The following is a 126,982-nucleotide window of genomic DNA, read 5'->3' as shown; positions in this document are numbered from 1 at the left end:
AAATAAATTTTTAAAAAATTTTTTTAAAAAAGAAAAAAGACAGTGTTCTAGATTTTCTAACATTTGCTGTGATAGCAAGAGGCTCTCATCAATATGCTAGTTGCAAATTTTTTTTAATGTGTACATTTAAATTTAACCAAAGTAAAAATGGTGGGGGAGAAGAAATGAAGGAAAGGAAGAAGAAAAGAAATATGAGTAGGAAAAGGGAGAAAGGAAGACAATTAAGTGGTTATATCAAGACAAATACCTTCTCCAGGGGTACCTGGGTGGCTCAGTCGTTAAGCGTCTGTCTTGGGCTCAGGTCATGATCCCGGGGTCCTGGGATCGAGTCCCACATAGGGCTCCCTGCTCAGCGAGAAGCCTGTTTCTCCCTCTCCCACTCCCCCTGCTTGTGTTCCCTCTCTCACTGTGCCTCTCTCTGTCAAATAAATAAATAAAATATTTTTAAAAAATAAAATAAATTAAATTAAGAAAAGACAAATACCTTCTCATTTTTGCAATTGAGTAATAGCAAGTGAAAATGGCACAAAACATACATTTGATGTTCATATGCCTGAGACTGAATAAGCCTTGACAAAAGCTATTCCCCTAGTCAGACATACTATTACCAGATACTCCAAACTTCGATCCCTCATTCACCTGGCTAACTCCAACCCTGATATTCCTTTTTTAAAGATTTTATTAATTTTGTTTTTCATTTTTAGAGAGAGTGATAGAGAGCATGAGCGGGGGGAGGGACAGAGGGAGAGGGAAAGAGAGAATCTCAAGCAGACTCCTCACTGAGCGCAGAACCCAACATGGGGCCGGATCTCACAACCCCAAGGGATCTCACAACCCCAAGATCACAACCTAAGCTGAAATCAAGACTTAATCGCTTAACCAACTGAGCCACCCAGGCGCCCCTGGATGGATAGTTCTTGTTTAAAGCAACACTATTCACTCTGTTCGTTATTCCTCATTTCAGCATCCTGTTTGTTTCCTTCAGAGAATTTATTATAAATTTTAATTATGTTAAGATTTTTGTGTGTATTGAATTTTTTGCCTATATCCTCGGAACTGTAAAGCTCAGTGAGAGCAGTGAGTATTTCTGTCTTGCTCACAATATTCTCATAGTCCAGCATTGAAAGACTCAAATATTCGTTGATTCTCAACTGGGGGTGGTGGGTATTTGCCCCATGGTAGGTATGTGGTAAAATTCCTGAGGAGGACTGGAGGAAGAGAAATCAGCTACATTCCTTTGCATTAACATGACAGGAGAGTCCAAAACATCATTAGTGCCACTATTGAGAAACCCTGATTTAAACTGAGGCTTTATAATATGTTTTTGGTTATTAGTGACAGAAACTCAAACTGTTGTTCCTAACGTGCTAAACAAGATGGATTTGGTAGGGGGCAGGCAGAAACCAATTTTATTGTTTCTCATTATTGTCTCTGAAAATCTCTGAAGATCCCTCTCTGTTCCTAGGATAAAACCTTAGGCAAAGACTTTAGCTTTCCCCAAGTAATTAAAAAGTCCTAGAGTCATGTTCTAATAATAAACAAATGGTCTTTTCTCCCTGGTATTAAAAAATCCTGTCCAGTGCAACATCAAAAATCCCAGAACCCTACAGGTAAAAAATTATCTGCCATTCCCTCCCTACCCTTCCCCCTGACTGGCTTTTCATTTTGGGCCCCTCTCGGATTGAAGAAGACAGGGACAGAAAGGATCTTTCCTGACTAGAACAGTTTTGGCCTGAAGTCATTGCCGTCTGGGTATAGTTGAGGTCTGAGGCTGATCTTTCTCTTCTGGAATCATCACTCACCTGCAATCTCTTGGCCAGCTGTATATCTTATGACATATGCCTCAGTCCTCTGGTTTCCAGGGATCCATCCAAAGGTTAGGATCATCTCACCCATGAAGACAGTCTTATTGGACAGCCTCTCTCAAGATGATCCAATCCAGCTCTCTTACATGGGGTCCTCACTTGGTCCACAAAAAGCACATGTGTATCTCACAGAAGTATGTGTTATTCCCAATCAGCTTGTGTGCATCTTTTGCTTGGAAGCAGTCTTAGCCAATTGACTTAAGACTTTTCAAATGAGAATCAGTTACCAAGTCTTGTCTGTCTAATATGCCAAAGGACACATGTCATCTTTTCAAAATGGTCCTCCTAAAGCCCTTCAGACTTGGCTTGAGATGAGGGGGAAGCATCTACCTCTCTACCCCCCATTATAGTACCTTGATTTGGATAGGAAGGTGTTCGACATTGGCTTTTGAGGCCTCTGCCAAGAAAATCCGTTTTTATCTATTCACAAATAGGGTAAGGGTTCAGTTTACTCTAGCTTGGGGATTCTCAAAGATAGCACTACTGACACCTTCGATTGAATAATTCTTTGTTGTGGGTTATGGTTCTGGTGCATTGCAGGAGGTCTAGCAGCATATGTAGTAACCACTAGATGCCAATAACACCTCCTCCCACTGGTGACAAAATCATCCCCACTTGAGAATTACGGCTTTAGTTTGGGTTGGTGCTTCTCAAACTTTTTCTGATTATCAGATTAGATCATTCAGAAAATTAGGTCGATAGACAAGAATGCTTACAATTAGAGGTTTCCAGCAGGGATCACCATCTGGGCATACTGTAAGTTACTTGAAGCACATCAGTGGGCTGGGGTACACCACTTGAGATGCTCTTAGGCAAAAAAAGGGGGGGATGGTTATTGGCTCTTTAAATACAAGGAAGGCTAACTAGAACTGGGCACTCGAACATTACTAGGATTCCCCAAGATCTCTTCATCAGTCATTTCTTGAATTTGCCATCTTGCAATTTTCTTTTTTTTTAAAGATTTTTTTATTTATTTGAGAGAGAGAGAACGAGAGGGAAGAGGGTCAGAGAGAGAAGCAGACTCTCCGCTGAGCGAGGAGCCCAATGTGGGACTCAATCCTGGAACTCCAGGATCATGACCTGAGCCGAAAGCAGTCGCTTAACCAACTGAGCCACCCAGGCGCCCAGCCATCTTGCAGTTTTCTCCAAGAACAGAATTCCTAGTTTAAAAAAATCCCAAATAATGGGTTTATTGTCTTCACCTTGGTTAAGTGCTGCTCAGAAGCATTCAGCCAGAGGATTATGGTCTTGGAAGAACAAAGCAGCTCCAATGACAATTATGTGGTGGATGGAATGAAAGTTTCCAAGAGAGAAAATAAGGGGCCAGGTCAACCCAATATTATTAAAAAAACAAAAAACAAAAAATCCTGATACTGGCTTAAAGGCTAAGTAAAAAGATTTCCGATGGGCCAGAGGAGGAAGGATATTTTTTAGACAGAGGGAAGAACATAGGCAAAGGGATATCAGCAAGAGATAGTATGCTAGATATGGGAACCTACAAGGGATCAATTTTACTAGATCAGAGTTTGAGGGCAAGGAGTCAGGGAGTAGGCTAGACAGAGAAGGCAGATCATGAGTGATTTTGTCTGCTAAGTAAACTTCTTCCTCTAGAGATCTATGAAGAACTTTAAGAAAGGAAGCAACATGATGAGATTTATATATTGGATTACTTGGAGAGCTGTGAATGGCATAGATGGAGGGAGACTACTGTAGAATACAGACAAGGGAGTCTAAGGACCTAGCAGTGGAGGTGGCCATGAGAGCTACTTAGGAGGTAAAACCAATAGATGTACAACTGACTCCACGGGGAATTGAACCTAGGAAGATTTTTCTGTACAGATCCTTTTCATTTTTGCATAGATTATTTTGATAGTTCCATGTCTGACTCTAGTCTCTCCTCTAATCTAATGCCATTATTCTGAACACAACTCTAAAACATAAATCCAATTGTGTAACACTTCAATGATTCCTTGTTGCCCCAGACGTTTTTTTTTTTTCTCATCAGGGGCCTAGGGTGAGATAAGCAAGGTGCCTCAGCTGCGATATCTAAGGACCTTGCACTTGCCTGAAACATAGCATCTGTGTACTCTAGCCACCTTGCTTGCCTTATCCTAGCCCCTTCCCTTCGTGGAGTCAGTTCCACCCAAATTTACTCCTCTTATCTCATCTTTTGTTACATGCAGTCTTCAGGCTCGTCTGGGATAGTTTTTTTTTTTTGTTTTTTTAAGTAGGCTCCATGCCCATGGGGGGGCTTGAACTCAGGACCCTGAGATCAAAACCTAAGCTGAGATCAAGAGTTGGACACCTAGGGCATCTGGGTGGCTCAGTCAGTTAAGCGTATGCCTTCAGCCAGGTCATGATCCCAGGGTCCTGGGATCAAGTCCCACATCCAGCTTCCTACTCAGCAGGGAGCCTGCTTCTCCCTCTGCCTGCCGCTCCCCCTGCTTGTGTGCTCTCTCTCTCTCTGTGACAAATAAATAAATAACATCTTTAAAAAAACTGGATTCCACCTGGGGCCCTTGGGTGGCTCAGTCGGTTGAGCATTTGACTCTTGATTTCGGCTCAAGTCATGATCACAGGGTAATGGGATTGAGCCCCACCGTGGGCTCTGTGCTGGGTGTGGAGCCTGCTTAAGATTCTCTCTCCCTCTCTCTCTGCTCCCCCCCCTCCATGCTCACACTCTCTCTCTCAAATAAATAAATAAATCTCTTAAATAAAAAATAAAAGTGAACTCCACTTATCCTTCAAGGGTCACCTCCTAGGAGAAGCCACCTTCTCCAGGCTGTTTGGGAATATTCCTTAGTGATATTATACTACTAATTATAAATTATACCTTATAATGTCATTATTATACATTGCAATGGTTTGTTCACTTTTCCATCTCCTGAACCAAACTGTGGGCAGGGATTTTATCTTACCTATCCTAGTATATCTGGCATTCAACACCATACATGGTATAATGTAGAAAATGAACAAATCAATAAACATGCTATTGAAGATGAGTGACTATGAAAATATGAGGGAAATATAAAATATATTTTCTAACCTGGGGAGAGAGTAATTTTCTCATACTTTTCAAAATGTTCATCATTTAAATATATAGATAACAGATGCAACTCTTTTAATTTTATTAATTTTAAAAACAGAACATGGGGGGCGCCTGGGTGGCTCAGTCGGTTAAACGGCTGCCTTCGGCTCGGGTCATAATCCCAGAGTCCTGGGATCGAGCTCCGCATCGGACTCCCTGCTTGGCGGGGAGCCTGCTTCTCCCTCTCCCTCTGCCTACTTGCTCTCTCTCTGTATCTCTCTGCCAAATAAATAAATAAATAAAATAAAAATAGAACATGGTTTTCTAGACTTTTGAAATATAAGGTTTCTAAATGTGCAAAATAGGAACTCTTGTTTCCATGTGCTTTAATTTTAATTTTACTGTTTTTTGTCTTAAAGTAACTTTGAAATAAACTTATTTACCTAAGCTCTTACTAGAGAAACATTTGTGTTGTCTACTGATTATTTTACATTTTGATGTAAATATCTAATAGAATACATGCTTCTTACTAGAGTAGCATGGCATTTTGACAACTACTGAGGCAGTCCAGGGAGATCATGTTCTTTTTTTTTTTTAAGATTTTATTTCTTTATTTGACAGAGAGAGAGCACAAGCAGGGGGAGAGGCAGAGGCAGAGGGAGAAGCAGACTCCCCGCTGAGCAGGGAGCCCGCCATGGGCCTCGGTCCCAGGACCCTGGAATCATGACCCGAGCCGAAGGAAGCCGTTTAACCAACTGACCTACCCAGGCATCCCGGGAAGATCATGTTCTAAGTCACCCTTTGGCATCAGATCTTTAGCTTTTACCATTTTCCTAAACTCTTTAAGCCTCGATGTTTTTGTTCTAAGAAATGACAATAATAATTTTTTGAGGGTAACATCTTTGTTGAGATGTAATTCACACAAAGTATACAATTCAAATTTTTTTAAAGATTTTATTTATTTATTTGAGAGAAAGAAAGAGAGAGCAAGCACATGAGAGGGGGGAGGGTCAGAGGGAGATGCAGACTCCCTGCCGAGCAGGGAGCCCGATGCGGGACTCAATCCCAGGACTCCAGGATCATGACCCGAGCCGAAGGCAGCCACTCAACCAACTGAGCCACCCAGGCGCCCCATACAATTCAATAGTTTTTAGTATATTCACAGATTTGTACAACCAGCACAATCTAAGTTTAGAATACTTCACTGCCAGGGGCACCTGGGTGGCTCGGTCGGTTAAGTGCTGCACTCTAGATTTCAGCTCGGGGTCACGAGATTGAGCCTTGAGTTGAGCTCTTTGCTCTGTGTAGACTCTGCTTGTCCCTCTGTCTCTGCTCCTCCCAACTCCCCGCTCTCAAATAAATAAATAAATAAAATCTTTAAAAAAACAAAACAAAACAAAAGCAGTCCCATACCCTTTAACAGCAATCTCCATTTTCCCACAACCCTTCCAGCTCTAGGCAACCACAAACCTACTTTCAGTCTCTATAGATTTCCCTGTATTGGACATTTCATATAAAGAGAACTATATTATACATACATATATATATCTTTTATGATGGGCTTCTTAGCATGTTTTCACATTGTAGCATGTACACCATTCCTTTTTTATGATCAAATAATATTCCATTATATGGATATACTACTTGTTATTTATCCACTCATTAGTTGTTGGACATTTGGGTTGTTTTCACTTTTTAGGTATTATGAATAATGTTGCTATGCACATTCATGTACAAGTTTTATGTGGATATATCTTTACTTTCTTTTGTGTATTATCTAGGGATGGAATTGCTGGGTCACATGGTATCACTATGTTTAATATTTTGAGGAACTGAATCTGTAATATTTGGATGTATACAGTCACATTCTAAATTAGCATCTGGAACCATAGTCTGAGTTCTAAATGCCTTGGTCAGCTTAATTCTGACTTGTGGAGGAGTCTGCCAAACACTTACGGGTGGTTAATGAGAACAAAGATAATAATGGCCAGTATACACCCTTTGGCATTGTATAGATTTAAAAGGAGGCCCCAAGTTATTTCTGGAGACTCTGCCAGGTTTTAGCAGTTAATGGAAAAAGTAATTGCATATAAGAATTACCTAAAATAATTAATCTATTTAATTGTTTTTAACTAAAGTGCTAGACTTTGGTCAGGCTTAATGTTTCTACTTGATAACTGCTGTTTCCACCGATAGTTCATGAAGTTCATTGGCCATATATTAATGTGAGCAGTGATCCTAAATACCCTAAATGAAATGTCAGATATACACAATCAGTGCATTAAATCTGACTTGGGTGCCTTCTGCATGTGACTCATTCCTAAATGCTGGCTTTTTTCTTTTAGGGCCCTTTTGTGGGTTCCTCAATGAGTGCTCCTCTTGCTGGGACCTCTTACTGTATTATTTCTTACCACTGGGGACAAAAATTTGTGGTTAACCATTTGGATAGTCCACTTAGCTCATGGTTCAAAGATACAACCTCTTAAGGTCATTCAAGTCTGGCTATCTTCTGTGGCATTCACATGGCCCCCAGGATAATTTTTCTTGCAAAATTGTAATACAGGCCACTTCCACTGCAGCCCTCTCTCTGCTCTGCTATCAAAGACCTCTTTGAATAGTCTATTATCTTTATACTTTTCAGGCGACATAAACTACAGAGCACAGAGTCAAATGGTCTGAGTTTGCAGCCCGTGGGTGGCTCAGTCAGTTAAGCATCTGCCTTTGGCTCAGGTCATGATCCCAGGGTCCTGGGATCGAGCCCCGCATTGGGCTCTCTGCTCAGCAAGGGTTCTGCTTCTCCCTCTCCCTCTGCCTGCAGCTTTGCCTACTTGAGTTCTCTCTTTCTCTCTCTGTCAAATAAATAAATGAAATCTTTAAAAAAATTGTCTGAGTTTCTGTAAGTTCTTTCACTTGGCTTGAGGTGGGGGTAAGATGGGATATTCACTCTCCTCTCCTCACTTTTGGGGAAGGGGGAGGAAAACACACAGCACTCCAGAAAACTGTCTCTTAGGCATTTTCATTTTTCAGTCTTCTTTGATCAATTCTGCTTTATCATTCCCTGGAGGTATGTGAGGACTGAGGATTGCTAAAGGGGCTTCATGTTATTCCTAGCATGCCCTGTGTGGTTGGTCTAGCATCCTTTTTAAGAATATTTAGACACTTGGCATCTATCTCTCTCTCTCTCTTTTTTTAAGATTGATTGATTGATTGATTGATTGATTGATTGATTTAAGAGAGAGAGGAGGTGAGAACGAGAGAGAGCATGAGTGGGGGGGGAGAGGCAAAGGGAGAGGGAGAAGCAGATTCCCCACTGAGCAGGGAGACAGATGCAGGCTGGATCACAGGACCCTGAGATCATGACCTGAGCCAAGGGCAGATGCTTAACCGACTGAGTCATCCAAGCGCCTGGTATCTATTTCTTTCTTTCTTTCTTTCTTTCTTTCTTTCTTTCTTTCTTTCTTTCTTTCTTTCTTTCTTTCTTTTTTTCTTTCTTCCTTCCTTCCTTTCTTTCTTCTTTTTTTTTTTTTTAGATTTTATTTATTTATTCATGAGAGACAGAGACAGAGAGAGAGAGGCAGAGGGAGAAGCAGGCCCCCCGAGGAGCAGGGAGTCCGACACAGGACTTGATCCCAGGATTCTGGGATCATGACCCAAGCCAAGGGCAGACACTCAACTGACTGAGCCACCCAGGCACCCCCCAGCAGGTATTTCTTTTCGCTTTGGAGCTTCTGCCAAAGGTGATGGAAAAGTCCCACTGAATATGACCTACATCTTAGAAATTTGTGCCAGGATTGTTCTAAGTTCTTAACCATTTTTTGGTATCTTGCACCCCTTTGACATTCTGGTAAATGGTAAATTAGGGACCCCCTTCTCACATAACATTTCTACATGCATAAAACAAAATGTATAGGATTACAAAGGAAACCAATTATATGGCAATAAAGTTTTATCCTCAGATCCCATGGAGTTACTTCTCAAGTTAAAAATTTTCATAAGAATCTTAGTGCTTTACAAGAACTATTACATTTATCTTCCTAACACCCCAATGAGGAAACTGAGGCATCAAGATGTTAAGTACTTGGCCTAAGACCACACACCTAGTAAGAGGTGGAGAAAGGACTTGAACGTGGGCAGTCTAAAACTACAGCATTATTTTGGTACTATACATATTGGATCTTACAAATTCATTGATGGTTGACTAATGATTCCCCTCACTTTGGGTGAGGGACAGACCTTTAGATTTAACCAAGCCCCATTTTTCTCCTGGGCCAGGATAACATAAGACATCATATCCAGGGGTACCTGGCTGCATCAGCCAGTAGAGCACAGAACTCTTGATCTCCAGGTTGTGAGTTCAAGTTCCATGTTGGTTGGGGGTAGAGATTATTAAAAAAAAAATAAAATCTTAAAAAAAAAGGCATCATATCCAAATAAGAGACTGTGCCTCCCTGATGCTGCATCCATATGGAATACCCTGTCCTATGGTTTAAGCCACTATTTGGTTTTCTTTTTTCTGGTAGCTAACAGCATCCTAACTGATGTACCTACTAACGACTAAGATTGTGTATTAACCTTAAGAATAAAATAGTCAATTATTTTACCAGCAAAAATAGGCTTATTCGGGGATAACAGAGAATTGCAATTTGAGACAAGCAAGGTATGGCAAAGCCATAGGCAAGTCTAACAAACACAGGAGAAGAACATTATCTTACAGAAGAGAAAGATGGGAAGGGTTGTTTTGAGCAAAAGTCCCTTAGAGAAAAGCAAGGGTTTGGGATGATGATGGTTCCTCCCTGGCTGGGTTGCCGTAGTCGATTTCTTGTGGAAGATGCAATGTGTATCTTTCCTGTTGGGGCCTGTGACTGATGACTCTTTCCCTAACTGACATTGAGTGGTAAAGCTTTCCCTTCCAGCTTGTCCTTATATCATCTTGAGTCCACTTTAGTGAGGTTTCCCTTCATTAATTTTAGCAATTAAATACTCTGCCAACCCAGGAGAAGGGAGACTTGGAGCAAATTACATTGATTTAGAAAAGTAATGAAAATATGGTATTTCTTGTTCGCTTGTTAAAGAGCAAAATCCATAATGGGTATATACTAATATCTCTTTCATAACATTTATTGTGGAATTAAAAGAGATCATGTTCTCAGTAAAGTTGCTTTAAGTGGTAGTTATAATTACTACCGCTCTTCCCGTTATGCTGAGGGTTTGGAAGTTGTGGGAAGTAGGGAGGAGGCAGCAGAAAGGAGATTGGGAGAATAAACAAAAAACAGACTCACAAATTCCAGGTTCTTCAGATGTCAACAGTACCATTTACTTTATAAGTGCAAAATATTTTCACATAGATTTCTGCACACTTTCAGTTATTATTTATCTAACAATGTCACACATAGCATTGTCATTCTCCCTCCCTATTTCCCATTTGACTAAACAGGAATTTTGAAAACTAACAGAAATGATTATTCATTCCTGTTCCTTAGGTAGGAATAGTAAAAACTGCTGTCACGTTTTAGTTATCCTTACAAAATTGTTTTGACATTTCACCACAAATATGCTCAGCAATTGGAAGTTTTAAATCCGCAGTTTTGGTGGAATGTTTTGGCTGAAGACTGCACATGGAAACAGCATCTTTTTTTGTTGTCGTTCTCCATTCCCCCACCCCCCGACCCCCCATTTGTTTACTGTGTGTTAGAACCTCAGAACAGGGTATACATACTCTGCCTAACAACTCATAGTTGTCCATATTTACATACTCTAATTCAGTGGGAAACATGGAGAAAAAGAGTAATTGAAATCAATAACTTCATCATACAGGGTTAGAATGCCTCTTAACATTCATTTGTTTAAGTGCTGCGGATATATAGTAGAAGTTCTTAATCTGGGATCCATGTATTGCTTTGGGGCGTCTGAACTTGAATATACTGTATATATTTTTTCTTTTAAACAATGTATGAGCGTGTCTATGAGCATTTTTCTGGGGTAATGTCCCCTAGTTTTCACCAGATTCACCGAATAGTCCTAGATCCCTCAAAAGGCTACGAAATACGATACCAGTTAACAGCATTGTAAAAACGCAGTTTTTCTTAAGTGGTCCTTAGATCCTTTTAGCAAGGCAGAAATCTCCTGCCCTAAACAAAAATGGCGGGAGCGGCTTCACACGTAGCCCCTCACGCAGAAAGGCTAGAAGGCCCCCGCCAACATTCTTTCCACCTTCCCAACGCTGACCCCGGAAGGACTCCGCCCCCGCGGCCAGGCGGCTGCTCAGCGCGGGGCTGCGGCGGGGAAGCAGGCTTGGGCCAGCCTCACCTGGCCTGGAGCACCAGGTACAAAAGTGGAGGGGGCGGGCGTTGGGGCGGGTGGGGTCGCTACGCTGGCGGGGCCGAGGCCGCGGGACTGGGCGTGGTGGGCGTGGTGGGGCGCGGGCTAGGGTCCCGGCCTTGGCCCTCAAGATTCTCAGTGCGGGTGAAGGAACAGAAAGCCAGGGAAGTCCCAACGCCAGGGGGAGGCCCTGAATCAGGGTGGGCTCCCGACCGCTCCGAGTCTGACTGAGGGCCTGGGCGGGCGATCCTGCGGGAGGCCCCTTTTCTGGTCCCTTGGTAAAGAACGGAGACCGCTGAGGAGACTGCTGTGGGGGTCGGGGGTGGGGGTCTTGTTGGAGGTAGGTGCCGCTGGTTGGTCCATGTTTCTGTTTGAATGCCAGTGGTTTGAGCAGGGAGTGGTTTTTGAATGGGGGAAGATTACGCTTTCTTTGCAGGTGCTTTCAGAGAATAATGCAGCATTGGGAGGATTGTGGCGTTGGGACCCTTCTGTAAATAAAGTTGCTCAACATTTATATTCTGGAGGGAGGACTCCAGAAGATCTTGCTCTTGCCCAGACTTTCATTATTACTGTTCTTTCATGATTGCAACAAAGCATTTTTGCTGTGTTTTTCTGAGTTCTGTTGTATGGGTTTAGGCTTCACGTCAAATTTTTTTAGGGTATTTCAGACTTTCATTTTTGCTGAAATTATAAAGTCCAAGCTGTAGAATAGAATTTTAGGTTGTTTAAGAAACAAACTCACACATTTTTAGCTCCGCAGTGGTTAGCTGGAGAGAAGCGAGTAATATTACATAATACGGTATTTTTGGTGATGTTTTAGTCTCTCTACAAATTTGAATAATTAAACTGCCTTGGTGTTCATCTTAATACTTATGAAAGCAAATGAAATGATTAGTTTGGTTTTTTTTTTACATTATTCAATTGTTAAGTTTAGAATCATTCCCTCAGTGATTTTAAGTTAAATGAGGTAGTTAGAATGCAAAAAAGGAGATTTGTCAGAACTCTTGTAAGAAAACCCCGGCAGCTTAAATTGAAATGTTTGCTTTATTTTCTTTCTCCTCTGCTTAAAAAATTCGAACCCTCTATTATGGAGAAAGTCACTTTGAGTGAATTACTCAGTTTTTTTTTTTTTTTAATGTAGCAAAGATGGCTTAATGATCCAGAATCTATTTAACTACTAAAAATGTTTCTCAAGCAGTTGTCAGTTTTGGGGGCGGACAGGATAAGTGTGCTTTTTTTTAGTGTAACATTTAAAAGAAAGTGACAAATGTAGGTGCTTAAAAAATTAAATATTTGAGAAGACTTATGAAAAGGAGTGATTCCTTGCCCAACCCCCCTTACACCCCTAGTCTCATTCCCCAGAGGACCATTTTTCTCTTGTTTGTTTCTTCATGGATTCCTTTGTTTTCTCAGTAATATGTTTATGTCAAAGTTTGTTGGTTGGAATAAATGTACTTCAATTAGAATTATACTGAGCCTGAACATTGTAATTAGAATATGGGGGGGGATTAAATTTATACTCTGTGAGTGTCACTAGTAGGGAATAAGGTTAGTGTCAGTAGCAGTAACCCACCTTGAGAAGTATTACTGTGTTTGGTTTGAAAGGGAACTACTGCTTAATCAGTGGTTTTGATACTTGTGTGAAGAAAAGATATTAACAAAAGGGTAGTTCGTTGGAGTCTACAAAAAGAGGAGAGAGATACGCAGAAATAAAGGACTTAAAGTATAGCTAGCCAATAAGCTTTTTATAGAGAGATTGCTAATGATTTTTATTTTCTCTTTAGTTATGTTTATGTGGTCCTATTCAAGGAAAAGAAATACTAGATTTGGCAGATGTAAACATTCTCGTTACTGGAGAAGCCTACTCTCTTGTGTACCAGAGACCTGTCTCAGGCTTTTAATTGGCCTAGATAAAATATTCCTCAGGATCCATTAATTTTGTACTCACCAGGCAGCCTTTTTAACTTTTTTTTTTTAAATTTAGCTCCTTACAGTTTTTTATTTTAGAGAGGGTATGTTTTGATGACATGTATAAGTATTCTTTTATTGGATAGTATATTTCCTTATTATAAATGAATAAATTTGTAAGCTAATTCATACATCAATACTATGTGAATTTGTTTAGTGTATGTCCAGCTAGATACAAAGATAAAATTGAGTTTCTGGCTTTGAAAAGCATGGACCCAGAGCCTGAACCATCATGTTTCTATGAAGGTTCTGCTACCTTTAAGGGCCTTTCTAAGAGATAGCTGCTTTCTCTGTAGACATCTGACTTCTCTTTCTTTGGTTTCAATAGAAATAGGTATTAAAACAATATTAAAATTTCATAGCATATGTGTGGCATTTCTTTGAAGATCTTTAAAATGGGCTAGTAGAAGAATAAGTCCCTGAGTTCCGAAGTTCAGTGAACTGAGTTTACTTTCTAGCCCCAAGGGTCCTGGTTCTAATCAGATTCCCTTGTAGGAAATAGGTGAGAAGAAATCAGTTTTAAATTACTGTTTAAAAGCCGAAATGTTTAACCAGAAAAAAGAGAATCTAGAACCTGAAATTTTCTAAGGAAAATGTGTTACCTGAACTCTTAGTTCAAATCTAACTCATTTTCTTTTTGGGTCCTTTGGTGATTAATAAATAAACTTTTAGCTCAGATAAATTTGGCTCATAATTTTCTTCAGGGAAGTATATCATGAATAATTAACTGCAAAAAAAAAACTGATAGAGTTAAATATTCAATTTGTATCTTTCATTTAGTGGCTCATATGTTTTTATGTTTCATTTAATGAAGATTAGAAGAGGAGTCATGTCAGAAGAAACAGTAAGCGAATCACAGTTTTCCTTGAAGACAGCAGTACTAAGAGTGTTTGATCTTCCTCTGTCTTGGTACTATTCTCTCTCCCAGGTAAAAAAAAAAAAAAAGAAAGAAACATAAAGTTGAATAATAAGTTTCTTGCTCAGAGCATAGTATTTTGTTTACAGTATTTAAATTTCAATTGAGGTTTTAAATGGTTCAGTCAAAATGTTTATTAAGGTAATTTAATACTTAACTTGGTTTTTATTTCATGGTTTCTTGTTGTTATCATATTAAGAACTTTTTAAAGGAGATTGTATTACTTTAAAAAAATAGTTCTGGGGTGCCTGGCTGGCTCAGTTGGAAGAGCAAGTGACTCTTGATCTTGGGGTCATGAGTTCGAGCACCATGTTGAGTGTAGAGCTTACTTAAATAAATAAATTAAATTAAAGTAGAAAAAATAGTCCTTTTTTTTTTAAGAGATTTTTTATTTATTCATTTGAGAGAGAGCAAACGAGAGCACGAGCCGGGGGGAGGGTTAGAGGGAGAGGGAGAAGCAGACTCCCCACCGAGCAGGGAGCCTGGTACCTCATAAATGAAATTATGTAATATTTGTCTTTGGGGGACTGGCTTATTTTACTTAGCATAATGTCCTCAAGTTTCATCCATTTTGTAGCATGTCAGAATTTCCTTCTTTTCCCAGGTTGAATAACATTTGATTTTATGGACATAAACCACATTTGGTTTATCCATTCATCCACTGCTGGTCATTTGGGTTACTTCCATCTTTTGGCTCTTGTCAATGATGGTGCTATAAACATAATTGTATGAATATCTATTCAAGTCCCTGCTTTCAGTTCTTTTGGATGTATACCTAGAAGTGAAATTGCTGGATCATACGGTGATTCTATGTTTAATTTGTTGAGGAACTGGCATATTGTTTTCCATAATGGCTCCACCATCACTTTTTATTTCTACCAGCAGTGGACAAGGGTTCCAGTTTCTCCACATTCTCACCAACACCTGTTATTTTCTGGCTTTTTGATAGTAGCCACCCTAATGGGTATGAGTTAGTATCTCATTGTGGTTTTGATTTGCATTTCCGTAGTGATTAGTGATGTTGAGCATCTCTTCATGCACTTATTATCCATTTGTATATCTTCCATGGGAGCAGTCCCTTTATTTTTAATATTTGCTTCTAATGCAATTTGTGCTTCATTGTACTAAAGAAAAAGGTACATATGGAAAGTGGCATTTAGTTCACTAAAGTTATACCAAATATCATCAAATCCAAGATGATCATTTTTGACATTTCAATATTTGTAAAACTTGCTTACATATTAAAATGAATAGTATCTCAGATGGGTGAAATATAGTGTAATTTTACATGTGTATAGGAAAGGATGTTGCACAGTTAAGAGGTATGAGAATAGTAATTACTACCTAGTGGTCACTATATTTAAGACATTATTTATGTCCTTTATACATAAAATGTCTGTAATCCACTAAGTAACCCTGGAATTTGGAAATCATCTCCATCTTACAGATCTGGAGGCTTCAAGAGCTTCATCAACTTGTCTAAAAGGGCAAATAATAGGGGTACCTGGGTGGCTCAGTTGGTTAAGCATCAGATTCTTATTTTATTTTATTTATTTGAGAGAGAAAGAGTGTGCAAGCAGAGGGAGGGAGAGGGACAAGCAGACTCCACACTGAGCCCCACGCAGAGCTTGATCTCAGGACCCTGAGATCAGGACCTAAGCTGAAATCAAGAGTCACTTGCTTAATGACTGAGCCACCCAGGCGCCCCAAGCATCTGACTCTTGATTAGGTCTTGATCTCAGGGTTGTGAGTTCAAGCTGGGTGTGGAGCCTATTTTAAAAGTGCAAATAATAATGTGAGTTTTTAACTCGTACCTCTGTGATCCCCAAATCCATTTTTTCTCTTTTCCTTTCTCTCCTTTTTCAGGACTACATGCTTAAAAGAAAATTTGACAAATATGGAAGAGAATTAAAAGAGAAAAAAAATTATCAACAGTTCTTTTATAAAAGCTTATTTGCTATACCTTCTCTAAGTCTTTTATTTTTGTAAATATCTCTCTGCCCTCCACTCCCCAGACCGCTCCCCCATTTGAGATTATAAAGTTCTATATTTTGAGCATTTTCTGTTATTAGAAATGCTTTATGAATATAGATGTACTATAGTCTATTGAATATTTCTCTGTTTTTGTGTTTCTGGTTTGTTTCAACAGTTTATTATTTATATATAAGTCTGTCCAATTTTTAGATTTTTTTATGATAGTGTATTTCTAGAGATGAAAATATTGAGTCTAAATATTTGGTATTCTTTTATTGTATATGTTATCATACTGTTTGGATGACATTTGGAGACTAGCAGCTCCACTGTATGTAAAGCACTGTGCTACACATTTTATATTAGGTACATTTACAAATTTATTTAATCCTTACAATGATCCTAAAGTAATATTATTCTTTAAAATGTATTATTTATAAATGTGTATTATTCTTTAAAATGCTAATACATTTATATGGTTCATATATCAAAACCACACACACGTACATATACATACATGGAGAGGTTTTACTGTCTTGGTCCCCATCTACTTCCTACAGGTAACCATTTGGATTACTTGAATATCTTTTAGGGTTTCCTTAATCACATATCTGCAAAAGCAATTATATACTTATTTTTTCCTCTTTCTTATAAAAGAGGAAAGCATGGAATGAGTTTTGAGTACTAAGTACCATGGGGCTCCTGGGTGGCTCAGTTGGTTAAGCAACTGCCTTTGGCTCAGGTCATGATCCTGGAGTCCCAGAATCGAGTGTGACATTGGGCTCCCCGCTCAGCAGGGAGTCTGCTTCTCCCTCTGACCCTCCCCCCTCTTGTGTTCTCTCTCTCTCAAATAAATAAATAATATCTTAAAAATAAATAAGTAAATGTCAATACTAAGTACCATGGCCGAGAGTAGAGAATGTATCATTTAGTTTACCTGCACTACCTATGTTCCTGCTTTTTTATACTTAAATTATTTCCTGGAGATCTTTCTGTATTAATATATATATAGATCTTTTTCTTTTTTTTATTCATACAGCTATGTAGTATTTGTATACATGAACATTTGTGTCATTTCTGATCTTGTACTGTTACAAACAGTTATATAGTGAGTAAGTTTGATACACCCCAATTCATACAGGCATAGGCGTGGGGTACAGGTATAGGCACAGGATAAATTTTTAGACTTTGAATTTCTGGGCCAAAGAGTAAATGTATTTGAATTTTGATAGATACTATTAAATTGCCTTCTGTAGGAATAGTATTATTTTGTACTCCCCAAATTTGGGGAGTTTTGCCATTCTGGTAGGTGAGAATGGTATTTCATCATGATTTTAATTTTATATCTTATATGTTAAGCTGAGAATCTTTTCATAGATTTAAGAGCAATTTGTATTAATTATGAATATTTTCAAGGCTTTTGTTTGTCATTTCTAAGTTGCTCTGCAGATTGGCTATACCAATGCACAGTCTTCATCAATCTTAATCATTTGATGATGTCTTTTTTCACAGTCTAGAAATCAGAGTGTTAGTTTTTTTAAATGTTTATTAGCATTTGGTATTTCTTCTTTAGAAATTACTTTTGTATCCTTTGCGTATATGATTCTACTATACCACCTACTTTTCAATGCTAAGAGTAATTTTCTGAGGCCAGGTGTATCGGCCAACTTGTTCCATGAGATATTTTTAAAAATAATATAAAGAGTCATTGCAGGTAAACTTAAGGATACATTTTTTACTCTCAGCCATGGCACTTAGTATTCAAAACTCATTCCATGCTATCAGTGCCCTAAGATAGGTCAGCAAATTACAGCCTCTAAGTGAAATCAAGGCCACCACCTGTTTTTGCAAGTAAAGTTTTATTGGGACACAGCCGTACTCATTTGTTAATGTATTATCTGTGACTGCTTTTGCACTATAACAACAGAGCTAAGTGGTTGCAGTAGAGATTATATGTTCCACAAGCCTAAAATATTTACTACTTGGCCTATGCCGAAAAAGTTTGTTGACTAAGGAAAAGCTCAGAGCTCTTGTTCTGTAACTTTAGAATCGGATTGATTTTTTTAAAATAAAAAGACATGTAAGATTTTTTTGTTCATTAGTTCAGCCTCCAAAAATTGAGAAGCCATGTTGGATGCAATTCAGTTATATATTTAATTGCATAGTGAGATGTCATCTGTGTGACTGAAGCAATTTTAATAGATGATGGAAGACATACATGGATTTAAACACCTTCGATGATGCATCTTGATTCATGTTTCACCACTGTGGAATTGTGTGATCTTTGGCAGGTTACTTAACCTCTTTGAAGCCAATTTATCATGTTTGACATGCAATAAAGATGAGTGAGCACCCCAATAAATGTTAACTCCTATTATATTTACCTGTCATTTATTTAAGGAATAATACATTTTCCAAGTATTTGTTCTTTCATTTAGTGAATACATACTCTAAACAAAATACTTAAGTCTCTTTTGCTTCTGTAGTTTTCTTAAGGATTATTTTGGTATCCTTAAGGTCATTAAGATGGTATTACTTTATCGTGTTAATACAAGCAGATTCTATTTTTCAGCTGGAAAACACAACATAAAGAGATAAGTAGTTTAGTTGATTCTCCAAATTCAGAGTGTTAAGTGAGAAAGACAAAGAATTAACTGAGCACTTAAAAAATAAAAATCTGTCTAAATGCAGTGTGGCTTCCTGAATTGGTCCTGGAATAGAAAAAGAACATCAGTGGAAAAACTGGTGAAATCAGAATAAAGTCTATAGTTTAATAATGTTGTACTAATGTTTGTTTTTTTTGTTTTATTTTATGTTAATTTTTTAGTTTTATAAGATGTTAGCATCAGGAAAATCCTAAGTGATGGATTTTCAGGAAAATCCTAAGTGATGCAAAGATACTATCTTTGCAGTTTTTCTGTAAATCTAAAATTATTTCAGGGTGCCTTGGTGGCTCAGTCATTAAGTGTCTGCTTTCGGCTTAGGTCCTGATCTTGGGGTCCTGGGATTGAGCCCCATGTTGGGCTCCCTGCTCAGCGGGGCATCTGCTTTTCCCACTCCCTCTGCCCCTCCCCTGCTTGTGCTCTGTTTCTCTCAAATAAATAAATAAAATCTTCAAAAAAAATAAAAATATAGGTTCAAACTGTTGAACATTTTTTAATTAAAATAAATTAACATTAAATAATAGCTCACATTTTTTAATGCCTGCTATGTGTCAGATATTACTTTATGTATGTTATCTAAACAAAACAACCCTATGAGGGAGATGTTATTCCTGTTTATTCAAGAGTTTACAGTTTGCATGTAGTGTTTTCTAGTTATCAGAGAGATTCACTCAAAGTATACCTATTAAGCCTCTACTGTGTTTCGGTCAAGATATAAAGTGGTGAGCAAGATCTAGGCATAATTCTTAGCCCTTACTGAGCTTAGAACCTCAATAAAGTTTGTAGAAACTGCCCTTTCTCCCCCAAAGAAAGGTGTAAGTACTGTGTTTGAGGAATAGATCAACTGAATTCTTTATGCTGAAAAAAGGGAAATAAAGTTATTGGAGCAGGAAACTGGTGCATGACTATTCTCTGTCTCCAGAGAACATTAGATGGTAGGGGACTTGACAAGAGCATTAAACAATAGCATCAGGTTATGAAGTGTGAAATCTGAGCATAAGGAGTCGTTTTCTTTTCCTTTGTATTCTCAGTGTCTGGGCCATAAATAGATGCTCAATTCATGTTGAGTGAATAGGACATGTGTCTAGTTCTCATTTGCCTGGAGGTGAGGAAATGGACTGTATCACCATAGAAAGCCCCTCTGAGCTGGGATTCTGAGATGCTATTTCCAATGTTCCAGGCAATGATATAGGAAGCAATTGACTTCCCTCTGGGAGGGAAAAAAGCAACAAAACAAGAATTGATAGGCAAGAGTAATATTAGAGACTTTCAAACGTTGTGTTTTCTAGATTACTTAGGATAAACATTTTCTCTGGGAAATTTGTTGCTTTTTTTGTCATGGAAAAGGTTTCTTTTTTCATGAGATTATGACTGTAAACTTCAATAGGTCTTTTATATAAAAATAATAACTAACATATAAACAGAACTTGGATCTTAATAAAAGTGAATTGATTTTTATTGTATTTGAATTTATATTAGTAAAGAACATTATATGTCTGATGGAGTAGTTTTAATTTCGTATTTATATCATAGTGGTTCTTTAACTTCAGTGCCCTTGGATATAGAACTGACGATTTTTTTTTTTTAAGATTTTATTTATTTATTTGACAGAGAGACACACAGCAAGAGACACAGCAAGAGACACAGCAAGAGAACACAAGCAGGGGGAATGGGAGAGGGAGAAGCAGGCTTCCCGCTGAGCAAGGAGCCTGATGCGGGGCTCAGTCCCAGGACCCTGGGATCATGACCTGAGCCGAAGGCAGATGCTTAACAACTGAGCCACCCAGGTGCCCCTAGAACTGACAATTTAAGCAGACACTATCACTTAACTGTGATTGGGCCTTTATTAATAGATTATTTACTTTAATGGAGGTCTTAATTTTCTTATCTTACATTTACTTCTGCAGTAAATACTAATTTTTACATTTGATCTAAGATTAATATTTTTTTGCTAATGAGGTCATGGCGGTTTATAAAAGATACTGAAAATTAAGAAGATGTTCTTAATAATAGCGCTACTTTTATTTTTAATTAAAAAATTTTTTTAAGATTTTATTTTTAACTAATCTCTATACCCAGTGTGGGGCTTGAATTCACAACCCTGAGATCAAGAGTTCCATGCTTCACTGACTGAGCCAGCCAGTTGCCCCAATAATAATGCTATTTTTAGAATTTATTTTATTATTGGGTCTTTGGCATCCAGATTGAAGGAACTGTTGTTTTTTTTTCCCAAATCTCATTTAGTTGGTCTTAACACTGAAGGTATGGTTCCAGAGGGAAAAACAAATCTAAAGAAATAAAAACTTATGGGGCTCCTGGGTGGTGCAGTTGGTTAGGCATCTAACTCTTGGTTTTGGCTTGGGTTATAATCTCAGGGTCTGCAGATCCGGCCCTGGGTCGGGCTCCACACTTGGTGTGAAGTCTGCTTGGGACTCTCTCTTTCTCCCTCTGCCCCAGTTCTTTCCCTCTCTCAAATAAATAAATCTTAAAAAAAAATTTGCTAATGCCTGTAATAGAGACATTGCTTAAGAGAATAATTCTTAAAGTTTGTGAAGGGAAAAAAGTTTGAGGTGGTATTGGAATGTTCTATATTTTCTGTATTTCTATATTTTCTATATTTTCTTGATAGTTTTGAAGGAATTTAAATGGACTTGGAGGAAAAGTAGAGTAAGGATAGTTTTAAATTTTATGTTAGATCATAGTCACTGAGGCCACATGCTAATGGCAAATGCAAGTAAATCATTTCTGGTATTCCAGAAAATGAGCAAATTTTTTTTTTAAGATTTGATTTATTTATTTGACAGAGAGAATACAAACAGGGGGAGCGGTAGGCAGAGGGAGAGGGAGAAGCAGGCTCCCTGTTCATCAGGGAGCCCGATGTGGGCCTCGATCCCAGGACCCTGGGATCATGACCTGAGCCGAAGGCAGATGCTTAACTGACTGAGCCACCCAGGCGCCCTGAAAATGAGCAGTTTTTATGTGTAGAATCCAGATGTTATTTTAAAAACAGATTTATTGAGGTATAATTGACACACATTGCACTGTCTGTATTTAAAATACAATTTAAGTTTTAACATACATGTGTATATTATACCTGTGAATTCTTTTTTTTTAATTTTATGTATTTATTTGTCAGAGAGAGTGAACGAGCGCAGGCAGGCAGAGGGAGAAGCAGGCCCTTCTGAGCAAGGAGCCTGATGTGGGACTTGATCCCAGGACCCTGGGATCGTGACCTGAGCCAAAGGCAGACACTCATCTGACAGCCACCCAGGCGTCCCTATATCTGTGAAATTCTTGCCACAGTCAGGATAATGAACATATCCACGATCTCCAAATTTTCTCATTCCCCTTTGTAGTCTCTCCCTTTGCATCTCCCTAAGTCCCCTCCCTCACTTTCCCCCAGGCAACCACTGATCTGCTTTTGATCACTATAGATTTGTTTGCATTTTGTTTTATATAAAATGGAATCATACAATATGTACTTTCTTTTGTCTTTTTTTCTTTCACTTAGTCTGACTTTGAAATATATGCATGTTGCGTATATCAATAGTTAATTCTATTTCATCACTGCATAGTATTCCATTGTATGGATATACCACAGTTTGTTCAGCTGTTGGTAGACATTGGGTTGTTTCCTATTTTTATTTTTTAATTGTAAGTAAAGCTGCTAAGAATATTCCCATACAAGTCTTTGTATGGACATATGCTTTCATTTCTCTTGGGAGTGGAACAATTGAATCATAAGATAGGGATATATTTAATTAAAAAAATTTTTAAACATTTTAAAAAAATTTTATTTGAGAAAGAGAGCAAGCAGAGAGGGACAGAGAGGGAGGGAGAAGGAGGGAGAATATGGAGCAGACTCCTCACTGAGCAGCGAGATCATGATCTGAGCCAAAAACAAGAGGTGAATGCTTAACCAACTGAGCCACTCAGGCACCATGAGATATATTTAATTTTTTTAAAAAATGCCAGACTTCTTCCAAAGTGGCCATATCATTGGTATGGCCAGTCTTTTCATTTTAGCCATTCTAATAGGATAGCAGAATCTCATTGTGGTTTTAATTTGATTTTCCCTAATGACCAGTAATGTTGAACATGCTTTCTTTTTTTTTTTTTTAAAGATTTTATTTATTTATTTGACAGAGAGAGACACAGCGAGAGCAGGAACACAAGCAGGGGGAGTGGGAGAGGGAGAAGCAGGCTTCCCGCTGAGCAGGGAGTCCGATGTGGGGCTCAATCCCAGGGTCCTGGGATCATGACCTGAGCCGAAGGCAGCCGCTTAACGACTGAGCCACTCAGGCGCCCCTGAACATGCTTTCATATGCTTATATGCCATCCGTAAATCTTTGCTGATGTGTCTATTCAAAGCTTTTGCCCATTTTTTAATTGGGTTGTTTTGAGAATTTCTTATATACCTTGGGTATGATTCCTTTATCAGATCTATCATTTGTAACTATTCTAGTCTGTAGATTGTCTTTTCAACTTCTGGAAAGTGCTATTTATGTATGGATGGATGTTTTTAAACATTTATTTTAGAGAGAGAGCTGTGCAAGCAGGAGACAGGGCAGAAGGAAGGGAGAGAAAGAATCTCAAACAGACTGCCTACTGAGTGCAGAACCCAGTGCAGGCTTGATCCCATGACCCTTGAAATCATGACCTGAGCTGAAATCAGGAGCCAGAGGCCTAACTGACTGAGCCACCCAGGCACCCCTAAGCAATGCCTTTTAAAGAGCAGAAGTTTTGAATTCTGAAGTCCATTTGTCAACTTTTTTCTTTTTTTTTTTTTTAAAGATTTTATTTATTTATTTGACAGAGAGAGACACAGCGAGAGAGGGAACACAAGCAGGGGGAGTGGGAGAGGGAGAAGCAGGCTCCCCGCCGAGCAGGGAGCCCGATGTGGGGCTCGATCCCAGGACCCTGGGATCACGACCCGAGCCGAAGGCAGCCGCCCAACCAACTGAGCCACCCAGGCGCCCCTTTCCTTTTTTTTTTTTAATGGATCAGGTTCTTGGTGTCATCTCTAAGAAATATTCGCCTAACCAAAGGTCACAAAGATTTTTTCGTATGCTTTTTTCTAGAACTTTTATAGTTTTAGATTTTATATTCTTGGAGTTTTAGGTTTATGATCCATGAGTGAATTATTGTATGTAGTGTGAAATTATATAGTATATAGTCTTTTGGAATTGGCTTTTTTCACTTAACATAATGCATTTGAGATTCATTCACATTGTTGTGTGTCTGAATATTATGACCTTTTTCATTGCTGAGTATTCATTCCATTGTATGGGTGTACCAGTTTATCCATTTATCTGTGGAGGGACATTTGTAGGTCTTGGTGGATTTCTAGACTACATAGATTTTCTATGTTTTCTTCAAGAAATTTCTTCCTTGAGAGACACCTGGGTGGCTGAGTCGGTTAAGCGTCTGCCTTCAGCTCGGGTCGTGATTCCAGGGTCCTGGGATCGAGCCCTGCATCGGGGCTCCTTGCTTGTTGGGGAGTCTGCTTCTCCCTCTGCCTGCTCTGCCTTCTGCTCCCCCTGCTTGTTCTCTCTCTCTCTCTGACAAATAAATAAAATCTTTAAAAAAAGATATTTCTTCCTTGAATTTACTTTTGACAAAAATAGGTTGACTGTATTTGTACAGGTTTATTTCTGAATTCTGTTCTGTTGCATTGATCTATATGCCTATTGTTTTGTCAATACCACACTGTTTTAATTACTGTAGCTTTATAGTTAATTTTGAAATTGGCTAGAGTAAGTTCTCCAACTTCCTCTTTTTCAGAGTTATTTTGGTTATTTTAGTTCCTTTGCCTTTCCTTATTTTTTTTTTTTTTAATAATAAGCTACCAATACCTACAAAAATTTTTGCTGGGGGGTGCCTGGGTTGGTTAAGCATCTGCCTTTGGCTCAGGTCATGATCTCGGGGTCCTGGGATCGAGCCCCGCTTCAAGCTCCCTGCTCAGCAGGGAGTCTGTTTCTCCCTCCCACTCAGCCCCTCCTCCCTGCTCGTGCTCCCCCCCACAAACAAATAAATAAAATCTTTAAAAAATTTTTTTGCTGGAATTTTGATTAGGGTTATTTTGGTTTTTGTACATCAGTATGAAGAGAAACAACATTTTATAATCCATGAACATGATGTATCTCTCCTTTTATCTTTGTTGATTTCCTTCATCAGTGTTTTGTTGTTAACTAGCACTGATTTTTTTTTAGATTTATTGCTAAGTATTTTTTTCTTTTTCTTTTACTAGGTGCTATTATAAATGGTATTGCTTTTTAAATTTCATTTCCAGTTGCTTATTGCTGTTATTGACTTTGTAGCCTATTTATCTATCAGTTCTAGGAGATTTTTAGGTAGATTTTTTGGGATTTTCCATGTAGACAATCAAAATTGTCTGCAAATACAGAGTTTTACTTCTTCCTTTCCAATGTGTATTCCTTTTATTCTTTTTTCTTGACTTTTTATATTGGCTGGCACTTTTTTTTTTTTAAGATTTTATTTATTTGACAGAGAGAGAGACAGCGAGAGAGAGAACACTAGCAGGGGAAGTGGGAGAGGGAGAAGCAGGCCTCCTGCCGAGCAGGGAGCCCGATGCGGGGCTCAATTCCAGGACCCTGGGATCACGACCTGAGCTGAAGGCAGACGCCTAACAACTGAGCCACCCAGGCGCCCCTTGGCTGCCACTTTTAATATGATGTTGGTTCTGGTAGCTTCAGGCATTCCTTGGCTGTGGCAGCATAACTGTAATCTCTGCCTCCCTCTTCACATGGCTTTCTCTTTTGTGTCTCTCTGTGTCCTTTAATCCCTTATAAGGACACTCATTTGATTTAGGGTCCACCCTAAAACAATGTGATGTCATCTTGATTCTTACCTTAATTACATGGACAAAGATTTTCTTTTTAAATAAGATTATAATCTGATATTCAAGGTAAATGTGAATATTGGGGGGACACTAGTTAAGCCACACACCTTCTAGTCCTAATTTGCTGAGTTTTTTAAAAACCATGAGTGGATGTTGAATATTTTCAAATGTTCTTTTTGAATTTATTGAGATTATATTATGGTGTTTCTTCTTGGTTTGTTATTATGGTAAGTTACATTGATTGATTTTTGAATGTTGAACCAGATTTGCATTCCTAGGATGTACACTACTAGATCATCTATAGTATTCATTTTATATATCACTGGATTCGATATGTTAATATTTTGTGAAGGATTTTTTATAAAATCAACATTATAGATACTACCCCATAATTTTTTTGTAATGTCCTTGGTTTTGATATTAATAATAATGCTGGCTTCAAAAAATGGGAAGTATTCCCTCATTGAATGGAATTGATATTTCTTTCTTAAATACTTAGTAGAATTTGCCGTATCATTTGTTAAAAGGTTTTATTTAACTACATATTCAGTTTCTTTGCTATCTATTTCTTCCTGAGTGAATTTTGATAGTTTCTGTTTTTCAAGAAATTGGTCCATTTCATCTAAAATTGTTGAATTTATGGGCATAGAGTTGTTTATAGTAATCCTTTTCATATCTGTAAGGTCTTTAGTGATGACACCTCTTTTATTTCTGATTTTGGTAATATGTGTCTTTTCTCTCTCCCTCTCTCTCTCTCTCTCTGTTTGTTTGTTTTTGGTCAGACCGGTTAGAGCTTTGTCAGTTTTATTTTTTCCCCCTGAAACCTATTGGGAGTGAACCTATTGGTTTTTTTAAACACTTTTGTTTTTATTGATTTGTCTTTCTATTTCATTGATTTCTGTTTAGTCTTTATTACTCCTGTCTTCTGCTTGTTTTGGATTGAATTTGTTCTTTTTTCTAGTTTCTTAAGGCAAAAACTCAGATTATGGATTTGATATCTTTCTTCTTTAATATAAGCATTTAATGGTATAAATTTCCTTTGGAAATTGAAGCTGCATCCCACAGATTAAGTCTTTTGTTCTTTGGAAGGTATAGAGAAGGGTATTGATGCAGTTCATGCCCCTCCACAAAAACTCCTGTTTCCTTCCAGTTCTACACCATTAGGGAGACTTAGGGCTCTAGCAGTCTTTTCTGTGAGTAGAGCCTGATGGGATTCATGAAGATAAAACCTGCAAAAAGTATGGATTACCCCTATCTTTGCAGCATCCCCCCTGCTCCCCGGGGGTACTTTATCCTCTCTCACCAGTGCACACTGTCTTTACCAATTTACCAGGCAAACTAGCTGAACTCATTTTACTGATGTCCTGCTGTGTTTTATCTCTGCATGCCAGAGCTTATGTCCTATCTCAGAGATACCTGTGTCTCTTTAGGGCCAGTTGATTGCCCTTTGACCTCAGCATTGTGATGGGTCCAAGAAAAAATGAAAACTTGCCATTTGTCTGGCTTTTTTGTTATTGTGAGTTTGGAAGTGACACTCTTTCCAGTGCTCTACACCTCAAGACTATGGCTTTATTTTATTGCTCTCCTGTATTTTTTACTGTTGATAGTGTCTGTCCCCTAAGACAAAGTTAATTACCTCTTGCTCTGATGTTGATACTTAGTGTATACTTATACTACTGTATTTATCACACTGTACTGTAATTATCTGTGAATATATTTGTCTCTACTATTAGCACCCTGCTTGAAGGAGGCAAGATGTGTGTCCTCTATACCTAGTGCTTCCTGATCATTGAAAGGCATTGATATTTGCTTGTTGAAGAAAATTGCAGTAAGATTTTAATTTTAATTTTCATAGCACAGTGTGGTACATTGTAAAATGCTGAGTAAATATTTGTTGAATAATTCATGCATAAAAGGGCTTATTCAGATAGCATTTAGAAATTGAGTTAATTTGGGGCTCCTGGGTGGCACAGTCTCTCTCAAATGAATAAATAAAATAAATCTTAAAAAAAAGAAATTGAGTTAATTCATGTTTGTCCAGATTTCCAGATAGTTTAAAAAAAAAGTTGGTTTGTTTTAAAACTCTGAATTAGGGGTGCCTGGGTGGCTCAGTTGGTTAAGCGTCTGACTCTTGATCTCAGCTCAGTTCTTGATTTCAGGGTTGTGAGTTCAAGCCCCACGTTGGGCTCTATGCTGGGCATGGAGCCTACTCAAAAAACAAAAACAAAACAAAGCAAAACTCTGAATTAATTATTCCTGTAATTTAAAATCTTGCAATGATTCAGACATTTAGTTGCAGGAAAATCATTAGTTCAATAGGTTTTAATGGGGTTGAATCATTTTGTGTTCCTTTTGACTTTTGTGGTAATATTGTTTACCTAAGAACTTCAGAAAGTAATAAATAATACATTTTGCTTGTTTTTAAAATTCAGGTTGGGCTAGCTGTCATTTAAAGAGTGTGATATAATATTCTCTCGGTAGTACTTAGAACTAGTACTAATATAGTATTCACTTTTAGCTTAAGAATAAGTTTTGTTCTTACATCTTTATTTTAAGTGAACAAATATAAGAAGCTTTTTTCAGTCTACCTGCATCTTTTCCAGATAAAATTTTCACCAGTAGCAAAAAAGTTGTTTGTGGTAACTGCAGTGAGTGCTGTATCTGTAATTTTTCTGGCCCATCACTTTAAAAGAAGACGTGGAAAGAAGAAAGGAAAAATACTACCATGGGAACCAGAGCACCTTGTACTTGAATACACTAAAAGAGCAGCATCAGACAAAGGTATGTGGAGATAGCTGAATTAAGTCTACAAAGGAAATTTTATATATAAATCATAACTGGAGTGATTTCAGTGTGTTAGTCTCTGAAATTCCTTTCCTTAATATTTAACTCACAGATAATACAGATTCATTTTAGAAAGATTAGAACATACAGATAAGCAAACAAAAAATTAAAATCACCTGATGTTCTGCTACCCAGAAGTAATGACTGATAGTACTATGGCATATATCCATTTCTATTTGCATTTAAATATATTGAGACATAAAATTCTATATTATGTACAAATAAATGGTATATAGTAAAATTATGATTATACCTTTGTAGCCTGCTTGTAAAATATTTGATAATATGTAAGAATGTTTTTCTAGGTCAACAAATGTATTTCTATGCTATTATTTTTAATATGTACCTAGTGTTAAATTTGTAAATATATACACCAATTTATTTAAGCAGTTCCCTCTTGTTCCCTTTAGAATGTGTTTTTTGCTTTGCATATACTTGTCTGATTATTATCTTAGTATATAAGTAGAAGTAGAATTGCTGGTCTTTAAAAGATCCATAGTTTTTGTTAGAGATACAGTACATACTGCCAAAGTGTATTAATAACAATAATTTCTTGAGCATGCTGAATTTCTTTTTTTTATTTTTAATTATTTTTAATTTATTAGAGGATCACATGCTTTTTAAAAAAAAATTTTTTTTTTAAGATTTTATTTATTTGACAGAGAGAGACACAGCGAGAGAGGGAACAAGCAGGGGGAGCAGGAGAGGGAGAAGCAGACTCCCGGCTGAGCAGGGAGCCTGATGCGGGGCTCGATCCCAGGACCCTGGGATCATGACCTGAGCTGAAGGCAGACACTTAATGACTGAGCCCCCAGGTGCCCCCACGAATCATGTGCTTTTGTGATTAATTTATCTAGTAAATAATCAATGAATGACTATTTTGTGCCAAGTACAGTGAACATTACAGTAATGATGGCTCTCACTTAATGAGATTTTATTAGATCTCAGGTGTAGTACTAAATGCTGTGTATTCACTTCATTATTTTACCTTTAGCAATCCTATGAATTAGGACTACATCCTGTATTAGTGTTTAAACATAAAGAAAACTGAGATAAGGAGAACTTAAGTGACCTGCTCAGGGTCATATAATTCCAGGAAATGAGGAGTGTCTTAACTGTTGCATTAAGATGAACTAAGACACAGCGTCTGCCATAGTTTAATAGATAGATGGTTAGGGGAGACAGAACTATAAAAACTAATTGTAATGTGTAATTTAATTCTCAGGAAAGGAAGTGCTTATATTTTGTTAAATTTATTTATTTATTTTTTGTTTTTATTTTTTTTTAAAGATTTTATTTATTTATTTGAGAGAGAGAGAATGAGAGACAGAGAGCACAAGAGGGAAGAGGGTCAGAGGGAGAAGCAGACTCCCCGCCGAGCAGGGAGCCTGATATGGTACTCGATCCCGGGACTCCAGGATCATGACCTGAGCCGAAGGCAGTTGCTTAACCAACTGAGCCACCCAGGCGCCCTATTTTTTTATTTTTTAAAGATTTTATTTATTTATTTGACAGAGAGACACAGCAAGAGAGGGAACAGAAGCAGAGGGAGAGGCAGAGGGAGAAGCAGGCCTCCCGCTGAGCAGGGAGCCAGATGCGGGGCTCGATCCCAGGACCCCGGGATCATGACCTGAGCCGAAGGCAGACACCTAACGACTGAGCCACCCAGGCGCCCCTATTTTGTTAAATTTATAACTTGAAGGTCCATAATTGCCAGTATTTTTTTTAAAGATTTTATTTTTAATTAATCTCTGCACCCAACATGGAACTTGAACTCATAAACCCAAGATCAAGAGTTACATGCTCCACTAACTGAGCCAGGCAGGCACCCCTAGTTGCCAGTATTTTTATACTGATTACAATAGATCAGTCAAATATTGCTCTAATTAATTAGGTGAATATTTTATTCTTAAAGAAGCAGAATTTAGCAGTGTTAAAAGCAGTTGTGAAGAGATGTAGATTTTAATAATGGTGTACATTTAATAATTTACACAATTGAGTGAGGTGACTTTTAAAATTAGAAGCTTTCTGAATGAATATAATGTAAACTTTTACTGAGATTTTACCTGAAATTTATCATTGGACTAATACTTCTAATATTATTGATATATTTGTTTGGTAGGTTCAAGTTGTTCCAGTAGTAGACAGAATTTGACATTATCTTTAAGTTCTGCCAAAGACAAAGGATCTCAGTCTTGTAACTATGCTAATGGAGGACTTTTCAGTAAATACTCAGGTTCTGCACAGAGTTTAGCCTCCGTAAGTAACGAAAATAATTTATTATTTTATAGATCTACTTTTGTGTCTATTATCTATTTGTTTAAATGTCATATAATTATAGATAGCTCTTAGTATGGAAAGAATCTTAAATTATCTGGTTTTGTCCGTTTTCTTAAAGCAAGTAAAATTTTCCTTTTGCTGAATAACCAGCCAGTTTGGTTCCACTTTCTTGAGTAAGTGATGTGGACACACAGGATCCTGTAGAATAGTGTTGATGTGGAAGTATTGCTTTAAAACTAGATGTTCTGCAAAAAAGCTGGAAGATAACAGCCAGACTTTGTACTAGGTCACAAAATGATGAGCCTGAGTAGGTAAAAGTGTGTGGCTTGCTGAAGCCAAATGTGGAGTTTCTCACCTTGTTCTTTGGAGCATTAATATAGTATTGATTGACAAGTGAGAAATAAAGTTAGTATTGGTGAAATTTAATATAGTTAAAAAATTTGTTAAATAAGTAGGATATACATTTACTACTAAATAAAGAAGAGGCAAAAAAAAAATGTATAGTGATAAATGTGTCCCTGATCCTCTTGGTTCTCTTCCTTAGAGACAAACAACATTGGTAATTTCTTAAATACATACTTCTGGGAGGGTATGCCTCTACCATCATGTATATTCATTATTTTAAATAATTATTGAACACCATATTCTGTACCTTCTATATTTTGTTGGAATATATAGCTGCCCCATTCTTAAGTGCCTAAAAATACACTAAATTTTTAAAGGCTATTCTATGGTAGGAACATCTAGATCAAAGGCCTGCAGGCTTTTAGTTCCTCTTTAAAACTGAGCAGGATAATGAAATATATGCCCATTCTATAATCTGGATTTACTCTATAATCTGTCAGACAAGTGCCTCTGTTTTGAAACTTTTCAACTGAAAGTTGAAGCTGTTCTTCTTAACTACTAAGTAGAGAAAGGGGGTTTCATGATAAATTTGAGTAGAAAGTCTTTAGAATCACTTTACTGTACTTGCCTAAGCTGACCTCATCATTCCAGTGCCAGAGCTATGGACCCAGATTTCTGCCTTTTACTGAGTGCCCAAACAAGGAACAGATGTGGAAAGGAGGGGACAGGGTCCATAAAACTTGGTAATTGGATATGAGAAGTGTGGGAAGAGAAGTTAAAGATGACTTTCTGTTTTCTAGTTTGGGAAATTATGGGGATGGAAGTATTATTAGTGAACCTGAGAGGAGGAAAAGTTTTTGTTTTGGGAAGATACAGAGCTCCTTTTTTTTTTTTTTTTTTTAGATTTTATTTATTTATTTGTCAGAGAGAGAGAGAGCACAAGCGGGGGAGCGGCAGGCAGAGGAAGAAGCAGGCTTCCCGCTGAGCAAGGAGCCCAATGCAGGACTCGATCCCATGATCCTGCTTAACCATCTGAGCCACCCAGGCACCCCCAGAGCTCCTTTTCGATATAGTCAGTAGAAGAACTGAGTAGAATCCCCAAATATTTCCACCAGATGGAAAAAAGGGCTAGATTTCTTTATTTTTATTTTTTAAAAGATTTATTTATTTGTTTTGAGAAAGAGAGAGCGCCCATGAGTGGGGAGAGGGGCAGAGACAGAATCCCAAGCAGACTTCCCGCTGAGCATGGAGCCCCACACAGGGCTTGATCTCATGACCCATGAGATCATGACCTGAGCTGAAATCACGAGTCAGACATTTAACTGACTGAGCCACCCAGGCGCCCCTAGATTTATTTAAAAAGGACACAAAACTGGAAGTAGAGACTAGGTAGTCATTTGCATAGAGGTGACCTAAATGATTGGCTCAGTGCATCTTGCTAGAGAAGGGAAGATGATAGAGGCTTTTTCAATTTTAGTTATTGTTTAGCAGAGAATCGGCATTGTTAATAAATTCTAAAAAGGAAATAAGCTAGTTACCTCAAACCAAAGTAAGTGTGGATAAAATTTATAAGTAAATACTTAATAAAACAGTAAACTATAAAAATAACTGCTTGACTTTTTTTGGAAATAACTGATTTTTGTTTGAAATACTCTTTGTGTATTATTGAGCAAACAAAGGCTTAAAATTCTTAGGGTCTTATGACTCCTAGCTGAATATAATCAGATTTATTTCTTCAGGTAGGAATTACATGGGTTGTTTTACCAGGAATAGGATTTATATAAATAACTTAAAAATATAAAAGATGGCAAAATAGTGTCACAAAAGAGATTTTGAAGTAACTTTTGTCGATCTTAATTTTAGGTCCAGAGTGTCAATTCTTGTCATAGCTGTGCTTGCGGCAATTCTAACTCCTGGGACAAAGCAGATGAAGATGATATTAAACTTGTTAATATTCCTGTGACCACTCCTGAGAACTTATACTTGATGGGTAGGAATAACATAAAAAAGTTTTAAGATATACTCACATTTAAACTAAAGAATGATGAATTATTTTAAGGAAAGCAACATAATTTTGAAATTTCTTATATCTGTTGAATCTAGTGTACATAACAAAACCTATTATATTAGTTTCTGGAGGATGCTCTAACAAATTACCACAAACTTGGTTATTTAAACAGCAGAAATGTATTCTGTCAGAGTTTTGGAGGCCAGAACACCAAAATCATCACTGGGCTGGAAGCAAGGTATCATTAGAGCTATGCTTCCTCTGGAGGCTTAGGGGAATATCTGTTACTTGCCCTTCCCGGCTTCTGATGGCTTCTGGCTTGTGGCCATGTGACTCCAATCTGTACCTTCCATCATCACCTCCTCTCTGTGTACCAAATCTCCCTCTGCTTCTTACTGGGACAGTTGTGATTGGATCTAGGGTCCACCAAATAATCTAGAATAATCTCCCCATGTTAAATTCCTTAATTTAATCACATCTGCAAAGACCCCTTTTCTTTGTAAGGTAACATTTACAGGTTCCAGAGACTAGGACCTGACATCTTTGGGTGGCCATTATTCAATCTGCTACACTCATCTAACCTGATTTGTTGATTCTTTTTTTTTTCTTTTTAAAGATTTACTTATTTATTTTAGAGAGAGAGAAAGCAGTGGGAGGGGTAGAGCAGAGGGAGAAAGAACCTCAAATAGACTCTGCACTAAGTGCAGAGACTGATGCAGGGCTTGATCTCATGACCCTGAGGTCATGACCTGAGCCGAAACCAAAAGTCAGATGCCTAACTGACTGAGCCACCCAGGCACCCCTATTTATTTTTATTTTAAGTAGTTCCATGCCCAACCTGGGGTTTGAACTCATGACCCTGAGATCAAGAGTTGCATGCTTTACTAACTGAGCCATCCAGTCACCCCCAAATCAAGCAACTTTTAAAGATCTTTTTCTTTTATATGTCTAGAAAAATTAAAGTTTTGAAATATTTTCGTTTTGTTTGAAGTACATAATTATTTTGGTAAGACTTTTTTTTACTTGGAGAAAAAGAAGCACATACTCACCTTTTTTCCCCCCATAAAAGCTGTCTAGCCGAGGGGATATGGAATTTCTACTTGAACTGTAACCCTTGATGGGTTTTCCAACAGTCTTGTAGATTTTTAACTGAGCAATTTATCCATCCAAATCAACAAGTTGGTATCATGTAGTTTAAGAAACCTTTTGTTGGGAAAAAAGATGGAAAAACTTTATTCTATGGGGTGCCTGGGTGGCTCAGCCGGTTAAGCATCTGCCTTTGGCTTAGGTCATGATCCCAGCGTCCTGGAATCGAGCTCCACATTGGGCTCCCTGCTCAGCAGGAAGCCTGCTTCTCACCACCACCTCCCCCCTCCCCCACTTGTGTTCCTGCTCTCGCTATCTCTCTCTCTCTCAAATAAATAAATAAAATCTTAAAAAAAAAAAGAAAGCATATTGGTTATTTCTCTCTGATTTTTGGTTGACTAGAACTATAGACCTAGAATATATTGGGAAATTATAATTCTGTTATGAAATGAGGTGAACATAAAATTATTCTTTAGTGCCAAAATTATAGTCAGACTGTGCCATTGTTGATAACTATATGAGAAAGACTCTAGCCCATAATAATTTTCTTTTGGCATTGGTTTTTCTTATTTACAATTATTCTGTTCTTAATTCATAGGTATGGAGTTGTTTGAAGAGGCATTGCGTCGATGGGAGCAGGCTCTCACCTTTCGAAATAGACAGGCTGAGGATGAAGCCTGTAGTTCCATTAAATTGGGTGCAGGAGATGCCATTGCCGAAGAAAGTGTAGATGTAAGATTTATCTGAGAATGGCCTTTATAATATTGGAAGAATTGAGCAATGTTTAATGTTGATTCAGTGTACTTTTGTGGCATTTAATACAACTGTTTCTTTTTTTTTTTGTCTCCCTTGGGATTATGTGGGGGTATGTCTTATTGGGCTTTTTCTGTTCCGTGAATTATTAAATCCCAAATTTGCAATTCATAATCAAGTTCCCTGATTTTCCAAGAATATGTAGGATTAAGCTAATATGATTTCTAAAGGAATTTTTAAAAGTCTGTTTTATACTTTATGTTTAATTAAGTGGTATTATGTTCATAAAAGTCACATAGAGTTTGAACTGGACTGGTACTTATCATCTTGGCTAGTGCATCAGAATCATCTGAAAGGCTTGTTAAAACAGACTTGGGTTTCTAATTCAGAGGCTGGGGTAGGCCCTGAGAATTTGTGTTTCTAGCAACTTCCCGGATGATACTGATGCTGCTGGTCAGGGATCTTACTTTGAAAACACCTGATCGAGTCCCACCGTTAAATTTACAGATAGAGAAGCTGAATCCCTAAGAACTGAGGTGACCTGGCCAAAGGCCCAGCTAGAACCAAGCACTGTAACCACCCAACAGTCGTTGCGCATCATTCCACACTTTCTCTGGCCTTTCATTTAAGTGAAAGGTATTGAGGATTTTAATGTTTGAATCTAATACTTGCTGTGTGTACTTTTTCTCTCCTTGTAGGATATTATTAGTACTGAATTTATCCATAAACTTGAAGCTCTGCTGCAAAGAGCATATCGTCTCCAAGAGGAGTTTGAAGCTACCCTGGGGGCATCTGATTCTAATTCCCTTGTTAATGATATCGGTAAGATGGGTATTTTATATGGTTTTTATGAAATGTGTGAATTTTTTCTTTTATATTCTTGGAATCATTTGCTTAAGGGTATTAATATGATTACATATTTTTTAGAAAATAGTAAGAGAAAAAGGTTCTATCATATTTACTGTTTTTTTCTTTCAGTTTTATTTTTCTAGAGTGAACTTAATGCCCTTAAGATTTAATGTCAAATGCTTACCATAGGTAGGATTGTGACTTTGTTTTAAAATTATATTCTAAGGGAAAGAATCCCAGTCCAAGTGTTGGAGAGAGGAAGAAAATAAACAATAATAGGGCACCTGGGTGGCTCAGTTGGTAAAGCAACTGCCTTCGGCTCAGGTCATGATCCTGGAGTCCCGGGATCGAGTCCCGCATCGGGCTCCCTGCTCAGCAGGGAGTCTGCTTCTCCCTCTGACCCTCTTCCCCCTTGTGCTATCTCTCATTCTCTCTCTCTCTCAAATAAATAAATAAAATCTTTAAAAAAAAAAAGAAAAGAAACAATAATATAAAAATGGGACAGAGACACATCTCAAAAATGTGCATGTAGCTCATGGCATACATTTAAAATATTTTAAGTGATTCTATTTCTTGGACCCCATTTTAACTGCAGGCTAGATTTTCATATCAGCAGTCAGGACATACATTATTATATACCATTTTATTTTATATTTTCAAGAGAAAAGAACTTTGGAAAAGACTTCTTAAAGTAACGTCTTCATAGGGATGAATGATTAAATTGCTTCCTTGAAGTCTGTAAATGTTGCAAAGAATGAAGACAAAATTACATTGCATCTCTTTTTGGTAAAAATGTATTTTTTTTAGGTTTGAGGGGAATTGTTATTTAGGTAAAAGATTTTATTCATATTAGAATTAAGAATTACTGTGTAGGGGTGCCTGGCTGGCTCAGTTGGAGGAGTGTGTGACTCTTTAGGGTCATGAGTTCGAGCCCCACGTTGGGTATAGAGATTACTAAAAAAAAACTTAAAAGAATTATTGTCTATATGTCATAGTATTATATGAAGCCTCTTTGTATTAATTTGCTCTTTCCTTTTTCATACTATATTGTCAACAAAATTATTCATTAGGTTTGAGTATTTTTAAATAGTTTCTCTGTTCTTATCATAGGCATAATGTTTTGACATGTGGAGGTTACAGGCCAGGAAAAAAGTAGACAGTAGTCATGTCAACAAATAGAATTTTTCAAAGCCTTCTTTTTATATTTATAGTTTTTTTCTACATGGTTTCTTTTGTAACTTATTATATTGACATTTAGAAAGGACAGAGAGAAGGAATTCTAAAAGAATTCAAGTGTAACAATGGAATGGAACAACTGAAAAAGATAGAAAAGTAGTTAAGTGGCAAGGAAAACCACAAAGAAAAAGGAGTAGGAAAAAATTATAAGTGTAAGGAGGGGAGAGGAAAAGAGCCCCAAGGCTTAATGTCTAATTCTAGGAATGGAGGCTTTGCCCTCACTGTTCTAATTGTCTACCTACAATTTCTTTCTAGCCTCATGGTAAGGATCATGTAGGTGTGTAGTTCTTGTATTTGTTACTCTTGTAATGTGCGTCTCAGATTTGGCTCTGTTTAGCATGCCCAAAGTTTCTTTTTTCCACTGACCATGGAGGTTGGCAAAGTCCATCTCTGATTTTTTTTTTAGGTTATCAGGTTATAAAGATTTCTTAGGTGCTTCCCCAAAAGGTCTGCTTTGGGTTCACATTGTTCTGGACAAGAAGTCCCCTAGGCAGATGGCTTAATTTCTAGAGCCTTCAGGTTGTTTCTGAGTAAATTGTTAATTTGGAACTCTAAATGGGTAGGATTTTTATAGTGGAACCCATAATCAATCCATAAATTTGGTTAGCTTAGGTTTGGAATAAATTCCCAACCCAACCCATATCTTAACCTGGGCTGTCACTGGCTTCTAAGCTGACTGGCTTTTTCCTGCAGTGCCTTGTCCTGTTATTGCCCTGAGGATTCCAGTTGACATGAAGCTGTTATATTTTGTTCCTTCTTGGGAGTTCTTTGGAAATTGTTCTCTTTTTGAAAGTTTCCATTTTTGAACTTCTGGACTGAAACAACTCAATCTATGGTCAGGATTCTGGTAGGAGAGTACCTCTGTTATATCTGTTAGTTGATACTGATCAGAATTGCTTAGAAGTAAGTTAGCTCTCCTTATTCTCTAAATCCAAATTCATTTTACACATTTAATGTATATTACTGGGGGCAACTTATGGCTAAGAGTCATAAATAAAGATGTTAATAAATAACTTCAGAGGTTCAGGAGTGAATTTAAACCAAGTATTGATCCGATTTCAGTGAATACTTCACTGTTTCGGAATTTGCTTTGTCTTATTTGATGAAATTATATTTTTTTTTCTTAAGAATTTGATAGGTTTTCAAGGTTAGAAGATTTCTCAGCAGTCATTTAATTTATCTCCTTTCCCCTCTGTCCTGTACTTAATAACTAACACCTGCAATTGCTTGCATATTACCATATGCAGGGCCCTTTGCTGAGCACTTACATACATTGTAGTTTCTTCTTTCCCTGAGGTACTACACTGAGTGAAAATTATCTCACTTAATCTTCACAACCACTTAATATAAGATAAATAAAGTTATCATCCTCATTTTTCAGATGGGGAAAGAGGAAAGGAGATAGTAATTTCCCTAGAGTTGCATGGCTATTAAATGACAGAACCCATATTTGGACCCAGGCAGGCTAACTTCAGAGTTCATATTCCGAACCACCACGCTAGATTTCCTCACTACTTTATAAGACAGATACCTTCCTTGAATGGGATGATTGACTGTGAACTCTGTGAGCAGAGTATGCCTACTGGCAAAGTTCCCTTTAGGAGATATAATCGTGGAGCAAGCAGCCTGGAAACCCCACAGCTGCTAAAGAAAGGAAACATTTCTTGTGGTAGTAATTATTTATTTATTTATTTATATTTTTTAAAGATTTGATTTATTTATGAGAGAGAGAGCATGAGCAGGGGGAGGAGCAGAGGGGAAGGGAGAAGCAGACTCCCTGCTAAGCAGGGAGCCCGACTTGGGGGCTCGATCCCAGGACCCTGAGATCATGACCCGAGCCGAAGGCAGACGCTTAACCGACTGAGCCACCCAGGTACCCCAGTATTTATTTATTAAAAAGATTTTATTTATTTATTTGAGAGAGAGAGAGAGGGTGTGCAGATGCATGAATGGGATGGGGGAAGGGCAGAGGGGAAGGGAGAGGAAGAGAAAAGAATCCCAAGCAGACTCCGTGCTGAGTGAAGAGCCCAACATGGGGCTTGATCTCATGACCCTGAGATCATGGCCTGAGCTGAAACCAAGAGTTGGACGCTTAACTGAGCCATTCGGGCGTCCCTGTGGTGGTATTTATTTAATGTGGATCTTCCTTTCCTTAAAAAATTTTTCCTTCTTCCATATGTGTGTGAGGATCTGAGATTAACTCTTGCATCTTTCTTCCTCTCTCAGGCCCCCTAGGCACTCTAGACATATTCACTCATTTTGTAGAAGGAAGTTATCAAGGTTTAATCCAAGGACAAAAGAAGAGAGCTACTATTCTTACCTGAGGGAGATAGTGCCAGCTGAATTTAAAGTTTCTATTTATTTATTTAGTAATCTCTACATCCCATGTGGGTCTCGACTTCATGACCCTGAGATCAAGAGTTGCATGCTCTTCCAGCTGAGCTAGCCAGGGCCCCCAGTAGCAGCTGAATTTAGTATAGTATTTTAATGATTACTCTAATGGAGTGCCCTTTGGCCTGTATCTCCATAATAACCGAAAGCAGAATCCAGATTCACACTAAATGGGTTCAATTCCTGGCTTCACCATTTAAAAGCTGTGTGATTATATAACTTGTCTAAACCTCAGCCTCTTTATCTGAGAAATGGGCATATAATACCTATTTTCAAAATAATTATGAGGATTAAATGAAATAATACATAAAAAGTGCTAGGTATAGGGTAACAGTGTTTATTGGGTTGGAATTTGGAACTTCTCTGGGACACTCAGGAAGACTGTGGGTTTTTTGATGTTCTTATTTTACCTTATTCCTATATTTGCTAATTTCAAGGTATTTAAAATTTCTTGGGTGCCTGGCAGGTTCAGTTGGTAGGGTGTGTGACTCTTGATCTCAAGGTTGTGAGTTCAGGTGCCATGTTGGGTGTGGAGATTACTTAAAAATAAAATCTTTTTTTTTTTTAAAGATTTTATTTACTTACTTGAGAGAGCAAGAATGAGAGAGAGAGAGAGCACATGAGAGGGGGGAGGGTCAGAGGGAGAAGCAGACTCCCTGCTGAGCAGGGAGCCAGATGCGGGACCCGATCCCGGGACTCCAGGATCATGACCTGAGCCGAAGGCAGTCGCTTAACCAACTGAGCCACCCAGGTGCCCAAAAAATAAAATCTTTAAAAAAATATAATTTCTTGTCCAGTGATATCATCTTCCTCCTGTCCAGTGATGCTATAATTTTTTCCATTAGTTTTTTTTGTCATTTTTTAAAAAGATTTTATTTATTTATTTTACAGAGAGAGAGAGAGAGAGAGAACACAAGTAGGCAGAGCGGCAGGCAGAGGGAGAGGGAGAAGCAGGCTGTTCGCTGAGCGGGGAGCCTGACGTGGGGCTTGATCCCAGGACCCTGGGATCATGACCTGAGCCGAAGGCAGCTGTTTAACTGACTGAGCCACCCAGGCGCCCCTTTTCTGTCGTTTTCAGTGGGCCTTTGGGAAGAAGGAGAAGTAAATGCCTATGCCCTACTATCTTGAAGTAGAAATTCTGGACATTATAATCAGAGCCCAAGGACTGCATTAGCTTTCAAACATTGCTAATGTTGAGCTTATAGTTACTAAAACTTGTAAGTTCTTTGTTACTGTTAGATTTGTTGTTAAGCTATATCTTCTCTCATTTATTCTTGTGCAGTTGTTTTGGGCCCAAGTTTTAGATGTTATATTTATTATTCTTACTAAATTGTCACTTCTGAGTCATCATTCCGAATTGTTAAGATCATTTATTTAGATTTTGATTTGATATCCCTTTCATCTATCAGTCTCTAGTTTGGTCAGTTTGGTCTAGTTGGTCATCAGTGCTCTCATCGAAACCATTAACACAAAATATTTAAAGGAAAGCTTGTTACCTTCTACTCACGACACTTCTGACACCAAATATGTGTTTCCCATATGAAGCAATTCTCCAGTTCTCTTTAGACATCAACTGGATGTCGTACAGTTTAATTCAGTTCTGACACTAACTTTCCAGAGTTTACACAGACCCCACAGATGAAGGGCCCTGCCTCACAAGACTGCCCTCCACTCACATGCCAATTACAAGTCCAGGTTCCCCAGACTTCTGACAAACCATCAGTAAATCAGGAGTTCTGCAGTTCCCTCCTTAAGTTTGACAGTTTGCTAGAACAGCTCACAGAACTTAGGGAAACACTTTACTTACTATCACCAGTTTATTATAAAAGGTGCTAACTCAGGAACAAATGGAAGAGATGCATAGGACAAGGTATGGGGAATAGGCCCAGGGCTTTTATGCCCTCTACAGGTGCACAAGCCTCCCAATACTTTTTTTTTTCAAACATTTTATTTACTTATTTGACAGAGAGAGACACAGCGAGAGAGGGAACACAAGCATGGGGAGCGGGAGAGGGAGAAACAGGCTTCCCGCCGGAGCAGGGAGCCCAATGCGGGGCTCGATCCCAGGACTCTGGGATCATGACCTGAGCCACCCAGGTGCCCCAAGCCTCCCAATACCTTGATGTGTTCTCTAACCTGACAGCTCTCTGAACCCTAGTTTAGGGTTTTTATGGAGACTCCATTATGGAGGCATGATTGATTAAATCATTGACCATTGCTGATTAATGTGATCCTCAGCTCTTTTCCCCTCAGGGATTGGGTTTGGAGCCGAAAATTCCAGCCTTCTAGTCGTATGGTTGGTCCCTTGGCAACCATCCCCCACCTCCAGAAGTCACTCATTAGCATAAATTCTGGTGTGGTTGTGATAGGAGATTATTATGAATAACAAAGATGCTCCCCTCACCCCCATCACTTAGGAGATCCTAAGAGTTTTAGGAGCTCTTTGTCAGGAATTGGGATTGAATATATATTATCACATCACAATATCACATCTTAAAGTGGGCAAAGCCAGAGCCAGGGATCTGAGGTATGATACTTTCAAGTTGCCTTATGTCGCTAAGAATTATCAAGACACTGTTGGGTTCAACGAGCAATAAATTCAACTGATTCTACTTTGACATTTTTTCATCTTGATCACAAAAAGATCATGGAATACTTATTTATATATCATGCCAAAATGAGTGTGTATTTATATACTTAACCATTAATTTAGGAAAATGTAAATTTTTTTTTTTTTTAAGAGACTAATATGGGGACGCCTGGGTGGCTCAGTCGGTTAAGCATCCAATTTTGGCTCAGGTCATGATCTCAGAGTTGTGAGATTGAGCCTGCTTAAGATTCTCTCTCTCCCTCTCCCTGTGCCCGTCCTCCTACTCCCCCTCTAAAAAAAAAGGCTAATATCAATTCACATTTTTGGGGAAATATTGCTGATACTGAGCTATTTTGTAGGCGAGTATTTGCCATTAAGTCTTTTTTTTTTAAGATTTTATTTATTTATTTGAGAGAGAGCATGAGAGGGAGAGCACATGAGGGGGGAGGGTCAGAGGGAGAAGCAGACTCCCTGCTGAGCAGGGAGCCCGATGTGGGACTCGATCCTGGGACTCTAGGATCATGACCTGTGCTGAAGGCAGTCGCTTAACCAACTGAGCCGCCCAGGCGCCCCTTCTATTTTTTTTTAATGATTTTATTTATTTATTTGAGAGAGAGAATGAGAGAGACAGGTATAAGTCTTTATACTCACTTGTAAATCATCTTAGTTTTAGAAGTCACGTGTCAGGTTTTATTGACTACATAGAACCTCAGCAAAACTTATTTCACTAATTTGGAGTTCAAAATATAAACAGGGACTCTATTTAATTTTACATCTGCACTATCTATAGTAGTCTGCCAAGTTAACACTGTAGACAATATTACGAGGAGGACAGTTTAATTCCTCCTCAGCACGATTCTTTCAGTATGTTTAGCGTTTCTCTTTTTAGATAACAGTGTTAATTAAAAGTGAATTAAATCTATTCTCTTTTTTAAAGATAACAGATCCAAAAACTTTTGAGTTGTTGGTATTATGAATTATTTGGTTACTTTAGGTAGGTGAAGTTAATAACAGTTGAAAAAACACATAGTATGATTCTAGCATTGGATTATGATAATGGTTGCACAACTCTATACATTTACTAAAAGTCATTGAATTGTACATTTGTTTATTTATCTATTTAAAGATTTTATTTGAGAGAGAGAGAGCACAAGTGGGGGGCGGGGGGCAGAGGGACAAGCAGACTCTCCACTGAGCATGGAGCCTGATCCCAGGACCCTGAGACTATGATCTGAGCCAAAGTCAGATGCTTCATTGACTGATCCACCCAGGAACCCCTGAGTTTTACATTTAGAAAGGGGGAGATTTATGATATGTAAATTATATATCAGTAAAGCTATTAAAAATACGGTATGGTTGGGGTGCCTGGGTGGCTCAGTCGGTTAAGCGTCTGCCTTCGGCTCAGGTCGTGATCCCAGCGTCCTGGGATTGAGCCCCATATCAGGCTCCCTGCTCCGAAGAGAGCTTGCTTCTCCCTCTCCAGCTCCCCGCCGGCCCCGCTTGTGCACCCTCTCTCGCTGTCTCTCTCTGTCACATAAATAAATAAAATTTTTTAAAAAAAATACAGTATGGTTGTTTTAAGCTAATTTTTTTTAAAGATTTTATTTATTTGACAGAGAGGATGTGCACAAACGGGGAGTGGCAGAGGGAAAGGTAGAACCAGGCTTATCTCCAAGTGGTGAGCCCGATGTGGGACTCAATCCCAGGACCCTGGTATCATGACTGGAGCCGGAGGCAGATGCTTAACTGACTGAGCCACCCAGGCGCCCCCTTTTTAAGCTAATTTTAAGTAAGTTTTCATGAATTTGAATTAGTGCACAACATCACTTTATACTAAAAATTTTGAATAATGCAAATCCCAAAAACTTTTTAAAAATTCATCAAGAATCACTTAGTTTCAAAGCTTTGGGCCTGGTGAATTATAAACTGTTTGCTATAGGTGGTGTCACTTCAGCTGGTAACTGGAAATACTAACTATCCTTTATAAATGTCCTATGAACCATACTAACGTTTATCGGCACAGAAACTTCTGCAGGTGGTTTTAGTGATTCTGCTATTATTATTACTTCTGTTGTTAAGTTTAGAGCCTTTTTTATATTTTGTAATATTGTCATCCAAGTGGTCATTAAATTTTAAAAGCACTGAAAAGGTCAATAACTGCTGATATTCTTGCTGTTAATTTAGTACTGAGCATGCTGGAAATATTGGCACTAGCAGAATTAAAGCAAGAGCACACTTTTATTTTAAAAATTAAAAACTTCTGGCAACTTGGCTAAAATCACAACCTTTGAGGCACCTGGGTGGCTCAGTCGGTTAAGCGGCTGACTCTTGGTTTCAGCTCAGGTTGTGATCTCGGGGTCCTGGGGTTGAGCCCTGCATCGGGCTTTGTGCTCAGCCTGGAATCTGCTTGAAATTCTCTCTCCCTCTCCCTTTTCCCCTCCCCCTGCTCTTTCTCTCTTTAAATAAATAAATAAAATCTTAAATAAAGTTACAACCACTAATGTACTCCTAAGCCAAGCTGTCATCTGTGTTAAAATAGGAAATACTTTTGATATTTGGAAAGGGATAGCATTACAAAAAACTTCCTACAAATACTACAAATGTTTTAAAAGCATTCTTTAAAAAATGTTTTTATTATAGTCATTTACTGTGCTTTAAAACTATGCTTGAAAAAAGAAATACAGCACAGTTGCTGTGATCTACTTCAACCCCTCTTATATTTCTTCCTGTAGGAAAATAACTTTGAATTAGGCAGGGTTTTAAGGCATGAATTCCTTGCATAAAATATAACCACTCTTTATTCTCTAATTCATCTTTTGCAGTGTTCTGTCCTGGTATTTCCTTAACCATTCTGAATTAGTAAATCATTATTGGATGTACAGTTGACCCTTGAACAATACAGGTTTGAACTGCTCAGGTCCACTTATACATAGATCTTTTTTAGTAAATATGGTGTAGTACTGTAAATGTATTTTCTCTTATGATTTTCTTAACATTTTCTTTTCTCTAGGTTATTTTATTATAAAAATACAGTATAAAATACATATGCAAAATATGTGTTAATCAACTGTTTATATTATCAGTAAGGCTTCTGGTCAACAATAGCCTATTTGTTAAGTTTCGGGGGAGTCAAAAGTTATATTCAGGTTTTCAACTGCGTGGGAGTTGGCGCCCCTAACATTCATATTGTTTAAGGGTCAGCTGTATTTCTATATTTGCTCTTACACATCAAAAGTTTGCTTGGGGCTTAAATGATAATTATTTGTTCTATTACTCCGACTATAAAATGAAATGAAGATTTGAATTCTCTAATAAAAAAATGTTTTACTTATTGAGACTGTTCAGTGTTAAATGCAAGGAATTGAAATCACTAGAGGGCAGCACATTATATCTACATATTAAAAGCCTATGACTCACAAATGCCATTCTGTGCTACTCCTAGCCCTGGAAGTTAAATTTAGGTCACTACATTTTTTTTTCTGGCATGTTTTGTATACACCTGCTACTGTAACTCAGAGTGAGAGCATGGATATGATGCACAGACTTGAAATAACAGTGTAAATTTCCGTTAGTGTTTAAGTTCTTCCAGCTAACAGCATCCGTAAGCATTATGTTTATATGTAGTTTTTCAGAGAATTGTTAAATTATCATTTAGTTATTGTAATTTTTGAAGGTACAAACCAAAATAATCCAATATGATTTCAATTATAGACAGTATAGCTTAATGATTAAGAACATAGGCTCTGGAGGTAAACATGGGTTCAGGTCCCGGCTCTAGGACGCTTAGTAGCTAAGAAACCTAGGCAAGCCCTGACCTTTCTTAGACTCAGCTTCTTCATAAGTAAGATGGAGGACTCTATTAGGATCAACTTCATAGAATTGTGAAGATTGAGTGAGATAACTATATCATTTTATTATTTATTTGATTTTTTTCCTTTAAGTTTTTATTTAAATTCTGGTTAGTTGACATACAGTGTAATATTAGTTTCAGGTGTAGAATTTAGTGATTCATCACAATACCCAGTGCTCATCACAAGTGCCCTCCTTAATACCCATCACCCATTTAACCTATTCCCTGCCCACCTCCCCTCCACCGACCCTCAGTTTGTTCTCTATAGTTAAGAGTCTGTTTTCTGGTTTGCCTCTTTTTTTTTTTTTTCTGGTTTGCCTCTTTTAACATGTATCATTTTAGTATAGGTACATGGTAAACACTTGTTATCTATTCATATTATAGTCTAGCATTTTTATGAGGCCTTTTTTTTAAGATTATATTTATTTATTTGAGAGGGAGTGAGAGAGAGCACAAGCGAGGTGAAGGGCAGAGGGAGAAGCAGACTCCCTGCCGATTGGGCAGTCCAAGCTGGGGCTTGATCCTGGGACTCTGGGATCATGACCTGAGCAAAGGCAGATGCTCAACCGCTCAACTGACTGAGCCACCGAGACGCCCCATGAGGCCTGTTCTAAGATTATTTTAAAGTTGCGTGGTTACAGGTAGATTGGTGTCACATGTTCATAACTTGTTTTAAGGGATATTGTTCACTCATATTCTCCAGACAAGATTCATTGTTTCTGGGAATTAATTTGATTTTTCTCATGTTAAAGTGGTAACTTAAATTTGCATTTCCTGAAACAAGGTATTTAAGTCATGTTTAAAGTTACTTGTTTGAGGCGCCTGGGTGACTCAGTCGGTTAAGCATCTGCCTTTGGCTCAGGTCATGATCCCAGGGTCCTGGGATCGAGTCCTGCATTGGGCTCCTTGCTTAGTGGGGAATCTGCTTTTCCCTCTCCCTCTGCCCCTCCCCCCTGCTCATGCATGCACTCTCTCTCACAAATACATAAATAAAATCTAAAAAAAATAAAGCTATTTGTTTGAGGGGCATCTGGCTGGCTCAGTTGGAAGAGCATGCAACTGTTGATCTCAGGGTTGTAGCTCGAGCCCCACCTTGAGTGTAGAGATTACTAAAAATAAATAAACTTAAAAAATAATTTATTTGAGAAAGTAAAGAAGATACTCTTTATAAATATACTTTTTCTTTGTGTTAGAAAAGAAAATGTCATCCTGAAGGACAAATACTTTGCAAAAGTATTTATTCTAGATATAGCTAAAATTACTGGCTTTCTTTGATTCCTGATCTTGACATATGCATAGGAGAAAAACAAAAAACAGTAATGGAGATACTTTTTGTTAGCATGTATAATTATTTAGCAAATTCTCTTGATTCTGCCTCCATGATATAGTTCTCATTCATTCTCTTTTCTCTGCACCCTCATTAAAGTTTGCTTGGATTTAGTAATCTCCTGATTAGATTCCTTCTTCTGGTCTCTCTCGCATTGGTACATGTGTACCTTGTTTCTAGAGTTATCCTCTTGGTGCAGAGCTCCCATCTCTCTCCCATATACTCCAGCCAAACTGAACAAAGTCTCTTCCAGAACTGAAATTCTTCTCTAAGATTTTAGTCATATAATCAACTTCAGGTTTTTAGTAAATTTTTCTTCTTTTTCTTTTTGCATTCTTTTTCTGATACTGTTCCTTTGCATAATTCAACATGCTCCGAAGCATTTTTTTTCTGCCTATAGAATATAACTCTGTTCAAAACTACTTCCTCCGTTCATCCTTCTCTGCTTTTTCAGCCGGAGGAAACCTCTCATACCTTTCTCTGTTCCATAATAATATTTGTTGTTCTTAGTGATACCATTTAAAAACTCCTCTGTCTCTCTGATTTCTGAATAAACTGAGAACACAAAAAGAGCCTGATATTGATTAAACAATAGTTTTAACTTTATTTGGAACTTTTTTTGCTAATGTCTGGATTGGAAAATGTGGTAAGGCTTCCTACACTGTCCTCCCTTCCCCTCAAAAAAATTCTCTGGAGAAAAGCTGAGAATGCAGAGAAAATGCCTAGCACACTTAGCCAGTTGCATAAGAATTCCCTGCCTGCCTTATAATCCCTGCAAACACTCTGTCCAGCTCAGGAGAGTGCGATCCAGCACCAAAGTGATGGGTTTGCAGACCTAGACCTTTCTCTAAAAGACTTGAGAGAGAACAAACACTAATGTACACCAAGAGCCATGCAGTGAACAATGACTTTTTCCCATTTACTTCTGTGTAATGGCATTCAGGTTCTCAGCATTAGCTAAGTTACTCTTCCTATAGGGAGGAGCAAATAGAGAGGTGAAGAGAATAACTTAACGTGTTAATCCTGTATAACTTCTTCCTGGAAGAAGATGGGAGTGGAAGTCGCATCTGAAATATGAAATTGTGGGACGTTTAATGGTTTTCTCTGTGGAATTGGTTATTTTTGACAGTAAATTACAATTTTTTAAAAAGATTTTATTCATTTATTTGTCAGAGAGAGAGAGCACACAAGCAGGGGAAGTGGCAGGCAGAGGGAGAGGGAGAAGCAGGCTCCCGCTGAGCAGGGAGCCCGATGTGGGGCTCGATCCCAGGACCCTGGGACCATGACCTGAGCTGAAGGCAGACGCTTAACTGACTAAGCCACCTAGGTGTCCCAATTACAGTTATTTATGTACATATCCAGTCTCTTATATCAGACCATAAACTCCTTGTGGGCAGATGGAATAGTTAATTCTCTTCTTTTCAATGCCTGATACTGTGGCTTCACTGTATCACCCTCACTTTGGTCTGAGGGTCTTAACAAAATGTTTATCAGAATTACCTCTGTAGTTTTTCAACAACATGGATTCCTAGGCTCTGCTCCAGATCTATTGAATTTGAAACTTTGGGGTTTGGATTGTGAAATACATTGGTATTTCATAGTTTAGTAGATAATTCTCATGTGCATTTCTAAGAGGTCTTTCAAGTGATATATAAATGATAAACTTATCATTAATTTTAATTTTACCACATTTATCATCTTTCCTTTATGATTTGTACTTTTTGTGTATTGTTTAGAAGATATAAAGAGAATTGTTTTGTATTTTGTTTGGCAAGTTTTAAAGTTTTTTTTTAAATTTTAATATACAGTGTTATATTGGTTTCAGGCGTACAATGTAGTGATTTAGCAATTCTGTACATGACTCAGTGGTCATCATGATAAGTGTGCTCTTAATCCCCTTTCCCTGTTTCACCCATCCCTCCGCCCACCTACCCTCTGGTAACCATCAGTTCTCTGTAGTTAAGAGTCAGCTTTTTGGTTTGTCTCTTTTTTGTTTGTATGTTTCTTAAATTCCAACATGAGTGAAATTGTATGTATTTGTCTCTCTCTGACTTATTTAGCTTTATACCCTCTAGATTCATCCATGTTGTTGCAAATGGCAAGATTTCTCTTTTTTATGGTTGAGTATATTTCACTGTGTATATATATATATATATATACCACATCTTCTTTATCCATTCATCTGTCAATGGACAGTTGGCCTGCTTCCATAATTTGGCTATTGTAAATAATGCTGCACTAAATATAGGGGTGCGTATATCTTTTCAAATTAGTGTTATCATATTCTTCGGGTAAATACTCAGTAGTGGAATTACTGAATCATGGGGCAGTTCTATTTTTAATTTTTTGAGGAACCTCCATACTGTTTCCCACAGTGGCAGCACCAGTTTGCATTCCCACCAACAGAGCATGAGGGTTCCTTTTTTCCCACATCCTTGCCAACACTTGTTGTTTCTTGTGTTTTTGATTTTAACCATTTTGGCAGATGTGAGGTGATATCTTATTTTGGTTTTGATTTGCATTTCCTTGATGATGAGTGATGTTGAGCATCTTTTTATTTGTGTGTTGGCCATCTAGATGTCTTCTTTGGAGAAATGTCTGTTCATATCTTCTACCCATCTTTAATTGGCTCATCTGTTTTTTGGTGTTGAGTTGTATAAGTTCTTTATATATTTGGATAGTACCCCTTTATTGGATATGTCATTTGCAAATATCTTCTCCCACTCATTCGGTTGTTTTTGGTTTTGTTGGTTGTTCTCTTTGTGGTGCAGAGACTTTTTATTTTGATGTAGTCCCGATAGCTTATTTTTGCTTTTGTTTTCCTTGCCTCAGGAGGCATATCTAGAAAAATGTTGCTATGGCTTATGTCAGACAATTTACTGTGTTCTCTTCTAGGGTTTTTATGGTGTCAGGTCTCACATTTAGGTCCTTAACCCATTTGAGTTTATTTTTGTGTATGGTCTAAGAAAGTGGTCTAATTTTATTCTTTTGCATATAGCTCTCCAGTTTTCTGAACACCATTTGTTGGAGAGACTTTTTTCCATTGGATAGTCTTTCCTGCTTTGTCAAAGATTAATTGGCCATATAATTGTGGATTTTCTCTTCTGTTCTGTCTGTTTTTGTGCCAGCACCATTCTGTTTTGACTACCATAGCTTTGTTGTAAATTCTCTTGTCTTTGGTGTGGTCTTTTCTCTATGTTTAGTTATGGAGAGTCTGTTCTGCCAGTGTTCGGTCATTTTCTGGGTTATTTACATTGATGTGGGTGTTATCTAGGGGTATTTGTGGAACAAGGTAAGCCTAGGCTCCTTCTACTCCACAGTCTTCTCCAGAAGTTCTCTGAAGTTTTGTTTTTTATATTTAGGTGTTTAGTCTGCCAGGAGCTGATTTTTTAAACCTATATTATTACTATTTTTTTAACATTTGAATAAATTGTTGCCTCAGCACCATTCAATGCATAATATATCTTTTTCTTAATGATTTGAAATGCCCCTGTCCTATGTCAAGTTGTCTTATGTGTTGTGTGTCTTTTGTGGACTGTTCTATTAGTCTGTCTGTCCCTGCCTTGGTTTCACAGTGTTTTCTTTACTGTAGCTTTATTTAGTTTTATTATAAGTCTTGACACCTGGCAGGGTGAGTCCATTCACTGTGTTCTTTTTTAAGAATTGCTTTGCTATTCTTAGCCCTTCGCTTTTCTATGTGAAGTTCTTAGGACATCTTGTCAAGTTTCATGAAAACCTCTCTTGGGATTTTGATTATTACATTGCATTTATAGGTCAGCTTGTGGGAGAATTTATCTTCATAACATTAATGTTTCCATCTAGAAACATGGTATGGCTCTTCATTTCTTTAAGTCTTTTATGTTTTTCATAACTTTTTATAATTTCTTTCATAAAGGTCTTACATATTTTCATTCCTAGAGCCCTTATAGTTTAGTTATCATTGTACATGGTATATTTTTAAAATTTACATTTACTGATTTTTTTTCTTGTCATTATCTAAAATGTTCCTGATATTTGTATTTGAATATTATCAACAACCCTTCTGAACTGTTATTATTTCTGCCACCAATAACTTGTTATAATTTCTTTTGGAATTTTTATCTGGAATACATACCTATGAATGATAACATTTATTTTTATTTCTTTCTTCTCAACACTTGCTTTCTTTTTCTTTTTCTCTTCTTCTTTTACACACCCTCCCCTTTCCCCACCGCCCGTCTTACTACTTTGGGTAGATTCTTATGGTTCTTTCTGCCTCTGAAGAGAGCTATGTAGAAAGGACTATGAGTTAGCTGTCCTGCCACACAGAATCAAACACTGTGCCCCTGTTGCCGTGGCTCCCCAGTAAGGTACAGAAGTGTTGATGGGTTGGCAGGGACGCGTGAAGACTGTGAAGGCAAACGATTGCTTAAAAATCAACTCGGTACTATTTATTTAACTTTACTCTTTGCCTTATATGTGATGGTATTCAGATGAAATAAGGAGTAAAGTCCCCGTCTTCAGGTTGCCTCTGGTATGACTGGCCATTTAAGACTTATTTTTATGAAGCAATTAGAGAGCAATATAGGTTAGTATATGCCTCAGTATTGAGCTATTTCATAAGACTCAGTCTAAACTCCTTCCACAAAGCATAAGATCCTTCTTTTAACTTTTCCTTCCCACCTCCATTCTTTTTTGTACTTCCCAACTGAAGTGCCCTTGGCCTGTTTAAGAGCCTAAGATAAGAACTTGAAAGTAAACAGATGTGGTTTGGGACATGTGGTTATCTTTGGTTATCTGCTACTGTTTGTTTTTGCTGAAATATCTGAGTGTGTTTTAAATTCATTTGGAAACGCATATACATATTATGAGTATCAGGTAAGAAGATATGTATAGTACTTCATGACTACATTATTTTTCCTTTTAAGTAAATAATTTTGTAAACTTTGAAGAGTGGCTGTAAATGGATGGTAGATTTACAAATGTTTGTTGTATTGGGGCACCTGGGTGGCTTAGTCGGTTGAGCATCCAAAACTTGGTTTCAGCTCAGGTCATGATCTCACAGGTTGTGGGATCAGCCCACTGTCTGGCTCTGCGTTCAGGGCAGTCTGCTGGAGATTCTCTCCCTCTGTCCCTACCCCCATTTATGCACATGCTCTCTTGCTCTCTCTCTCTAAAATAAAGACATCTTTAAAAAAATTGTACTATTTTGATTCAAAATATACATCTATGCTACATATATAATTTTGTACATATCAAATATTGCACAATAAAAGTATATTTATCTTTCATATTGAACAGGAATTTGTGTTATTCATTCTTTTGGGAAAAATTAGACTTTAGTTGGTCACAACAACTAGTGAGATTGGTAGACTATGGGATTAAAACCTAACATCAAGGAATGATTTATACTTTAGGAGACTTCTGTTATTATCATGCAGGGTATGCATTATTACGTGGTTTGGTAGTTTATTTCAGTAACAGCACATTCAGGATTAATATTATTCTTTACTCACTTTGCTTAGGCTATTAGGACTGGACCAAATTGCTGAATTTAATACTAGTATAAAATTAAATCTGATTAACAACAAATGAAGCTTCCTAGCAGTTTCTTGGGGACATAATTTAGTTGATATGCTTTTTTTTAAAGATTTTATTTACTTGAGAGAGAGAGCACGAGTTGGGGGAGGGTTGGAGGGAGAGGGAAAAGCAGACTCCCCACTGAGCAGGGAGCCTGATGTGGGGCTCTATCCCAGGCAAGATCATGACCTGAGCCAAAGTTAGACACTTAAGCAACTGAGCCATCCAGGTGCCTCTAGGTGATAACAGTTTATGGAAATTCAGTTCAGACTTGTTAATTACACTGTAATTAGATTTATTCTAAAATTAATTGGGCTTCATAGTTTGCTTATGTTTTCTATAAAGAGTAGTGTGTATTTGCAATAGCTGTATTAGCAGGCAAATCTGAAGCCATGAGTTTGATAAATATTGTTTTTTTGGCTGAGCAAAGAACTTTGAGATTCTTTCATACTGATGTGTAGGAACAAATTTAGCCCTTAAAAACAAACCAGGAATTTTTATAGTTTTGCAGTATTGCTTTGCATGTTTCAGATACGTGTTTCGGCCTCATTATAATCTGTTTTTTGAACAGAATGAACTCCTAGGATCTTAGGTCTCAAGTATTTATTTAGCAAACATTTGATTGCCCAATATATGTCAGAAATAAGGCACTGGAGAAATAAGGATGAAGATTTCATCCTTGCTTTTAAGCAACACAGAGTCTATGTAGGCATTAAAAAATTATATAGCACAGTGGAGTAAATACTATAATAATGTGTTTAGAAAGTGCTACAAAAACACCACAGAAAAGCATAGATTATTCATCTGGGGGCTCAAGGAAGTCTTCACAGGTGTGACACTTGAAGAAAGATCATTTGAGAAAGGGGCATTTCAAGCAGAGCAAACACCATAAATTAAGCCTGTTAGGTCTTGGGAATACAGAATACGTAGGAGAGTGGTGAGAAGTGAATCAAGAATAGTGGGCAGGAGATAAATCACGAAAGTCCTTGTTTTGTACCTTTAGGCAAAACGGAGCCACTGAGAATTATAAGAAGTCATAATCAAATTTATGTGTTTGCAGGAGACTATGAAAGTGTTGACTGGTTAAGTTTAAATATTTTATTCATCTTTTTTTTAAAGATTTTATTCATTTATTCATGAGAGACAGAGAGAGAGAGAGAGAGAGAGGCAGAGGCAGAGGGAGAAGTAGGCTCCCTGTGCAGGGAGCCTGATGCGGGACTCGATCCCAGGACCCTGTGATCATGACCCGAGCCAAAAGCATATGCCTAACCGACTGAGCCACCCAGGTGCCCCTTTATGCAGAGGATTTCATTGAGAGAGTGGCACATCCTATAGGAAAAATTAGAGGTTTTTCCACACTAGTACTGACTGCACAAATTCTCTGGCAGAGAATAGGAAAACTGTAAAGTGGGACCTCCTGACCACTAGGGAGATGTTATTCTTCTCTTTTGATAAGTGGCCAGATAGAACATTTAGCAGTATTGAAAGAGCTTGGCAGCAAGAGGAAATACCTCAACCTATGATCTTGAGTCAAATGTCAAACAACCCAGAGTTGACCCTCTAAGACCTTCTCCTTTTCCTTTCATGCAGAATCACTGTGGTTGGAGAATAAACTCCCCGAGGGTTTATTTTTAGGGGGTGACATGAATTACAGGCTTCATTTGACTACTCAGACTTCTAAATATACAGGGTACAAATTGCAGAACATATAAAAAATTTGGATTAGTAATTTCCTCTAATGTTTTAAGGCTCATACTCTTAATTTCAAAATGTTTAATAATACTATAGACTACTGTTAGTCAAAATAGGTTCAGAGCTGAAAGCAACGTAATGAAAATCGTTGGGGTGCCAGAAACGAGAAATTCCTGCTCCTTGCCTTTGCCTCTTTTGTATTTAAGTTACATCTTATCAGCTTGGATTTCTCAGTCCAGGACTTCACCAACACGAAAAGGCCTATGTAGCCCCTTGGAAAGGGCACTTTTGTGATAAGAAAAAGGTTCACCTTCCTCCTAGAAGATGCAGGCCCAGGATATGGGCTGGATTTCTGCCCTGACTTGTCTCATTGGCCAGTGTGGCCTTTGTGTAGTATACAGAGTGACCAACTCTTGCTAGTGACCCTGTTAAAGCCTCTATAACTGCAGACCTAACCTTAATTACTTTTTTAAAATATATTTTTTTAAGATTTTATTTATTTATTCATGAGAGACGGAGAGAGAGAGAGAGAGAGAAGCAGAGGGAGAAGCAGGCTCCCAAGGAGCAGGGAGCCCGATGCGAGACTCGATCCCAGGACCCCGGGACCATGACCCGAGCCGAAGGCAGACGCCCAACCATCTGAACCTTAATTACTTTTTGTTCCACTTTGGGTTATCCAGTCATTTCTTCTGCTAAAAAATGGTAGAAAACGCTGTTATTCCTTTTTCTTTCCTTCTATAATTCATTTTGCATTGGCAGCTGTATTTCCCAGTTAGGAATCACAGTTGTTATATTGGGCAGTCATGGCATATAAGAAGTTTTGGTAAATAGGGAATGCCAGGGGTGCCTGGGTGACTCAGTTGTTAAGTGTCTGCCTTCGGCTCAGGTCATGATCCCGGGATCCTGGGATCGAGCCCCACATCAGGCTCCCTGCTGGGCGGGGAAGCCTGCTTCTCCCTCTCCCACTCCCCCTGCTTGTGTTCCTTCTCTCGCTGTCTCTCTCTCTGTCAAATAAATAAAATCTTAAAAAAAAAAAAAAAAGGGAACGCCAGAGACAACTGTTATGGAAATCTCTTCTGGGTAGATCAATAGTATCAGGTTGTTTTGTACATGTATTGTTTCACATAGTCAAAACTATAAGTCATTACACATCAAGAACTGATCAGTTTTTTCTCTTGTTTCAGTGGATTTTACTGTTACTCTTTTCAGTATTAAGGTACATTGAGGAAAAAATGCAGGAAGTATCATCTCCTGCTCTCTTAGTTCTTTTACTTCCTAAAATTATGTTGGTTTAAATTTTTGTATTCAACTTTTTTTTTCCTCTGAAACTATATTATAGCATTTTAAAACAAATAAAAATAAAAAGCTGTCCACAGTATAGCTGGGGCAGGTAGTCATAGTCATATAAGATGGACAAAGAGCAGCAGTAGTTTTCTAGATTTCTTAATTCTTTTACCAGACGATAGCAGACTGTTTGGAAAATAGCTTGTCTTGTCGGCAGCAGGAACTTTTCCACTTTTAATAAAACCATAGAAAAGACAAGGTTCCAAATCATATTTAAGTTGCTAAAAATCATCTGGAGAATAGCTGTTGACATAGAAGTCAGATGACATTGAGACATTGGCAGCCTTCCCCTTCTTTCTGGTGTTATAAAATCCACAGTGGACAGCCTGGATTTTAAAAGAAGAGTGGCATCTTTGGAATCTCCACTAGAATCTGCTGAGATTAAAATAGACCTGATGGCTTCTTAAGCGACAGAAAATAGAATGTGCCTAGGGATGGCAAAAGTGAGACATGCAGAAAACCCATTTGGACTAGTTTAAAGAACTAGATCTAGGCCTGAAGTTCTAAGTTCCAAGGTTGAAATGTCTTCTCATTTTTTCTTTTTCTTTCTTTCTTTTTTTTTTTTTTTAAAACTTTCAAGCAAATTCTGCTTTATGAGATTGTGAAAGAAGGAGCAGGGCTTGAATCCAGTCAGATTTTTGGCCTAAAATGTGTGACTGTTGAGTTAAAAGTAAATATTATACTTTGAGTATCCTTCCAAAGAAGAACATAGTTTATGTCTATGCATGAATGTTTTAAAAGTTCTGGGTGATTGAGATAGGTAAAGCAATGCTTTAAAAAGTTTTAGGTTTGGGGCGCCTGGCTGGCTCAGTTGGTAGAGCATGCTACTCTTAATCTCAGGGTCATGAGTTCAAGCCCCACGCTGGGCATAGAGCTTGCTAAAGAAAAAAGAGAGAGAGCGAAAAGAGCCACTGTCTGTTCAGAGTCAATGTGGTAACTTATAGTATTTTTTATATTTAATCCCCCAATTATGTGAAAAGTATTTTAGGTACTTCTAAAGTTAAAGGTTAGGCATTATGGGGCATAAGCTGCATATTTTAGGTTTACAAGAAATTGCAAATTTAATCAATTTTTTGTTTGATCAATAAAAATCAAAAATTTACAGCTGAGTATTGGAAAAACAAGAATTTTAACAGGGCTCTGAAAACAAGTAAAAGTAATGTAATAGGCAAAATGATTCAGAGGAGATACAGGAGAGGCTTTTTAAAATAGGGATTTTCACGTCTTAGGGATGGTCACTTTATATAACAAGTTCTATTTAGTTTATTTCAACAAATATTGAAGTGTTTGCAATGTGTTCAGTGCTCTATTGAGAACTGTAGCAACCATCAGAAAAAAAAATGAAGGAAAAAGAAAAAAGATGAGGAAGTCCATGAATAGTTGTTTCAGTCCAGCTGGAGAGACAGGCTATATATATATATATATATATATATATATATATATATATATTCAGGCAATTTTTAAGTAAAAATTCAGATAGTGTAGGGGTGCCTGGGTGGTTCAGTTGGTTAAGCATCCAACTCTTGATTTTGGCTCAGGTGGTGATCTCAGGGTCACGAGATCAAGCCTCATGTCAGGTTCTGCGCTGGCTGTGGAGCCTGCTTAAGATTTTCTCCCTCCCTCTGGCCCCCTCCAAAATCCCTCATATGCTCCCACACTCTCCCTCTCTCTAAAAAAAAAATTCAGGTAGTGTATTAAATGATACTTACCTTTTATGTAATAATATGAATAGCTAATATTTATTGAACACTTACTTTACATGTATTAACTCATTTAATCCTTACACAACTCTATGAGGTAGATTTTATTCCCATTTTCCAAGTGAGGATACTGAGAAATGGAGAATATAAACTTACTCAAGGTTGTTATACAGCTAAAAAGAGTCCGAATTTGAATCCAAGCAATCTGGCTCCAGAACCCATAATTTTAACACTTTTGCTGCACTGCCTTATAGAGAAGCAAAAAAATTAGATAATTTTTGGAGGATACTTAATGGGTGATAGTACTTGAGTTGCGTATTATAAAACAGCATGTGTTTCTGGGTAGCATGGAGCAAGGGAGCAGAAGGAAAAATTTATGTGTTGGAGAAGATACAGAAGGAACCAAAGGCTTGAAAAGAATGCATATGGCAATAGTAATAGCAGTGAAAAATTATTTAGCACTTACTATGTACTAAGTACTATGCCTCCATGAATCTCATTTAATCCTTATGACAACTGTATGAAATCAGTATCGTTATCTTGATAACAAGTAGCAAAGCTGGGATCAGAATTGCGATCCAAGTGCTACATGGCTGACTCGAAAGCCCAGGCTTTTACCCATTGCATTATTACTAAGGCAAGTGAGAGTACAGTGAATAGTATAGTATATAATATAGTGTAAGTATAATAGTATTAGTATAGTATAATATATATAGTATATAATATAGTATAATACCGAATATACTATATGGCATATAGCACACATTATCTAATCTATAGTATGGTAGTGTATAATAATAGGGTAGTATATAGTATAGTACAGTCACAGCTCAGGGGTCTTTTATTAATTAATAGAAAATAAGATTAGACAGTAGGGTGAAGAGAAATTATGGAAAGCTTTGAAAACCAGATGAGGAGCCATTGAAGATTTTGATTGGAAAATGGCTTTTTTTGTTTTAGTTCCAATAAAACATTCTTGTGAATAATTAGACTATTCCTGCCTTACAGTTACACATATTAAGTGTAATAGCCTGTGAAAGCATTTAGCACTACTATTAGACACTCAAAAAATGTGAGTTGAATTTGAATCCTGTAAAGGACTTGTAAACTCTTTGCACTGAGATAAGATATGAGAAAGGAATGCTCTAACAGTTCTGTCCAATAGAAATATAATGTGAGCAACAAATGTAACTTTAAATTTTCCAGTAGGCACATGAAAAAGTAAAATGAAAGAGGTGAATTTTCTTGAACCCAATTTATATTAATACGATTTTATATTTTTGGTACAAAGTTTTCAAAGTCCATTGTGTGTTTTACACTTACAGCACATCTCAATTCTGACTAGCCACATTTCATGTGCTCAATAGATGCATGTGGCTAGCACCTACTATGTTGGGCACCACAGCTCCATAGTTTCATAGCATGGAATCTGGTGTCATATGACCTGTTTTGAATCCTGCCATTCCATTTCTTAACTGTGTGAGTATGGACCATCACTTAACATTTCTGTATGTTAACTTCTTGATATATAAAAAAAGAATAATAGCTACCTCAAAGGATTATTGTGAGAATTATGAGATAATGTATGTAAAGCATGTAACTTGGTTTCTGGCAAGTAGTAAGTGCAAAATAAATGTATATTGGTTTCATCACACTCTTTTGTTGTCATTAAATAGCAAGCATTGCTTAGTTTCCATGTCTTCTTCCTGCAAATAGTTAATTATTCCCACCAGAACATTCCCACTTAAAATTCTAAACCAATCATTAAATAGCAAAGAAATATTGATAAGCCAGGAGGAGAAAGGTTGTGAGTGGTAGCTGCGTGGAATTTGAGTCTCCCACAACTACTTGTATTCCACTATGGGGTACAGATAAATTATTTTCAATTTGCTATTATACTTAACAGACTCATCAGATCTTTTGACTTTTTGAACTTGGCATCATTATAGGTACTTCCTGTATCCGGGAATAAAATGTATGTCTAATAATTTATAGCTTTACTGCCAACACTGAAATACTTCATTGTCTTTTCTGCTTTCAGCCATTTGGGGGCAAGATATAAAGATACATTGTTTTCTTTGCTTCTGTGTAAACCCTTAGAGGAAAGTGCACAAAACAAAAAAGCATAGTGATTTATCCCACTCTCTTGTGTAACTATCATGTAGATCAAAAAATAAAGCACTGCAGGGGAGCCTGGGTGGCTCAGTGGGTTAAGCATCTGACCTTGAGGTCCTGGGATCCAGCCCTACATCGGGCTCCAGGGCTCCCTGCTCAGTGGAGAGTTTGCTTCTCCCTCTCTATTTGCCCCTCCCCCTGTTGATGCTCTCTCTTTTTCTTTTTCTTTCGTATAAATAAATAATATCTTTAAAAAAATACTTTAAAAAATAAAACTGCCAGAGCACCTGGCTGGCTCAGTTGGTGGAGCATGCGACTCTTGAGCTCAGGTTTGTGAGTTTGAGCCCCACCCACAGTGGGTATAGAGACTAATTAAAAAATAAAATCTTTGGGTCGCCTGGGTGGTTCAGTTGGTTAAGCGTCTGTCTTCCACTGAGGTCATGATCCCAGGGCCCTGGGATCCAGTCTTGCATCAGGCTCCCTGCTCAGCGGGGAGTCTGCTTCTCCCTCTCCCTCCGCTGCTCCTCCTGCTTGTGCTCTGTCAAATAAATAAAATCTTTAAAAATAAAATAAAATCTATTTAATTTTAATGATTTTATTTATTTGAAAGAGAGAGAGCATGAGCAGGGGGAGGGGTAGACAGAGAGGGGAGAGAAGCAGACTCCCCGCTGAGCAGGGAGCCTGATGCAGGATCCCAGTGTGTCCTGGGATCATGACCTGAGCGGAAGGCAGTTGCTTAACTGACTGAACCACCCAGGCGCCCCAAAATAAAATCTTTAAAAAAATAAAATAAAAAAGTAAAACATTGACAACTCCCTAGAAGGTCCCCTTATACCTGGTCCCAGTCGACACCCCTCCCCCACACACCTAAGACTAACCACTGTCCTGATGCTCATGCTAATTACCTCCTGGCTTTTCTTACAGTTTGATCAACTAAATGTAGTCCTGATCACTGTAGTTTAATTTTGCTTGTTTTGGATTTTATATGAATGAAATTATACATATAATTCTTCACTCAACATGTGAAATTCATCCTTATTCTTGCATATAGCAGGAATTCATTCACTTTTATTGTTGTATGGTATTTCGTTGTTTGAATATACCCCAGTTTGTGTATTCTATGGTAGATGGACAATTGTGTTGTTTTTTTTTTCTAGTTTGGGGCTGTTATAAGCAGTGTTTTTACCAACATTCTTTTGCATATATAACCATGTATTTCTGTAAAAAACACCTAAGGATAGAATTGCTAATCACAGAAAATGCAGTCTTGAACTTTCAGAGATACTGCCAAACTCTCCAAAGTGATTCTACTGATTGACATTTCTACCAGGGGTATGTGAGTTTCCATTGCTGTACATCCTTAACAAAAAAAAAAAAAAAAAATTGCCATTTTTTCCAATTTATATTATTCTGTTAGGTGTGTAATGATAATGTGGTTTTTGTGTTTTTCTGCTAAGAAAAATTTGGTAAGATGTTTCTGAAAATATTGACTAACATGAAGCCATTAGTTTTCAGTTTTCCATGCTGTCCCTTTCTTTCAGTACCACAATCAAGAATTTATACTTTTTAGAAAGAGTATTTTAAAATTTAATTTGATTCATGAAAGCAGATAGTTTGAGATATTACTCAGTATTCTTTCTTTATAATTTTTATTGGCTTATCTAAAAAGTAGATATATTATTTCTCTTCATAATTTAAGCTGCCATTCCAGGACTCATAACAATTACTGAAATGAGAGGTATGGTCTGTGGTTTACAAAAGTATATTTAATGAATAAATCTTTCCAGTTCCTCTGAGCCATTTTTCTTTGTTAGGGTGTTGTGTTTTTTTTGTTTTGTTTTGTTTTGGTTTTTTTTTGAGTAAAGTACTAGCTGGTCTGTTGAGTGAAGTAAAACAGACTTTTAATAGCTCATGGGTAATGTCTGAAAGGTAAAGTGACATAAGATAAATGTCTGTGTTCCACTCTGAAAATAGCAAAAGTCATATGGAACCAAGATTTAACTTAATTGACTAATTTAATCCTGCTTTAAAAGTGGTTTGGCATAATGAAAATTGTACTGTGACTTCATTTTGCACAATTAATATTAACAATGGAAAAATAAGATAAAGGTTTGAAAGTTGTAAATGCCAGTTCACTTTTGTAAATGATTTATCTCTCAAAGTTTGTGTGTGCATTTTAAAAAATCATGTGTGCACTGAAAAGAAAATAATGGGAATTTTTCTGGATAATTGAATGTCCAAAAATACCAATCTTATTATAGTTGTTTATGAGCATAAAACCAATTATGTTGTTTCGTTCTCAAGTTCAATGAAAAATTTAATTTCTAAAAGAACATATATTTTTGAAAATAGAATAATTTACTTATAATTACTTCTGATTTTGTTCCATTAATACTCATTTAGTGGTACAAGGATTTTAAGCTGTGAAATTAGGTACTTTAAAAGGATTGATGTAACCTTCATCTGGAAACAATTACAATTTTTTTTAAAAGATTTTTTAAAATTTATTTATTTGACAGAGATACAGCGAGAGAGGGAACACAAGCAGGGGGAGTGGGAGAAGGAGAAGCAGGCTTCCCGCGGAGCAGGAGCCCAATGTGGGGCTCAATCCCAGGACCCTGGGATCATGACCTGAGCCGAAGGCAGACGCTTAACGACTGAGCCACCCAGGCACCCCTGGAACCCTGGAAACAATTATAATTTAAACTTGGAAGATAAATGGTTGAATTGTCAAATGTAGGCCTCCTAAATATAAAGTAGGGGGAAAAATGCGTGTATATTTATTTTCAGTACCTAGTAGGAATGAACTTTGTACCAGTTATGGCTTACTTGCTTTTCTACTTGGCTTACAGTGTGGAATATAAATTGGTTGCAAAACTTGAGTTTAAACTAAATTAATGGTTTGCATTAAAAAAAAAAAACTCTACATTTCCTGTATAGAATCACAAATGTCCATGTTTTCTGGTACTTGAGGGTTTTAAATAGGACTTGGAAAATTCCTGGTAAAGTTAATGAACTTTATTTTGGGAAAAATGATGATGGAATAGAAATTTGGATGAATGAAAGCCAAAGAGATTTCTGGTTCCTTTTTATTTTTCTTAATTTATTTTTTTTTAGGATTTTATTTATTTATTTATTTGACAGAGAGAGAGACAGTGAGAAAGGGAACACAAGCAGGGGGAGTGGGAGAGGGAGAAGCAGGCTTCCTGCCAAGCAGGGAGCCTGATGCAGGGCTCGATCCCAGGAGCCCGCGATCATGGTCTGAGCCAAAGGCAGATGCTTAACTACTGAGCCCCAGGCACCCCTCTGGTTCCTTTTTAAAGAAGATAAAGTATCTGACAAATTTAGCAGATTGAGGGTCAGTAAGAAAAATTAGTATGTATTTTGTTCTTTGCTTTTTCATACTTGTGATAAATTTTAAAGGATATCAGTTGTTTGCTACAATGTAGACACATCTGTAAGCAAGTTCAGTATTTATTTGAAAACTCAATGTTAACAGATTCCCGATGATAGTATGTGAAGATTTGATACCCACATTCAGAATGTTGCATATGTTAATAGGTAGACTGTCTTGGCATGGCTAGATAAACCATTTGCCAAAGTATTTAAATTTTTTCAGCCCTTATAATCATTGGGATGGTTATATTTGACCCTCAAGTAGCCAGAGCAAACATCGGGGACCTAACTCTGATTGTTTTTGGCCTTTCAGTGTTTTAAAGTAAGTCTTAAGGACTGAAGAACAAATATATATATATCTATACATATATCTATATACACATATAGATATATATATCTATATAGACATACAGATATATATATCTATATAGACATACAGATATATATGAGAGAGAGAATGAGCAGAGGGAGAGAGCATCCATAGCAGACTCCCTGCTGAGCACAGAACCCGACTTGGGGCTTGATCCTAGGACCTGGGATCATGACCTGAGCCAAAACCAGGAGTCAGCTGCTTAACCAATGAACCACCCAGGCTTAACCAATGAACCACCCAGGCACCCCTAGAGATACCTTCTTGAATAGTTTTAATCAGTTTATCACAAGTTACTGGCCAGACAACATTTTATGTTAATAATTTATTGAATTTGAATGAACCTACTCGTTCTCATGGTTTGGGCAAGGTCACTTGCAACTAATTTGCTCTGTTTCAGACTTCTCTGGTATATGCTGATTTTATAATGTATGGCAGATAATCTAACTCTAGTTATATACCAGTTTAAATTATTACATATCCAAAAGCTTGTTAAATCTGATATTAAGTTTAATCCCTTTTTAAAGTAAAAAATGTCTGCTTTATAGTACTTTCTCCTCTGCTTGGCAGTGTTTCAGAATCAGTTAAACAATGAATACACTTTGAGAATCTTATCAGATTATATCCCATTGGTTTGTATTTACTGTTTTTCTTTTAGGTTCCAGTCTAAATAAAGACAGAAAGACAGGAAAGAAAGAAAGAGAAAGAAGGACAGAAAAAGAAAAGAAAGAAAGAAAGACCAGACCAGACCTACTATAGAATGTCAGTGACAAGGAATATCAATTTCTTAACTTTTCTTCTTTTACTTTTAAGATAAAAATACAGATACCACCATGAAGGGGAGTATGGATGAATTTGGCCTGCGAGACTCCTTGAGTGTTGCATCAACTGATTCCTTTGCTTCAGCAACAGAGGTAGGACAGTATGTTCCCAGTGAGAATTTCTCATTCTTTTTCACCCAGAGAGTACAGTTTTGCCACTGTGCTGTAATTCAGTTGCCATTTAAGTAATATTTACTATGTGGTAGATACCAGGTTACAAAGATGACTATAACATGAACATGAGTTTGCACAGGAGCTTATAGTCTTTTTAGAGAGGTAAACATGTAAACACATACTTTAGAGGTACACTGTCATATACTGTGGATTATGGGTGAGGCATATAAGTATCTTAATGGAAAGTAATATCTTATATCAGGACTCTTAAAAATGTTTAGATTCCTTAGCTTAGAAATCATACTTCTGGATTTTTTTTTTAAAGATTATTTGTTTATTAGAGAGAGAGAACACTCAGTAGAGAGGGGCAGAGGGAGAGGGAGACAGAAACTCAAGCAGACTCCATGCTGAGTGCAGAGCCCCACTTGGGGCTCTGTCTCATGACCCTCAGATCAGGATCTGAGCCAAAACCAAGAGTCAGTCACTCAACTGACTGTGCCACCAAGGCGCTCCTAGGTACTTCTTTCCAGAAGGTGATCAGATTCAAAGATTTATATATAAAAATAATCACTATGGCATTTTAATAATAATGCAAAACTGGAAATAGTCTAATGCCAAATTATGGTGTATACATAATTTGAAATATTGTAGTGCCAAAAACATGTTTCCATTTATTTTTAATGACACGGGAACATTCGTTAAATGAAAAGAGTAGTACGTAGGGCGCCTGGGTGGCTCAGTTGGTTAAGCGACTGCCTTCGGCTCAGGTCATGATCCTGGAGTCCCGGGATCGAGTCCCACATCGGACTCCCTGCTCGGCAGGGAGTCTGCTTCTCCCTCTGACCCTCTTCCCTCTCATGCTCTCTATCTCTCATTCTCTCTCTCTCTCAAATAAATAAATAAAATCTTTAAAAAAAAAAAAAAAGAGTAGTACGTAAAGCTTTATATAGAGAGTATGATTATAATTTTGTAATAAAAACAGAAAAACATGTATGTCGTATATTGTGTAAGTATTTAGGCAGAGAAAACAAAGTCTAGATATAAATACACCAATGTGTAAACAATGGTGATCAATGAATTATAAATTTATAGGTGATTTGTTTTCTACTGAGATTTAAATTTTGTATCAAAAGAGAATGCTTGCAGAGTGCTCATCTTTTTATAATTTTTTTCTACTTAAAACAACTTTAAAAATCACATATGCTCAATTTTATCTTAGAATAACTTTATTTTTATGGTAGATTTTGGATATTAATGCTGTCTTTTTTCATATAAATAGTATCCACATCTGTAATTCATGCTGTAGCATAGAAAGCTTTAATATTCCAGTATCTTGTACCCTAAGCCTTGATTCTGCCTTTTTAATTTTAATTTTATTATTTTTTAAAGATTTTTTTTAAAAAAATTATTTATTAGAGAGAATGTGAGAGAGTGAGTGAGTGGGGGGCAGGGGCAAAGGGAGAGAGAAAATCTCAGGCTGACTCCGTGTTGAGTGCAGAGCCCGATGTGGGGCTCAATCCCACGACCCTGAGATCATGACCCAAGCCAAAATCAAGAGTCCGATGCTCAACCAACTGAGCCACCCAGGCACCCCTCTGCCTTTTTTAAAGCTGTACTGATCATAATCTTTAATCCTCTCAAGATTTTCCTTTGTATGTATATGTATATTTTAGTTATTGCTTACAGTAGCATCTCCTGAATTGTTTACATTTTTCCTTATATTTTTATATTTGTAAGTTTGCAATAGATAAAACATATCTACTTCTTTTGTAGAAAAGATATTTCTCTTCCCTTTTACTGTTTGATATAGACAGCTTTATCTTTCTGTTCTTTTTTAAAAAATTTTTTCCAGCTTTATTGAGATATAATTGATATATAATATATAAATTTAAGGTGTACAGTGTGATGATTTGATACATATATATTGTGAAATAATTACCATAGTAAGGTTAGTTAATACGTCCTTCACCTCATAGGATTATGTGTATATGAGGGGGGGGATGAGAATGTTTAATGTTTACTCTCTTAGCAACTTTCAAGTATATAATACAGTATTGTTAACTGTAGTTGCCATGCTGTGCAGTAGATCTCCAGGATTACTTCATCTTCTCATGGGAAGTTTGTACCCTTTGACCACCATCTCCCCATTTCCCTCATTCAGCCTCTAGCAATCACCATTCTACTCTCTGTTTCAATGGATTTAGCTTTTTCAAAAAGATTTCACATGTGAGTGATAGAATACAGTATTTGTCTTTCTTTGACTTATTTCACTTAGCATAATGCCTTTGAGGTCCATCTGTCTTGTCACAAATGCCAGGATTTCCTTCTTTACCATGGGTGAATAATATACTTTACACACACACACACACACTCATACACACACATTCCCCTACACACTCTACATCTTCTTTATCTGTTCATCTGTTATTGGACATTTAGGTTATTTCCATATATTGGCTATTGTGAATAATGCTGCAGTGAACATGGCAGTGCAGATATCTCAAAATAGTGATTTCATTTCCTTTGGATATATACCCACAAGTGGGATTGCTCGGATGATATGGTAGTTCCATTTTAATTTTTAAGGCACTTCTGTACTGTTTTCCATAGTAGCTGTAGCAATTTACATTCCCCCCAACAGTGCACCAGGTTTCCCTGTTGTCCTTGTACTTGCCAGGATTTGTTATCTCTTGTCTTTTGGATAATAGCCCATTCTAATGGATGTGAGGTGATACCTCATTGTAGTTTTGATTTGTATTTCCCTGATTAGTGATGTTGAGCACCTTTTCATGTGCCTTTTGGCTATTTGTGTCTTGTTTGGAAAAATGTCTATTCAGGTCCTCTGTCCATTTTTTAATTGGATTTTTTTCTGCTATTGAGTTCTTTGGGTTCCTTATATATTTTGGATATTAACTCCTTATCAGATAGATAGTTTACAGATATTTTCTCCCATTTAGTAAGTTACCTTTTCATTTTGTTGATTGCTTCTTTTGCTTGACAGAAGGTTTTCAGTTTGATGTAGTCCCACTTATTTTTGCCTTCATTGCTTGTGATTTTGATGTTATATCCAAAATAGCAGTGTCAAGACCAATGTCAAAGAGTTTTTTCTCTATGTTATCTTTTAGCAGTTACATGGTTTCAGGTCTTATGTTTAAGTCCTTTTTTTTTTTAAGTAGGCTCCATGCCCAGTGTGGAGCTTAATGCAGGGCTTGAACTCACAACCCTGAGATCAAGACCTGAGCTGAGATCAAGAGTTGGAGGCTTAACCAGTTGAGCCACCCAGGCACCCTTACGTTTAAGTCTTTACTGCATTTTGAGCTAATTTTCTGAGTGGTGTAAGATAGGTGTTCAGTTCATTCTTCTACATGTGATTATCCAATTTTCCCAGAGGCTATTGTTTCCTCATTGAGTATTCTTGGCTCTCTTGTCAAATATTGGTTGACCTTATATGCAAGGGTTTATTTCTAGGCTCTTGATTCTGTTATGTTGGTCTATGTGCCTATTTTTATACCAGTACCATACTGTGTAATTACTATAGCTTTGTAGTATAGTTTGAAACCGGGAAGTATGATGCCTCCAGTATTGTTCTTTCTCAGGATCACTTTGGCTCTTTGAGATCTTATGTGGTTCCACACAAATTTTAGGATTGTTTTTTCTTTTTCTGTGAAGAATGCCACTGGAATTTTGATAGGGATTGCAATGAATCTAAAATGGCTTTATGGGTTTTAACAATATTAAATCTTTTGACCCGTGAACATGAAGTATCTTTTCACTTTATTCACTTCAGTTTCTTTATCAGAGTCTTAAAGTTTTCAGTGTACAAATTTTCACCTCCTTGGTTAAATTTTTTTTTAAAGATTTTATTTAATTATTTGACAGAGAGCAAGTGAGCACAAGCAGGGGGAGCAACAGAGAGAGAGGGAGAAGCAGGCTCCCCAAAGAGCATGGAGCCCGATGAGGGGCTCGATCCCAGAACCCTGGGATCATAACCAGAGCTGAAGGCAGACGCTAAGTCACCCAGGCACCTCTTCTTTGTTAAATTTATTCAAAGTATTTTATTCTTTTTATTACTATTATAATAGGGTTGTTTTCTTAATTTCTCGCTCTCTCTAAAATTTTAATTCCAGTATAGTTAACATACAGTGTTATATTAGTTTCAGGTGTACAATATAGTGATTCAGCAATTCCACACATTACTCAGTGCTCATCATAAGTGTACTTTTTTTTTTAAGATTTTTTATTTTTATTTATTTGAATGAGAGAGAAAGCAGACTGAATAACATGAGTGGGGAGGGAGGGGTAGAGGGAGAGGAAGAAGCAGGCTCCCTGCTAAGCAGGGAGCCTGATGTAGGGCTCAATCAATCCCAGGACCCTGAGATCATGACCTGAGCAGAAGGCAGACGCTTAACTGACTGAGCCACCCAGGTGCCCCAGTAAGTGTGCTCTTAATCCCCTTCACTTACTTCACCCATCTCCCCATCCACCTCCCCTCTCATAACCATCAGTTTGTTCTCTATAGTTAAGAGTTTGTTTATTCGTTTTGTCTTTTTTTTGTTTGTTTTGTTTCCTAAATTTTCATATGAGTGAAATCATGTGGTATTTATCTTCTCTGACATATTTCACTTAGCATTATATCCTATAGATCTATCCATGTTGTCGCAAATGGCAAGATTTCATTCTTTTTTATGGCTGAATAATATTCTGTTGTATGTATATATACTACATCTTCTTTATCCATTCATCCATTGATGGACACTTGGGCCATTTCCATAATTTGGCTATTATAAATAATGATACATTAAGTACAGGGGTGCATATATCTTTTCAAATTAGTGTTTTCATATTCTTTGGGTAAATACCCAATAGTGGACTTACTGGATCATAAGGTAGTTCTATTTTTAATTTTTTGAGGAACCTCCACATTATTTTCCACAGTAGCCGCACCAGTTTACATTCTCACCAGTGGAGCACGAGGGTTCCTTTTTCTCACATCCTTGCCAATACTTGTTTCTTGTGTTTTTGATTTCCGCCATTCTGACAGGTGTGAGGTGATATCTCATTGTGGTTTTGACTTGCATTTCCCTGATGATGAGTGATGTTGAGCATCTTTTCATGTGTCTGTTGGCCATTCAGATGTCTTCTTTGGAGAAATGTCTGTTCACGTCATCTGCTCATTTTTTATTGGATCATTTGTTTTTTTGTTGGTGAATTGCATAAATTCCTTTTATATTTTGGATACTAACCCTTTATTGGATATGTCGTTTGTAAATATTTTCTCCCATTCAGTAGGTTATTTTTTAATTTTGTTGATTGTTTCCTTAACAGTGAAGAAGCTTTTTATTTTGATGTAGTCCCAATAATTTATTTTTGCCCTTGTTTCCCTTACCTCAGTAGACATTATCTAGAGAAATGTTGCTGTGGCTTATGTCAGAGAAATTAACTTCCTGTCCTCTCTTCTAGGATTTTTATGGTTTCAGGTCTCCCATTTAGGTCCTTAATCTATCTTAAAGTTGTTTTGTTTTTTTTCTTTCTTTTCTTTTCTTGAGAGAGAGCACACATGAGCAGGGTGGGAGGGGCAGAGGGAGACAAAAAATTCTAATTCGCATGGAGCCCAAAGTGGGGCTCGATCTCAGAACCCTGAGATCATGACCTGAGCTGAAGTCAAAAGTCGGACACTTAACCAACTAAGCCACCCAGGCACCCCTTGAGTTTATTTTTGTGTATGGTATAAGAAAGTGGTCCAGTTTCATTCTTTTGCATGTTGCTGTCCAGTTTTCCCAACCCAGTTTGTTGAAGAGACTCTCTTTTTCCCATTGCATATTCTTGCCTCCTTTGTCATAGATTAATTGGCCATGTAATCATGGGTTTATTTCTGGGCTCTTATTTTGTTCCATTGATCTGTGTGTCTGTTTTTGTGCCAATACCATGCTGTTTTGATTACTATAACTTTGTAGTTAATTTTGAAATCTGAGATTATGATACTTCCGTTTTGTTTTTCTTTTTCAAGATTACTTTGGCTATTCAAGGTCTTTTATGGTTTCGTACAAATTTTAGGATTGTTCTAGTTTTGTGAACAATGCTGTTAGTGTTTTGATAGGGATTGCGTTAAATTTGTAGATTGCTTTAGGCAATATGGACCTTTTAACAATATTTGTTCTTCCAATCTATAAGCATGGAAAATCTTTCTATTTATGTCATATTCAGTTTCTTTCATCAGTGTTTTATAGTTTTTAGAGCACAGATCGTTCACCTCCTTGGTTAAGTTTATCCCTAGGTATTTTATTCCTTTTGGCGCAATTGTAAATGGGACTGTTTTGTTCATTTCTCTTTCTGCTACTTCATAATTAGTGTATAGAAATGCAACAGGTTTCTGTGTATTGATTTTGTATCCTGTGACCCTTCTGAATTCATTTATCTGTTCTGGTTTTTTGGTGGAGATATATATATATACATACATACATATATGTATGTGTGTGTGTGTGTGTATGGTATTTTTATATATGGCATATATGTGTGTGTGTGCGTGTATATATATATATATATATATATATATATATATATATATATGGCATCATGTCATTTGCAAATAGTGACAGTTTTGCTTCTTCCTTACCAACTTGGATGCCTTTTACTTCTTTTTCTTGTCTGATTGCTATGGCTAGGACTTGCAGTAGTATGTTGAACAAAGGTGGTGAAAGTGGACATCCTTGTCTTGTTTTTTTTTTTTTAAGATTTTATTTATTTGACAGAGCACAAGCAGGGGGAGTGACAGGCAGAGGGAGAGGGAGAAGCAGGCTCCCCGCAGAGCAGGGAGCCCGATGCGGGGCTCGATCTCAAGACCCTGGGAATCATGACCCGAGCTGAAGGCAGTTGTTTAACCAACTGAGCCACCCAGCCGCCCCTCCTTGTCTTGTTCTTGATCTTAGGGAAAAAGCTCTCAGTTTTTCAGCTTTGAGTATGATGTTACCTATTATATATGGTCTTAATTATGTTGAGGTATTTTCCCTCTAAACTTACTTTGTTGAGGGTTTTTATCATGAATCCATATTCTAATTTGTCAAAACTTTTTCTGTATCCATTGAAATGATCATATGGTTTTTATCCTTTCTCTTTTTGATGTATTGTATCATGTTGATTTACTTGTGAATATTGGGCCACCCTTGCATCCTGGGAATACACCCGACTTGATCATGGTGAATGATTTTTTAAAGGTATTGTTGGATTCGGTTTGCTAATAAAAACGTTGGGGATTTTTGCATCTATGTTCATTACAGATATTGACCTGTAGTTCTCTTTTTTGTATTGACTATCTGGTTTTGGTATCAGGGTAATGTAAGCCTCATAAAATGAATTTGGAGGCTTTCCTTCCTCTTCTATTTTTTTGGAATATTTTGAGAAGAGTAAGTATTACCTCTTCTTTCAAATGTTTGATAGAATTCAACTGAAGCCATCTGGTCCTAACCCTTTTGTTGATTGGGAGTTTTTTGATTAGTGATTCAGTGTCATTGCTGGTAATTGGTCTGTTCAAATTTTCTGTTTCTTCTTGATTCAGTTTTGGAAGGTTATATGTTTTTAGGAATTTATCCATATCTTTTAGGTTGTCCAATTTGTTGGCATATAATTTTTCATAATATTCTCTTGTAATCTTTTGTATTTCTGTGGTGTTGGTTGTCATTTCTCCTCTCTCCTTTCTTTTATTTGAGTCTTTTTTTTTTTTTTTTAATGGGTCTGGCTAAAGGTTTATCCATTTTGTTGATCTTTTAAAAGAGCCAGCTCCTGGTTTCATTAATCTGTTCTGTTGTTTTTTTAGTTTCTATTTCATTTATTTTTGTTCTAATCTTTATTATTTCCTTTCTTCTACTGGTGTTACACTTTGTTCTTCTTTTCATAGCTCCAGTAGGTGTAAGGTCAGGTTATTTGAGATATTTCTTGCTTCTTGAGTTATGCCTATATTGCTATAAATTTCCCTCTTACAACAGATTTTGCTTCATCCCAAAGATTTTGGACCATTTTGCTTTCATTTTCATTTGTCTCCATATATTTTTTTATTTCATCTTTGATTTCTTAGTTGACCCATTCATTGTTTAGTATCATGTTACTTAACCTCTGTATGTGTGTTATTTCTAGATTTTTTCTTTTTTTTTTTCCTGGATTTTTTCTTATTGTTGATTTCTAGTTTCAAAACATTATGGTTGGAAAAGATGTATGTTATGACTTTGATTTTTTTAATTTGTTGAGGCTTGTTTTGTGACCTAATATGTGATCTATTCTGGAGAATGTTCATTTGTACTTGAAAAGAATATATATTCTGTTTTAGGATGGTTCTGAATATATCTGTTAGATTCATCTTTTCCAATGTGTCATTGAAAGCCACTGTTTCCTTGTTTTCTTTTTGGATGATCTATCCATTGATGTAAGTGGGGTGTTAAAGTCCCCTACTATTATTGTATTACTGTCGATCATTTCATTTATGTTTGTTATTAGCTGCTTTTTGTATCTGGGTGCTCCCATGTTGGGTGCATAAAAATTTACTATTGTTTTATCTTCTTATTGAATTGTTCTCTTTATGATTACATAGTGTCCTTCTTGTTCTCTTCTAACAGTCTTTTTTTTAAGTCTGTTCTGTCGGGGTGCCTGAGTGGCACAATCGGTTAAGCATCTGACTCTTAGTTTCACCTCAGGTCTTCATCTCAGCGTCATGAGATTGAACTGTCTTGTCGGCCTCCATGCTCAGCACAGAATCCACTTGAGATTCTCTCTCCCTCTCCCCCTTCTGCTCATGCTCTCTCTCTCTCTAAAATAAATAAATATTTCTTTTAAAATCTATTTTGTCTGGGGCGCCTGGCTGGCTCATTCGGTAGAGCATATAACTCTTGATTTCAGGGTCATGAGTTCAAGCCCGACTTTGGGCATAGAACTTACTTTTAAAAAAAATAAAGTCAGTTTGTCCAATGGAAGTATTGCTCGCCTGGCTTTTTTTCCCCCTTCCCTTTGCATGATAAATAGCTCCTCCATCCATTCACTTTCAATCTGAATGTGTTTTTTGGTCTGAAATGAGTCTCTCGTAGGCAGCATACATTTGGGTCTTGCTTTTGTATCCATTCTATCACCCTGCATCTTTTGATTGGAGGGTTTAGTCCATTTACATTCAAAGTAATTATTGATAGGTATGTACTTATTGCCATTTTGTTATTTTATGGTTGTTTTTGTAGTTCTTCTCTGTTCCTTTCTTCTCTTCCTCTTTTCTCTCACGGATTGCTGGTTTTATGTAGTGATATATTTGGATTCCATTCTCTGTATTTTTTGCATGTGTATTACCAGTTTTTGATTTGTGGTTACTGTTAGTTTTGTAATCACATCTTATGCATAGAGTAGTCCATATTAAGTTGATGGTCACTAAAGTTTGAACCCATTCTTGTCTCCCCCCCAGCATTTTAAGCATAGGGTGTCATAGGTTATATCCTTTTATTTTGTGAGTCACTTGATTGAATTTTATAAGCATACTTATTTTTACTGTTTTTGTGCTCCCTACTTTTCTTATTCCTGCATATGGTCTTTCCACTCAAAGAGTCCCTTTTAACATTTCTTGTATGGTTGAATTAGTGGTTACAAATTCTTTTAACTTTTGTTTGTCTGGGAACTCTTTATCTCCTTCAATTCTGAATGATACCCTTACTGGATAGAGTATTCTTTGTTCCAGGTTTGTTTTTGTTTTTTGTTTTTTCTTTCAACACTTTGAATATATCATGGCACTCCCTCTGGCCTGCAAAGTTTCTGGTGAAAAATCAGCTGATAGCCTTATGGGGTTTCCCTTGTATGTAACTGTTTTATTTTCTTTCGCTGCTTTAAAAATTCTCTCCGTATCTCAGAGCGCCCCGGAAACTGCTGCCACATCCTGGGGTCATGATGGGCAGTAAGATGGCGTCTGCCAGCAGGGTCTTTCAGGTAGTCAAGCCACATACTCCATTAATAAGGTTCCCTGACAGAAGAGACAATCCTAAACCTAACATATCAGAAGTTTTGAGATCAGCAGGACTACCGTCTCACTCTTCTTCAATTTCACAGCATTCTAAGGGAAGTAAATCCCCAGATTTGCGGGTGCATCAGGGTCCACCAGACACTGCAGAAATAATAAAAACATTACCTCAGAAATACAGAAGGAAACTTGTATCTCAAGAAGAAATTGAATTTATCCAACGTGGAGGTCCAGAATAATCACTGACAGTGTGGCTGCTGTTTGTTATCAGACAGAAGACTAGTCTTTACAATAAAGGACTTCCAAAATGGCACATGAGAAATTATATAGTAAATAACTTGAATAAATACTCTGCAAAAAAAAAAAAAGAAATCTAGAAAATTTAGATGGACAATTGTATCTCCTAATATATGTATCTTGGTCAGCTTCTCCACAAGCTTACCTAATTGTTTATATGCTTATTAAAGTATACATTTAAAAAAAATAAAAAATAAAAAAAAATAAAAATTCTCTCTTTATCTCTACTCTTTGCCATTTTAATTACTATATATCTTGGTGTGGGCCTCCTTGGGAAGATCTTATTGGGGGCTCTCTGTGTCTCCTGGATCTGGATGTCTGTTTCCTTCCCCAGATTCAGGAAGTTTTCAGCTACTATTTCTTCAGATACATTTTCTACCTCCTTTTTCTTTCTCCTTCTGGGAACCTTATAATGTAAATGTTATTATGCTTGATGGTGTTGCTGAGTTCCCTTTGTCTATTTTCATTTATTATTATTATTTTTTCTCTCTCCTCTTCAGCTTGATGGCTTTCCATTATTCTATCTTCCAGGTCACTGATTTGTTCTTCTGCTTCCTCTAGTCTAGTATTTATTCCATCTACTGTATTTTTAGTTTCAGTTATTGAGTTCTTCATCTCTGAGTGTTTGTTTTGTTTTGTTTTCTGTCTCTTTGTTGAGGGTCTCAGTGAGATTCTCCATTCTTTCTCAAGTCCAGTGAGTATCTTTATGGCCATTACTTTAAATTCTCTTTCAGGCATATTACTTATCTCCTTTTCACTTAGCTCACTTGCTGTGATTTTGTCTTGTTCTTTCATTTGGGACATATTCCTCTGTGACCTCATTTTGTCTAACTCTCTGCATATATTTCTTTGTCTAAGTCAGCTGTATCTCCTGCCCTTAAAAATAGTGGGCTCATGAAAAAGGGGTCTAGTGTCCTACAGTGCAGTGTCCCCTGGTGCTTCAGGGTTGTCTCTATGTGTTTCATGTGCCCAGCTATTGTGGCTGAGCCGCTTTTGCCTTCAGTCCAGTTGTCTAAAGTGGTTCTCTTTGCCTGTTGTGGGCAGGACATGGTCCTTGTGTTTTTCTTTCTTTTAATTTTATTTTATTATGCTAATCACCATACATTACATCATTAGTTTTTGATGTAGTGTTCCATGATTCATTGTTTGTGTATAACACCCAGTGCTCCATTCAGTATGTGCCCTCTTTAATACCCATCACCAGGCTAACCAATCTCCCCACCCCCCTCCCCTCTAGAACCCTCAGTTTGTTTCTCATGGTCCCTGTGTTTTTAATGGGCCAGTTTGGGGCCACCTTGGGCTTGAGTTGAGTCAGAGCAGGTGTATGTTGGAGATGCAGTAGCCCTGAACTGCAGGGTACTTTCCCTGTGTTTTCCCCGAGAAGCTTTCACTTTGGGGCAGGTCCTGCAGTCAGACATGGAGTCTGTTCCCAGTCCACTGCTATCTTTCCCCAGTCCACTGTGCTGGAGCCACATTTGGACTGTTATGTGTAGTTATTTTTCTTTCCAAGGCTGGAGTCACTTTGGAGTGGTGCTGGCCCCTGTCAGGGCTGCTTGCCAGGCTTAGAACATCACTTTGGAAGGGCTCCATTCAAGTGTGTATTGAAGGGGAGAGGACCACAGGAGAAATCAGGGGCAGAAGTGGTGTGTTAGCAAGGTTTGTGCAGTTCTGCTATGGGAGGAGACTTGGATGAAAGCCTAGCAGGAGAGGGTATGTCTACAGGAGAACACCAGGGCAGGGTGTACTGTTAGCAAGTTATTTGTCAAATATTAGTGCTTCACTGGTTACTGCAGGTATCCGTGTATCTAGGCTGGGTGGTGGGGCAGGGAAATAGTGTTCGCCAGCTCCTTTGTTCCTGGAGAATTCTCCCAAAGGTCCCCGCCTCTCCAGCACATGCTCTGAGATTAGTAAACAAATCTCCCTCCCATATATCCCAGGCATTTTTCAAATTGCTGTTTCTATGCTGTATCTCAGTGGGGCTATTTGTTGTGGTGCCTCTTTAAGAGTGGGGACTCAGGGCGCCTGGGTGGCTCAGATGGTTAAGCGTCTGCCTTCGGCTCAGGTCATGATCCTGGGGTCCTGGGATCGAGTCCCGCATCAGGCTCCCTGCTCCTTGGGAGCCTGCTTCTCCCTCAGCCTCTCTCTCTCTCTCTCTCTCTCTCTGTCTGTCTCTCATGAATAAATAAATAAAATCTTTAAAAAAAAAAAAAAAGAGTGGGGACTCAGTTTTCTGTCTTCCTCTGGCTCGTACAGAACCAAGCCTGCTGATTTTTGAAGTTCCAAGTGTTAAGCTCCACCAATTGTTAAGAACTTGTAAAATTTGGATCAAAGCCTCTGGTTGTCTTACTCTGAAGGTTCAGGTGGTTCGAGTGCTTGGTGTAAGGGTCTTTTTCTCTTCCCTCTCTGCACTGTGGTGTCCCTACCTCTCATGAACAGCCCTGTGGGTCCATTTAGCTCCTGACTGTAACTCTGCTCTTCCTACCCACTTTGATGTGGCTCCTTCTTTACATTTAGCTTTGGAGAGTTTGTTCAGCCAGTCTTCAGTCAGTTTTTGGGTTACTTACACTGATGTGAGTATTATTTAGTTGTATCCCTGGGATGAAATGAGCTTAGGATCTTCTTACTCTGCCATGTTCCTCTTAATTTCTCTTTCTGATTGATTGTTGTGAGTGTATAGAAAGGCAACTAATTTTTTTACATTGCTTTTGTATCCTGCAACTTTACCACATTTGTTTATATTCTAACAGTTTTTTGGTAGTCTTTTAAGAGTCTCTCTATATAGGATTATATCATGTGCAGACAGAAACAATTTTACTTTTTTCTTTCCAATTTGGATGCCTTTTTTTCTTTGCCTTGCCTGATTGCTCTGGCTAGAACTTAAGTGCTATGTTGAATAGGAGTGGTAAGAGTGGGCACTCTTATCTTGGTCTTAGGGGAAAAGCTTTCAGTCTTTCACTGTTGAGTACGATACTAACTATGGCCTTTATTTTTTTTTTTAAGATTTTATTTATTTATTTGACAGAGAGAGACAGTGAGAGCAGGAACACAAGCAGGGGGAGTGGGAGAGGGAGAAGCAGGCTTCCCGCTGAGCAGGGAGCCCGATGTGGGACTCAATCCCAGGACCCTGGGATCATGACCTGAGCTGAAGGCAGACGCTTAATGACTGAGCCACCCAAGCGCCCTAACTATGGCCTTTATTGAGGTACATTTTTTCTGTACCAAATTTATTGAGAGTTTTTAACATAAAAGGATGTTCTATTTTGTCAAATACTTTTTATCTTTCTGTTCTGTGGATACTTATATCCTAGATGATTTATAAGGAGAATTGCTACTCACTTTGCATTTTTCTGCTGTGAGGAATGTTATACCTAATTTGTCCAGTTTCCTTATAATATGCAACTTTAAAAAATATTTTGCCAAGTGTTCATTATACTTACTTTGTTGTTTAAGTTACAGAGGTTTGATAGAAAGAATCCTTATGGAAAACAAAATACATGAAAACCACAAGAAGGGGTCAATATTTGAGAAACATCTTAGGAATGCTTCTAGGGTATAAATGTATGATCTTGGAATGTGAATATTCCAAAATAAGTTCTTTTCTAAGAAATGTTTGTTAAATTATTTTTAATTACATTTATTATATGCCAGATACTTAAATTAGAGAAAACCATTTTAACGAAGAAAGTTATTAAGAAAATAAGATGTGAACTCCTTGGGAAGTTAAACAGTTTGTGAAGATTTGAAAGATTTACTCAGAATTACCAGAAAGATTTCTTGCCTATTTAGATTAAGGAAATCCTGGCATAGGCTTTTTTCTAAGCTAGGTCAGTGATTTGTGAAAGTGATTAACAAGATTTTCCTATATAAGCTTTGCCAAACATTGGTTTGGAACTACAGCTTTCTTTCTCTGAAAAGTCTTTTTTTAAATAATAGCTTTACTGAGAAATAGCCCACATACTATAAAATTCATGTTTTAAAAGTGTACACTTCAGAGGCGCCTGGGTGGTTCAGTTGTTAAGTGTCTGCCTTCGGCTCAGGTCATGATCCCAGGGATCGAGCCCCGCATCAGGCTCCCTGTTCTGCAGGAAGCCTGCTTCTCCCTCTCCCACTCCCCCTCTCACTGTGTCTCGCTCTGTCAAATAAATAAATAAAAATCTTTTTAAAAAAAGTGTACACTTCGGTGGATTTTAGTGTACTCACAGAGTTGTGCTACCAGTAACACTTTCTACTTCCAGAACATTTTTTTATCACCCCAAAAAGAAACCCCCACCTTTTAGTAATCACACCCTGTTCTCTCCTACCCCCCGCCCTTGGCAAGTACTGATCTACCTCTGTCTCTGTGGATTTGCCTATTCTGGACATTTCATATAAATAGAATCAGACAATATGTGACCTTTTGGTTTGATGTTCTTTCGCTTAGCATAATGTTTTCAAGTTCTGAAAGATCTTTTTTATGTTAGGATACTGCTGCACTGAGTGCTTCTAGCTCTCCCATCTGTTAAAGAGATTGTCATTTAATAGGTAGAAACTAATACTGCAAAGAGTAATTTTTAGCTGTGGATTCAGTTTTTCTTAGAATTAACACTCTGCAGCATGTATATGTGTTTAATATATAAATTGTAGAGTGCTCTTTATTTTTTTTTAAAGATTTTATTTTATTTATTTGAGTGAGAGAGAGAGAGCACATGAAGGGGGGAGGGTCAGAGGGAGAAGCAGACTCCCTACTGAGCAGGGAGCCCAACGTGGGACTCGATCCCAGGACTCCAGGATTATGACCTGAGCCGAAGGCAGTCGTTTAGCCAACTGAGCCACCCAGGGGCCCCTAGAGTGCTCTTTAAAGAGAAAATTTGAGGAGCACCTGGGTGGCTTAGTTTGTTAAGTGTCTTATTTGAGAGAGAGAGAGAGAAAGAGAGAGAGTGTGCATGCACGAGCTAGGGAGAGGGGCGGAGGGAAAAGAAGAAGCAGAGCAGGGAGCCTGGTGTGGATTCAATCCCAGGACCCCAATACCATGATCTGAGCTGAAAGCAGACACTTAACCAACTGAGCCACCCAGGCCTAAGTGTTGGACTCTTGATTTAGGCTCAGGTCATGATCTCAGGGTCATGAGATTGGCCCCCATTGGTCTCTGTACTGGGTATGGAGTCTGCTTGAGATTCTCTCCCCCTCTAAAAAAAAAAAAAATGAGAGAAAATTTTATTTCTTATAATCCAGATACTTCTACTTATACACTAAATGGAAGCTTGAAGATCTTTTTATTTTTTTTTAATTTTTTTGTTTTTTTACAATATTTATTTGAGAGAGCAAGTGTGAGAGCACGGGGTTGGGGAGGGGCAGAGGAAGAGAGACAGAATCTCAAGCAGACTCCCCACTGAGCTTGGAGCCAGATGTAGGGCTTGATCCCATGACCCTGAGATCATGACCGTAGCAGAAAGCAAGAGTCTGGCACTCAACCAATTGAGCCACCCAGGTGCCCCTTGAAAAGCTTTTTAATACCCACCTCTCTGACTTGATAGCACTTGTTGATAGCAATCCAAAATAATACACTAATTATAATATGCAAAATGACAAGGAAAAATATTTAGAATAATAATAATCTGAAAAGGGAGAGCTGTATCTGCCATTTCATATTTCTGTTTCCTGAATTGTCTTCCTTCCTCTGGGGTCAATTTTGTCTGTCTTGGGCTTTCATTCTTGTACTGATGGTTTTCTTCTCAAATTTGAAAGCTTAATTGGTGACTGGATTGATATTCTTAGATAGATTGTGTGGGTTTGCAGTGTTTTATAATGTTTGTCTTTCCCATGAACAGGAAGACTAACTGGACTCCGTTTACTTCTTTGAGGTCTGTTGATTGGTAGGCTTTTCTTTAGGATAATGGTCTGGAAATAGCCTAGTAGGCAGGATGTACCTCCATACAGAATGAAAAAGGCCTTATTCTGGGAAGCCCATTCCTCACCCTAGCCGACTTACTCTCCCCAGCAAGCCGGGTAACTTTTTTCTTTTTTGAGCGGGAGAGTGGGGTGGGGTGGGGGGCAGAGGGAGAGAGAGAATCCCAAGCAGGCTTCACACCCAGTGCAAAGTCCAACGTGGGACTTAATCCCACCACTCACGATCATGACCTGAGCTGAACTCAAGAGTCCATTGCTTCCCCAGATAATTTTTATTTTTTTTTTTAAAAAGATTTTATTTATTTATTTGACAGAGAGAGACACAGCAAGAGAGGGAACACAAGCAGGGGGAATGGGAGAGGGAGAAGCAGGCTTCCTACAGAGCAGGGAGCCCGATGTGGGGCTCGATCCCAGGGTCCTGGGATCATGACCTGAGCCGAAGGTAGACACTTAATGACTGAGCCACCCAGGTGCCCTGTAAGCTTATTTTAAAAGACTTATTTGGGGGCACCTGGGTGGCTCAGTCAGTTGAGCATCCAGCTCTTGGTTTTGGTTCAGGTAATGATCTCATGGGTTGTGGGATCGAGCCCCCTACCTCCCGCCATCAGGCTCTGCTCTGCACTCAGCGGGGAATCTGCTTCAAGATTCTTTCTCTCTACTCCCCCCCGCCACACACACACACAGGCACACATGCATGTGTATGCTGTCTCTCTCTCTCTCTCTCTTTCAAATAAATAATTCTTTAAAAAAGAGAGACTTATTTAAATGATTGCTTCAGTGAAACCAGCAATAAGCAAGGTATTCCAATAAATAAGAGGCTTGACTCTGGAATCTCTCATTGTTGGATTTATTCATTTCTTATTAATATAAATTATTTTACGTAGAAAGTTTAATTGGAGTCCCACTTTCCTCCTTAAGATTTTTCCCTACTAGCATGTGAACATAAATCCTATTTGTGTTGATAGTGGTACAAAACTTTAAACTATTTAATATCTAAAGAATTTCTAAGTTATTTTAAAATGTATTCATTTTTTTAAACCTCAGAAGCACATTGCCTTTAGCATAATATGTTTTCCTTAAAATATGGGGGAAATATTAAAGCAGAGAATATATAATATCAGATATTGTCATTTCTGTTTACCTTTTTTTTTTGCCTCTGACCTAATAGCCATATTTATACTATCTTAAATATTGCTGATGCTTAAACTTCTTTCTCCTTGGGTTTTTGGAGAAGGCTGATGGGGGAGTGTAATTTGATATTTAAGAGTATAAGCTCTGGAATAAATGCCTGGGTTTAAGTTGGTTGTGGTCACAACATTTGGTTGTGGGACTTGGGGCAAGTTCCTGCTAATATGAATCTCTGTTTCTTTATCTGTAAAATGTGGATAATAACAGTACCTACTTTATGAATTGTTTTAAAGATTAAATCAAATTATCAAGTTAACACATTTAGCACAGCACTGGGTGCATATGAAGTGTCAAAACCACAGCATGGAGAAATACTTCTAGAATGATAGAGTAACAGTCTCCAAAAATCTCCTCCATAAAAGCAATGAAAACACTGGCAAGAATTGTCAAAATCAAAATTTTAAGAACTCTGAATGTTAATGAAAGATATTTCAGAAATTCAAGGGGCTTTTTATTTCAAGAAAAATGGTTGAATCTCCCTAACAACAGTGAACTTTGTGGATTTTTAACTTGATCTGTTCCCATCCCCCTCTCTTCCATAGGCTTGAAAACCAAAAATCTCACAACTGTGGAAACTGCAAAAACCAGGCCTGACAACCACTAAAAGAAACTTAATGATTTTGGAGTTTCACAAAATTATATTTTGACCTATATGGCAGCTCCCTGCAAAGTTCCATTCTCAGGACTTAATCTTTATTTGATCTGATATAGAGCTTGCTCCAAAGGAAAGTCCTATCCCTGTGGCCTTTGTTGAAAACAATCAGTGGCAGTTGTTTAACATTGTAGCTACCTGAGGTGGTGATACCAGTGAGGGCTAATAAGAGGCTGACCAAAAAACTTAAAAGGAAAAATTGGGCAATGAGATTTTAACAGGGAGCTTTGAAAAGTTCCAACATATTCCTGGGAATCTAGAAGGGCACAGGCATGTGCAGGATTGTACATATGTCCAGAAAAGACTATAGAAGTCCCTGACTCCTCACCTCTGGATGACCTTGATGTTCTGCATGAGCAGGGAGTAAAAGTTAAGGCAGAAAAGTGGGGGAAAAAATGATTAATTGGAATTTATCAAAAGTAAAAACTTTTGTGGTTCAAAGGACACCAACAAGAAAGTGAAAAAACAGATTGGGAGAAATATTTGTAAATCATGTGTCTTATAAAGACACATATCCAGAATATATAATGAATGGTTATAACTCAACAGTAAATGGACAAATAACCCAATTTAAAAATGGGCAAAGGCTGGGTGGCTCAGTTGTTAAGCGTCTTGCCTTCTTCGGCTCTGGTCACGATCCCAGGGTCCTGGGATCAAGCCCCGCATCGGGCTCCCTGCTCTGTGGGAAGTCTGCTTCTCCCTCTCCCACTCCCCCTGCTTATGTTCCCTCTCTCACTGTGTTTCTGTCTGTCAAATAAATAAATAAAATCTTTAAAAAAAAAATGGGCAAAGGATTTGAATAAGCATTTCTCCAAAGAAGATAAATAGAGGCCAGTAAGGAGATGAAAGATGTTTTTAATTATAGAGTGGCTATAATGTAAAGAATGGATAATAATAGGGGCGCCTGGGCAGCTCAGTCCATTAAGTGTCTGCCTTTAGCTCATGTGATGATCTCAGGGTCCTGGGATTAAGCCCCTTCAGCTCCTTGCTCAGCAGGGAGTCTGCTTCTCCCTCTACCCTGCCCCCTGCTTGTGCACTTGTATGCTTGTGCTCTCTCTCTCTCAAATAAATAAAAAGTCTTTTAAAAATATAATAATTATTGGTGAGGGTGTGAAAAAAATCTAAATCATTGTACATCACTAGTGGGAGTGGAGCATGGTATAGCCTCTCTGCCAAACAATTTGGCAATGGGGCTCTTGGGTGGCTTATCAGCTCTTGATTTTGGCTCAGGTCATGATCTCAGCGTTGGGAGATCGAGCCCCATGTCGGAATCCACACCCTGCTTAAGATTCTCTCTCTCTGGGCGCCTGGGTGGCTCAGTTGGTTAAGCGACTGCCTTCGGCTCAGGTCATGATCCTTGAGTCCCGGGATCGAGTCCCGCATCGGGCTCCCTGCTCAGCGGGGAGTCTGCTTCTCCCTCTGACCCTCTTCCTTCTCTCGTGCTCTCTATCTCTCATTCTCTCTCTCTCAAATAAATAAATAAAATCTTAAAAACAAAACAAAACAAAACAAAAAAGATTCTCTCTCTCTCTCCCTCTCAAGACAAAAATTAAGAAAAAAATGTTAAACATAGAGTAACCATCTGACCCTTCCTCTTTTAGGTGTATACTCAAGAGAATTGAAAATATTAAAAACTTTTACACAAATGTTCAAAGCAGCCTTATTCATGATAATCAAAAGTGGAAACAACCTAAATGAGGTTGAGGAATAGATAAAAAAAAAGGAAGTGGTATATCTATATAATTCGGCCATAAAAAAGAATGAAGTACTGATACCAGCTACATCATAGATGAACCTTGAAAACACTATGCTAAGTGAAAGAAACCAGACACAAAAGGCCACATACTGTTTGTAAACATGAAGTTTCCAAAGTAGGAAACTCCAGAGACTGAGAATAGATTAGTTTCCAGGGGCTAGAGAGAAGGGGAAATGGGGATGACCGATGATGGGTAAGGGAGTTCCTGTTGGAGTGGTAAAAATATTCTGGAACTAAAAGTTGGTGCTAATTGCAAAACCCTGTGAATATGCTAAAAAAAAAACCCTGAATTGTATGCTTAAAAGGATGAATTTTATAGTATGTGAATTATATCTCAATAAAGCTATTTAAAAAAAAAGAAGATATTACTCAGCCATCAAAAAAATGAAGTCTTGCCATTTGCAATGGTGTGGATGGAACGAAGAGGGTATTACTCTAAGCGAAATAAGTCAGTCAGAGAAAGACAATTATATGATCTCCCTGATATGTGGAATTTAAGAAACAAGGCAGAGGATCATAGGGGAAGAGAGGAAAAAATGAAACAAGATGAAACCAGAGAGGGAGACAAACCGTAAGAGACTCTTAATCACAGGAAACAAACTGAGGGTTGCTGGAGTGGTGGGGGGTGGGAGGGATGGGGTGGCTGGGTGATGGACATTGGGGAGGGTATGTGCTATGGTGAGCGCTGTGAATTGTAAAAGATTGATGAACCACAGACCTGTACCTCTGAAACCAGTAATACGTTATATGTTAATTAATTGAATTTAAATTTTAAAAAATGTTTATTAAAAATAAACCAAAAAACCCCACAGAAAAAACAGGGGCACCTGGGTGGCTCAGTTGGTTCAGCGTCCAACTCTTGATTTCGGCTCAGATCATGATCTCCAGGTCCTAAGACTGAGCCCTGCATCGGGCTCACACTCAGTGCTGAGTCTTCTTGTCCCTCTCGCTCCCCCTCTGTGCCAGCTCCCTCCCCATCCTACTTCCAGCTTGCATGCCAGCATGCTAGTGTGCATGTGTGCACGTGCACACAGGTACTCTCTCTCTCTCTCTCAAATAAATAAAATCTTAAAAAAAAAAAAAAATGCAGGGGCACCTGGCTGGCTGAGTTGGTAGAGCATGCAACTCTTGATTTTGGGATTGTGAGTTCAAGCCCCACATTGAGTGCAACGATTACTTAAAAATTTTAAAAAAATCTTAACAAAAAAAACAAAAACCCCTACAGCGTGCTATTTAAATGGATCATCTGGTATTGAAAAATAAAAATCACTCCAAAGCTTTCTTGCTTAGCTGGCTACTCTATAGTGTTTGCAGTTGTTATTTTTTAATGAATTGTCAGAAGACTGGAATTTCATCTGTAGCGTTGTTATGCTAGCCAGAGGTGCATGAGTATTTTTCAGTTATACAAAGGTTAGTCAGAGCTGGCTATGAGAAAAAATTCCTTAGAATTGGCCAAACTGAGATTGCAGTATTTTTGTAGGAAGTTTTACTCCATTTGCAATTGTGAGTTCTAATACTTTGAAGCATTCGTTGGATGATAAAATCCTTCCCTTTTTTTCCCCTCAATGCTTCATCTTCAGTTATTCTTACTGAACTATAAGATACTGCTTTTCTGTGTATCCTATGGATTTAAGCTGTTGAATTCAAAAGCTTGTTACAAAGTTTTACTCATTTTTACAACTGAATTTTGAAATAAAGTGAAGTTAGAGCTCAGTAGCTGTAAAATCTTATGGAATGATTTTTATGGTTTAATCAAATTGAGTATGTTTTGATGTTAGCAAGATCCTATTTTCTAAGTTTTTCTTCTTATATCAGTGTAATCTGTTGTAACCCACTGTATTCTTAGCTTGCAGAACACAGAGAAGGACGACATGCTTACAGTCTAGAGTCTCTCTGCCACTGCCCTTTTTATGAAGAAGCCATGCATTTAGTTGAAGAAGGGAAAATTTACTCAAGAGTGCTTAGGTACCATTTCAGTTATGCTTTTGTTTATGAAAAATATTAAGGTGCTGTTGCTATGTTGGTGTAATATTTATTAAAGATGTTTATGAAAATGGGGGAAATGTCTTTTAGGCTCAAAAATTTTTTTACATTTTTGTCATTATTGAAAAGACATGTGTTTTATATTAAGGTCCTGAGGTTAAGCCTTATTTGAGTCCAAATTTGTAGTGGGCTTGATCTTGAATGCAGTTTAACAGTTGTCTTCCCTGTTTATTACATAGAACTGAAATGTTGGAGTGCCTAGGAGACAGTGATTTTCTTGCCAAACTTCACTGTATTCGACAGGCTTTTCAGGTATTTTTTTTTTAACATTAAGTGACTTCACCTAGCCACTCATCCCCACCCTCATGCTATAGAGTCCAGCTGAATATAAACAGGACAGCTCTTTGCTCTTATTATCCTTATTTTTAATGGCAAGTATAAAATCTACTAAGTTTATTTTTCCTGCCTGCTAGTTCCTTCATTTGTCTTTGTCCTCTGTCATGGCTTCCCAGGTCCACCACACTTTGTTAAACAGGGTGTTCTGATGCTGGAAATGGCTGCTTAAAATAAAAATCCGCTTATTATCAATTAGTATGCTTTCTAGATTGTTTTGTATTTGAATCACTTGGAAAATCATTGATTTCCTAAAATGAAATAAGATCACTTAACAAAAAAGTTATCTTTATTTTTCTACATTTTAGGGACTATATAACATTTATTTTGGATTTTCTAATATTAAATTGAACAGAATTTAATTCATATTTACTTCCCTTTAATCTTTTATGATTATAGGTTTCAAGAGCTCTTTTTAAAACCTTAGTAAATTACAACTTTTCTCTGTGGTCTACCTGCGGACATAGGGCCACACGCAATGCATTGACTGTATTAGGGTCGTTTATGTGTAGATGTGCTATAGAGTCAGATGTCCATTCAGATTAATTATAGGTTTCTTTTTTCTTTGGGGTTGGATATTTTTTCAGGTAATACTTTCAGAAACAGCCAACAGGATATTCCTTGCTGAGAGTGGAAGGAAAATTTTATCAGCATTAATTGTGAAAGCACGAAAGGTAAACTTGTTTTGTTGGCAAGTTTTTTACTGTTGATTGCTGGAGATTACCATACATTACAATACATTGAATTTTTAATAGAAGAAAAAGTTTTTGTAGATCATTGCAAAGGTTCACATATTAAAAATAAATTACCTAGGGGCGCCTGGGTGGCTCAGTTGTTAAGCGCCTGCCTTCGGCTCAGGTCATGATCCCAGGGTCCTGCGATCGAGCCCCACATCAGGCTCCCCGCTCAGCAGGAAGCCTGCTTCTCCCTCCCCCACTCCCCCTGCTTGTGTTCCCTCTCTCGCTGTGTCTCTCTCTGTCAAATAAATAAATAAATCTTTAAAAAAAAATTACCTAAAGAGCATTGACTTCTACTTGGGTTGATTTAGTTTCTATGTATGAAGTCAACACTATTTTGATCAAGTTGTTGCTCATATGTTATTCCCAGCTTGCTGTAAAGTCTGTGAATGTTGTATGGGGATTATCATTAGATCTGATCCTGTAACCACCACTATTATTTCCTAATACCTCTTCACTTACCTCCCTCAAATCCTGCTCAGTGAGGTTCCAGGAAATAGTGTAGATCTCAGAAATCTGGAAATACAAATTGAGCTGCCTCTTACTCTTATTCATGGGACTGAATGGGGCAGAGCAATCATAAGAACTTCATTAAGACTGTAAAGAACAACTTCCCTTTATGTAAGGTCTGTCCAGATGTTGAGAAAAAAATCAAGTAAAACAGGCCTTCCTTGAGCCATTTGAACACCTGGTTTTCTGACCCAATCCTTTTGAACCTCAATTACCTCATTTGTATAATAGAATTATATTTATGATACACTATGTCAGAGGGTTCTTATGATCATTAATTAAATGATAAGTGGGAAAGCAAAATTTTTTTAAAGTGCAAAATAAATGTAAGGTGATATTAACTACTTGTAATTCCCGGTGCAAATCTTACGTTGCTTTCTTGACCTTCCCATGACAGATTAAACCCAGTGATTTCACCTAGAGTTCCTCCAAGAGGAATAGAACTGCATCAAAAGCATCACAAAGTATCTGCTGTAACCAAGTTTTCATCTGAAGGACTGACCTAGATAGGCAAACATATTTGATTAGTAAGCAGTTTGCTTACATTTTACTAATGTTGAAACAACAAAATATTAAACCAAGTGAATATGACATACCTTGAAAATGTATTTTAATTCAGTTACTTAATAGAATAAAGATCTAACAAACATACTTGAAAAGTAACTCATTTACTTTGTAGGCTTGGGTCTTGTTATAAAGTTGAGTTTAGGATTAAAGTGTGTTTTCTTCTGCAGAATCCAAAGAAGTTTGAAGATGTTTTTGATGAAATGATCTATTTTTTAGAGCAAACTGATCACTGGGATAGTACTGAAATGGAACTTGCTGCTAGAGGAGTAAGTTTCAATTTTTTGTATATTCATTCCCCTTAATTATGTACATATAATATTTAGATAATCTGAGGCCACTGTTTCCTTGTCCTTGTTAAATGACAGTAAAACCAATTATGCAGTAGTGGTTATCACAGTCATAAACAATAACAACACAGTCTTTATACTTTTGGGTAAAACAGTTGTTTAAGCCCTTCCTTCCTTCATTCCTTCCTCCCTCCCTCCCTCCCTCCTTCCCTCCTTTCATCAGCAAGAAGGCCCCAGGAGGGTGAGTGGTGGCCTGGGCAGGGATGGTTTTGAGTGGGACAGCAGACAGCTTAGAGGGAGGAGTGGGGGATTGGCTACACAGGATTAAACAAATAATCAAATATATTGAGAATAATGGGAGCCAGGTTTTGCACTCTCAGGGAAGGAAGATATAAAAAGCTAAGATTGGAGTAGGAGCTGTCCCTGTGAATTTGTAGTTTACTGTGTGTGTGTGTGTGTGTGTGTGTGTGTAAAGATGTGGAAATAAATATAAAGGTTTGCATATTTAGAAGCATATGAATACTTCCTAGTTCTGTTCACTAAGAGTCTGGGAGCAGCAACACCTCAAAAAAAATTACTCCTAGCACACAGAGGTTGGCTTCTAAGTACCACTGTTCACTAAAAGGAACCTAGGACTCCTTGGAAAAATGGCTGATTTCAGCACTGGGATAGGAGAAATACATAATGAGGCTGGAACATTTTGTTGTAACAGAAGCTTAAAGAATGAATTTACAAGGGCTGAAAGGCTTTCTAGGCAGAGAAAATAGTCGGTACAAAGACAGAGAGACATAATCTTTCTTTTTTTGGTGTTCCCTCACTTGGTGGAGGGATTGGTATCCATTCAGTTGTGCAGGCCAGAAACCTGGGACTCATCCTTTACACCTCCTAGTCCTTGCCTACCATATCGTATTTATGTCTGAGTTTTGTCAGTCTTTTTAGTTTCTTCATCTTCTCTCTAATCCTGCCAGCATCGCTGAGCCTGAGTAACTACTCTTTCTCCCTGGACTGCCTCAGAGTCTTTGCATTGCCAGATTCCCTGGCTACTCAATCCTCTACGCAGTCACCCTCTCTCCTCTCCATTCCAATCTCTACACTGCTGCCAAACAGTCTTTAAAAAATGCAAATCTGATCATCCATCTCCCCTCTACCACTGCCCCTCCAAAATACTGGATAAAATCCAAAATTATGCACGTGGACCTAGCCCTTCCTCCTTGTCTCCAGCCACTTGCCCCTGTGCCCTTTGCTATAGAGGCTACAGTGCACTTTCGATCGTTTTCTTCAACTCAACACCACTGTGTTCCTTCTTACCTGAAACACTTTAACAGGTATTTCCTGTACCTGGGATGCCTCACTCCCTAAAGAAAGCCCTCTCTGGGGTGCCTGAGTGGCTCATTCATTAAACGTCTGCCTTCGGCTCAGGTCATGATCCCAGGGTCCTGGGATCAAGCCCCGCATCGGGCTCCCTGCTGCTCCCTCTCCCACTCCCCCTGCTTGTGTTCCTCTCTCGCTGTGTCTCTCTGTCAAATAAATAAATAAAATCTTTAAAAAAAAAGAAAGCCCTCTCTGACATCTAGTCTAGATTAGAATCTCCATCATAAGCTCTCATATTCCCATGTCCTTTTTCCTTTACTGGGTTTATCACAGTTTATAATTGTGCATTTGTGGCATTATTTGTTGCTATCTGTTTTCCCACTAAATTCTAAGCATCTTATTTGGTTGCCATGGAAGTCTGAGCACCTGGTACAGCATGTAAGACAGCATGATATGCATGACTGAATGAAGGAGCAAGAGGCTCATGATGTGGTGGGGAAGATAAGCAGATATCCCAGGAGCTATAGAACAAAGCAGATGGAGCATGGTGGATACCATAAGCAAAGCATAGACAAAGGACTCCTAGAATGCAGTGAAGGAGAGATTAAGGGATCTAGGAAGGAATGGCTGTTACGTGAATTACAGTTTCTGGTGGTGAGTTGTTTTCATATTTGTCTCTCTTCTTCCCCTTTTTTCGTCAGGGATATAATCTGAGTCAACTATAAACACCCTGCTGTTATAAAGCATGAAGCCCTGGTTCAGACTTTATTTCAGCCCTACGTAACAATAATTTGTGTTTTAACTCATAATTTAATGCAGGTGAAAAATCTAAATTTTTATGATGTTGTTCTGGATTTTATATTAATGGATTCCTTTGAAGATTTAGAAAACCCACCCACATCCATACAGAATGTAGTAAATAACCGCTGGCTAAACTCCTCCTTCAAAGAAACTGTAAGTGGTGGTTTACCTTTTTCTCAACCATTTAAATTTGATGAGAAATGGTCAGAGCTGGGAAGATCAATAAGATTTACTTATATATCTGCCTATACAATGACTAGTGTGGAAACGGCTCAGTCTTTGATACTGGGATCAGATGTGTATGATACACAACATCTTCAGATGAAATTCCCTTTGGCTCTTCTGTCTGTTCCTGCGCCTACCTGGAGGACTAATGTTTCTTCAGGTCTCAAACTCAGGCTTCAGACCAGATCAGGCCTAACCAAAAATGTAACTGAACTGTCTCTGTGACTAACCTAAAATACAGCAGTTGTAAAAAGACAGTATGTATTTTTTTAGAGGAAGATATGGAGATTTATATTCCCAAATACTATCAAAAATTAGGGGAGGAAGGGGCGCCTCACTGACTCAGTCGGTAGACAGTGCAGCTCTTGATCTCAAGGTTGTGAGTTCAAGCCTCACGTTGAGTGCATTGAGTACTTAAAAATAAATTTTTTAAAAATTAAAAAAAAGGGAGTAAAAGAAATAGGCATATGTAAAAATAAAACAGGTTTAAACTCTATCCTATACTTTGAATGTTTTCAGTTTCTGGTTTTTTTTTGTACTCAGATCTCTATTTGACATTGTTTTTTTGTTGTGCTTTAAGTATGTACTTGGAAGGAAGTAGGTAAAATAGATATTCATGCTGCAATTAGAATGCCTTTAAAAAAATGTTCCAGCTGCCTATTTCACAATTATTTTGGAAATTTCTGATATTAAATTTTAAAGCATTTTTAATAAATCCACTTTTCACTCAAAATATGTTTTAACCATAAAAGTTACATGTTCTCCCATTTCTTAACTGATTTGGTAAAGTGACCTTGATCAAAGTTGGGCCATGCCAGATTTCCTTAAGATCCACTTGGGTATTTTAGGTTACCTAAATTAAGGTTGTATTTCTTAGTTCTTTATTGGAATAACCGTTAGCTCTACCCACAACTATTTCCAGCAGTACTGTTCTTGAAGAAAAAAAAAATACTGTGTTGTCTTCATTATTATGCATAAAACAGCCGTTGTATATGTGTATCTGTATACACATATTTTCACTCTTTTCCCATTGGAACAGAACTGGAGAACTGAGAGTTGAATTATAGGTAACCAAGTTTCTTGGTGCCAGAGCTCAGCCTTTTTCCTTCAGTGGCTTTGTATTTAATTTAAAATTTATAAAAACAAAATACCTTTTCATTATTTATTCACAAACAATAGAAGGAACCGGGACTGGTTAAAATGTTTTGAACACTTTAAACCCATAAACCTATGAATTTCTAATAAAAATCACTCCTAATGCAAAGTTTATATAGTCATAAATGTAAGTCTTGCTTTTTCTCTGTATATATTTAGGCTGTGGCTTCAAGTTGTTGGTCAGTGCTGAAACAGAAAAGGCAACAGATGAAGGTAAACTTCATTATGCCTTCAACTTCTTTTTTGGGTAATATGAGGCTCCTGTCAAAGAAACTGCAGAGTCAGTTCTCAAGTGGGGATGGCAGCTCATAGGGACTGTCCCTCGAGCTGGAAGAGTGACTTATTGATACTGGGTTGGCTTCCCCTGTTTTGAATTCCTTCTTCCTCTTCCTTAACATTCTGTATAGTTCTCAGTAGAGAAAATTGAGGCATGCATGGGATTTCTACTATGTGAGAGAGGGTTTAGGGTTAGAAATGGCTCTGATAGAATTTTTAAGATAATTCTGGGGACCATGTATGTGAATAATTCTTGTTTAAAATGATTCCAGAGGGCAACTCTCTCAGGTCCCCTCCCTCTTTGGGAGCTTTGTACTCTATCATTCAATAAACATTAAAAAAAAAAAAAAAGATTCCAGAGACCCTGTGTTTTAAACAAGCTTTCCAAATCAGGATTCTAAACTCTTAACATTTGGGAACCACTGGTTTGGGGCTAGGGAGCAGACTTGTAGACTTGGGCTTGATTCTTAAACTAGCTATTATGACCTCGGGCAAGTTCCTATCAGCTCACCTCCAGTTCTCCTATTTGCAGGTGAAATTGGTGCCTGCCTCATAGGCTTGGTGTAAGAATGAAATAAGATAATATCAACCAGCTTCATTTAAACATAAAATGAAAAGTAAATATAAAAATGAGCTTAATAAGTAGTAGTTTCCATAATAATCATGATAACATATATAACTGTATGTCTTCTTAGCATAAATCTTATACCTTAGACTAGTCTTCTGTCCATATCCACAGATTACCTATATATCTCACCTCTTGGGGAACTATTTTCTAGACCTGGAATGCTGTACTCTTTCCTCTGTATTTAAATATATCTTACCTCTTGTTGAGTTCAGCTCGTGTTATTACTTGGGGAAGCCTGTCTCTTCTGTCAGCTCATGCTCATGTTCTACCTGTCTGAACTTCTACTACAGTTAGAGTCTATGCGATTTAGAATTTTAATATATGCAGAACCTCTCAGACTAAATAATAACTTCAGTGCATCCTTCATAACTTTCTGGCCTTCACTGGTTAGCTCTGGGTGACTTAGGACAGGTTACTTAACTCCTCTGATGTATCACTTTCTACAATGTTAACATGACCTATTTTTCAGGAATGTTTTATTAGATTAAATAGAACCTAGCACATCATCTGGAATATAATGAGTACTCATTAAATGTAATTGCTGCTAGAGTATATATATTTTTTAAATGGAGGTTTAGAAGATGTTTTGGGGCCTATAAAATAGAAAATAACCCCTCCAGGAGACAGAATCTTAAGGCATAGTTATCCCCAGTTGATGCTGTATGACAAATCCCACAGGATTTTATTTAACAAGGGAAATTCAGAAAGTTATTAGTAAACTTAGAGAGGTTCCTGAATTAGAATTATATGTATTATTATTGCACAAGAAGAGGTAGTAATTACACAATTAAATGCTTCAATAATATCTGGTTCCTCAACTAAAAATTAGGGTTCTAACAAGCATATTTTTGTGCTTAGTCATTTAAAAATCATTTTGGTCTTTTTCAGGTAATTTAATTAAGTGATTGAATGGAACTGTTTAATAGCTGAAACCATAGTAATCTCATTCATCCTAAAAATTATACTGCTAAGGAACACCATAGCATTCTTGTTATTGCTTGGTTGTAACACTGGTATGATTACTTTTTTATGAAGTATTTTTATGAGGTGAAAATGCCTTAAGAAATAGTGTTCCTCAGCACATTTGAAACTGTTGGCTAGGATATGAAAATTATGTAAAACATTCTGTGACTCTAAAAGTTACTTATAAGCTTATTTACTTCCTTAGTAGGCCGGCTCATCGTTAACTCTTGGTCTATCCTCAAAAAGAGCTGATCATATGATGGATAGCAATTTAAGTTTCTCTGCTAGAGATAGCTAATTCAAGAAGGTAAAAATAACTCAATTCTCCTTTACTTCCCAACAGATCCCAGATGGATTTTTTGCCCATTTTTATGCCATTTGTGAGCAGATCAGCCCTGTCCTCGCCTGGGGCTTTTTGGGTCCTCGAAATTCTCTCTATGATTTATGTTGCTTCTTTAAGGTATGTTCAGTCATTGAATCGTCTCTTTTTTTTTTCTAAATTGAAAAGTGGATGAGGCTTTATTCTGTTTTGTTTTTGCTTTTGTAGGAAAAAGAATGTTAATGAGAGGTAGTTATAAAAGTCACCTAAATTCAGTGTTTAAACGCCAGTGGAACATTATTATATAGATCTGGTGCTTTATCCCAGAGTAGATTCAGCAAGTCCATTCACCTTATCAAATCCTTGTATAATGGATATGTGCTTTTGTGTGGTGTGATATGCAGTTTTGTGTGGGTGTTACCCTGTTACAATCAAGTTGCTACAGATAGTTGTTCTTCACCTCTGGACTCTTTTGAAATGTACAAAACAAATAATAATGTGTCTTTATTGCACATGTGGGCAATTTAGAAGTTCTGGTTTAAGGTAACATGAATGATAAAACCCCAGTTGTGAGAGCTAACATGGGAGTTTAAGGTCATATCCTATCATCAGCAGTTTGCCAAAACACAAGTTACAGCTTCTTGCAGAATTTTCTGCCTGGCACAGTGCCGAGAAAAGTCTCATTATTTCATAGTCTTGAATTTAGGCTGAGTTTCAAGGAGCAAATAAAAGTAAACATAATCAAGTATGAATTTGAAAGTTTTTGATGTTTGAAAGTTTGGATTTTCTTTTTTTTTAAAGATTTTATTTATTTATTTGACAGAGAGACACAGCGAGAGAGGGAACACAAGCAGGGGGAGTGGGAGAGGGAGAAGCAGGCTCTCCTCTGAGCAGGGAGCCCAATGAGGGGCTCGATCCCAGGACCCTGGGATCATGACCTGAGCCGAAGGCAGATGCCTAACCGACTGAGCCACCAGGCGCCCCTGAAAGCTTGGATTTTCACTGTTGTTCATTTAAAAACTTAAATTATTATGTTTATGTGCTGTTAATGTAACATTTATATAAATGTTTAGGAAATATTTATTTTACTATCATTCAAAACTGATCAATTTTTGACTCATGTTTTTTTGAACTCCCAAAATGTAAGGTATGTGTTTAGTGGGAAGAATTTGGACTGGGAATTAAGTTTGTCATTAATGAACAGCCTGACTCTGGGCAAATCATGCTCTGTCCTCCTTTTCTTCATCTATAAAATGATGGGGCTTGACAGGTTGATTGCTAATTCATCCAGGTACAGAGTCAAGCAAATCTATGACGTGTGCCTTCCTAGTACTTCTTAACTCTTGATTTCTGTGGGATAGAAATTAAGTATTTCTGTTTTTTGTTGTTTGGAATTACTTCCCCCCCCCCCATCATGGCATAACAGCCTGTGACTTAGTGGTGTACAACTTGCTTAAAATGAGTTTCAGAAAAAAAGAAGGGGATTTTGCCATTTTCAACAACAGGGTTGGACCTACAGGGTATTGTGCTAAGTGAAATAAGTCAGGCAGAGAAAGACAAATGCCATGATTTCACTCATATGTGGAAACCAGAAGACAAAGCAAATGAACAAAAAAACATATAGGATCATAAATAGCACAAAGTTGTGGTTGCCAGAGGAGAGGGGATTGGGAGGAGGGGCAAAATAGGTGAAGGGGAGTAAGAAATACAAACTTCCAGTTATAAAATAAATAAGTCACGAGGATGAAAAGTACAGCATAGGGAATATAGTCAATAATACTGTAAAAACCTAGTGTGGTGATGGGTGGTAAGTACACTTACTATGGTGAGCACTGAGTCATGTGTAGACTTGTTCAGGTGTTGTACACCTGAAACTAATAAAACACTGTATTTCAACTGTACCTTCAGTAAAAGAATGAGTTGCAGCATAAGTATTAACTTACTGAAATGAAATATCCTTCAGATCTTCCAGTGGTTTGAGACCTGAAATTTTTATTTTTCACGTATCTTAAGTTTTTTCTATACAGAAAAATATACACTTAAAACTTAAAAGTTAGGGCGCCTGGGTGGCTCAGTCGGTTAAGCGTCTGCCTTCAGCTCAGGTCATGATCCCAGGGTCCTGGGATCGAGCCCCACATCAGGCTCCCTGCTCGGTGGGGAGCCGCTTCTCCCTCTCCCTCAGCTCCTCCCCCTGCTTGTGCTCATGTGCTCACTCTCTCACAGAAATAAATAAATAAAACATTTTTTAAAAATTAAAATAAGAAAAACTTAAAAGTTACAGGGGTACCTGGGTGGCTCAGTCAGTTAAGTGTCCCACTCTTGGTTTTGGTTCAGGTCATGATCTCAGGGTCATAGGATCAAGCCCCGAGTGGGGCTCCACAGTCAGCACAGAGTCTGCTTGAGATTCTCTGCCTCTCCCTCTCCATCTGCCCCTTCCCTGCTCGTGCTTTCTCTCTAAAATTAAAAAAAAAAAAAAAAGACCAAAAAAATCTTAAAAGTTACAACTATTGGAAATAGTTTACTCTTCTGTCTTAGAGTAGTACCACTATTCAGAGGTAACATTGAAAGTGTCAGTTATTGAGAAAGAATTAATAATAGCCCCTTACATTTAGACAGTGCTTTAAGGTTTACAGGCATTTCCCACAGATTTTTTTTTCATCATCATGTCAGCCCTGAATAGTATAAAGGACAAGTGGTAGTATCCCGTATTTTACAGAAAAAGAAAATGAGACCTAGGAAAGGTTTAATCACTTGTTCAAGGTCCCTTTTCCAATGAGATATGAAACTAGTACTGGCATTCAGGCCTTCTGACTCCTAATTCAGTGCTCGTTACAATATTGGTAACTATTTAGATCAATGTAATTTTGGTCTGATAGTGCCAATTTGTTTTATGTTCATTTTCCAGAATCAAGTTCTTTTCTTTCTCAAAGACATTTTTGACTTCGAGAAGGTGCGCTATTCCAGTATAGAGACTTTGGCTGAAGACCTCATGCAGTTACTTACTCGCCGCACCGAACTGTTAATGGCCTATCTTGGAGCTGATGCACTGAGGCATACAAGTAGCTGTCTAAGTAGTCATGGTCATGTTATGTCCAGTGGCCTGTTGGAAGCCAAAGTACAATAAGTACCATAAAAACCATACAATTGGAGTGTGCTCTGAGATAGTTCAGGTAACTATTGATTTTGTACCATGTATTACGAGGAATTGGGGGGTATGGACTCAGGGAGGGAAAAGACAGCTGGTAGAGAATGAGTGATCGCACTGTATTTACACAGACGTTCTGTCAGTTGAATCCCTGTGTACTGTATCCAAAGTGGCGCTTTCTTGTCTTTAGGTAATAATTTAAGTCATGAAATGCTGTATATTTTATAGAAATATTGCTTGAATTGAAACCAGTACTTGGGAGTTAGTTGATTTGTCGTCCCAAAGCTGTCTGCAAAGTCCAGTATCCTTCTCAAAAGCTCTGTTTTTATACTTTGCACCTTGAAAATATACACTTTAGCCAAGACCTTCGTGGCCCCCTTATGTAAGAATATATTACTCCTAGTGTCAACAAATTTAACTTTGCCTGAAAATGTATTTTTCATTGTAAAGTTATTTATTATTCAATCAAGTTTAGGCAGTAGTGGTGTTAATATGTACTGCTTACATTACTGCTTGTGCATTTGCTCATGTTTGAATCAAAGAAATTGTAATGGCTGAGTATCATTATAAAACATTTAAATGAATTGACTCTGAGAAGTTTACATTAGATTTACTCAGTTTCCAAAATATATCATTGTTGGTCCTATAAGTTAGAATAACGAGACTGAAGAAATTTCTTTTATCTTTTTATAGATTAGAGCATTTTCCCTTGAATGATTATTGATTAAAAAGATAACATTTATTAACTATGAGAGGTAATTAAGATTTTTTGTGTGTAGTTTTGAAACTATTTCCCAATATCTGAAGGTATTAATCTGGATACAGTAAAATAATTTCTCCTTTCTCCTTCTGTAGAACTTATAGCACACTGGGAATTTGTCATATTATGCCCATATTTTAAAAATACTCACACTTTGAATCTTCATGAGGTTTTAAAGGTTTTTTTCCCCTGAATATAGAACAAAATATTTTTTAATGGCATGGAGGTATATTTCTTGTCCTTTATGATAAATAAATGAACAAATGAGTTGTTCATATGAGTAGGGTTCTTCAGAGTATATTAGATACATTCAGAGCTGTGTTAATTTCGTGTCTAAATCATATACCACTTATTTAAAGTGGCTCACTCAGCATATCAGCAGATTGGATTTATTGATTTTGCTCCTAAGGTGGGCTTTATTTATTTCAAGAAGGAGTTACCCAGAAAGATCTAAAATATTTTTTAAAAATGAATTTTTAGATTAAAGTGCCTAGTTTCTGACTAAGGAATAGAAAAGGAAAAGTGAGGGAGAAAAGCATAATCTTTTAAGGTTTTAAATTTACATTTGTGCCACATTTATGTAATATTAGTTACAAATTATGAGTTTCAGAATCTTCATGCTCTTTGCATGTACTGTGTCCCATAATGTGTGGGTTACAGCATTAAACAGTATGAAATATTGCTCTGATATTTAGCTCTGGATGTTTCTTACATATATTCTTAATTTAACAATTGGCTATTCACAATTCTTATTATTGATGGAGGAATAGCATTAGAAGTATCAAAGCTAAAAAATTCCATTATGTGTTGTTTAATTTTTAATTCATATCTTGTATTTTTAGCTTCTTGTTGAAGTACCATTGGCCTTGAATGATTCACACACGTGTGTATGCATGTACACATTCCCATCATTGTGTAGGCAAGACAGGTATTGTTTATATTAATTTTCTTGTGGGGGGGCTAACTGTTTTAAGCTGTGGTTTTATAAACAAAGCTGTAAGTAAACTTTTAATTACTTTTTTATTTGAGGACGATATTATTTGAAATCTATTTTGAAGAATTGCACTATTTAATAATGCTGCTACTACATAAGATAACTCTGAGGGATTTGTTTCATCAGATAAGATGAATGGCTTTCCAGAAGGTGTTTTTTTTTTCTCTTTTTTCACTTCACCTTAAAAAAAAGTTGCCCATATTCAAGAGGCTGGTTTGTCAAATTCAGTGTTTGAATTTGATTAGCTTCTGGTCAATTACATAGCTACTACTTCAGCAGAATGCTTTCTTTGTGGCCTTTGACAAAAGAGACAAGAGTGGGGCACCTGGGTGGCTCTGTCCGTTAAGCGTCTGCCTTTGGCCTAGGTCATGATCCCAGGGTCCTGGGATTGAGCCCCGCATTGGGCTCCCTGCTCTGCGGGAAGCCTGCTTCTCCCTCTCCCACTCCCCCTGCTTGCGTTCCCTCTCTCACTGTATCTCTCACTGTCAAATAATAAATAAAAATCTTTAAAAAAAAACAAAAAAACAAAAGAGACAAGAGTGACCAAATAGAATTTCAGGGTAATAAGAAAAGAAAAAAAAAAAAACCCTCTCTATTGTAAGGGAAGAAACTTGAACTTTTTAAAAGAAACATCTCTTAAAAATGGTTCTGACCACAGCAGAGTACTAAGGACAGAAGTACCAATTTCAGTTTGCCTTGAAATTGGGTTAAGCAACTAAAGCAGTGTTATAAATAATAAAAAATGATTAAACTAGTCTAGAGTTTTTTAGGAAAAAACCCTGTTAGACACTCACGCTGGTACTGTCAGAAAACCACCTTTGCCACCACCAGTCCTACTACCGACCATCTTCCTGTGTACGTGATAATCGGGGGGCCTTGAATTCATCCTGAGAAAATGGTTTTTCCTCTTGTTTTCTGGAAGAAAAAAGATCCGTGTTCAGGTGATTTATGTTTGGTAACTTTCTATTTTGGTTTCTCCACGTTTTTGTTCAACTAAAAAGCTAGTAATTCTTCATTTAAGGCTTACAGTATGTTTATTAAATGTCAAAATGAGATTTTTTTTTAAAAAAAGAAGCCAAGTTTTTCATACGGTTATAGTCAGCTCCAAAAAACTTTCTCTCATAAAATAGTACTGTTTATTTGCATCCATTTATTTTTATTCTATTGTTAAATTACCTGACTTTATAAAAAATATTTACATACTTTTTCTTGCCTTAAGATGTAACATTTTCACACCTGAAACTAATGTAACATTGTCAACTATACTTCAATTAAAAAAAAAGTCACATTTTCTGCTTAAATGATTACCTAAAGAGTGCTTACTTGCATCACAAAAGAATTTAGTTTATTATTCCTTTAAACCTATGAAATAGGAATGCCAAAGTAACATTTAATATACTTCTTCTCTGTGACCTTTCATAATCAGAAATTTTAAATTATGTTCATGACAATTTGCTTTTATTTTAATGTGAACACATATTAGGAAATTATTTGGAATATACATTTCAAAGTGATTATAAGAATTAGGCTGAATTCAAATCTTTTGTTTTATGCTTGGATTAATTACATTTAGAAGTTTCTCTGTGAGACTCAAGAATTTGTATAATCTGTGATTAGTGGAAATAGGGGCATTCTTTCTTTGTTCCTAATGATTCTATTATGTTATGTTTTGCTTAGTTTGGAACAACCATGTATTGTCCTTACTTGGCTGATATTAGTAAATGTGTCTATTTCCTAAATGTAGGGACTGTACTTAATAATTTACAGGTGAAACACTACAGTAGCAGAAAAAAAATAGCACTGGCTCTTTAGCTAAAATAAGCACTGTAACATGGATGTATTTCTCCTACTGCCAAATAAAACAGTGATGGTACATCTTCCTGATGTATTGACTATGTTATACAATGCTTATATATATATATATATATATATATATTTGCAAGATCACACTGGTCTCATCAGACCCTGTCATATGGGAGCTCTCGGTGTTCGTTAGACCACATACATGGGCACAGAAAATGCCGATGACCGCAGAACTGTTGGAATCAAGTGCCAAAGCACATGGTCTCCTCTGTGGATGAAGTGGGAGAAAAGATATTTCTGTGATGAGTGAAGCCAGAGTACTTGTGTTTTAATTAATAAAGTGTTTGGATTGGGAATGCCATCAAACACAATATACATTTATCTAATTGATGTTCGTGCACCCGTCCCTATTCAGACTTCCCATTTCCCCCCACTTCCTGGTCAGAGTCCACATACAAGGAGAGGGGCTGCTGCCGGGCCGGCCGTGGGGGCACCAGATGGCAAGGCGGCTTTCCCTGGATAGAAAAACAGTCCAAAGCACCCCAGTCTGTGGGCACTCTTCCCAGCGAGGAGACAGGGCTGGACATGGATGGGAGGCTGGAGCAGCACCTCAGCCTCCTCTTCTGTTTTCTTTGTCACCTACCATCCTCCGGGCTGTCCCATGCCATCCTCTTCGATCCCACTGCCCGAATGCCATGTTTTGTATATTTTAAACATCTCTGGGTTTCGGGGCACCTGGCTGGCTCAGTCGGAAGAGTATTGACTCATGATCTCGGGGTCATGAGTTTGAGCCCCACGTTGAGTGTAGAGATTACTTAAGTAAATAAATAAAGATAAGAACCTTAAACATCTCTGAATTTTTAGGTATGTTTAAAATACGTCTCTATAAGCGTCTCCGTGTCTTATTGTTATATTATTTGTAGGGCTTTGCTGGAAATCTCTATTAACTCATTTGGTTCATCCACTGTCTTCCTTACTGTTCTTATGCCACTTTTGACTTTTATTATATAGTATTTCTTTTCATACCCGGTATTCTGTGATACTTTACCCTGCCACCTCTTCTCCTTTGATCTCCCTCTCTCCTCATGCTGCTGACATCTTTGATCATGCACAGCTCTTGTCTGCTAAGGTGTTTTTTTGTTTTTTTTTCCCCTACCTCTAAGTAACCTTCATCGTTTGTGCAGGGAAGGACTGAATTCCAGTACAGAAGAGTAAAGCAGACCCTCCTACGACGCTTTATTCTTTACTGAAAAGCCACAGCAAAGCAACTGGTACATCAAATACCACCTCAACCTTTTGCTTTTAACTGTCTCTTATGTGTGTCACAAAAGCCTTTCACAAAGTACATTTATATATAGGAGATTACAGAACTTTTATAATTTGCTATGTTTGAAATAATACCATAATGCTTGAATATAGAGGAGCACTTTGACATTTGCAAGCACTTGAAATATATGATTTCCAGAACTTTGCTGTGTGGGTGTTTTGTTTTGTTTTTACAACACTGTGAGAGAATAGGCCTACGGGCTTTAAAAAGGACTAGATCCTTAATGTGGTAAGGGGTGGCTAATTTAAAAAAGTAGGTTAAAGCAAGCGTGTTTGTTATCTACTGCTGCATAACAAATTATCCCAAAATTTAGCAGCTCAAAACAACAAACATTATTTCACACAGTTGCTGAGGGTTAGGAATCCCGGAATGGCTGTTGCTGGTGGTTGTGGCTCAGGGTCTCTCCTGAGATTGCAGCCATTTGAAGGTCTGACCAGGACTGGAAGATCTGCTGTCAAGATTTGCTCACTCACATGGCTGTTGTTGGGGCGTTAGGTCCTTGCCATATGGGCCTCATAACAGAGCTCCCTGAGTCTCTTTAAAACTACTGCTGGCATCGGGCGCCTGGGTGGCTCAGTTGGTTAAACGACTGCCTTCGGCTCCGGTCATGATCCTGGAGTCCAGGATCGAGTCCCGGGATCGAGTCCCGCATCGGGCTCCCTGCTCGGCAGGGAGTCTGCTTCTCCCTCTGACCCTCTTCCCTCTCGTGCTCTCTATCTCTCATTCTCTCTCTCTCAAATAAATAAATAAAATCTTTAAAAAAAAAAAAACTACTGCTGGCATCTCCCAAATTGAGTAATCCAAGAGGTATCAAGGCAAAAGACCCAGTATCTTTTGTAACCTAGACTTGGAAGTGACATACCATCATACCATGCTAACATATCGTGTTATAGTGATCATACAGACCACCTTTTTGACACAATGTGGGAGGTGAATATTAAAAGGTGGGATCATTTGGGGTCATCTTAGTGGCTGGACACCACCATAAGGAATGATAATACACTATATCTAGTTAAGGTAGACCTTTTTCTTTGAGCAGTCTTGATGTAGGGTCAAGGCCTTTACTTGGAATATGGATCCATTCAGTGTTCTGAGGTACCTTTGTTGTATAAACTGCACCGCTAAATCATCTGGGATTTCCAGTTTCCCTTACTTTTGAAGGAGAAAAAATTTACATGAAAAGCAATGTATCTGAAACAAATAATGCAACATATGTTAAGAAAAAAGAAAATAAGATAGCAGGAGGGGAAGAATGAAGGGGAGTAAGTCAGAGGGGGAGACGAACCATGAGAGATGATGGACTCTGAAAAACAAACTGAGGGTTCTAGAGGGGAGGGGGGTGGAGGATGGGTTAGCCTGGTGATGGGTATTAAAGAGGGCACGTACTGCATGGAGCACTGGGTGTTATGCACAAACAATGAATCATGGAACACTACATCAAAAACTAATGATGTAATATATGGTGATTAACATAACAATAAAAAAATTTAAAAAATGTATACTGAATCCCCCTAGTTTTTATAATTTTGTACCCAATTTTATATATTTGTCTTTCCCACATCTAGCTCGATGGTAATTTTTATCATCTATTTATCAAGTCTTTAAAGCTTTCATCCTAGCTTTTATAAAACCATAACTCATTTTGCCTTTATATTTCTGCCTTTTGTAATGTTGATGTCATTTCGATAGCATGCAACTGATACAATCAAGTGGGAGAACAAGCCCAAGTGACTCAGGTATATGAGGTATATGAGGAATGTTCATACAAATTGGCAAATCTTTGATTTCCAATAGTCTTAAACTTAGCTTGTCCAAACTAAGCTCCTGACTATACCTGTCTAACCTCCTCCTGCCAGTCTTTCTCATCCCAGCAAATGACAACTCCATTCTTCTAGGCTAAAAACTTGGTCCTCACACCACGTTGAATATGTTGCCAAAATCTACCAGTTCTACTTCTTAAAATGTACCAAGAAAAAAAAAGTGTCGAGCACGTCTCACTATCTTCACAGGCATCACTGTGGTCCAAACTCCCATCACCTGCCAGCCCGGCTATTTTGGAAGCCTCCCAGCTGGTCTCCCTGCTTCATTTAGTGTATTTGCAGCACATCAGCCAGAGTGAATGTGTTAAAGATATGTCCGATCGTGTCACTACTTCGTTCAAAACACCATGGCCACCCACGTTAAAGGCCAAAGTCCTTCCAACGTTGGGCAAAAGGGTTCACCAGCCATGTCCTACCCCACTCCGCTTCCTCTTTCCCCCTTTGCTTGCCCAGCTTCACCCGCACAAGCCTCCTTGCTCTTCCTAGAACATGTCAGGATCCTCCTCGGGCTTTTTATAATCTTTCCCTGGACCCCTTTCCCCCATGTGTTTCCAGATATTTACATGACTCATGTTCTGCATCTGCAGAGATTTACCTAGCTCACCATCTCACTTTCCTTAGGAATGATCTATAATGAGGCTGTCCCCTCAGTATCCACCTGCCCCATTCACGGCTTTCCCTACTTTCCTGCTCTGGATTTATCCATCGTGCATATCCCTGAGTACATAGTTTATTTGCTCATTGTCTGCCCCCTTCCACAAAATGTCTCTTCCATGATGGCAGAGCTTTTTATTTGCTTTGTTACTGCTGTATCAGTATCTAGAACTGTGTATTTGTTGAATGAATGAATGAATGAATAATGAGTTGGCAAAAGAAGAAACAGGCCTTGCATGCTGTGGGTAGCTATCAGAGTTTTGTAGGAAAAAATGGAGCACTCTGTTTAATCTGGTGAATCCACTGAGTGGATATGTGTTAAGAGAGCTTCTACTCATTACTTTAAGTCATGAAAATAAATGTATCCTTAGAAGTTGAAAAGTGTAGGGAGAAAAGGGGTGGAATGAGAGTTTATAATAGGGGACACTGACAGATTGGGAGTGAAAAAAAGGTTTCTCTGAGAAAGCATCATCTAAGTGGACAACAAAAGCTTATACCGAAGTTAGGTAGGTGGGGAGTGGGGGAAAGAGGATTTCATGCAGGGAACAGCTTGTGCAAAGGCCCTGAAGCTGGAAAGTTCCATGAACTAAAGAAGGTCAGGATGATGGTATTGAAGGGAGCAAGGGGGCGGGGTGAGCTGGGTCATCCACCCACCTGTCTATATTAGATTAAGTTTAAACAGCTGTTTTAATTACCAATCTGGAACTTTTCTCTAATTGAAGAATGAATAGCTTACACCTTTTAAAAGAATTTCTATCCTGAGTAAATAATGTATGGGGATGGAGTGGAGAAGAAAAGTTACAGCTGAGAGTTAGAAAGCCTTCTCAATACCCCTGAAAATATAGCCTGAGCACCACATTCTGCCCAGAGCTCCAAGTTGGAAGTGGTTGTCCATGGTGTATCTCTGTGGATGCTAGCTCAATTTAAATTTTTTTCTTTTCTTTCATCTATCTTTTATTATTTATTTTCTGCATGCAGCGAAGAACTGAAACTCTCCCCCACCAGAAAAATTTCCCCTCTGGATGAGCATTTCGGGTTTTAATATGGGTTGTCTGATGGGTTTATTTGACAGGCTTGAGGTCCAGGTTGAAAAGGCCCTTGGGTGCTAATATTCGCAGGTGCCTTTATGTAGGTTTAGAAGGACCAGAGATGACTTGCCCTCAACTAAGGAAAGGTGGAAGATTATATAAGTATGATTTGCTTTTAGGTTTTTTGTTTTTTTTAAACCTCCTCCCCTCCCTTCCCCTTCTCCTTCCACTTTTCTCTATCACCACCCTCCTTGGAGTTAAAGAGGAGAGCCAAGGAAAGGACAGCCACAGGCAGACAAAGGGGGCCCGGACTGCTGCCCTATGGTCTCAGCAATAAAAGAAAAATTGGCCCAAGGTCATGCTTTGGGTGAAGACAAGGTAGTGGCTCGGCGTCTTGGTTAGAAACCAGGACTGGAAGAGTCGCCCAGAGAAGTGGGCCCCAGGGCAAACCGGCTGTGGGTGGGGGGAGCCAGCTCCAGCCTGACTACGAATCCCATTCCAACAGCACTCCCTTCCCACTGGGGAGGCGGCCTTCCGTCCCCGGCCCCTGCCGGGAGGTGGAGGCTGACCCCATGTGAAAGGCTCAGCGATCCAGAGTCGGGCGACACGCAGGTTCTGGCGGAAAGTTGGCAGCCACCGCCCTCTCTCCCGGCTCCCTCCCCGACACCCCCCGCCCCCCGCGCCTCTCCGGGCGCTACGGCGGGGGTGGGGGTGGGGGGAACTGGCCTAGTGTTCTGGAACAGCTGCAGCCGGCACTGGGCCCGCCTGGAATGCGGGGACAAGCTGCGCACCAGGACTTTTATGGAAACTTGCTGGTGGAGACGGCGGCGGCGGCGGCGGCGGCCAGAGGGCTCCCAGCGGCCGGAGCGGCAGCGGCAGCGGCCGGAGCGCCCAGACCCCCGCCCACACCCAGGCGCAGGACGCGCACAGCCTCTCCGCGCGCAACGAGGACACTCGCTTGTCGCCGGCTCCTGGCGGGTGAGAGGAGTCGGGGAACGTGGGGCGGGGGCGGCGGGGGCCCGGAGGTGTCGGGTCCCCCCTGCCCCCCTGCGGGGACGGGGGCCGCAGGGAGAAGCGCCCTGCTCCCGGCTCCTGGCAGGGCTGCGGCCGCAGTACCCGAGCGCGCGGGGCTGCTGCCAGCTGTGGCGGCGCGGGCGGCCCGGCCCCAGCGAGGGGCGCCCTGCGGGCTCGGCGGGGTGGCGGCCCAGGTCTGCGCGTCGCCCTGCGCTCCTGCTTTCAGCCCCGCTCGTGCCGGTCGGCCGAGTTGCGTTCGGGTGCTATCTCCACTCCTGCAGGGAAGAGCGAGCGAGCGGAGTGGGTGCAGTCCCTTCGCTCTACCCTTGGGGTCCAAGCAGGTATAAAGTTCGGTGTCGTCCCCCACTCACCACGTGCCCCCAGCGCGGTCTCGGTCTCTGCCCGCGATATCTGCTGTTTGTTTTTTTAAGATTTTATTTATCTGACAGAGAGAGACACAGCGAGAGAGGGAACACAAGCAGGGGGAGTGGAAGAGGGAGAAGCAGGCCTCCCGCAGAGCAGGGAGCCCGATGTGGGGCTCGATCCCAGGACCCTGGGATCATGACCTGAGCTGAAGGCGGGCGCTTAAGGACTGAGCCACCGAGGCGCCCTGATGCCTGCTGTTTTTTAAGAGAAACCAGTCCCGGTCTGTCACTGCGGAGGCTGAGGAGTAAAATGGGATTTAACAGCCTATCGTCTATCCCCCTCCCTCCAAAGTATGTTTTGGGGCGATTTTGTCCGAGGTGGGATGTTGGGGTGGCGCAGCTACAGTTGGAAGTTGGAGTGCAAAACGTGGTCACCTCTTGAGACCTCCCTTGTCCCTATGCTTTTTGAAAATGCGAAGCCATTCCAACTGTAAACTGTGAAACGCTCCACAATGCTAAAAATGTATTGGCATTTGAAAGAAAATAACCGAGTTGAGAGGTTAGTTGATTATCGCAATGGCTTCGAGGTCTTCATTTGGTATTTATTTAAGGTCCATAACGCGAACAAAGAGTTGGGGGGAGGGTGCGGTGGAGAGAGAGCGAGAACAAGGTAAAAATAGCATCAAGAGATGTCCTAACAAAATGTCTGTCCTAGGGAAAGAGGCAGGTAGAAAAATGTAAGTAAGCCTTAAGAAAGAAATAGTTCCATTTGCAAAGCAATGGGAGCATCATTCATCAGCTAAATTTTCTTAATGAATTCATGTAACGGGCCCATTGGCCTGCGAGTCACAACATAACTATGTGTTTGGTAGTACCATTAAGTAAACCTGAGTATTTATACCATCTTAGTCACACGTCATTAAGCGAATCTCATTATCCCCCCGCCCCCCGCGCCCAGACCTTGTACAGCTTAAAGAACTGCCATAAGAAAACTCAAAATACACGTAAGTCTCTGAAATTCTTTTGAGTTTGAGGTGTGCGAAAAATGAGGTGTGGAAAAGTGCATGATTGAGCGACAGTTTTCTGGGGAGATGTGTTTGATATAAATGAAATTTGATTATTTAATATAATTAGTTAAGATTCATCCTCACAGGTATTAGCCCCCTATTTTTCAAGATCTTTTATATTTTGACTGGCATAATTTAAATAAAAATGTGGGGAATTGTGTATTTTATCTGTAACAACTTCCTTAAGGAGCCCTGAGCAAAAACCACAACAAAATTCTTTTAAATCCAGTTTCCCTCAACACAGGATTGGTGTAATTCAGTTTTAATAGAAGATTCACATTTCTACATCCATTTTAGGCTGAACTGTAGTGAATAGCAATTTTTCTTGCTCACTTTCAATGGAATCTGTGCTATTTTTGAAAATTTGATATGTAAGATTGATCATTGTCAAATATATGTCATCTTGAGATGGCTGGCTATATTTAGCATCAACAGAGGAATATGTTATCTAGGCTTTTGAACAGTATTTTTCCCCTGAAATTATACTTGAAGTATTTAGGTTAGGGTTTCATTTGTGAACAGAATGAAAACTGAGGATGTATATTTTGAAGAGATTAATTGGAGATTTAGATTGCTTAGAACCCGAGTGACCTAAAATGACATACTTCAATTAGGAAAAAAAAACTATTTTTGAAACACCCTGAAGGCAAATAAAGGTATTGTTTAAATAAAAACACATGCCTACAAGAAAGAAAACAGTGCAGTAAATGTAGAAAAGGATGTAATAGACGGGCAGATGTCTAAAAGTTTTTATGGAAGAGATGAGTCAGTACATTTTATAGTATATAGGCCATATACACACAAAAAATATCTTGGTAGTCTAGAGGGAAAATGACCTACAACATTCTTAATAATTTCACCTATTTCTGTTCTTGTTTAATCAATTTGTGGTTTATATTACCTGTGTAATTTCTTTCATGCTCTCTTCTGGTTTTGTAATTGCAAAATTACATATTCTTTACATACACTTGGAATTGTTATATTTTCTCTTTCTATTTAAATATTCAGTGCATAGTTTGGCTGGACTTAGGGTACTATACTTTCTACACTCTAGGATGAGTGGATTTTTACCCTGAAATCCAACTTACTTCTAGTAAAATTTGTTTTTTGTTCTAAAGTTAATATAACCATATTATATTTATGGTTAAAAATGATCAAGAATGGAAAGGGGGACTTTCAAAACAGGACACATGTACCGTTAGTGTTTTGATATGTTTCCTCCTTTTCCCCCGTGCACAGGAATTTTTTCTTGGTTGCCGGATCTCTGGGAAGCCGTGTGTGCAAGCCCCGGGTGCAGTATCTGCCATCCAGTAAGTGTTCAGTACCCCTTCTTTTTCTCCCCACACCTCCCTTTTTTTTTTTTCCTTCTTGTCCTCTCCTCCCTTTTACTGTGAGATTAGAAGGCAGATTGGGGCTCCCTGGGCCACATTTTGAGGTTGGTGAAATTCGACTTCTGCCTTCTTTTCTATGCCTCTTTTTTGTCCTTTCCTCCCCCTTAACTGTGCCTCCTTCTTTCAGGCCAAACTAGGCCTCCCTTTGTCTCTCCATTTTCTCAGTGCTGCCTGTTCCTTTAGATCAGGGGCCACAGATTAGCAGCCAGAAAGCCACCTGCAGCCATGGCCATGCTTACAAATTCGTATATTTTATGATAAGGATTTCTAGCGTCTCCTGAAAAATTGGGTCATTTCTGCATAGCAGCAGTACCCCGGGACTGAGCACTTGCTTCCCCCTCAGGGCACACATACCCCTTCTGACACTGTCGCCATCATTCCCTGTTACCTTACAACCGGCTGTCACTTGCTCACGTTACCTGTCAGTGACACTACCTTACCTTAACTTCCATTTACTTTGCCTGACCCTAGACACTGGAGTATGATGCAGCAGTCCCCAGATGTCCGTATGAGGCAAGTCTGAAGCCGTGATAGGATGGAGAGTCTGGACCCGGCATCAGGGACCTGCACTTGAAATGTTGTAGATATATTTGGGTCAGCAATCCTTCTCTTAAATAATGTGATCATGGCAATGAGAAGAGGTTAACATTCATTGACACTAATTGCTCATGTCAATTGGAGCTGGAAGAGACCATGTATACTAACTAAAACATTTTAACTGGTGGGATTTCAGAAAGCGTAGGGTAGGTATTTCTGGGGAAGAAATCTTTCGCAGGAACTCTTAAAATACTCCTCATCTCTCTCCACCCTGGAAGTGTTTAGGAGAGTTTTTTTTTTTTAACCCCTAGAGATTGGCCATAAAGAGGAGCTAACTACTCTTCCTCTTCTGCCTCCTCACCCTCCCTTTGTTTGGAGCCAGAGGCCTGGGTCTGCCCGTTCCCAGAGAGGGTGAGGAGGCCCAGTCTCCTCCAGAGAGTACCATGTCCATGTGCTTGTGAAACCAACTTCTGGTTTTTCATGATACCTAGCTTAATGTAAACCCACTCGATTTTATTTTCTATTCATTCATTTATGCATCTTCATCGTCAGCCCTCTTTTTGGAGCTGTTAATCATAAATTTTACTTGGACTGACTTTGGATCAGACCATTTACCTGTTACCTCTTTGTCATTCATCCACTTGCTCAAATATGAATTGAGTTTGTACTGTGTCCTAGTTGTTGTGTGAGACACCAAGGATAAAGAACAGAGTAGAGCAGCATTCTTTTAAGGGGCTTATAGTATGGTGAATGCTCTTTGGAAACTGTCACATACAGTCTTATGAGTGCAAAGTGTTATATATTGTTAATACAGAAGAATATCAAAGCAGGTTGAAAATAAGATTCTTGGTTATCAGTGAGGAATTGTTGGTAGGAGAAAAACAATCTCACTATTCCAAACAGAAAAAATATTTTTGAATTGTGATAAGGTTAATAACTGGTTTTATATTTTTATTTATCTTTTAAAATTAAAAAAATTATTTATCTTCTAAAATCTTATTTACTTGACAGAGAGAGCACAAGCAGCGGGAGAGGGCAGAGGAAGAGGGAGAAGCAGGCTTCCCGCTGAGTAGGGAGCCCAATGCAGGGCTCGATCCCAGGACCCTGGGATCATGACCTGAGCCGAAGGCAGACGCTTAACCGACTGAGCCACCCAGGCACCCCTTCTGATATTTTTAAATTATAAGGTTATAATCTTCATTAACTAAATGTAATAAAGCTACATTGTATTTAAGTGTATTTTTCTGCTAAAGTGAAAAATGATAAAAATTTAGGCTCACATTTTATAAAGCTCAAAACATTTTTTCCAAAGACTGTGAAGAAATAGGTTTTAACATTTACTTGTGGTATATAGTTAAGTGTTCTAAAATCTTAAAGGGGTGCCTGGGTGTCTCCGTCAGTTAAACATCTGCCTTCAGTTCAGATCATGATCCCGAAGTCCTGGGATCGAGTCCCACATCGGGCTCCCTTCTCAGTGGGGAGCCTGCTTCTCCCTCTCCCCCTACTCCTGTTCATGCTCTCTTGTACACCCTCTCTCTCTCAAACAAAATCTTAAAAAATAAAATCATCTTAAAAGTTGAGACAAAGAATTTACTTGAGTTTAATGAAATGCAGATTTAAAGCTGTCCGTCTTGACAATTCTGTTCCTTGAGAAAGGAGATAACATTAACACAATGAAACGGTTATTATAAATGATAGCTATGATTTAAAATTCTTTTCTTGATTCCTGCATTATTTGCTCTCCTGGAATATTTTAATTGCATGTCTAAAAAGTCAAGGAAAATTAATAGAAAATACAGAGGTCAGATCCAATGAAATTCTAGAACAGAAATATTAGATGCATATTTTTTGATCCATTGTACTTAATATTACATTCTACTATGAGACTTACATATTGTCTCACAGCTTGAGCTTCATACCTTAATATTCAACCTGGAAATTATAACAGCCCAAAATTATACTCTAGAACACATTTTATTAGGCTATTAAGTCATTTTCAAAAGCTTCTTGAAGCTTATCTCACTAATTGCTATGCCTGTTGATACCAGTATTAATATTACCATTGGGTATATTATATATATGTTTCATGTACTTAAATTAGATAAAAATGGAGAATGTAAGGTGAAATGAGTAGTTGAGTAACAGTCAAAAAACCTGGAGTCTACTTCCTTGTTCTGTGGCTGAACAACTTACAACCTGGACAAGTCACTGAATCTCTTGGTGCCTATTTTTTTATATGGGGTTGGACTGAGTGATTTTTTTTTTTTAAGATTTATTTATTTGAGAGCGAGCACGTGAGTGGGCCCATGTGTGCGAGTGGGGGGAGAGGCAGAGGGAGAGAATCTTCAAGCAGACTCCCTGCCGAGCACAGAACTGGAGACCCAGTTCAATCCCAAGACCCATGAGATCACGACCTGAGCCAAAACCAAGAGTCGGACGCTTAACCGACTGAGCCACCCAGGTGCCCCTGGACTAAGTAGATCAAGTCTAAACTTTCTTAATAGGACATTCGGGAATCTTCCCAGTCTGCCCAGCCTTTCTAGTTTCACCATGGATTTGCTGGGTAACTAACCTACAGCTCCCGAAATTTGCAATGGGTCATCAGGCATTGGTGTTTTTGTTCACGTTGCTTCTTTTGTCTGAATGTGTGGAATCCTATTTATCTTAAATCCTATTTATCTTTCAAGGTTTAAATCAAATGTCACCGTCTCTGTGTAACTTAACCCCAACCCCCTCCTTCACCCCACCATTGTCTTTTCCACAACTTTTCCATGTTTCTATAGCCCTGTATATATACTGCTATTATACCACTTAATACTTTGTATTATAATCATTTGTGGTCCCATCTATTTCTCCCAACAAAGTTACTTGATTTCAAAAGTTTTTTCATACCTTTTGTATCCCATTGCCAGAGTACGTTCTCCTTTTCACAAAAATACGGTATTATAAATACAGACCAAATATATCAAATTTGAAAAAAATGCAGCCTTTTTGATAAATTGTATAGTAATATGCTATAGGCTATAGTAATATTGCAATACACTCTCTGAAACCTATGATGGGTACTTAGTTGTCTTCATTTGACATGAATGATTAATATGTTAGAACGGAATCATTAAACCCCTTCATCATCCCAGCCTTCTGTATTATGACCAAGCTCTTACTGATGAGCTACATGTTTTACCTTATCCTTTGGTGTTTTCTCTCTACACATTCTTCATAACAATTCATCTGGCTTGCCTGCGATCTTAAAACACTTGGAACCCTGCAGAGGGGCTGAATTGTTGTGTTGCTGCTGCCCCCTGAAGGTGGCCAAGAACATCGCATCTGCCTGTGCAGACAGGAGAAAAGCCACTTCAGACTAGATTAGGAAAAGGCTCTGAGATTCCCCATATAAAATCCTTTGGCATTCAGGTTACTGACTATAGGAATTAAGTTATTAAAGTAACTTCATTTAGCATTCTAAAACCGTGAGGGCGTGCTCGGTCCAACTACTCCCGTCGAGGAATGAGAACTGACATGATTTGATAGAACATTCTTTCCTATAATTCAGCCAATCTCAGAATGTGGTTTCAGAATCCCTGGGAGTCCCCAAGACCCTTTCAGAGCCCATGAAGCCCTTCCTTTTCCAATTATATCTCTGTATGAGGCCATATCTTTAAATACTTCGGTCCGAATAACATATCACAATTTTGAATGCAGAAGCAGGTATGAGAATGTATCTGTCTCTTTTTTTTTTTAAGATTTTTTTTTTAAGTTTTTTTTTTTATTTATTTGACAGAGACACAGCGAGAGAGGAAACACAAGCAGGGGGAGTGGGAGAGGGAGAAGCAGGCTTCCTGCTGAGTAGGGAGCCCGACATGGGGCTCGATTCCAGGACCCTGGGATCACGACCTGAGCTGAAGGCAGACACCCAATGACTGAGCCACCCAGGTGTCCCTGGAGGCATTTTTCTTTAACATCAGAGAACTTATTTTTATATGTGTTCACATTTTCAGATGTTATTTAAATGAATCATTTTCTAACTAAAAATGTTAGCCTCATTATATTGGTAATTATCTTTTATCCCATCTAGACTATGAGCTCCATAAAAAAGATATTTTAGGGGTGCCTGGGTGGCTCAGTCAGTTAGGCGTCCGAATCTTGATTTTGGCTCAGGTCATGATCTCAGGGTTGTGAGACTGAGCCCCTTGCTGGGCTCTGCACTGGGAGTGAAGCCTACTTAAGATTCTCTCTCCCCCTCTCCCCTTCTTACTCCCTCTCCCTCTCTAAAAAAAATAAAAGGAGAGATACTTTATTCTCTTCATCTTTGTAGTGCCTTATACTATGTCCAGCACATTGTAGAAAGATAAGTTTCTTGAGTGAATATTCATTTTAACTAGTTTAATCTTCTCCCATTTATTCTTTTTTTAAAATTTATTTTCTTATTTAAATTCAATTAGCCAACACATAGTACATCATAGTTTTTGATATAATGTTCAGTAATTCATTAGTTGAGTATAACACCCAGTGCTCATATCACGTACCCTCTTTAATGCCCATCATCCAGTTATCCCTTCCCCCCCAACCACCCCTTCCGCAACCCTCAGTTTGTTTCGCATAGTCAAGAGTCTCATGGTTTGTCTCCCTCTCTGATTTCTTCCCAGTTTTCTCTCCCTTCCCCTATTGTCCTCTGCACTATTCTTTATATTCCATGTATGAGTGAAACCATATGATAATTGTCTTTCTCTGCTTGGCTTATTTCACTTAGCATAATCCCTTCCAGTTTCATCCATGTCCATGCAAATGGTGGGTATGCATCCTCTCTGATGGCTGAGTAATATTCCATTGTATATATGAACCACATCTTTATCCATTCATCTGTTGAAGGACAGCTCGGCTCCTTCCACAGTTTGGCTATTGTGGACATTGCTGCTATCAACATTGTGGTACACATGCCCCTTCTTTTCACTGCATCTGTATCTTTGGGGTAAATACGCAGTAGTGCCATTGCTGGGTCATAGGGTAGCTCTATTTTTAACTTTTTGAGGAAACTCCATACTGTTTTCCAGAGTGGTTGCACCAGTTTGCATTCCCACCAACAGTGTAAGAGGGTTCCCCTTTGTCTGCATCCTCGCCAACAACAGAGGCGAGGATGTTTCCTGACTTGTTAATTTTATCCCAATTCTGACTAGTGTAACGTGGTATCATTGTGGTTTTGATTGGTATTCCAATTTATTCTTTTATAAAGTTTATTTTTAATTAACATATAATGTATTATTTGTTTCAGGGGTACAGATCTGTGATTCATCAGTCTGACTTCCAATTCTTAATTCTATGACACTCTTAACCTATATCTACGAAATAACATGCAAACCACCTACTGTGTGGTCCATTATAGGGATTCAGTTGTTAGTTTCCACACTTCTCCTTTATCAGTATAGAGACTCCAGGTCTTTCTTGAGATGTACTGTAGCTTTAAAAATATCCTTATGTTTTATTTTCATATGTATCTTAATTTTATTAATGATTTCATCAAATGAGAACTTAGCGATTTTCTTTGAGTAGTTACTTTGAAGTCTTCCCAAGACAGACTAAAAGGCAAGAATTAAGGGTTTTGATTCTGAGGGAATAGGAGGATGGTCTGTGTGGTACCTAGGATGTGGTGGTTGCAGCTGCAGTAGGATTTAAAACACCTAGGAAGTACTTATGTGTTATGCTGCAAGAGATGTACTACAAAATAAATGAAACAGACTTTGTATTGTTGAAGATGATGGAAAAAGTGAGTAATTGTTGAAGCTTCTTGATGGGTATATGAGGGTTCATTATATTTGTCTAATTTTGTATATGTCAGAAATTTCCTTAATATAAAAGTAAAGAACTGATATGTCTGGGATGTTTAACCATATAAAAAATTTAAAAGTTTATACCAGGTATACCTAGAAGCCTAAGCACATTTAGAGGTGTCAGACTGAAGGAGAGAAAACATTCCTGCTTAGGGTTTAGTGGAGAAAATCACGATTTCTATTATAATTAGTTTGGGAAAATATTTCACTGGTAAAAGTGGCTTAAGAATTGTCTTGAGGGGTGCCTGGGTTGCTCAGTCGTTAAGCGTCTGCCTTTGGCTCAGGTCAGGATCCCAGAGTCCTGGGATTGAGCCCCACATCAGGCTCCCTGCTCACTGGGAAGCTTGTTTCTCCCTCTCCCACTCCCCCTGCTTGTGTTCCCTCTCTCACTGTCTCTCTCTCTCTCTCTGTCAAATAAATAAATAAATAAAATCTTTAAAAAAAAAAAAAAAGAATTGTCTTGGAAGGGGACACCTGGCTGGCTTAGATGGAGGAGTGTGACTCTTGATCTCGAGGTCGGGAGTTTGAGCCCCACAATGGGTGAAAAGATTACTTAAATAAAAACTTTAAAAAAAAAAAAAGAATCCTCTTGGAGGTGGAAATGAGCTATTGCATGTGTATGTTAGGTGAGAGGTTGAAGGAATGGGAAGGGAAACCAGGTCTGAGAGAGCCTGAAGAAGTCCTAACAAGCCTAGATGAGAATTTTAATTGCGATCCATGCTGCCCTGTGCAGTTAATAGCCTCAGAGCTCGAGTGATAGCAGCACAGAGGGGTAGGGGATGCGATAGTTGAGTAGGTGAGCCTGATGAAGACATAAGGAATGGTGACTTGTTACCCTATTAGAAACCAAAGGAATCATGGCTAGAAGTTTCTATGGGAACTTTTTTAAACCTCATTTTACTAATCATGAATACTTAAAATCATTATTCTGATAATATGTAATCAGTTAAGAACTTTGAAAAAACTGCATTAAAACAGCTTCCCTATAGAAACTGAGGTAACTTTATGTACTCACCACACTTGGGTTCTGGGACCTATGGAAAAGACTTGATACTCAAAATGTTTATCAGGATTCTGAAGAAGAGAAAACTGTTAAAGTGGATACTTTGAATTTTATAGCTTCTCATCTTGTAAGTTTATTAATAAAAATGACAGTAATACATGTGAATACTAAATATATATGAGTATTTCTGGGAACTATAATTATATGAAATTGAAGGAGGGCTTGGGGTCTCTGTTCTAAATTGGCAAATTCCACATGAGTTTATAGGCTGGTAGGTGAAATGTTGACTAATAGCATATTAAAGAGCATGAACGTGGGAGGCAATGATAAAATTAGTCTAATTGAATGGTATTTGGATTTTGAGACTATGTTCCCAAAAGATGAATTTGAAAATCTTCTGTAAATATCCAGTAGCAGATTTTAACATAAGTACAAACAGTTCATTAAGGAAATAAAAGTTGGGTCAAAGGAATGGGATCTTTTAGACTTCTCAGTTTTGATGATTACTACATGAATATTAAAAATCTTTCTGTGATAGCTTTTGGGGGTTTACTTTAAATTATAATTTATTATTTAATGACATTGAGGCAGGCACTGGAAAGGAACCAATCTGCTGTAATCTGGGAAAGGAGCATAAAGTCTACCAGATGTACAGGTGGACATAAGAGAAGTACAAAAAGTAGTCTGAGGATGGAGGTCATTATCTTGGGCATCTAACTGGAAGGTGGGGGTATGGTGCATGCTGCCTTTCAGTTCTGTATCAGAGATGGTTGATGTTAGAACTCTGTGTTGGGGAGCCTGGGTGGCTCAGTCCATTAAGCATCCGATTCTTTTTTTTAAGATTTATTTATTTGACAGAAAGAGCACAAGTAGGCAGAGAGGCAGGGAGAGGGAGAGGCGGGCTCCCCACTGAACAGGGAGCCCCATGTGGGACTCGATCCCAGGACCCCAGGATCATGACCTGAGCCGAAGGCAGATGCTTAACCAACTGAGCCACCCAGGTGCCCCAGCATCCGACTCTTGATTTCAGCTCAGGTCATGATCTCTCAGGGTCGTGAGATCGATCCCTGTGTTGGGCTCCACATTCAGCAGGTAGTCTGTTTGAGGTTCTCTCTCTCTCTGTCTCCCTCTGCCCCCCCCCACCTCCCTCGAATGAATGAATGAACGAACGAACGAACGAACAAACAAATCCTACCTGTGTCTGTAGATAGTAAAGCAGACTGGACCATTAAAAATCCTGTTTCAAGGCTTTTGTTGAGAGTTTTGGCCAAGAGACTGTTAACAGCATGAGACTAGGGAGAGCATCTGCTATTCATTGAATTGTATTTCTCAATGCTCAGCAGAGTGCCTGGCACATAGCAGATGCTTAATAAATATTTGTGTAATAAATGGTGTGTTCTATTTATATTGTATTCCTGCATGAGGAAAATCATAATGATAGTAATACATTATATCCAGACAATTTTTAACTGTTTCTAAAGTGCTTCACCTTGAAGTTGGCAGGATTTACGTATGCAGTAAACAATTATTACATATGTCTTCTGTATGCCAGGCACATGCCACAGGCTGTGGACACAGTAATGCATAAACTACAGTCTGTACTCTCAAAGAGCTCACATTCTGGTAGAGAGGGAGTCAAGAAAGTGGTTCATTACCATACGTTATGGTAAATGCTAGAGTCAGGGTAAGCATGTGGGTGCAATGTAAATACACATGGGAGAAGCACATAATCCAGTCTTGTGGAGTCAAGGAAGACTTGCTGGAGAAAAATGACTATCTATGACCTAAAAGATGAGTAGGAGTTAGCTAACAGATAAGGGAATGGGCAGAACTTGAGGCTGAGGGAGCTAGCTGTGCAAAGGCTTGAGGCGTACCAGTTTTTCCATGTGGGTGATAGGAAGATGTAGACAGAGATGAGGCTCACGAGGCAGTGCAAACTACCAAAGTGTATGACATCACCGAATAAAAAGTGTAGAGCGAGAAGAAAAGGGCAAAGACTGAAACGTGTGGGCAGAGAGCATCGAAGAAGCGGAGAGAGTCCGAGAAGCTCTCAGAGGAGACAGAAGGAATGGTCAGAGACATGGAAGAACAGGGAGAGCAGCACCGTGGAGCTGAGGGAGGAGGATTTCAGAGTGAAGGAGTGGCTGAGAATGTCAGATGCAGTCTTGACATTCTGAAGGGGGGAACTGTCCATTTTATGGGGCAATATAATGAGAAAGGCATTGTTGTTCTTATTTTATATATGAAACAAGTTCACGGAAGTAAAGTGGCTTGTCCAAGACCATGCATCTAATAAACAGTCCAAACAGAAACACTAATACGAGTTTTCTGGTTCTAACTCCAGTGTTTCCTCCATCATCACCGTCTGCTTAATGTGTTGAGAAAATCAGCAGTTAACTGAGAACGTGTCATCAGGATATAATTCCGAACATTTTGCCTCAAAGGTCCTTAAGCAATAAAAGCTCTAGTAGAATATTTTGGAAGACTTCAAAATATATGTTTTTTTTTATTTTTTTATTGTTAATCACCATACATTACATCATTAGTTCTTGATGTAGTGTTCCATGATTCATTGTTTGTGCATAACACCCAGTGCTCCACGCAGAACATGCCCTCCTTAATACCCATCACCAGGCTAACCCATCCCCCCACCCCCTCACCTTCAAAATATATTTGTATTAACCTCTTGCCAAATTTAAAAATTCAGGGGTTTGGAAATTTTGTATGGGAGAGGGTTTATGAAAAATTAGGACAAGATTGAACCTGAATATGCAATTTTTAAAAATTGAAGTTTAATTAACAGTGTTCTATTAGTGTCAGGTGTACAACATATTGATTCAATAATTCTATTCATTATTCAGTGTTCACCATGATAAGCGTAGTCACCATTTGTCACCATGTCACCATGTTCCCTATGCAGTGCTTTTCATTCCCGTGACTTACTTATTTTATAACTGGAGTTTGTACTTAATTCCGTTTGTGTATTTGGCCTATCCCTCTACCTGCCTGGTAATTACTGGTTTGTTCTCTGTTTTTAAGAGTTTACTGGGTTTGTTTCTTTGTTTTTTAGATTCTACATATAAGTGAAATCATAGGGTATTTGTCTTTCTCTGATTTACTTGACTTAGCATGATGCCCTGTAAACCCATCTGTGTTGTCCCAAATGGCAATATCTCATTCTTTTTTATGTCTGAGTAATATTCGTGTGTGTGTGTGACTTCACATTTTCTTTATCCATCCACCCATTGATGGACATTGGGTTGCTTCCATATCTTGGCTATTGTAAATAATGCTGCAGTAAACATAGAGGTGCATTTATCTTTTTGAATGAGATATGACAATTAGAATGACAAGCACTGGAATCTCCATACCATTTTTCACAGTGGCACCGGTTTGCATTCCCACTAACAGTGCCCTAGGGTTCCATTTTCTCCATATCCTCGCCAACACTTATTTCTTATCTTTTTGATACTTAGTCATTCTGACAGGTGTGAGGTTATATCACTGTGTTTTTGATTTGCATTTTCCTGATGATTAGTGATGTTGAGCATCTTTTCATATGTCTGTTGACCCTCTGAACATCTTTGAAAAAATGTCTGGGTCCTCTGCCTATCTTTTAGTCGGATTTTTTTTTGGTGTTGAATTGTATAACTTCTGTATATATTTTGGATATTAACCCCTTATTGGATATATCATTTGCAAATATCTTCTCCCATAGAGTAGGTTCCCTTTTTGATGGTTGATGTTTCCTTTGCTGTGTTTCCTTTTTTGTTTTGGTATAGTCCCAATAGTTTGTTTTTGCTTTGGTTTCCCTTGCTTGAGGAGGCCTATCCATAAATATGTTGCTAGGGGCGATTTCCAAGAGATTACTGCTTGTGTTTTCTTCCAGGAATTCCATGGTTTCAGGTCTCACATTTAGGTCTTTAATCCATTTTGAGTTTATTTTTGTGTATGGTGTAAGAAAGACAAGTTTCATTCTTTTGCATGTAGCTGTCCAGTTTTCTCAACACCATTTATTGAAAAGACTGTCTTTTCCCTCTTGTATAATCCTGCCTCCTTTGTTGTAAATTAATTGACCATATAGGTGTGGATTTATTTCTGGGCTCTCTATCTTGTTCTCTTGATCTATGTGTCTCTTTTTGTGCCAGTACCATACTGTTTAAATTACTACAGTTTTGTAATATGTTTTGAAATCTGGGATTGTGATACCTCCAGTTTTTTTCAAGATTGCTATAGCTATTTGAGGGCTTTTGTGGTTCCAGACAAATTTTAGAATTATTTGTCCTAGTTCTATAAAAAATGCTATTAGTATCTTGATACAGATTGCACTGAATCTGTAGATGGCTTTGGGTATGTTTTGGAAGTTTTAATGATATTAATTCTTCCAATCCATGAGCATTATTTCTTTCCATTTGTTTGTGTCATCCTCAATTTCTTTCATCAATGTCTTATAGTTTTCAGCATATAGAAAAATTAACTTCCTGGGTTAAATATATTTCTAGGTATTTTTTTCTTTTTAGTACAATTGTAAATGGGATTGTTTTCTTAATTTCTCTTTCTGCTATTTTGTTATTAGTGTATAGAAATGAAACATATTTCTGTATATTAATGATCTGGAATTTTTATATCAATACACATTGACCACAAAAAATTATGATCATTTACATATTAAGCAGCTATTATTTAGTCCAAGACATGGTCCCTAGTTGGCTGATATATGAGAGGGAGGCAGGTTGGGCAGAGTTGCAGGTCATTGTGCCCTTCTGGGAGGAAGGCCTGAGTAGGACATTGTGGAGTGAGGATGAAGGGAGGGTGGTAGGAGACAGAAAGGAGAGGATTTAAGGAAACTGAAAATGTTCAGCTGCAGTTTAGCATAATGATCCATTCCTTGACAAATGTCAGTACTGTTGGACTCCCTTCCACAGGAACTTCCTTTATGAATTTATGGTTCAGTGTTGAGATTCACTAACCTGTGTGACAATCAAATAATTTTTGAACATTTCAGGGGCTATGTCATGACTTTGTTGGAATCACATATACTTTAAAAATCCCTCATAAAACCAAAATCCCCACTGTCATCATACAATTAAAAGTGAATTTGGTTACTGTAGGAGGACACTGTTAAATAATGTTCTGCTAGATAAATTCAGAGGCCTTCTATACTCTTGGCAGTTTAGCAGAATGATGAGAGAGGTCATTCCTTAAGAGATTGACATACATGTGAATATTGTTACTTGATTTTTCACTATCATTAATTACAACAAAAGGAGTGCCAACTTGCATGTTGCTGACTTGGGCACTTTTAAAATCAGAGAAAACGGTACCTGACCTTATCACAGGTAAATGAATTCACTAAATGAATTCTAAACCACAACCAGTTGAGTTAACTGCTTTTCATTCAGTACTTGAGAATCATTTAATAACTTAACTCTGGGGTCTCCTTAACTCAAAGTAATTCTAAGAGAATAACTGCTAGCACATATCAATTTAAGAGTAAATAAACTTACTTAAATAAAAACTGTGCTCACATGGGGCAAAATACCAGCACCATGTTCTACTGCCAGTTGCCAGCTCAAGACTACAAATTCATTAAATGTAGAGAATACTATCAGTCATGTCTTTTGAGCTTCCAGTATATTTCTGCTGCTCAGAATTATGGTTCTCAAATAATTTAACTATACTAGTAGGTTAAGCCTTCTAAGCTGGTTGGTATTCCCCTCCCTCCACCAGACACAACAGTTGTACTATTTTTTTGGCATCAGCATAATACAGTGTTAGGTAAGACTGCAGACCCTGTAGTCAGTCTGCCTGTGTTTATCCTGTGTCCACCACTCATTAGTTGTGTGGTCCTGGGCGAGTTACTTAACTTTCTAAGTCTCAGTTTTCCTATCTGTAACAATTTACAGATTGTTCAAACCTATTAGATAAACTCAAAGATACTATTCTCGTCTTAATATTTTAAGAATTTTATTTTATTTTTTTTAAAGATTTTATTTATTTTGAGAGAGAGGGAACACAAGCTGGGAGAGAGGCAGAGGGAGAAGCAGGCTCCCTACTGAGCAGGGAGCCTGATGTGGAACTTGATCCCAGGACCCTAGGTCATGACCTGAGCTTAACCGACTGAGCCACCCAGGTGCCCCGGAACCACTTAAGAATTTTAAAATTACTGGGCTTGGAAATTTTGAGAGAGGGTGGATAATAGTTTTTACCTGAAAGGGTTATTGAGGGGAGTGGATGAAATAATGCTTGTTAAACACTTGGCACATTACCTGGCACACAGTAAAGGCTCCATAAATGTTAGCTTGGATTATTATCATCATTTTATTCATATGTGATCCAAGGATGTATTAATGAGATAGTTTTGATAAGAACTGTGGAATAGAATTCTTTCTTGTGAAGTTAATGATCCAAACGTAGTCAAATTCATACCTTTAACTTTAGCACAGAAAGACAACTGGGTTAGCAACTGGAATATAATGCTGTTTCTACCAGGCAGAGTCACACCTTTTAAAAATAATAAAGGAATCCTGGGGTGCCTGGGTGGCTCAGTTGGTTGAGCCTCTGACTCTTGATTTTGGCTCCGGTCATGATCTCAAGGTTGTGGGATCGAGCCCTGCATCGGGCTCTGCGCTTAGTGTGGAGTCTTCTTGTCCCTCTCCCTCTAAATAAAATCTTTAAAAATAATAAAAAATATAAAGGAAGCATATAGATATTTGCCTGCTTGATCTTGAAATTTTTTTTCTCTAACATAAAACTATTTAAGAGATAGGAATTCCTACTGGTTTGTAATCTGCACCTTAAAAGACAAGTCTGTAAGACAAAAAGCCAATAAACTTATTTTGCTACAGCTTTTTTATCATCAAAATGCAGAACAGAGCAAACTCAGCAAAGGATCACTTGCTCATATTTTCTTTAAAAAAGTTAAAGTTAATACTATTCAAATTTTCACAGACTTTCAGAGTTCAGAATACTGACATGCTATTTAAAAGACTATTTTCACTGGTTTTACTCATACTGAATTTAAAAATTAAACTTACTTTATTCTGAATCTATAAATAAGTCAAGATATAATTTGAAGATTTTTAAAAAATCAAATGAAGGTAGCTGATTCATTTATTCTCCAGGACTGTTCTTGACAGGCTAATTTTTCACCATCACCAAACCACACAATTTTCTTTCATTTCACCCCCCCAAAAAAAATTTTTTTTCTCTGAAGTTCCCTCTGGCCAGTTAATTTAGCTAAATTTATCAACCCCTATAATCCTATGTGAGATTGCTCAAAATTTCCTTTTACCCTTTGGTATTACTCTTTTAGATTACACAAATAATATATTAATGTGTGCTCACTGGCACGGAAATGTAGTTTTTTACTGAAGAGGGTAAAAAAGGTAGTGAGGGAGACCATGAATAATGAAATTAATCAAAATTATGGGTACCTACTGTTAGGTATTATTCTAGAATTTTTCACATATGTTATCTAATCCTAACTAGGAAGCACAGAATTGAAATTTGGATTTAGGTGTGATTATCAAATTGTAATCAAAGTGTGAGGTGATAAAGGCTCACCTATGTTGTTACGGAGGCAGTGAAAACAGTGAAGTAATATATATGAACAAATTTGAAAGAAACATTCACAAATCTTGACAATCTATCATAATTTAGGAGATCTAAAAGAAGAATGAACTGGAAATAATTCTAAGGTTTGAGAAGCTATGAGAATGAAGGGTAAATTTTATTGGTTGTACAAGAAGAAATCTCTAATAGGTAACTCTAGATATGACCGAGTGATTCAGGTAATAGCTCAGGACTAGAGCTATTTGTTATTTTTATCTCAGGCACACAGAATTAGATTACTCACAAACCTTGGTAATGACACACAGTCATGCATGGCCTGCTTTTATTAGGAAAGTATTGTTAATAATGTAATCATCCACAGGCTCACTGAACAACAAAAGTTAGGATTTTGTTAATAATTACATGGAATCCTGTCCCATCCACCTCCATCATATTGTCTTCTTCCAGAGAGAAAACTTTAGCCCCAATGGCTTCACTGGAAAGTTCTTGCAAACATTTAAGGAAAAAATGATTATCAGTTGTACATGAGGGAAGTCTTATAGAAAATTAAAGAAGAAATACTTCCCAACTCATTCTATGAGAGCAGTATTACTCTGTTAACAAAAGCAGATGTTACAAAAAAATAAAACTACAGACCAATATCTCCGATAAACATGGATGCAAAACTTAAAGTTTTATCAAATTGAATTTATCAGTATGTTTATGTTAAAAGGATACCTCTCCCTCTCCCACTCCCCTGCTTGTGTTCCTCCTCTCGCCATCTCTCTCTGTCAAATAAATAAATAAAATCTTTAAAAAAAAAAGAGAGACTCAAGATGTCATTACAGATTCAATGCAGTCCCAATCAAAATCTCAGCAGGCATTTTTACAGAAATTGACGACCTGATTCTAAAATTTATATGTGAATTCAAAGGACTCAGAATAGTCTAAACAAGTTTAAAAAGGAACAAAGAGTTACACTAACTTTTTCAAGGTTCATAAAGCTCACTAATTAGGCACCTGGGTAGCTGACTCGGTTAAGCATCCCACTCTTGATTTTGGCTCAGGTCATGATCCCAGGGTCCTGGATCAAGCCCCGCATCGGGCTCCCTGCTCAGCGGGAAGCCTGCTTCTCCCTCTCGCTCTTCCCCTGCTTGTGTTCCCTCTCTCGCTGTCTCTCTTTCTGTCAAATAAATAAATAAAATCTTAAAAAAAGAAAGAAGTTATACATCTACCATAAGGCCTAGCCATTATACTTTACTTACTTGAGAAATAAAAAAGCATAAAAAAAAGACTTGTACATGAATATTCATAGTAACTTTATGTGTAATAGTAACTGTAAACAACCCAAATATCCATCAACAGATGAATGGTTAACAAATTGTGGTATATTCATACAATGGACTAATATTCAGTACTAAAAAGGAATGAACTATTGATACATGTAATAACATGGATGAATCTCAAAAATAATTATGCTGGGTAAAGAGGCCTGACAAAAGAGTACATACAATCTGATTCCATTTATAGAAAATTTAATCTGCAGTGACCAAAAGTGTACCTGCCTGGGGATGGGGGTGAGAAAAGCAAGAAATGAAGGGAGTTAAGGGGTCTGAGAAAACCTTTGTGGGTAATGCATATATTCTCTTGATTATGGTGATGGTGTCACAAGGACATACATATGTCAGCTTATCAAATTGTGCATTATTTATTTATTTATTTTTAGAGATTTTATTCATTTGAGACAGAGAGAGCAAGAGTATGAGCAGGGGAGAGGCAGAGGGCAAAGGAGAAGCAGGCTCTCCGCCAAACCAGGAGCCAGACATGGGGCTTGATCCCAGGACCTGGGGATCATGACCTGAGCCGAAGGCAGATGCTTAACCATCTGAGCCACCCAGGTGCCCCAAATTGTGCACTTTTTAAAAGTGTAGTTTATTGTATGTGTATTAGTAAAGCTGTTAAAATTTTTTAAGCCAATGGATAAAATTCTGAAAATTACTCAATTCAGAAGTAGGTAGGGAAAGAGTAATAGAGGAAGAAAAAGGCAAACAAGAATAGTAAAATGGTAGGCTTAAGTCTGTGCATATAAATACATTAAATGTTAATGGAATAAATGCTGCAATTAAAAGATATCAGAATTGGTTTTTCAAAACAGCAAGGTCCAATTATATGGACAAATATAAAGTAAATGCCTAGAAAATTATATACATCATGCAGACTAAACTTAAGAAAGTTGGTGTGGCTATTTTAATATCAGATAAGTTCAAGACAATGAGATCAAAAGGAAATTTCATACTGATGGAGTCATTTCAAAAAGAAGATATCATAATGCACATGCACTTAAAAGAGCTTGAAATTACATGAAAAAAATAACAGAATTAAAGGAAGAAATAGCCAATTCCACATAGTTGAAGACTGTTAGAAGAGCTAGCCCCCCCCACACACACACAAATTAGTAAAGACACAGATCTAAATAACACCATCAACTACCTTGAGCTAGTTGATATTTATAGAATAATATACC

General features: G+C 38.0%; 1 protein-coding gene and 1 pseudogene across 1 annotated transcript; both read left to right on the top strand.

Annotated features, from left to right (window-relative positions):
- Window positions 1-11,134: 11,134 nt before the first annotated feature.
- MIGA1 (mitoguardin 1) lies at window positions 11,135-100,401 on the top strand. The gene is made up of 17 exons (XM_028102595.2): window positions 11,135-11,216; window positions 13,994-14,107; window positions 28,195-28,372; window positions 30,558-30,694; window positions 32,924-33,050; window positions 34,753-34,886; window positions 35,606-35,729; window positions 64,140-64,240; window positions 85,863-85,981; window positions 86,239-86,311; window positions 86,980-87,066; window positions 88,374-88,472; window positions 90,624-90,758; window positions 92,145-92,198; window positions 94,196-94,312; window positions 97,077-97,341; window positions 98,919-100,401. The coding sequence occupies exons 2-16, from the start codon at window positions 14,009-14,011 to the stop codon at window positions 97,293-97,295; spliced, it is 1,803 nt and encodes a 600-aa protein (XP_027958396.1). The 5' UTR covers window positions 11,135-11,216; window positions 13,994-14,008; the 3' UTR covers window positions 97,296-97,341; window positions 98,919-100,401.
- LOC114208514 (alpha-ketoglutarate dehydrogenase component 4 pseudogene) lies at window positions 74,165-74,685 on the top strand (annotated as a pseudogene).
- Window positions 100,402-126,982: the final 26,581 nt, after the last annotated feature.

The sequence above is a fragment of the Eumetopias jubatus genome, unplaced genomic scaffold, assembly GCF_037043125.1.
Source record: "Eumetopias jubatus isolate StellerSeaLion01/CBP00866 unplaced genomic scaffold, mEumJub1_p1.0 scaffold_4, whole genome shotgun sequence".
NCBI lineage: Eukaryota > Metazoa > Chordata > Mammalia > Carnivora > Otariidae > Eumetopias > Eumetopias jubatus.
The sequence above is the reverse complement of the archived record's forward strand: the minus strand, read 5'-3'. Positions and strand labels throughout refer to the sequence as shown.

Excerpts from the sequence above, each read along its gene's own strand:
- MIGA1 (XM_028102595.2), top strand. The coding sequence starts at position 14,009 with ATGTCAGAAGAAACAGTAAGCGAATCACAGTTTTCCTTGAAGACAGCA. Across the intron at positions 88,473-90,623 it reads TGGAACTTGCTGCTAGAGGA|GTGAAAAATCTAAATTTTTA; the intron begins GTAAGTTTCAAT and ends AATTTAATGCAG. Across the intron at positions 90,759-92,144 it reads ACTCCTCCTTCAAAGAAACT|GCTGTGGCTTCAAGTTGTTG; the intron begins GTAAGTGGTGGT and ends GTATATATTTAG.